Genomic DNA, 122,531 nt, shown 5'->3' with positions numbered 1-122,531 from the left:
TCGAAAAACTGAATCTTTCCTAACCATATCCCTAACCCTATCCATAACTTGTCCCTAAAATCAGAGTGACATGTTGTGAATAACACTGATGTAGAAGCTCCACGCCTAGTAAGCCTAAACTTGACAAACTGTAAACTTGTCCCTCAAATCTGATTGGCCGATTGCAATGTTGTTCCAGGGTCAACAAAGATGTTGATCCAACAAAGATGTTGATCCAGGAATATGTTGCACTTGGTGAAATCAGGTTCTGCGCACCATCATCCAACTCACCCACACCTCTAAATCCTGTGAAGAAAAATGTATTTTTTAAAAAGACAACCATTAAGTTAAATAATCATGAAGTTGAAAGGAAGGTGGCAGTGAAAACACTGTATTTAACTGTCAGTATAAATGTATGAAGCATTTTCACTGTGAAGAAAACACACAGCTATATATCCTATCCGGATGTCAAATAAAAGAGAAAAGGAAAATAAATAATAAAACAAAAAAGAACGGACATTCCTGAACACACTTAATCCCTCTCAAACTGACACACTTGAGAGTAAAGTTCCACGTGGAGTTTTTAACAAGAGGCAAATGTCTACCAAGTCAATGCTGCCCCTTAGAGGCTACTTTCCGCAATTAACGCCGAATACATTGTTCTTGTTTGTTCACTCACAACGTACTTCGCAGGTCCACACATTTTCTGCTCAATAACATCCTTACTTAGTACTGTGAGTTTGACATTCTGGCTCTGTCTTCGATGTATGCTTAGATAGGTGACATGTTTTGGCCTGCTAACCACAGTTAATACGCGTTGAGCAAATATCCACCTTATTTTGGTCATCGTGCAAAACTCTGCTCCAGGTGAGGCTCGAACTCACAACCTCGGCATTGCTCTGCTTTGTACTGCTGTATAAGTACCGCGCGCTAACCGATTGCGCCACTGGAGCTCCGGCGACTCAGCGCAATAACACTGGTTATGAGCGATTATGTGGCCTCTTTCAAATAAGATCGAGGCGTGTCATCTCACGTCATTGGGTGTTGTTTGTCGCCTCCCTAAACGAGTCAAACAATTTTACCCTATTAAATATTGTATGATTAAATATAACATTTATATTGACGCAAGATGCTCATTTTGCAAAGTTCACACAGAGACCAGTTTATCATTTATTTTGGTCCTATTCAGTGCTGTCTTTTCATTTCTGTGTCTCAATGACATGTTCTGTCAATAAGATACAGTACAAACAGTAAGAGTGTAAATTTGAATCTTTTCCTCTCTTCTCTTGCAATACACTCACACATACACTAAGATGTAACTTACAATTGACAATAATGGTCATCAAAACTTTAGCCATAGTTTCCATCAGAACATCCCTCCAGAGTAGCTAAACTGTTAGGCTATTGACAACATGACTAAACAATTTGACTGTCTTATTCGTACCAATGACACAAGGACTTGTCATTCTGATGGCACTGACATGTTCATTGACACAGATATTTACTTTTGAGAGATGAACTAAGGATTTTGAGTAAGAGCCCTGTTGGAAAAACCAGCATAGACCAGCACCAGACCAGCATAAACCAGCATTGACCAGCATGGGAATTATGCTGGTCTATGCTGGTTTTTCCAGCAGGGAGAGTGGCTTTTGCAGGTTATCCATGTTTTGCTATTTGTACAAATTGTTTTGAGAAATGCACTTACTGTTTTGCAAATTGTGAGTTTGATTCGAGAAATGTACCAAAGTGAATGAGAAAAACAATTCACTTTTGTCATAAAATAAATTATAAAATAAATATACTGATTCTTATCCCATCACATTTTGTATTCACTTTCAAGAGACATATACAGAAAACATTTCACAGAAAACATTTCACATCAAACATAAGTGGATGATATGGCGATCTTCCTATTTCTTTATAAATAAGTTTTCGAGGACATATATTTCATACAAAGCCTAATCGGTTCACAAGTTCGAAAACGCATTTTGCCAAATGGAAACAAGCTTTCTCTCTCGCTGGCTCGATGATATTTCGTCGGCGTCAGGGAGCCGTTATCAATGCGGGAGACACGATCCGGACCTAGCTTCCGGAAGAAGTATGCACTTTCTAAGCCATTTAGATGCTTTTCACAACCAAATAGTAATCTCTATACGAAGACACAGTCCCCGAGAGAGAAAGAAATTGCTGATAAAAACCATCAATAAGATAAAAACCCCATAGGAAAATCTCGAGGGAACCACTGGCGAAATAGTTTTCCTGGTTTTGACGTCATGTCCACACGCGCTCTACTGTCCTGAAGTGACATCACATTTCGACAGAAATTCAGAAATTCACCGGATAGACTTGGTGAGAATATGTTGTGAAGTTGCTTTGCAATCTAAAATAATAACAATAATAACAACAAATAACTTGAAAACAAAGATAATTTGATCTTCAGTGTAGCTCGTTTCCTCTCAGGCTACAGCAAGTTGTAACGTTAAAATTGTTCTCTCTCCTCCACAACAACAACGTCTGCCCTGCATCGTTTGGTAAGTCTGAAAATGATTTTAATTTACTATTCTTCATTCTTTTTGCCAGAGACGGACTAAGGACTAATAATTAGCCTAATTAAAACATAATTTGGGGAGGATTTAGTCTAGAATTTAGACAGAACATCAGAACTGACAACGCCTCTTCTTTTTTTTATTGCGCAACCTAACATTAGTAGTGGAGAGTGGGGCACAAAATAACACTTTTTGACTGTAAATCCACGTGGGCTTTACATTAACCTTTTTTACACATTAATTTCACACATCTTTTAGTTGTAGGCTACAATTATGTGGTATTGTTTCGTTATTATAGTGTATTCTGCTAAGCCCATAGATTAAAGATTAAAATAATAGCAGATTTGTCTTTCTTGATTTAAAAATTGTGATGAAAATTTTACTTTAGCAATTTATTTTTGCTATGGTTAGCCAAATGTTCAGTAATATCTTCCAAAGGTTTTTGAATTTGGTGCAGTTTTCCCTCTATAGTTTTGTATTTGGAACTAGTAAATAGGCTACATAACGTGTGGAAAACCATAGTTTGTGCCCTGCTCAGTAAATAATGTGCGACTGATGTGTACATCAAGATTTTTCTGTTTTAGCCTATTTATTAACTTTGTTAACACAATATTAATGACCTTTTAGGTTGCATGGTCACCCCGATTTTCATCATGAGTAACATCACCTTCTGTGTGGAAAGTGAGACCATTGTGTCTTCCATTTTGAAGTACATTCTCATTTTGGAGTTCATCTTTGGGTTGCCTGGAATTGTGTTTACTCTGTGGATTTTGTTCTTCAAGTCTCCATGGAAAGCTTGCAATGTGTATCTCTTCTGCTTGGTAATATCTGACCTCCTACTCCTCACCGGACTGCCTTTCCGCATAGATTATCTCTTTCGTGGTAAAGACTGGATATTTGGTGAATCTGTTTGCCGCCTCATTCTGTATATTATATCTGTAAACTACTCAACAAGCATGGCTTTCATGTCAATTATAGCAGTGGACCGCTTCTTCAGGATACTTTACCCACACCATCGCATTTGTCGAATCAGTGTGAGACAAGCAATAGTGTTGGTTATTACAGTTTGGGTGGGTGTTCTTCTTCTTCGCCTTCCACCCGCCTTGAATCTGGTTCTCCCATCATCACAGAAAAACTCTTCAAAGCTCACATGCCATAGTTATCTCTCATGGTCATGGCCGTCGCTTCAAATGAGGATATATAATTCAGTACAGCTGCTTGAGGTCCTGCTAGCGTTCTCACTTGTGGTCTTCAGTTTTGTGCGTGTTTTCTCTCACGTCCACAGTCAACAGTCAAAGGGGGCACACCGCAGGGTGAAGCGGGCAGTGAGATTGCTTCTGTTTATTGTGATCATTTTTGTTCTGTGTTTCCTACCTACAGTCACATTTGGCATCTTCCTTCAAGTGTTTCCCTGTTCTCAGTCCCTCATAGTATGTCTTCATGCCTCTTTAGCTTTATCCTACATGAACTGTGCACTGGATCCCGTCATCTACTGCCACATGAATGCTTGGTTCCGCGACACCCTAAAAGGCAAAACCAACTCACTAGGGCTGACGAATTTCCAGATGAGTGCCAAGACGAACAGAAGAAAACCTTAATCTATCTAAAAAAAACCTGTTGTTTGTTATAATCATTGCATTTGGGAGAATAAAAATAACATTTGTCTTTCACCTTAAAGGGTTAGTTCACCCAAAAATTAAAATTATGTCATTAATTACTTACCCAAATGTAGTTCGACACCCGTAAGACCTTCCGTTCATCTTCAAAACACAAATGAAGATATTTTTGAATCGTTTGAATCATGAATCGATATGCTGATTCATAACCGTTCGAAACATTGTTTTGAAATCGGCCCATAACTATATGTCATTATTTAGTTTTTTTGTGCACAAAAACTATTCTCGTTGCTTCATAAAATAGGTGATATCAGGTAAAATGGGCAATTTATGGTTTGGGGGTCCTACCCCCTCTGGAATTTGAAGCCAATGACTGCAAAGGACTTCAAACTGTTGTCATAACTGTACTTGACAAGTAACAGGTGATTGAATTGGTTTATGGTTGCTATGGTCGGTGGGGCAATGATTCAAATCATTCTAACTCTATAATAATAATAAAAAACATGCACATAAAAAAAACTATGTACAATATCTGTCTTGATTGCATCCATCAGATATAATGCTGTTAGTTTGATATATTAACATATTTTTTTGAAAAGTTATGTTTTTCTTGGTGATTCATGGCTTAACCCACTAAGGTAAAATAGGCCACATGGTTTCAGCCAAAATGTGCTATCCTCTGTGTCACTCACAAAAACCACTGTGTGTGTGTGTGTGTGTGTGTGTGTGTGTGTGTGTGTGTGTGTGTGTGTGTGTGTGTGTGTGTGTGTGTGTGTGTGTGTGTGTGTGTGTGTGTGTGTATGTTTTTCTAGCCTGGTGGGGACTTCAACCTGAATGCACACAGACTCATGGGGACTCGTGTCACTGTTGGAACCTAAATTGAGGTCCCCATGGGTACAAAAACTTATAAATCATACATAAGTTATTTTGAAAATGTAAAAATGCAGAAGGTTTTGTGTGATGGGTAGGTTTAGGGGTAGGGTCAGTGTAGGGGGATATAATAGGGTTTGAACAGTATAAAAACCATAACGTCTATGGTGAGTCCCCAAAAAGATAGCCAAAAAGATAGCGCACCAGACGTGTGTGTGTGGCCTGGTAAACCCTACGTTATGTAAATGTCCCTACAAAGATGGCAATATCCGATATCCTTGTCCTTGTGGGGACATATTTTGGTCCCCATGAGGAAAACATCTTATAAATCACACTAAGTGCTGTCTTTTGAAAATGTAAAAATGCAGAATATTTCCTGGGTAGGTTTAGGGGTAGGGGCTGTGTGTGTGTGTGTGTGTGTGTGTGTGTGTGTGTGTGTGTGTGTGTGTGTGTGTGTGTGTGTGTGTGTGTGTGTGTGTGTGTGTGTGTGTGTGATGGGTAGGTTTAGGGGTAGGGGCCGTGTATGGGGATAGAATGTACAGATTATACATCATTATACATCATAAAAACCATTACGCCTATGGAAAGTCCCCATAAAACTTGGAAACACTGTGTGTGTGTGTGTGTGTGTGTGTGTGTGTGTGTGTGTGTGTGTGTGTGTGTGTGTGTGTGTGTGTGTGTGTGTGTGTGTGTGTGTGTGTGTGTCCGTACACACACACACACACCCACACACACACACACACACTCGCACACCGACCACCACGCACATGCACAGGACTCGAACACATTGACATCAGTTCATTGATCTAAGCTGTTCCAAAATTTACTTTTTTTAATTGCACAATTGAATATGTGGGTTTGCACCCAAAATGTGTGTTTTTTTTTAATGGCACACATGAATATGTTTGTTTAATGCAGTTTAAATGTCATGTGGCTGTTTAAGCAATTGTGTTTTAAAATTAAAATGGATGATAAATTAATGTTTCCCATTGCAGTTTGACTGGCCCATTTTACCTGAAACTGTTCATGCAAAAAAAGTTGGCACAGCTGATGTTTCAATAACTGTAGGGCCTTAATAATTATATTTTAGTACATAATTTCAACACAAAAGTATCAGAAAAAGTAATTATTAATCATAAAAACACATGGAAAAGGCATATATGGTATTGTATTATTGTCCCATGCGATTTACCAAAAAGTGGCCCAATTTACCTGATATCACCTGAATCATTGCAGTGAGATGGGCTTTGCATCTTTCGTGCCTTTTATGGGTCTTGAGAGAGGAAATGACATTGGTGTCAATAAGGGCCTGTCTGAGCTATTGGTTTGTGTTCCGAAGTTGAACGGAGGTCTTACGGGTGTCATTTTTTCATTTTTGGGTGAACTAACCCTTTAAAATTAATTCATTGAACAATTTACTCACCCCTCATGTTGATCTGAACCTGTATGACTTTTTTCCCCTGAAAAATGAAGACAACATTTTCAAGAATGTTTCAACTGTTTTTGTCCATTTAACCATTGCATGATGGTTTCACCAGTCATTACATATTTGGGTCTTTAGTGACCCGGATCTATATCTAAAAGGGATGGATCTCTACCTGTCACGATAATATAAAACTCTCCTGATATTAGAGCAACAATAACAGGAGAATAAAATAAAGCATAATTTGTTAACTTTTGGAGTTTGGAAGGGTTCCGTTTGAGCAGATGTTTTATATTTATTCACTGTCCACATCAGAGGTCATTTCGCATTACATTCAGCATCTGGCTCATATTCGAGATCTCAAACATACTCAAAACTATAATTTTCAACCTCTTCAAAATCAGTATTTTCATCGCTGAGACCTTCTTCACCTGATCCACCATCAAGTGACAGTGACAGTAATATTTGATTGTGTTCAGTACTTGCTCTAAATTGCTGAGCCATTTCAAGTTTTTCTAATGATACTTTCTATTTTTTTTGTTTTTCGCCTGCAGTAACTATGTGTGAAACATCAGTGTGTGTCATGTTTGGGGTCACCCTATATAAACACTGACTTTTAGATTAAAGACACATTTTTGATTAAAAACCAATTAAAATTAAAAAAGTAAAATTTTCAGCAATGTAGGATCTTAGAGAAATATGTTTTTTTTTAGTTTTGACAATTTTACACTTTATTCAAATTTGAGTATGGTTTATACAATTTAAATGGTATGGCTCCTTCTGTACTTTGTGATTTTGTTCATTTTCTTTCAAAAAAAAACCCTCAAGTAATTGTGTTGTTCTTTTTCATCAAATTTTTTATTTATTTTTTGCTGCAAAAGCTTCTCACTGAAAGCTTTACCAGAAGATATAAAAGGACATAAATCAATTGGTCGTTTTAAATTGAAATTCAAATCTTTCTTAAAATCAAACCAAATCTGCAAAAACTAATATGGTTGCAGTTTGATTGATTTCTTGGGGATATTTTTTATTTTTTCATTTTTTGGCCCTGAGAGTATGTGTGTGTATATATGATTTATTGTACGTTGGTATTATGTATTTTTATTTATTTATGTTGACCTGCCAGAAGACTGTGTGAAAATTACCCTGAAATTGTACAAATAAACAAAGTAAAGTAGAGACATTGTCACTTTGTGAACAAAGGGTAATTTCACTTTAGTCATTAAAATATTATATTATTGTTGTGCAGAAAAAAAATATACTTACACACCTCAGGTCGTTAGCGACCCTATACATTTTTTTACAAAAAATGAATGGGAAAACAGGCATTGTTTTAAAATTGTATTATTTTTTCTTGTTATATTGTTTATAATTAATTGATTGAGGCATATTAAGAAGTTTGATGTCTAACGTAAAAAAAAATGAATGAGGAGGAGGGTAGCTAGTAAATGACGTTCCGGGTCACAAAAGAGTTTGTCAATGTGGTCCAAAACAGCAATTCCAGACCCCTATTGTGTTCATTGTATTGTATTCAGTTATACATCTGTTTTAGAATGACATGAGGTAAAGAAATGATGACAGAATAATAATGTTTATGTGGACAGCTTGACCCTATAATTTCTATGTAATGTATATTTATATATCCAGCATACACAGACGTACAATCTGTACTGCGCTTTTTATTTAGCATTTTTTCAGTAAATGTGTGACATACAATGAAATACAACATAAATGTATGAGGCATTGAAAACAAAATAGCTTATTGTTCCACTGTCACATGCTATATACACAGCCGGGATAATAAATATTCCCTTAGCCAAATTTTAATTATGACTTCTGTCAAGGGTTAATTCGTCATTTCAATTGGTGATTGGCTTTCTTAGCACCCCCAAGCCAATAAATAAAACCCTTACAAAAATCCAAAGGGTATTACTGGCATCTGAAAGAGTCTTTAATGTCCAGGGGAACATTGGACGAATATTTAACAGTTGCAAAGACTGCTTTGACTTTCACAAATCATTACAACATTTCCAGTTAAAAGAATCTATTGAAACATGCTCTCAATTAAAACCACCAATTAGCCAGTAAACTCAACATACAATCCAGTCCTCGCATGAATACAATATAAAAACAGCTCACAAACTTGTACTTGTCATGATACGCACAGAAGATACAGAGAAATAAAGGAAACCATTCAATGCAGAGCTAACTGAATTTACAAAGAGTACACTAACACTTCTCAAAAGAGTCTGTTGAATGGTCAGCATCAGCATTGATCTGTACATGATACACATTTGTGGAACCCTGTAAGTTTAGTTCCCTCAGCCATTGATTTTCAGAGCCGACGTTAATAGTTGCTGCTAGGTAAAAGTGTTTAAGTTGAGCTTGTATTGAAACTTAATCAGCATACTTAGAAAGATATTGAAACGAGAGCCTTAATCTGCCATCTGAGGAGGTGCTGAATATACATGTATTAGTTTCTCAGTGGGTGGGCTGTTAGCTAAATGCTTTATTACCGTGAGCCTTTTATCCAGAGGAGGAAGCGAAAGTTCAGGAAGAAGTAGACTAAGAGGAATAGGGAAATCAGAAAATGCAAATGAAAATCCGAACGTAAAAATCGGAAACGATAAACTGATTGACTGGGGGGAAACAATGCAGACGAGGGTCAGTCATGGATGACGATTGGACCTCGCATCCGTAAACTGGGGTGAGGGGGCGCCAGTACAGGTACCTGCGCTGGCCCCTGGGGGACCCTGCGCAGGCTGATCTGCTCACATGGTTGTCTACATGCTCTTCTTAACTGTGAACGGGAGAGCAGCCTCCTGGCTTTCCTGAGAGGAACGGGAAAATAAAACATAACATCATTGTCTTTGGGAATGACATCATGCAAAACTTACATTTAACAAAGTGTTTTTTTTTTTGTTGTTGTTGTTGTTTTGTTTGTGTGTGTGTTTTTTTTTTTTTTTTTTTGCCTGAGCTGTATATAATTTATGGAAAGTACCTATATCCCCAAAAGCTATTTCAAAACTTTACTGTCTTTAGCAATGAATACAATAAAATGAAAAATGATCCTAAATTGTAATATTTCACAGTATTACTGTATTTTTTGTTGTTGTTGATAACACATGCAGCCTTCACACCAAGGACGATAACTATAATGATAACCACTAAAAATCGAGTCCACACGACAACTATAACAATATTGTTGGAATCACTTCAGAATGATTTTTACGATAAAAACATTGACAACCAATCAGAATCCTACCTGCTTGAAAGAGCTCGAGCGTTTAAAGCGGCATGAGGTCAAAACTTCAGCGCATGGTTAAAATAAACAGAACAATATTGTGCTAATATAGTTATAGTTATCTGTATAATTATCATTCTTGGTGTGAACTGAGCAGCATAAGAGGCTTCTTTCAAAAATATTTTAAAATCCAATATTAAAGTTAAATATATAGCCTAGCCTATGTGACCCATGGACCACAAATCCAGGGTCAATTTTTTGAAATTGAGATTTAGCCTATACATCATCTGAAAGCTGAATAAATAAGCTTTACATTGATGTATGATTTGTTAGGATAGGAAATATTTGGCCGAGTTACAACTATTTAAAAAATCTGGAATCTGAGGGTGCCAAAAAATAAATACATAGAAGAAGAAGAAGTTTTATTTATTAAGCGCATTTCCAAAGCTCAAGGTCGCTTTATTTAGTGTTAGACAACGCAATAAATATATATTGAGAAAATTACCTTAAAATTTGTCTAAATGAAGTCCTTAGCAACACATATTACTAATTATAATATATATTTATTTATTTATTTACGGTAAGGAGATTTACAAAATATCTTCATGGAACATGATCTTTATTAATATCCTATGATTTTTGGTATAAAAGAAAAATCGATCATTTTGAAGCATGCAATGTATTGTTAGCTATTGCCACAAATATACCCCCATGCAACTTATGTCTGGTTTTGTGGTCCAAGGTCATATCACTGCAATAATTTGAATGCTCATGAAACTTTTACGGAACTTCCTGTATTGTGCAATAGTTTGTGTGCAAACAGGATATTTCTAAAACAAGTAGAACACGCTCTGTCAATTTTTGCAAGCTTTGCAATGTGAGGGGGAATTAATGTGATTTTTGGCGATTATGGTTTTCCTGTGTGCAATAGGCTGCAATTGTGTTCAGCTTGGCACATGTTACAGATATAAGAGCTTGTAATTATTAAGCAAAATAATATTCATCAACATGACTTAGAGACATAAATAAGGTTCTACTCATGATGAGGTGCATATAACAAAAAGAGAAATGGTAGAATCGCCTGGGTCTAATGAATGAGGCCTACAGGCATCCACAGGGGACAGCTCTTAATGAAAGCACCGCGAGAAATATAATGACAATCTAGAATGTTCTGTGTACGTGTACTTGCATTTATAGCATCTGTTTACTTCATAAATGAGACTAAATTAACACAAAGACCTATTTTTCCACCACAGCCTAATGTGATTAGACTGCATGCTTTTGCACTGATGGATCTGATCAGTTCTTTTGCAAAGCGACCGCAAACTTTTAACGCTACAAATACTATAGTGAGAAACATTCAAATGTAAAGAAGGTTTCAGTTGACTATCTATTTAAACATCAACTCAAACATCTGAATGCAGAACTGATTGCAATTTCAGTGAAAGAGACTCATGACGGAGTGTGATGATGGCATAAAACCGCAAGAGAACCAGGCTCAGGCACAGACCAGATCCCATTTGTCTCTGGGTCTCCTGCCTTGTTAAAGGCTAATCTTTCAGAGCAGGGGCACTAAATTTAGCCTAGCATCCGCTCCAGTGCTGGAGGCCATAGGGAGCTGTGCAAGTCATGGCTCATATGGATGTGGCTGTAATGGAGAGGCATTTGTCTTCGAGCTTCAGCTCACATCTACTTCTCAATGCCAAATATATTAAAACCAAACCCCTTGCTGCTATGGGTGAGCTATTATGACTATCTGACTTCTATTTATCTGATCCACACTAAGCATAAAACACATTTTGCAGGTTGAGGTGTCAAAAGCCACCAGAATGGCGTTTTATATTAAGTGTACAGGTTTAAGGAGTTGTTAACTTCAGAATTCAAGTTTCCTGGTAATTTACTCACCTCCACGTCATCCAAGATGTTAATGTCTTCAGTCGAAAAGAAATGAAGGTTTTTGAGGAAAACGTTCCAGGATTTTTGTCCATATAGTGCACCTCAATGGGGTCTAATGGGTTGAGGGTCCAAATTTCAGTGCAGCTTCAAAGAGCTCTACACAGGGTCTTATCTAGCGCAAAGATCAGGCGTTTTCTTTTTTTTAACCACAAATGCTCTGATATGCAATGCACCGCGCATTACGTCATTACATTAGAAAGGTCACACGGGACGTAGGCGAAAGTACCCATCAAGTGTTTAAAAAGAGAATGTGCAAAGACTAAGTCAAGGCCTTCACAAAAAAAGGTAAAGCAACAACGTTGGACGGTTTTTAAGTTGGAGGAGAAAATGAGATGTTGTTTTGCCCTACCGAGATACTTTCACCTATATGTCACACATGAGCAAGAAGAGCATTTGTGGTTAAGAAGTATCTAAATTTTTATATTTTTTAGGAAATGACATTTGGGATCATGAAGAGCCCTTTGAAGCTGCATTGAAACTGGAATTTGGACCCTCAACCCATTGAAGTACACTACATGGAGAAAATCATGGAGAAATTAATTTCTTTACGGCTGAAGAAAGAACACACTGTACAAAAATATTTAGAAAAAAGGTTACCTGGTTGCCTTAAAATTTTGAGTTCATTCAAATTAAAATTTTGAGTTAATACAATGAACATTTTTTTGAGATTCGACGACCTTTATTAAAATATTATTCAAGATTTTGTAAGCATATTGGGTAATTGTGTGTGTTTTATTTCTGATGACACAGTGAAACATGCCATATTGTGCTATTTTCATGCTTTATCCAATTTTTTATGTGGTTCAGATACAAAAATATTTTGAGTTTCTATTTATTAAACAAATTTCCTTCATTGTATCAACTCAAATTTTTAATTTCAATAAACTCAACATTTTAAGGCAACCAGGTTACTTACTTTTTTTTTTTACAGTGCACATTAGATGACATGGGGGTGAGTACAATTACAGAAATTTTAATTCCGAAGTGAACTACTCCTTTAATTGAGTCTCTTTTGGTTATACATTTCATACATTTTGCAAGACTCCACAGGTAATGTGGTTTAGCCTTTGTGTACGGTGCATGCGATCTTACCATGATCAGGTGTCTAACAGCTGCAGCAACAAAACGAGACAAGCAAACAGTCACTAAAAAGGTAGTCAAAAACACTTTGATCCATGATACAACAGGGCAAATTGTATCCAATTTCCCCTGCTCAAAACAAATTATCTTTATTTGTAATTAATTAAATCTAGTTTATTTTTAGTTGAATCTAACTACAACTTCAGACACACTTCACATCCAGTCTGTACTTTAAACTCACTGCAAACAGGGATGTCAATCATTAGCATGTGAATGTGTAAAATTCATGCAGTCTTACATAGTTGGTAAAAAGTGAGCCAATAATGTCTGCGGCTCTTAATCCTTTTATATTTCATTTCAGTTTGACTGTTGACTGAGAATTAACAGCAAATATCAAGTTAATCTTTACTCCATATTACTGAGAATTGATTGAGGATGGCTGTGGAGACCATCTTCAGTCTAAACATCACTGCTGATATATTTCTCTATGCCTATACATTGTTATAAGAACATAAAAAAGACAATTCACAAAAATATGTATCTCTGCAAGGTAATAAGACAAGTACACTAGCAATCAAAAGTTTGGACACACTTAACTAAACAAAAAACAACAAAACACAACAAAACTCAAAACAAACCTTAAAAAACAACGCAAAGCAATGCAAAACAAAACACAAAACAAACCTTAAAATAAACAAAGTAAAGCAAAACAAAAATCGCAAAACAAACCTTAAAATAAACAAAAAATAATAGTAAAACAAACAGAAAAACTAAGCAAAGCAAAAACACACTGAAAAACCTTAAAATAAACAAAACAAGCATTAAAATAAACAAAAGTAAAACAAACAGAAAAACAAAGCACAGCAAAACAAAAAACACAAAACAAACCTTAAAATAAACAAAAATCTTAAGTAAAACAAACAGAAAAACAAAGAAAGGCAAAAACACAAAACAAACCTTAAAATAAACAAAAATCTTAAGTAAAACAAAGAAAGGCAAAAACACAAAACAAACCTTAAAATAAACAAAGCAAAACAAAAACACAAAAAACCTTAAAATAAACAAAAATCTTAAGTAAAACAAACAGAAAAACAAAGCAAAGCAAAAACACAAATCAAACCTTTTAAAAAAAACAAAAAACAAAAGTAAAACCTGAAAAACAAAGCATAGCCAAACAAAACAAAACACAAAACAAACCTCAAAATAAACTAAAGTAAAACAAACAGAAAAACAAAGCATAGCAAAGCAAAGCAAAAAAAAAAAAGATTGCAAAAAGGTAGCAAAAAAGGCAGCATAACTATGAACTAACAAAAGTATGGGGTTTAGTTTAAATTAACATAAAAGTTAAACCAATACGTTTATTTTATTTTTATAAATAACTTATTTAACAACTTGTCCGTTTCAAATAAATAAATACTAGGCAAAATGTAATCTTTAAAAAATGGAAAAATTAAACTGACAATTTGCCTAGAAAACTAATTTATAGCTTTTAAGCATAACAGGTTTCAGGATCACGAGAATCGTTGAAATCAGTCTTGTGTGCTCAAACTTTTGACTGGTAGCGTATGTGTGTTTGTGAAGTAAGTTACCTGTGGAGTCTCATCTCTCTGGATTAAAACTAACCTCAATCTGCATCAAAAGTCATTTGGTTTCAGTTGTCTCTCCATGCCACCACAGATGAATTGGATCATGGGTATTGTTAATTATAGGATCTTTGTTAGTGAAAAATTGACTCTGACGTCTGAGATTGACTGGCCCATTTCTTACACTGACAACTCTGGCTTAGACCCTCTTACCCACCACTGTCACTGGGTATGACCAATGCAGTAATTACACATGTGCCAATCCTGTCACCAAAATCAGTCACTCTTAGGTGAAGGTTGAATCAAAATGATGGAAATGTAATCAGATGTGTCATGCCATCTCAGGGGATAATCTCTGCAGGTGCCAATCATGAAAGAAAAAGGTAAGGGTTCCTTTTTGACATGGAGTGTGTCTGTCCTGCTGTTTTCTATTAAATTTGTCTCTAGGTTCTATATACGGGCCAGTGTATTTCAGTGTCCCTTAGTGAACAAGGCACGACAAGTTTAGGTTTGAGGAGTGTGATGCCATGGGAAATAGGGGCAAAATGGACAGCAAGGTTTGGATTGCACACCTCGTCTCTCGGGAAACCAGAAAGAAGCTGTCATCGGGAGCATCGATCCAGTTGGGTCGCCTCTTACGGATCATCAGGCCACTGGCACGAAGGTTAGAGCCACCGGTGCTGCTTCCATTATGCTGCTTAAAAAGCAAAGGAGATGGGCATCTTAAACTACTTTCAAATACTTTTAAACGTCACCCTGTTCTTGTGATTCAAAAAGAGTTTCTGACTGCAGTCAAAATGCCCTCAAAGGACCTAATTTTATAGATAGCATAAAACATTTGATTGATGTCTAGAACCCCAGGAGACTCCAGTTAAAGCAATAAGACACAAATCTATAAAAAACATAAGTTGAAAGAGCATTAGCAATAAAATATGTATATATTACACACATACAATTCCACATAAATACAGTTAGTGTGTTGTTGTTGCTAGGTCAGTTGTTTTCTGTGTTGAAATTGAACATTTTTCTTATTGAAAGCTGTAAAATATTCTTTAAAAAAAGTAAGAATTACATAGCATATTTACTGTCCATGAGTTTATCGTGGTAAATAATTTGTTTATTTATATAATAAGCATAATAATGTACAAACCGCAGGTTATTATAACCCTGTTGGTATATATTCTCCTTAACATATTCTCTTAAAAGTGCCCTAGAACGAGTTGAAGCAATATGTTAAATTGTTCTTTAATATCTACATAGAGGGTATGTGGCTTATTTAAGGGCAAAAATGGTCCAGATACAGTTTTACAGGTCCATTTACAACCCTAGAAATTGTCCCTAGGATGTAATGCTCTGTTTTTGCCTTATTTGGAAGAGTCATGAATATTAATGTTGAGCTCTGCTCTGATTGGCTTATTTCAGCAGCGCACAGCAGTTCAGTTGTTCAGCAAAGCGGCTCGTGAGTCCTGACAGAACACAAACCGACTGAATGACACTTTAAGCAGAACATCTCAAATGGAGATGGCTAAAATGCAGCTTACTTGTTTATCAGTGTTTTCAGATCCTCCTCGCGCGAGAGCAGGGGCGTCGGACTGGGGGGATAAAAGATACCGAGTAACCAGGGCCCGAGGCGGGGGGTGGGGGGGCCCTTAGAAATCAGTTTTCTATACATACACATACATGGTACGGGGGCCCAGCAAGATGGTTTGTACCCAGGGCCCAAAATTTGGTGCTACGCCGCTGCGCGAGAGAGCGCTCGCGTGCATATGGTTAACAGATTGTACATGTTTAGGTAAAACACCGGACAGTGTGTGTGTTCTTTTCACAGAAAAGCTCTGATTAGGGGATATAAATTACTGAAATATGGCAACCGCATGAACGCTCTACTTTCTCCTCCAACAAAACCAGTATACTATCCGGTGTTTTGGTTATACTTGGTACTTGGAGTTTCCTATTGTTACTGTACTAGCATCTTGCATTATCTAGACAATCCTGTCTCTCTAAGAAAATTTCAATTTAATCAGAAATTGTTTAAACAGTCAATAAGTGGATAAATCACTACTTACTGCTTGCAGGAATATGCAGGAATTGTAAATACCCCACTTTCTCCAGTTTAAGACGCTGAGCGAAGCTTGCTTGCAATGGTCCGAGCAAACGAACGATTTTGAAATAAATTGTTGTGGTATCCGATTATAATAAACATCAACCACGACTGTTGACATTTTTTGTCTGTGTGAAGGGTATGAAAAGTCCTCACGCCCCCTGCACAGCCTAGATTATTAAAACATGACATTTATGTCCATGAGAGCTGAAGGTGTTTGCTATCCTCGAGTGACTCTGCAGTCCTGATGATTCTGCTCCGTCAGTTCTGCCTGACCATGAACATGTTCAGACATATGTAAATGTTGGGGGGGTGCATATTAATGATCCCAGCGATTGTGTCACAGCTGGCGCTATGTTGAGAATCACTTATTTTTCCGTGGTGTTATTGATTCACGAGATTTACATAAGAAGTAGGAGGCTATGGTGTTTGAGACTCACAGTATGTGATGTCCATGTACTGAACTCTTATTATTTCACTATGGCAAGGTTAATTCAATTTTTCATTCTAGGGCACCTTTAACTTAGTTACTCCCCAACAAATACTAGATATGACATCTAATGAACTTAAAATCCACACACACACAAACAAAAGTCTTAACAAATTAGTTTTTTTATATTGGTGTCTTAAGTTTAAATCCAACCTGGGACCTATAAAATGTTTGGACCCACATGCAAAAGTAAAAATAATATCTATAGTGATAAACAACTGAAATAATAAAGCAACTTCTAATATTCTTCTTTTAGAAATGATGTGAAGACCCGTCCACTCTATTTACATTATCCATCTCATTTATGAACAGTGACTGCCTTTGTGTTTGTTTTGCCGTCTCTCACTTTTCATTTCCATTTTACCCAGCTGCAATAATCTGTGGTAAACCTCAGAGGCCGGAGATTGAAGCTGTCACCTGAACCAATTCAACAGTCTGAGGCATCAACAGACTCATTTGAATATGTTATGAGATGGGATCTCTCTCTCAGCAACACAAATGCTAGTAAATTATTGTCTTCCTGTCTGATTTAAGCACACAATAATACCTATTGAGTCCTTGTGCTTCAGTCTAGGTAGAGAGACAAGTACGCTTATCATTTAAAAGTTTGGACAAACCTACTCATCTTTATGATTATTTTGCAAACAAAATTAAACGAAGCAAAACAAAACAAAAACAACCGAACTAGACAAAAAAAACACAAGAAACAATCAAACAAAACACAAAAAAACAACCAAACAAAACAAAGAGGGATGGAAATTAGCACCCAGGATTTTTTGGGGGAAATGGACATTTTTATTTACCCACAATTAGGGTAAATAAAAATAGCATATTGTTTCACCTCATTGTAAACTTTGTTCAATGCATGCGAGTGCTGCCGTATGTTGGAATACGCCCAGTCATTTTCTCCATCATCGACCGGGTGTAGAGCAAGAAGACGTGAATGAGAACTCGCGTGCGCTGTGAGAAGATCTGTCTCTGTGCACTCGAAAGGGCGCACATGTCTCACAGCTCGTATATGCCTTAAATGAACTTTATACAGTCGAGAAAGACGACGCATATTAGACTGTTAGGTCTTAATGGGGCAGTAGCCTTTACTGCTGATAAAAGATAAGGACATAACTCACTGGTCTTAATTTAATAGCTTTTGTAAGTTGAATAAGGATGAGGCATCTTTAATTTAAACAGTTAAATATGCAGTTATTTTACATTTGATTACTTTATTCAATTTATTCACCTTTCTGCAGGCCAGTAGCCTGTACATTATTATTTAATGTACACATAAGTGATACACATATTTTATACTGTGCATTGTTGCAATGTGTTAAATCAATATTTGCATAATTTGCAATTGACTTATTATTTGAAACTTTAATATTAATTGATGCAATTGCAATGCCTTGATTTTTAGTAAAGTTACACAGTCATATCCATAAATGCAATGGTACTAATAATTGGCATAATTTCTTTCTGTTTCAGTTTTCGTCCATGGTTTTCTCTTTTTCGGTTTGAGCCAAGAACTTTGATTTCGGTGCATCCCTACTGACAATGTTCTGCTCGGTGTGTCGTCAACTGATTCCAAAGATGCCAAAACGAATAGTTTCATTGTTGGGACCAAAAACCTAAAACTGGAAGCCATAAACCAAGCATAAAACAACCATAAAAGACCACAAATCATCCAAATGCCACATCCAGGTAAAAAAAAGCGCACAGAGCAAAGAACCCTACTCATTTAATGAAATATCATCAGTTCATGGTTTGTGTATGTATAAGAGAGAATAAGAGAAAATGTCAGTATTTCATTGAGACTTGAGATTAAATAAACTGCATAAGTATAGAGCTTGTAGTATTAATTTTCACATGCAGTTACACATTGTTGGTTAAAAACAAGAAAGTGGCTGGTAAAAACATTTTGAACATTTTGTTCATAAACATTTTGAAATCCACCAGCCACAGTGGCCGATGAACAAAAAAGTTAATTTCCATCCCTGAAAACAAACAACACACCAAAACAAAACACAACACACACACAAAAAAAAGAACAAGAACAGAACTAAACACAAAAAACAACCAAACAAAACACAAAAAAACACAAAAAAAAACACACCACAAAAGCAATTAAATGAAACAAAAACAAACAAAACAAGAAACAATCAAACAAAAACAAAAAATAACACACACCAAAGCGAAGCAAAATACACCACAAAAACAATTAAATGGAAAAAAACAAAGCACAAAACAACCAAACCAAACAAAGCAAAACACACCATAAAAAAACATGAAACGATAAAAAAACACAAGCAAACGAAAACAAAACATACAAAAACAACCAAACAAAACATGAAATAGCACAACTGGAAGTATGGATTTATGTAATAAGTTATACAAATAAATATTATATTTTACTTCCATAAACTTTTTCACCAACTCTCAAATAAACAAATAAATAAAAATGAGGCAAAATGTAATGTTTTTACTTCATCAGTACAAATTAAAGCAAGTTATTGTCTTCCAGTCTAATGAAAGCACACCAATAATATCTAGAGACCTTCCTGCTTCATTCTAACCCAGTGACTCCCGTGAATCTAGTCATTTATACTTACCAAAATGGGTCCCACAATATGCGCTGGATTTTCTATGACGAAAAAAGGGTGTGTATTAGCATATTATAATCACATCCATCTTTGATATTATCTAAGCATGTATTTTAACTGTAAACCCACCTTGTCCTGGAGCACCGGCCCTCCTCTCTGCAGATTCAACCCGACTGTGGTGATGGTAGCTCCGTTTTCCCAACATGCCTAGCGGGCCATGGCTGGGAAGAGAGGACAGCAGGCGCCGTGGGGGCTGCACCTGTAGGCCAGGGGTGCGGTGAGGCCGCTGAACATGAGTTGCTGGACGAGACTCTGAAATGACAGCAGAATCAATGTGATCTGAGAGTTACAGCTCAATGGACACAGCTCTAATGTTGCGTGGCTCACCAAGGTACTGTAAGACGCTGGTCAGGGTGCTCCTCGGGGAGGATTTGGGCTTCATAGGTCGCCCTGTCATGCCCTCTGACACCCGGATCATATCTGTTCATCGACCGGCAGTACAGAACAGACAAACGGAGATAGAAGCAAGTCAAAGAGCAAGAAAGAGACATTCACACGTAGACACCAACATGAGGCATACTGAACAGGCTGGCTTGATGGATGTTGCGGCGATACACCAACCCCGTGGTGACTAATCTTTCTGACCGGACAACCGTTTTCATGGGAGCAGCAAGCAGACTCAAATCTCATTTTCTCAACTGTTCGTTCTTTAGGCTCTAGTGAACATAATTTCTTCCCGCTGAACTCCCGAACATTGATCTGACCACAATGAACCCATTAAAATAACTCCAACTTTCTTCGGTTCATTTTAAAATTCATTAAAACTCCAGGGGAGCCGGACGTTGTTTAAAGCTGTTCTCTTCAGGCAGTTCTTCTTGTTGTCTTGGGAGAGAAACTTGATGTACCGATATAACTTCAGCTTTTTACCTCTTCAGCAATATATCGATTGTGGGAGTGAAAAAAAACAATTGCTGAATTGGGTGATGCATTATCTACTGACACAAAATCCATTCTTTAAATTGAATGAAACCTGTGCCTTTTGGGAAGTGCTAAAAGAGTGGTTCTTCATTAGTTTTATGTGTGTAACAAACTGTTTTCTTCACCTTTGAATCCTCGTGACTGCGAAATTAGTTTTTATTAAACTCTCATGATTCAGTTTCATTTGTATGTCACGCTTCGATGGAGAAAACTTGATTCCATGATTTTCATGCACAGTCTCTGATGGGCAGGCAAGATGTTGAACAAAACCTGGTTAACCAGCATGTTGAATGAGGTTGGAAAGAGGAAAACAAATGTGATGTTGCATTCACAGCGGCTTCTTATGAGTGTGTGCATGTAAACACAAGTCATGAAGGCACGGCAGGAGCCGATGGAGCTCATGCTGTCTGAGATTTCACACGATCGACGCTCGGCCTGTCGGTGTGCGTGCAACAGAGTGATGGACAGGTACACGAGACACATGAAACTACAAGGACTCAGATAGGATGGTTTCAGCCATGGTTTTATTTGTGTTTCGGTTGCCCACAAGACATTCACACAAAGAAAAATAAAAGAGAGAGAGACAAACCAAAGAGCATGCCCCCACCCGGGTCCCTCGTGCTTCAGGACACAGATGTCAGAACAACTTCTTATGGTTGGGGATACATACAGACATGTCTGGGGTGGAGACAGGGGTGGAATGGAAGCATAGAATGGAGGTGGGCAATGCAAAACTGAGAGGAACGCGTGATTGGACGGATGCGGAGCAGGTGATTGGCTCGCTTTCCCTGTTGATATGAGCTCTCCCTGTAAAACTGACCTATTTACAAGTGCCTGTCAAGAGGACACAGCTGTCCTCAGAGCAATGGCTGGCAACCATGATCTGTAAACTCATCTTTGGGCTCGTTTAAAAGGGCTTTTAGCTTGTGATGTATTTAAAAAATATAAGAGATGCAATGATTTCACTGATTAACTTCAACTCGCATGCGCTCTACGACAAATAATTAATCGGTTACTATTTAAGAACCCCCAAAAATCTTGAATTATTGCATAAACCGCATCCCATTCCATTTGAAACTGCTGGTCTAGTGCCATTTCTCCTTTCCGTGCCAACGTAACACTTCCCAAGGCACAAAGTCCTAATCAATTGCATTCATTAAACCAAGTTCCTCAGCATTTTAAACGGACTCTTTGATTAATTACAGACTAGTGTGCAAACTCTTAAAGAGGAAAAACTTCAGCTTCTAAAAAACAGAACAGAAACCAATAGAGGAATGCATGTCTACCCTTGTTCCAATCACATGACTCAGAGTTTTGTAAATGACTCTTTCCAACTTATTGAACATCTTATTAATTAGATCATAAACTGCACCATTATTGAGACTGATAGTCCATCATCTTTGCATTACTGAAAAGCACAATAGAAGAGTTACTTGTTATCCAACAATTCATCATCTCATTACATGCATGCCTCTGAACAGCCTGTCAGTGTTAGCTACTGAATGATTGGTTGGCTGCACACATAATAGAAATTCAATTAGCTATTCCACATCATAGTACATAAATATTATTTTGTATACCATTTTGCTTCAATAAAATAAAGACATATCCTTCCCTTAGAGACTAACATTTTCTCGGGTACAATCAGTGATGGCAGTTGAGTAGAAATGGCAAAAATTAAAGATGAGACATTAACGCATATACACTAACTGATAGGTACATATATCTTCATGGGTTATTCTGACAGGGACTGTATTTCGACTACAAATCTTGGCACGCACCATTAAGAATTCTTGTACTTTCTTCTGTTGATGTAACAATCATAATAAATTATTTAATCTGTATTAAAAAAAAATCATATTGCACATTTTGTAATGGTTAAACAAATGGAATTTAAAAAGGCCAAAATGTTTGATCACGATTTTTGTGGGTAAAATCTTTCTTAAAGTAAACAAACAATTAGAGAAAGATCCCAGTTCGACATAAGATGGTGTTTGTTCAGTACAAAAGCAAAGAGATCCTTCTGCTAGAACCAACTGTGCTGAGAACGTCCCAACACATTCAACTTTAAAGGTCATAAAGCACTTTTGACCAGTGTAATAGTAACTATTTACAAATGTATTTACATTCCCATAAAATTCCATCTAAATTTATATTAAAATACACCTAGAAGCAACAAAAAGTATCCCATTTCCTTCAATAGTAGTGTCAAGAGCATTAAAAACACTAACATGAGTGCATGGAATGATATTAAGGGGGGAAAGAATGCAAAACCAAAACAGCTTATCTTCCTAAAGAGGAAAAAAGGAGAAAAGCGCTTAAAAAAAGAAAAGAAAAGAAAGAAGTACCTTTAAACAAACCAGTACCCCATGTCATATTTTATAGTCTCAAGTTTTTCAAGTCTCTCATTAAAGCTTTTAATAAATATAAGGCTCAGACTATGATATGCATTTCAAGTATAATTACAATGTAAGCTGAAGCAAGCATAATAGGGCATCTTGTCAGTCTTTGTGTGTAATGTGTGCATACAAAACTCTCCTCAACAAACTGAGAGAAGTGCACTAAAAATGTGCTTGTGTTCATCGTAAAACCAAACCCTTAAACCAAGTCAACAAGGATGGTGGGGGAAAAAAAGCGAATTTGAACTGAAAAGATGATTGAAACGCAAAATATGGAGGACAGGCAGTCTTTATTGGAAATGGGGTGGGGAGAATACAAAAACCAAAATAAAATATAATAACAATAATTATAATTATAATAATAATAAAAACAGTACAAGACAGGAAGATGGAGGGGAGGAATGACAGCGAGATGTGGACAGGTGTGGTCGGGGAACAGAGCGGGTGGGACAGTGTGGGTGTGTGTGCGCGTTTGCACGCGAGGCTGAAGTTAGGAATTTAAAGAGCTCTTACACTCCGCCTTTATGGCACCACAGTTAATGGGCACAAAGGGGCGGCGCGCGGCCCGGCGCAGCCTGATGAGATCGCGGCACATGTGACGCGCCAGCTTGGTGAGGCGCGTGGCCTGAAGGAGGAACGCCTGCTTGGTCTTCATTGAGGATTTGGGGCTGCCGCTGTTCCTCATCGGAACCATGTGGGAAGACTGACGGGCGCCGTGGCCACGAGAACGCAACTCCTATAGAGAGACAGACAAGAAAAAAATGTAAAGACAATTAAAATAAGGAGGTAGAGTGGGAATACAGAATAAAGCGAGAGGGAGTATAAAACGGCTCTCTTAAAATTCTGAGATGAGACAGTCCTCCAGATGTCTATCTGATCTTGGTTCATTTCCAACCAGGATAAACATGTTTTTTGCCAACCATAATGTTTTTGCTGTGAAATGTCAGTTATTTAATATGATAAATGACACTATGGTAACACTTTTCAATACGGTTCAATATACGACAATGGCAAAGAAAGATTATTCGGATTTCCAATTTATTACTTGAGGACATTTTATTAAAAATATATTAACATTTTAAGTTGCATAATTTAATATTTTATTAGCAAACATGATATAATGAAGAGTAGAATAGCCGTGTAAAACATTAGCCAAGTGTATTACATAGCTCGCTGAAATACTTGATTCTGATTTGTCAATTGAGAATAACAGTACATAATCCCTTACACACACAATACTATTCAAAAGTATGAGGTCAGTAAGATTTTTTTTTAAATGTTTTTTAAAGTCAGAAGGTTTCAGCAGCCACTACTTCTTCAGTGTCACATGATCCTTCAGAAATCATTATAAAATTAGCGGTGGGAGAAATCAATTCTTCGATGCATCAGGCTTCTCTCCTCAACGATTCTGAACTGATCCTGGAAACAGCCTTATTCTGCTTGCTGCCAGTTTCACACACACAAAAACCTTTGAACAAGTACATAAACTTCCATAAAGTTCAAAAGGGTTTAAGCGAATTACAGGGGCAATTGCGGGCTTTATTGCACAGGAAATGCACTGTGAAAAACGGACACTTGATGCTTGATGTTATGTGTATATCCTTAAGAAATGCTCATCATTTATGTCGTTTAGAATGCATTAGGTCTATATTTTCAAAACACAAATCTCACTTACTGACAGATGGCTGCTTTCAAATGCTCATGTGGGCTTTCTGAAGAGGGCATGCGGCTGTGTGCGACCGTGTTGAAGTGGGTTAAACTAATTATAATTTGTTTCTCAAAATGATGCTATTAAATGCGATCGGATCGTGAGGTGCCTAAAGATTCCCAACCCCTACCTAATATGCAGATTTCATATTATCAATGTTAAAAACACTAGTGCTGGTAAATCTTTTTGTGGAAACCATGACACTTTGTTTTCAGGATTCTTTTAAAAGAACAGCATTTATTTGAACTAGAAGTAATTTGAAATAATATAAATGTCTTAACTATTGCTTTTAATCAATTTAATGCATCCTTGCTGAGTAAAGCCCTATTCGAACGGGATTCATTTAACATGGATAGGTGGGTAAAGTAATTATTACCAGAGCTTTTCAGTGATTTTTGTCCCATCTGAATGTGCTATCTCAGTTATCATTAAAGGCAATGCCGGTAAGGATTACGGCGACTTGTACCTTCTGCAAAATGTTCTGGAAAAATTACCTAAGGTTATTAAAACTATAAAAGATTAATCTTTATAAAAAAAGATTAAAACTAATCCTGTGTGAATAGACCCAAATTTATGTAAATATTTCATAATTTTCTGCTTAAAACTAGTTTTCTGTGGGTTTTTAAGTATGGAGGAGCATTAAAAAAGCATCCAATTGCATTTTAGATGGTTAGACAAGTCTGTGACAAAACTTGAGTGTTCTCTGCTTACAATTCAGATCAAAAAGGTGGTTGAAAGCACTTGTCAGAGGCACAACGCTTCTTTTAGTTTTAGGTAAGTGCCTATTATCAACAGAATCCAATCAGAATTTAATTAATTTAATGAATAAATCGCTCGACCAGACCTAACTATAAAGATTTACATGATGCAAGGGAGGTGATGGCGGTGCGTAAATCGAGTTACCCCTTCCACTTCTGCTTGTTTTACTGAGATTTCTTATCCTGTGCGAACTGACCATTAATATTACAGACGTCCTGTGGTTTAAGCATGTAAAATTACAGTATTGCAAAATTATGTAAAATTAGTAGTAAAATTACATTACTCCAACTACACTTGTAAATCGAATCCCGTCCGAATAGGGCTTAAAGTCCTCATGAAATCCAAATCGACCTTATTTACTTTGCTAGAAAATATCCCTTTAAGTCTTGAGGTGAATGATTAAACCGTTAATACACAGAATTTATTTATTTTTTTGCCGTGGTAATCTTTAATCAAAATCTGAAAAGTAACTTCCTGTCTGGAATGGCATTCCTTTTCAGATGATGTCAGTTTGACAGCTTGTGTTAGAATATCCTTATCAACTCCCTTCCAACTTTTAGTCTGCTATGAGCGCAAGATAGAGAGGAGGAGTGCTGAAACCCCGCTCTCTATTCAATATTCCGTTTCACTTGGAAATACGTTAGAGCATTGAAATAAAATCAGCTGAAACTTCTGCATCACTGGGACTTTAAGTTTTGTTTTTACAAAAATAAATCAAATCGAATCATACTGACCTCAAACTTTTATGTATGCATGCATGTATGTTTCAAAATGCTACGGCAGTACTTACATTGGGTGCAGGGCTTGGAGGCGTTTTTTCCTCTGCCCCCTCAGCTCTGCTTGGCATCTTCAAGCCACCATACTTTTTCCAGTACATCCAGCAGGATACACAGAGGCGACACTGCATGTTAGGAGGACCCCAAGAGTACCACTGAGCAGACTGTACACCTGTCAACAGAGAAGAATGAATGAATAAAAGAAACGCCTGGTGGGTCAGGAAAATCTCCTTCAAATTCAATTAATTCTGTTTATACTACAGGGATGCTGAATGCTTGAATCTGATTGGTTGGCGAACGTTCTAAGGTGTGTAATTATTTTCAGGGAAACGCACGGCTGAAGCACGCCAGGCAGGTCTTGACCGCATTACAGTTCCATTTCACCAGTTATTTCAAAAGCTCCTTACAGTAGACAACAACAAAGGAACCACACAATGTCACTGAACAAGCAAATAAATAAAGTAAACAATAGGATAAAACTGCTTTTTTTTTCATATTTTAGCTAAAAAAAACAAATATGTACGGAAAGCAAATTCTTTTTCCCGCGCTCTCTGCTCTCCCACTCAAACCACACACATACATTGCAGGGACACACTCACGCAGACGTGTTTTTTTATTTTATTAGTAAAACAGTTTAGCTAGCGAGGTAATAAAGGTACTGTTCTTACTGCAATAATAATAAGTGTTGGGGATAATTCATTAAAAGTAACTCGAGTTACATAATCAGATTACTTTTAAACTAGTAAAGTAACAATTAAAATGATTACTTTTAAATTTACAATAAAATATCCGAGTTACTTTTTAAAATAAGTAATGCAAGTTACTTTGTTTTCCCATGTGTGGACTGACAGCTCTTCTGTCCCCATGTTGAGAGAAAACAGGAGTAAGTGCAGAGGCATTGGCCCTCATTTATCAAAGGTGTGTACAACAAATTTTCAGCGTAGACCTTGCGTACACCCAAACCCACGGTGAGTTTGAGATTTATCAATATGGACGTTGGCATCTGGCACAGCTCAGGAGGTGGTGTACGCACGTTTGAGTTAGTGCGAAAATGTGCGGAAAAACAATTCCTAACACCACAAAATGCACTGACAAAGATATGCTATATTATGATCCACTGTAAAAAACAAAAAAAACAAATACAATAATTATAAACTTCAGTGTTTATTTCTTGCGCTTTACCTGACGTTTCAGGGTTAGGCCCGGCAGCTGCGCACGGACTCGGACTGAAAATAATTCAGACTGACAAAATAATAAAAATAGCACTTCTTCTTTTAAATAATAATAATAATAAAATAAATAATAACGACATTCTACTTCTAAATAACAATAAGCGCCATTAATAATAAAAAATAAGAAGAAGAAGAATCTTACAAATTGTCATGCAATTATTAATGTGAATGAATGGTACTCCACATCAAATCATCATCACTATCGTACACCCCAATACATGTGCCGTGATAAGAAATTAAATGCTAATTGTTTCAAAACATGTGCTGTAAAATAATGTATTTTGAGAGGTAATTTATCATCCAAACAGCTATTTAATGCTGGAGTGCGCTTCTCAACCACCACACTATTAACAGTACTCATAATTTGTGTCCATATTTTGTTTTTGTGGGCGCCTTTAATCCCACTTTTTAAACTCCCAAATAAAACAATTTCGTTTTTATCCGCTACCCTGTTGATTAGAGGTCTTCACGGGGCACCCGAGACCCGTGGACCCGGGATCCGACCCGGGACCCGTACGGGTTCGGGTCTATTTTTTAAATGGTCAGCCGGGTCCGGGTCGGGTCCTAATCTATTACTTCGGTTCCCGGGTCTGTTAATGTTGTAGCCTATGTAATACGTCAATCGGACTCGCAGAACACCTGGCCGTGAGAGTCAGCGCGGCTTGTGTGTTTTGTGTAACTTACAAATTGCTAAATTAGGATAAGAAAAGTTTGAGCCGGGAAATGAGGTTTAGAAATGCACAACAACAACAAAAACACAAGCGCGCTCTCTCTCTCGCGCGCGCTCTCTCAGCCGTTTAGAAAGCGGGCAGATTTAATGCATGCGCGCGGTAATAATGTACTCAAGAATATATTTCAAATCAGCAACAAGACCTCAGGTGAACTGTCACATAAATGTTTTCTGTGATGCTCAAATTGCGTAAAAAAAAGGCTCATATTTCAGGTTGCTCCAGCTGACGCGCGAGTGCAGTCTCAAGCGCGTGTCATGTTTCTATGGCAACCCGAGCTTCCGCAGTGACTGTAATGACTTTAAAAATAATATGAATGAACCGTCTTGTTTAATCTTAAAGTTCTGCTAGTCAGACTTGGCTCAGAGAGATTATGGCAAATAAATAATGGTAACGCAAGCGGCCATGGCACTAAACGAGCAATAGTTATTAGTTCAAAAGGGCAAACAGTCAAAGTTATTATGCGAATTAACTCATAAATCCGTCACTGTGAAATAAAATTGACTTTTACAGCTGAAATGAGTGAATTAAGCATGCTTGGAACAATTAATGAGGAATATTGTAATACATCACAATCAAGGTACAAGGGAGACAACGGCTATCGTTAGGTAGGCTGACTGAGACAAAGTTATTTTTCGCAGATTGTTCATTAACTTGTTAACAGCAGTAACGTTATATTGTGTAATATGAGACAATCGGGTCCAGTCGCGTCTGTGTCTTCCCGGCGGGTTCGGTTCCAGCTATCAAATAATAGACGGGTCCATGTCGGTTCCGGGTAATATATTTTTGGCATTTTTCGGATCTGCACGGGTCCGGGTCCAATTTTTGAAATAATAGACGGGTCCGGGTCGGGTCTGTGTTGAACATTGCGGGTCTCTTCGGGTTCGGGTGCAAATTTTTGGACCCGTGAAGACCTCTACTGTTGATGGTCTCGATGGGCGCGTCTCAATCATCTCACTAGTTCAGTAGTCAGGGCACTGATCAGGGAGTCAGCCCATTGACTGATGTCCTAATCAGTGCCCTGACTAGTGGACTAGTTAGATGACTGAGACGCGCCCGATCTCCACGTCGGAGAAGTTTTTGCTTCTTTGCCGTCTTCCGTGTGACCATGGCGTAAAAAATGAGGGCGTGGGGGAGGCAGAGACTTGAATATATAGGGGTGTGTTATTCTAATAACGATTGTTTTCAGCCGCAGCATTTATCAAGGGCAAATATTGCGTACACCTGGATTGCAGAGGTCTGCACAGCTTCATAAATCAGGCGGTGAGAGGAGTGTAAGCATAATCTTACACCAACATATACGCCCATTTCTACACAAGATTGATAAATGAGGGCCATTGTGTGTGAACATGGTGTATTGTAGTAATAGGGTAAATGTGATCATGCATTTACTCATCACAGCATTCCTCAAAACTAATAAAATCTGTGAAATCAGAATACTATGCAAACCTCCAATAATTAAATGTTTAATAAATAATTAAAACATTTGCTATGCATTTAATCTCACTTTATTGACCGATCTACTTCGATATAATAACTTATTAAAACATTTGCTATGCATTTAATCTCACTTTATTGACCAATCTACTTGTGCTGACCTTCTATAATTCTGTTAAACCATAAGCAAAAATTAGTTTTTCAGCTTTAAGAGCAAACGTTTTTATTGGTAAGTTAAGTGTTTCTTCTCCTGCATCCTATTGCTCTGCGCCCTCTACTGTACAGGCATGAATTCCCATTTCTTTCAGCCTTATTTCCATTTAAGGGTGAAAGGGACTTTACATTTGCCCAAAAAATAGAACTTTTTTCCTATTTATAAATAATTATTATAAATAATTAAAACAGCCCAATCCAGGCCAGAAAAAGTAACTCATTGTAACATACTTTTCTTATAAAGTAACCGAGTTACATTTTAAGGGAGCAACACAATATTGTAATGAAAGCAACTTTCCCCAACACTAATAATAAATGCAGTAGTCTGCTATCAGCGGCTCCAGCCTCTGTTACCAGCTCTAAAGTGACGTTTTGAAATTAGCAACGGAGGCTTAGGATTAGATGCGTAAGCAATTAGTCCTGCGCACAAGAGCATTTTTAGGACAAAACCTGACAAATGTCTTGAAATAAATTATCTGAAATTTTTTTTGAGGTGTGGTAACCGTAGTATAAGTGGAATAATTGGCTACGGGCCATTGAATTCTAAGAAAAATAATGCACACCCTAGGGGGTCACGACGGGTAGCAGCCCTTACACCTCGGGTCTGCATCGTCGATTATTCCTTATATAACCAAGTCTGTCTGAAGGAACACTCAGCTTTCATAGAAACCTAATTGCAAACTGAAGAGAAATATAACACAACGTCCTACAACACAATGAAAGGATTAGGTGTCGAGAAAGATTAAAATCCCTTTGTGCTCTCCGATGTGAGCACATTACTAAAAAGCTAAATATTGACCCAAACTAAGCATTGGTCATCACATGTGATGCGGCAGCTTTGATTGATCAGATTGGAAGATAAAAGGGTGAAAATGCAGTATTCAGCCCCATTGATTACAGGAGGCGTGACATGTCCTCTGGAAAAAGGAGTGAATTGATTGGATGGTTGTGTTGACTGTAATTAGGCAAAGAGGATCCTTACTCACCAAAACAGCTCTCGCATGCGCGTCCGCCTCCGGCTGTGTGGAAACTGCCTGTGCCTGCTGCACCATTCACAGTTGCCATCTTGCCGTTACTGACGGAGATCTGGTTAGGGTTGGGTTTATTGCTGTGAGACAAAAAGCAAATTAGATTTCACACAATAATCTTTTACAGCAGGTTTATAAACTTGCAAAACCGTGATCTGAGCAAGTGGTCACTGGAGATGTATTTGAGACTGGACCATTTAAATCATTCAGAATGGTGTTCAGGTGTTTGAAATGTTGATGTTTTAAAGATGTCCACACTCACTATGTGGGGATGTAGACTTGCTTCAGCTTGCTCTCTGCTTCGGCTGCCTTCAGTCGTTTCTGTACAAAGTCATAAACATTCAGTACCGAGCGAGATCAAGAACAGTCAGAGCAAACAGAGAAAGACATTTCCAGATAATTAGAGTGTCTTCTATTAAAGCACAGCATAACTTTTTCAAGCAATTAAACGCTGCCCACCTGCTGAACGTATCTGTCTGTGGTTTTCCACATGTAATAATACTCAATGATGCTGGTCAGTGACTTCCAAGGAAGCTGAAACAAAACAGGTCATTTAAAATGTCAGAAAGGAGATGTCATTTTGGAGATGCAGCTCGTCTCGTCTTAATTCTTTAAATCGTCAGAATTTATGGACTATTTAATCTGCGCGTGGTATGTCTGGAATCACATGCAGGCGCGCATGATTATTCATGAGCACCTGCTGAGTGCAAGGAAACGTGCATGAAATGGTCGCAAAGAATTTAAGAAATCTTAATTTAAAGCTGGCCGAGCTCCCACTTTTGGCCCACATCTATGCGAGGGTGAGCAGAGCATAAAAATGAACACAGAGGTGTTCTGTGCCGACAGCTGGTGTTATGAAGAACATTTAGATTAACATCCTGAGGATGCTGCTATGTATTTTTAGTGGCTGGTTTCTCTTCCTTTGGTTTTTTGAACCCGGTAAGGAATAAGGATGAGAAAATCATGTCTATGAATCCAGGTTTTAGAGTCTTCCTTAGTGTTATGCTTAATTTGTTTCACAAAAACAATGACATTACAAATGGGTTTAATCAAATTATTTCTGTAAACTCATTCTGAAAATGGGGAGTTGACAACATGCACTTTGGAAGGCTGTCAGAGTGTTAAAAAGGTAACATCATTATAATAGCTTATTACTAGTTTAATGCAATTTCATGAATAACAATTATATAACAATTAGGCCTCTTGAACTTTGTTATATTCCTGTGAAGCTTTAAAACCACATGTGGAGAATGAATGTAGAATCAGACAAGATTGAGTCGGCCCCTGAACCCTTCAGGGGTGATGATAAATGTTCAACATCATTCACTTCAAGCTATTAATCATAGCACAAATCAAATCGCTATCGATGACCGCTTTAAGACACAAAGGTACCCGAAGAATAAGTGAAAACCAGTTTACCATTTAAACCACCCTACCAAGTCAATCTCTATGGGAGTATTTGGTCATTCTTATTGTGTGCGACAAAGTGGCTCGGCAGAAGAGCAGTTGTTTTTCCATTTCATTTTGAAAAGTAAAACCCTGGAGTAAAAAAATCCCATTTCTCAGAGCAATAGAAAACAGCTTTTCGTTGCGTTCACACCTTAACACCAAAGCTTTCACTCCATTCCCTATACAAATAAGTACTCTTGTCTCTGAATGAGCAGATCAAATGTTCTCAGTTAGATCAAGCAGCAACACACTCCAAATTCAATCCTTTCAGCTGCTCCAATCTTTCATCGCTCAGTCGTACATCATGACTTCACCTCATCTCTGCTGCTACTCCTCCATCCTATCATTTGAAGTGCTATTCAACGAAATTTGCTTTTGCTGTATCATTTTGTCTCACCACATATAACAATCCTGTTTAAACTGTTCTTCTTTTCCCCTATAGCAGTAAGGTGACAGAGGGGCGAAGCAAATTAAATGAAATGCTGAGTTTTGCCGTTCATTTAAATCTACCCCACCTTAAAATAACATGAAAACCGAACATGTATTTTTTACAGGTAAAATGCCATGAAAAAAGGTCAAATACATGACATCCAATCAAATGATCAGCAGTGTGTATATGATAGGTTGTGTGCAGATTATAAAAATCGCACTACATTACTGCCAGTTCTCAACTGTGTAGAGATCGATTCAAGATTCGAAACAATACAAAACATACCCCTTGTGAATTTTTGTTTTTAATGTTGATAATATATTATACAAGCAAGAATGAGATTTTTCCCGGTAAAATTAAGTGCTCAACATTTTAGACAGTATTTTCAGCTTTATTTTGAAACAAAATGATAGTTTCAATGAAACCCACAGCAAAATTGCAACACATAGCAGTGCTTTGACTATGTTTACATGTGCACCAATAATGCGATTATTTCTTTTTGGCCTTTAATGTTTGAACCCCACTTAAATACTTAACTTACTCTATTAATGAATAAAATATTTAGTTTTGGTGGGTATTCCATTAATCTCGGAGAGTGGTCACCAAACACGTCTTTCTCATTACGCCATCACCAGAAGCCCAATGCGATTATTTCTAATATTCACTAATAAGTATGGCTATACTACACTCGGCAAACAGTATGCATGTTACCTTTAATGAACCTTTCAGAGTTTCCTTTACGCAATTAATTTAATCTACTCACAACAGATTCAAAATAAATTTTTATGGAGGTACTAGATATTATTCGCCCCCCTGATGAACATCGCAATGCCGGATTTGCCCACGCACCCGTCACCTTCTTTGTCCCGTCTGGATGAAGAAACGGAGCAGAGACTAGTTGTGCTGACAGAGTTTGGCAATTTGGAGAAGAGAAAAATTCAGAATAACCTTGTACAACCTTATTGTAAAGTGTTACCAATTTGCCTAAATCTTCAGTAAGATTTTTTTTGTGGACTGTTTCAGAATAATTTCAAAAAGAAACAATTCAGTTTATTTATTCTTCCTCCACCCCAACTTTCTGCGCATACTCACAAAGTCTTGCCGGATATCATTGAAGTCTTTGCCGTATTTCTCAAGCGCCTCCTCGAACAAGTTCGCCTCTGATGAACTCCACTCCTCCATCTCATCCCGGCACAGCACGGGCCCTCCTTGAGGAACGAGCACACTCAGTGCACTGGACAGGTCATAGCCGTGCCGATGAAGGGTGTCCATAGCATGGAACTTCAAGAGAATGAGGTAGACAGATAGTGAGAGAATTAATCAGGCTTTCACATCTCCAGTGGATATACAGAAACAGATGGTGCTGATGGGACGGGTACCAGTGTGATGTCTCGTGAGGCTGCCGCGGCACTCATGTGTAAGCTGGGCTGTCTGACGGAGCTGCTGCAGTCCAAAGCTCGAGCAAAAGTACCAACCGCTCTGCACACAGATCGGCAGATTAATTATGCAAGTTTGATCAAATAAAAAAAGACACCGTTTTCAGTATCTTCTACAGCAGTGGTTCTCAACTGGCAGATAACGACCCAAAAACGGGTCGGATATAAAACGATCAAATTGTTTTGTGTAAATTGATCTGTAGGGCTGGGCACCAATACAGATTTGATTCCAATTCACAGGCTCTCGATTCAGTTTGTGTATTCTTTTGTTATAATATCAATTTTGCCTCCAAGAATCGATATTGGGCTCATTTAAACGAAGATTGTGATTAACTGGAGAATGATTTCTCTCCCTATTCATTTAAGTTGTTTCGATGAGATTCAGATTGGGCAGATTTCAATACAAATAAAAATAAACAATACATACAAAAAATGGTCGATCACAATGTGTTTTGTGAAATGATTTGCTGGCATGAAAATCAACATTCAAAAGAATTTGGAAACCAAATGAACTATAGAGATGAACCACTTGTTTTTTTCCCAAATGAAAACACAACAAATCATCAATATATCGTTTTAGTGTTTGATTTTATAGACATTTGTGTGTACTTGTGAATTCTGTCCAATTGTATCATTTTCACCTTGAAGCAAAACAGCTAAGAACCACCGCTTCGTTAATATAAAATAGCTAAAATGTAGAAAGCATCCAAAGACATACCGAGCAACCACAAGAAACTGGTCGATCTGTTTGTTGGTCAGCGGACACTCTGGGTCCCACATCTTCATCTCCAGTTTAGCCTGGTCTCTTTCATCAGGCTCTCCTAAAGAGAAATGTTCTTTCATCAGAGCTGGCTGTGTAAAACCAGTGGGTAAAATTTACCATCGACAAATCTGTCAAGACAACGCAGGCAACTTGTTCCCATGGCAACGATGTGAATTAACACGTAAATCAAACCTGGCGTAAGGTAATGATGGAAGACAGCCTGCTTAGCAAGATCATGAAGAACGATGATGATGACAGGTATTGTCATCATCAGCCCACCAGCCCGTCATTCGAATGAAGAGCAAGGCAGTTAATCCTGCGTTGTTGTGTAAATGTAAATGCTGAACTATAAATCGTTCCGGGTGAGAGAAAAAAGTATGCTAAACGAGAACATCAGAATCCATTGGTCCAGAACAAATGTCCTTCCTTGGTTTAAGTGACAAGTTGATGCTCTGTAACCATCTTCTAAAATCTAGACATCTTAATCTAGTACTGAAAAGTGCTTCACTCACACTGTGACTGGCCTTTCATTAAAAATAATAGGAGCCGTTGACTGGACATTGTTGCAAGTATGTGAGAGTGGAGCAGGGTCACAGACTTACAGTTGGAGTCATAGTGGGGGGGTCACAGACTGACAGAAGAGCAATTTCACACTTGACTGGTGGAACACGGCGATACTGTAAATGTGCAGTTTTTCTTGTGATGCAGCGGTGCTCACGATCCAAACTCATTGTGACATTTTGACACTGCAAATAAGCAACAGAACAATCCAACGAGACTACTATTTCCAGGGGAAACAAACTTTACAGCTCAAACACAAAATAATCACCTCTCTGCCTGCAAGCTAAAGCTTTTTCACTGTCGGGCGGGAAGGTTAAGGCTAAAAATGGTAAGGAGTGGTTCCAGTTTCCACTTGAGCCTGGTATGGAACAGCACGATTACAAACCGTTCTAGGACAGAAGTCTAAGAACGGTTTGCTAATCCGTACTAGTAGAATGCGTGCAGTGACATCGCAATTCAAGATTGGTCACTTGTCTGTTGCATGGCTGCCAGTTTCTCTCTAGCTGACTAAGTACGCTATTTGAGCGATGTAAACACAAATGAAGAATAAAATTAAAAGAAATATTGGATCATGCTCCATTACCAAGGCAACCACTAACATACATACATATATATATACATACATACATACATACATACATATATATACATATGTATGTGTGTGTATATATATATATATATATATATATACATACATACATATATATATAATTTAAATTTTTGTATTAAATGTATGGTAAATACTGGTAAAATTTACAAACGAAAACATTTACAGGAAGTGTATGTAAGATTGTGGCCAAAACTGGTACTGCAATCACTTTTTAAATTACTGTAGAGCGGTGTATCCATTAACCTGTAGCCCATATGAATTCTATAAAAATTAGGCCATCTCATAGTAAAATGTAGCCAACCAAAATTTCATTAACAGTAGAAGTGAAATTTCATTGTAAGGGAACTCTGGGTACCGTCTTATGTTTTCAAATCACGTACGGGGGAAGTTTGGTCCCATCAGCGAGGCAGGCAAACATGACAGCCATTAGCCTCTTAGACACTCATTAAGACAGTGACTTGTAAAGGTCTAGAGCCTGAATATAAAACAACCCTATTTTTTTCCCAATGTATTTCTAAGAAAAAAAGGAAAAAAAAAACATTATCTTATATTCTGAACAATACGTTACATTTCAAAGAGCTCTGTTATCAGCCCCACAGTGGAAAATGAAACCATATCAGGCTGGGCTGGATTGACATGGTTAAGCAATGAGAACGGTTTTGCCCAACGGTGGAAAAGCAGCTAAAGATGCCTAACAAAAAGCATTAATGTAACTCATTATGAAATCTAGTCTGGTTTAAAGGCCCAGATACACCAAACTGGCACTGAAAAACTAGCAGACTGTGGTCTTGCCTCATGTCAACTGGACTACAGATTAGCACATATTTTCTGGCTTGCGTAAAAAAGGCAACTCTCCATACCAGCAGGTGGCAGTATACTGTATTCCTCATTCAAAAAGGGAAATCAGCAGAGCTACGACTGCCAATATAAACTGATTTGCGGACCATTTTTTTGCACCAGTTTTCCTCACGACATATGGTTTTGATAATAGAGTGGTGCAGGTTTGACGTCACTTTGTAGGCCAACCCGCAGGATTTTCCCATAGGCTTTTGGATTATCGCAAAAAACAAGCTCTGTGTTTAGCGTAAGTTTATGATACTTACACGTTTTGTCCATCAAGATAAATTATCACAGATGAACACATCTTTTGAAGCCTAAATGCAGTCACTAGTAAGCTATGAACGGACTACACCATGGTCCTGCAATTTTAAAGTCAACATCAAGCTTCCGACTACGATATCAGCTTTTATCTAAAACTATTTCGGTAACACTTTAAAATAAGGTTCATTAGTTAACTACATGAACAGCTGTATTTTTATTAACTTACTTTATCAAAGATTAACTAATGTATGAACAGAGGTGTTGTGCAAGGTTAGTTAATGTTAACTAATACAACCTTATTAAGTGTTACCACCATTTTCCTAGAAATTTTGAGTTAGAATAGTTTATAAGAGCACAATTATGAGCATAATGAGGCTGTAAAAGTGGACTGAGCTCACCTTTCCAGCGTTATGGCGTTCAATCTCCTCAACAGCCTCTGTAGTCCCTTTTAGACACTTGTTAGCAATCGCCTTTTTCAAGACACATAACAGCTTCAGTGGGGCTTCATGAGTGGGGTAATACGGATGCATTTTGTCATAGAATAAAACGTGAAAGTATCTTGAGTTTGTGTTCACCACAAACCTTATTTCAGCCATTTAACCAAAACCCCATTCAAAAAACCCATCGACTCTGAGAACAGGAAGTGCTAAAATGCTAACTCGCTTCCGTGTTGTGCCTACAAAGTGATGTCATACCTGCACCACTCTTTATATCTTTTTCAAATATGTCTGATAGATTGCAAATGGCACTGATGGCGTTCCCATTCGCTGTTTGCTTGCTTTCGTCACATGCATTTCCTCTCACGCACTGATTTGCTGAACTGAACAGCCAATCAGACTGGTTTCTCTCACTGATAACTTCACCGCTAATTCAACATGATCAATCAACCAAAGAGCCACAGATGGGAATCTGTGTGTATCACACCGCAAGAACAAGGTTGACTGACACTCAACAACGGTCCAACATTGGTCACGTCACAGCCTTAAGGATGCCTTCACATTTGGTTTGATTGCTTGATCTTGAAAAAATAAAAGGGAAATACCACCACCCCCACCCAGAATTTATTTTCAGGGAATTTTTACCTTTGTAAGTGACATTTTTATGATAACCTAATTAAATAGTATCCATGTTGTCTTTAATGTCAAATATGTAAAATGAATCAATAACTTCAATCTATTAGAACACTATGGACACATATTACCAATAAAACTCAACATCGACAAGAATCATCTTTATTCTGCAAAGGTGGAAAAGAAGCTGCATCGGCAATGGCATGCTTCTTTACACAAACTGTTTAATGCTACTCACAGATGGCATACATTTATTTTCATGACAATTGCATAATGTTGCATAATGTAAATTGTCTACATAACTTATATTCTGTTTTTTAATTTGATTAAAAGTTAAAAAACAGAAACTTTTAATTAAAAGTTTTTTAATTTGATGTTTTTTAAACATCAAATTAAAAAACAGGAATTCATAACAGAGCAGAACAGCAATATAGCAAATCATTATTGCTGATTAGTTCTCTAGATATTATAATAATGATTATTAATGTTAGGACATTGGGGGCTCAAGCCTCTTTCAAAAATGATCAACAATAGTACTATGGTCAATAAACTAAATATACAAATCTTAACACGAAAATGTGTAGAAAGCAGTAATGAATCGCTCAAAAGTCACTACACTATTCACTATTTTTTTCCCTTTTTGTTTTAATTATTTTGCTCGCATAAAAAAATTAAATGAGTTTTTCAGTAGTTGCATATTCATTCTGTGACCACAAAATCAGTTTACAAAAGCAAAGGACCGCAGACCATAAATATGGCTCTCGATATTGTTGTCATGCAAGTGTGCCCAAATAATAATCAGAATAATTCTAAAGTGACGACTGGGTGGAGGTCGGACTAAATATCTAAATCAGAGTAATGGCAGGTGGGTGATTTATTCTTAACAGCAGATTCTAGTTAGTGTGTGCCGTGTTTTCATTTTGGTATTTTACAGTGACTGTGACTGTCACGTGAATGTTTTAGATTCAGTCTTTCATCTGAGCTGCATATTGTGTGCTTCGCTCTCCACTTAGGCACAAAAGCTGAAGTCGCTTATTTAAGATTTGAATGATAAACTTGAGCCGCGTTGATGGTGATGATAATTTCCATAAGTTTTATATTTTAATCACTGTCACTGGTTGGCTACAGGTGATATTCATGGCAAATGCAATAACAGAATACGGACTAGTAATAATAAAAAGTAAAACTAAAAATAGTAATAAAAGTAAAAAGCGAGCGTGCATTCAAAATTGATACAGCTAATACAGTTGTCTAAAGTTTATACAGTGTGAAAGCCACACAATTTTTGTCAAAAAGCCACAGGCTCCCAACCTCTGCGCTAGTGGCTGGTGACTAACCATTGGACTTCTTAAATCACTAGTGACTCTAAATGCCTCTGATTGGTCATTACATTCAAACGCTCAACAGAATTGTGCATGATTGGCTATAATGTTCAACCCCGCAAAAAAACATGTGAAAGAAATGTTTGATGCAATTTTAGCAATCAACAATATTCATTCACTTTCACCTCAACAGTGATAAGATTTTGTTCCAAGGCTTTTTTTGTCCCCTTATTTTTGTTCATTTTGGTGGCAAATTTGCCCCTAGCTCCCGTTAATTTCCCATCCTGCCTCAGAACACCTTTTCAAACGGACTCAGATGCTCCACCAGCCAAAAAAATAATAAATCTGTTTGACTTGTGCTTGTAAAAAGTAAAGAAAATTAGCTAAATATTCATACTTAAAAAAAAACTAACACCTATGATAAATAATACAAACTAACCTTCCTGTAGCATTTCTGGGACATCAGCCTGAAAGCGTGGACCAACGCGAATCTCCCCTTTGTCGGCCAATAGTGTCTTCTGTGTGGGGTCGTACACCAATGAGTAAAAAAATGTGTCCTGAGAGAGTGCAAAAGCAATAGTTAAAAACAATTCAATCCAATTAGACATCCAATCAACTTAAGATACAAAATTACATTTAAATACAGAACTTTACCTCTTTATCAAGGTAGGAGAGCACAGCTTCTGTCTCGTTCAGTAGGGCCACGCTGCACTTCCCTCTATTTCCACCACCCCAGATAAAAAAAAGATAATAAATAATTAAAACATGCAGCCCCATGTGTTATGTTCTGCATCCAGCTGTCTCCACAGAGCCTCTAATCCACAGCACAGTAAAATGGGGGACGAAGGGGGAGACACTAGGTGCAAGATTACAGAAGAATGTGTGAGTGTGTGATGGTGACATGAGCAAAGATGAAAAGGTGAGAAAAGAGCAGATGGGTGAGAGGACTATAATAAAATTCAGGAAATTAAAGGAGAAAGGGCAGAGAGAGGAAACAGATAAGAGACAGCCACAGACAATGAGAAAGCGCTGACCAAAATCATTATGGAGCTATTGGACAGTGGAAAACGGATGCTAATCTCTCTGTGCTCCTCTGAATGAGCGCTTAACCATGAAAACTGCCACGTTTACATCCAACTGTAGCAACCCAAGCTACTAATTTAAAAGGAGACCAAAAATTAAAATGTTTACTAACCATCATGCCATTCCAAACCTGTATGACTCTCGATTTATGTCCACATAGTTTAAGTTAATGGGAACCAAAACTGTCAGCGTACCAGCATTCTTAAAAATATCATCTTTTGTGTTGCACAGAAAGTCAGTCAGTCATACAGGTTTGCAACGACATAAGGGTGAGTAAACGATGACAATTTACATTTTTGGGTGAACTATTCTTTTAAGTAGTCACAATATATATTAGCTACACTACCACATACACAATGACAATAACTTTCTAAAACTAATAGCCCGATTGTAAATGTATACATACTAGTGCTGTCATTGAATTAAAAAAATAGGCTATTAAATTGCACATTTTTCTGTAATTATTCACAACTGAAAACATCAGCAGTTTTAATATTTTTATATTGTAATAATTTAACAGTTACTCTCCAAATTTATGTAGAAACAACATATTGACGGCATATTTAAAAAATTTGTTTGCCAATTTGTAATGGCATCTTTGAATGAAGGCCAGTATCACTGACACTAAAACTTCTACTGATGATTTTTTAAACATTAATGATAGACATTCAACATTACAGTATAACTGAAAACTATATCAATTTAAAAATGATTAGGCTTTAAAAAATAACATTTGATGTAAGTAAACTTAGAACAATCTTCACATAAAACCATTCTAACAAATGTCATTCATCTGTGACTTTCCTGTCTAACAGGTACAGAAACTGAATAAAATTACATAAATAAAATTACATATAGATTAATCCTTATTAAAGCTACAATTTGTAAAGCGGTTACCTTTGTTCTTTGATTAACATTAATGACAGACATCACAGAAACTGGTTTATAAGGCTGCTGTCAATAAGATCTGCTGCTGCCGAATATGATGTGGTCATTGTCATGACGTAATCTGGCGCGCTGTCACGTGCATCTTACTTTCTCAAAATTCGTTAAGTTCATTCAAGATGTAATTTAACTAATTTAAGACTGCTCTTATGAGAATACTCAACAAAGAAGGCATTTTGGCCTCTTTGGTTGTTCGTTCAAGTGCGAAAGAGAACTCGATTCTCTGGCACTGTGCGTGGCACTGGCGTTTTTTTGGCATCACGTCTTTCTGTGCGTTTTGTGTGTGTGTGTGTGTGTGTGTGTGTGTGTGTGTGTGAGAGGACCAAGCAGCAACCTCCCCCAGTTTCTTCTGAAGCCACTACAGAAGTGACTTAAACTGCAATTAATAGACTGGCTGCTAGGCACAGGCTCCAAAAGGGAGAAGAATTTTATTGAGCCTCATGTTAAAATCGCCAACTTTACAGCAGAAAAAAAAAATTACATTCTGGTACAAATTATGATTTTGGTCTATACGGCTAATTTTGCCCTTAATGACAACTGTGAGAGGGACTGACTGCAACGGCCGACTTTACACTAAAAAACTGCTCTTTAGAAACCTATGGGTGAAGTCACAGACTAAATATATATTTTTTGACAGTCTGTGGTCAAGACATTAATAGACAGCATGTTCTCGTCTTGTCGCACTTAAATGGTTTAAAAGCATTTGCATGAATAAGAGCGTGATCATATAAAATGTAGCGCTAGGCAAAGGATAGGCATTAAATATTCTTAACACGTTAAACTGAAAATTAAATTGCATGCGTTAACACTATTTTTGACAGCATATACATACACACACACAATGATCTGTCTAAATGCTCGATTCTGACTGGCTGTAAGGTCACTGTTCTGCTTTCATTGATGCCGGCACACACACGTCACTCACACACAAAGATGGGAGATCTTGTGCGCAAACTGAAACAGGAACGCAGAAATTTCTTGTCAACTCTGACCCCCTCTAAATTTTATTAATAAATTAACTATGCTGCTCAATCAATACATTACTTTAAGCAATACACAGCTACTTCTTGGACAAAGTAGCTCAATACAGAAAAAAGTTACTGCATCTTGAAAACAAAGCTATTAGCACTTTAAAATAACCCAAACAACAAATACTGCCCCCAAACTTGTGTGATTGCTTGTCCCAGTGGCTGGTTGGAATGCTCGGACAAACCTACTTACAAATGAACCAACTAATGGTATTTGGTACAAATTTGGTACAAAACAATTGCTAATTTCCTATCAGTAACTCAAAATTATAATTACTTTTCACTCTAATGTATGAAGAATGTAAAATGATAATTATTCCCCTTTATTGGGCGACAGAACTAAACATTTTATAGAAAATTGAACTTAATCTTGACATGAGTCTAGTTCCTCAAAAATACATTATTCTCTGAAAAGGCCAGCTAGCTTTCTACAATGACTGCTCAATATTTATGGATCACAGAAGCCAAAAGAAAGAGAAAAAAACAAAGGAGTTTGAAAGGGAGTGACATTTCCTTTATTGAGAGGCCGATATCAATTTCAGTACGCACAGCAGGCCTCTCCAAACCGCGGCACCACCACTAATGTCTCTCGTAGGAGACTACCCTTTGATTAGAACCACAGCCACCCAGCTCCAGGCTGCTAATGCATTTATCACCTGAATCACAGTGGGTGCTACAAAAGCCCTGGGGTGCCATTGGCCAGTTAAAGAATGGATGCAGAACGGTGACTCACATCCTAGTGTGGGCTGGGGTTATGCTGTGCAAAATGGGGGCTGTTATCTTACCTCAAATAACCCCAAAAATGTTAACTGAGGATTAAATGGCATGTTTTGGTCTATCAGATATTTAGAAGCATTTGGACGTGTGGCGTTTACCTGATGTGTGTGGCAGGGAGGGATTCGTACTGGCGGGAAAGGAAAAGCTCTCTGTGGCGAAGCTGATGTTTCTGTTTTTCAGAGAGTTCTGGCTCTACGGGGATTTCCTTCTCTTCTTCCAGGTCCTCTGTACACAGGGAATTAGAAATGGGTCAAAAGGCATGGCCACACATATAAATGCATATTTACTTGACAGACAGTTTGCATTAGCAGCCAACCAAAATCAGCCAAATGCAAATATTGTTTGCATACACACAGAAGATGTTTAAGATGATGGCCTTCGTATTGGTGTTAACTGTGCTGTGATCAACACAAAGGATTAAAGTGTAATTTATTGCAGACTGTAGTCTTTGGAGTACAACGATAATATATTTTGTAATCTATATTTGATCGCATGATTGAGGGCAGAGTCCTGCAACGGGTCGGGTACCCGCGGGTATCCGCGGGTACCCGCATAAAAGTGTCTAAAACGGGTGGATTGTGACATTTATAAAATTCACGGGCGGGGATGCGGGCGGATAATTAACTCTGTGCGGGCGGGTAGTTGCGCGTATGGGCGGATGAAAAATATGTGCAATATTTCTGTGGCAAAGTGAACGAGAGAGAGAGAGCGAGAGCGAGACCAGGGCGTGATTGTGAATGAGCGTCACCTCCGAGCCACACCGGTCTCGAGTCCTCTGAGGGAGCTCGGAAGCATATAAGGACGAGAGATCACCAGACCTGGATTTGACGTTGAGTTGTTTACTTTTTATTATGTGTGTGCGCTTGGCAGATGTCCATGAGGGGCTGCCCACGTAACTTTCGTTTTGTTTGGTTAAAGTTAAATGTTCGCCGGTTTCCGCCTCCTTCTTCCCCCATCGAACATATTGTAGGCTTTTACAATTTCTATGTCCAAATTATCATTACACACACACGCAACAACGATATGCCATTTGACCCATCACGTCACCATCACTGCGACATTGAAAACTTTGTTGATGCCTCTCGTAGCGCGGATGAAGCGAGCGTTGCAGGAGTAGCAATGGATGAAGTAAAAGTAAAGTTGGTGAGTGGAGTAGCTATATGAAATTGTTGACAATGAGTCTTAAAAGGCACTTTTGCCTGTTTCATTAGCCCATTCATGACGCTGTTGATGTTGAGAGAAGTGTAGGATAAAAAATAAAGCATTTTAATTTGAATGTTTTAGCGTGTGTGATTTATTGCGGGCACGGGTCGGGTAACGGGCCAAATATTAACGGGTCTGGGCGGGTACGGATTTAATTTTGATATTTTCACGGGTCACGGGTCGGATCTGGTGCTAAACCTTGCGGGTACGGGCGGGGGCGGGTCTCCAAAAATGGACCCGTGCAGGACTCTGATTGAGGGTTCACAGTTTTCAACAGAAACGGAAAATGTTTTATGTGTTTTGGCCGTTCATTTAAACGACAACACTGTTTTGGGTGCCTGAAAACACAAACTTTTGAAAGCGGGTTTCAAAGTGCATGTTTTTGAAAATTATACCATTATCATCTAAATGTAAACTACAAATATGCAAATTTGTGAAAACAGTCATGTGCATGCACAATATGTGTTCCGCCTATAGATGTGCAGCGTTTCTTTACACAGTGACATTACCAGTGGTGTAACTTAGTTATAAAAAGTGGGTAGGACAGAAGTGTGTGTGTGTGTGTGTGTGTGTGTGTGTGTGTGTGTGTGTGTGTGTGTGTGTGTGTGTGTGTGTGTTGGGGGGGGGGGATACAATGATATGTACAATAATAATTGCAGAAAAAAATAACATTACATTGTCTAGAAATCAATTCCAGTACAATTAATCAACACAGAAGTAATTCAAGTAGTTTTATCCTTACATCCATAATACAATATCATTAGTCCCAAGATTCTTTGCAAGATTCTTTGCTTCAGTGAATAAATTACATAGATTTGCATGGAACACTCATGTGCCTTAATGGTCTGATGGTAGAACTTTTGTTAAGCATGTTGTTGTTTTTCTCATTAAAACCAAAGGTGTTCATCAGTGATTCTATACCAAGACTAGGGACATGTTTGAGTGCATTTTGTTTTGTGATTTTACCAGAAAGAATAGTCTCTACAACAGAATTAAGCAATAGATGGAAACGCTCGTCTGTGTGAAGACTGCTCAAGAGCGCACAAACGCCAAGACAACAGATAACAACGGCAACAAGCACTCGCCATGATTAACAAAAAAATAAATAAAACCCATTCGAGCCTCTTATTTAACACAAACAAACTAATTGCTAATCAAATGGAGATGTTTCTTTATTAGGTACATCCGTGCCAATTAAATTCATAGAGCATTAATCAATATTTATCCTCCTGTATCATTATGATGATTTTTTTTTCAATCTTTCCAGTTATGGTATTTAATCAAGAGAACCACTGATTGTTTCTTGTTTTCTAAAATTTGTATTTGGTCTCTGAGGAGCAACTGAGGGTCTGGCCTAGGGACATGCGATATGTCGCTAAAAACTTGATAGCAACATGTTGTCGCGTTTGGATTTTGGAGGTATCACACACCCCTAACGTCCCAGGAGTGCAATAACAGTGGTCGCTCACTTAGCCCAGCTTCCAGATATGAAACATGGATTTGTCTTTAATTTTTTTTTTTTTATGGACAGTGACACCTGCATCTGATTTAATGACAATGTGTGGAAATTTACCATGACACAGTAATTACGTGGATAGATCTTGAAAACTGTTATCTATGTATGATAGATTGATAGAGAGGGAGCGTGGTTGAAGCTGGCTTCTTCTGATGAAACTGCAGACAATTCTTCAGTACATTTTTCTTTACTTAATTGCACTCTCGGTCTTCATTTTTCATAACTGATCTTGGGTCCTAAACTGTAGATCATTTTGACATTGTCATCTGTATGCGAAAAACGCAAAGGAAAACTTTTCTTTTTTTTACTCACTGTTCCGTAAACAAACCATGAAAGCAAAATTTATGGCAAAGCTAAAAAAAATCTAGATTTAAGGATGCAATATAAATAAAATCTAAGAAAAATAACAATAACATTAACAATGATAATTAATCAAAATAATAAAATGCTGTGTAAAAATCCAATAACATGATATTACTTAAGTAATAAATTGTAGCACCTGATTTCCTTGACAAATGCAAATTAGTCATGCATTGTTACTACCAACTACACAACCAATCAAAAGTTTAAAGTAATATTTTATTCAGCAAGGATGCATTAAATTCATCAAAAGTAAAGACATTTCTGATGTTACAAAATATTCTATCTAAAATAAATATTTTTTACTTTTAAACTCACTACTCATTAAAGATTCCTGAAAAATACCCACAAAAATATTAAGCAGCACAACTCAGCATTAATAAGAAATGTTTCTTAAACACCAAATCAGCATATTAAAATATTTAATAAAGGATCATGTGGAAATGAAGACTGGAGAAATGGTGCTGAAAAAACTGACATTATAACATATAGAAAGAAAAAAAAAACATTTTAAATTAAAACAGAAAACCATTACTTTAAATTGTAATAATCAAAATACTGTATTTTGATCAAATAATTGCAGCCTTTGCTTTAAGAAATAAATAAAAATAAATCAGTGACCTTAAACATTTGAATAGTAGTGTACATGCAGAGCTCGACACTAACGCTTGTCCGGGACAAGGATTTTTTTGAAGGGACAAGTGAAAGAGAATTATCCTGATTAAAACGTCAAAAACAAAGTAACTAGGGAATCACCATAAGGCAAGAATGATTCTGCAATAATGTAGTGTAAGTGGTGATTGATGATAGTAAATAATAATAATATATAATGTACTGACTGTAACAAGTTTGTGTAGCCTCATAAGGAGAAATGGAAACAAATGAGCGCAGCTCAAAGAAACTCAGTAACATACTAACGTAAAAATTCAAACTGAAGTTTTTTAATTTATAATATACGATAAGACACCACATGACCAAGAGTGCTGAATTCCATCGCGACTAAAAATTTGACACCATGACAGCTCAATAATCAATAATATTAAGTCACTTACATTTTAGACGCAGCAGTAAAAAAAAATAGTTCCAAGATCACATAAAGAACCATGGCACATCTCACAGCAATGTTTCATTAGTGAATGATTCAACGTTTTGAACGAATCAGTTGAGTCACTGTAGCCTGGTACTACCAAGCTCTCGTACGTTTAATTTGTACACAGAGTCTGGCCACTCTCCAGTGAGAAGTATTAACTTCCTTGAAGGCGGGTACTCTGTTGAAGTTTAAAACTATTGGATCTGCCCAGAGCCACTTTGGATCTGCCATAACCAATCGCTAACATTTGGTTGTAATATATGTCATCTCAAACTAGTGCATAACATCAATGTCACCCAGATTGAGCGAAAGTGTGTAGGAGGGTGGAGCCAGGCTCCCGCATAAAAGTGGCTAAAACGGGTGGATTGTGACGTTTATAAAATTCACGGGCGGGGATGCGGGCGGATAATCAACTCTGTGCGGGCGGGTAGTAGCGCGGATGGGTGGATGAAAAATATGAGCAATATTTCTGTGGCAAAGTCAACAAAGAGAGAGAGCAAGAGAGCGAGAGAGAGCCCAGGGCGTGATTGTGAATGAGCGTCACCTGCGAACCACACCGGTCTCGTGTCCTCTGAGGGAGCTTGGAAGCATATAAGGACGAGAGATCACCAGACCTGGATTTGACGTTGAGTTCTGTTTACGTTTTATTATGTGTGTTTGGCAGATGTCCATGAGGGGCTCCCCAAGTTACTTTCGTTTTGTTTGGTTAAAGTCTTTTAAATGTTCGCCAGTTCCCACCTCCTTCTTCCCCCATCGGACATATTGTAGGCTATTACAGTTTCTATGTCCAAATTACCATTACACATACACGCAACAACGATATGCCATTTGACCCATCACGTCACCACCACTGCGACATTGAAACTTTTGTTGATGCCTCTCGTAGCGCAGATGGTTCAAGCGTTGCAGGAGTAGCAATGGATGAAGTAAAAGTAAAGTCGGTGAGTGGAGTAGCTATATTAAATTGTTGACAATGAGTCTTTAAAGGCACTTTTGCCTGTTTCATTAGCCCATTCATGACGCTGTTGATGTTGAGAGAGGTGCAGGATAAAAAAATAAAGCATTTTGATTTGAATGTTTTAGCGTGTGTGATTTATCGCTGGGAACGGGTACGGATTTAATTTTGATATTTTCACGGGTCGGATCTGGTGCTAAACCTTGCGGGTACGGGCGGAGGCGGGTCTCCAAAAATGGGCCCGTGCAGGACTCTGGCCAGGCTAGAGTCAATGACTCATTTATAAACAACTACCTCATTCCTGAACGAATCAGCTGTTTGAATGAATTGTTTGAATGAATAACTCAATGACTTACTCATTAAAACTGTCACCTGCAGCCACCTACTGGCAGTTTAGTTTCATGTTTAAAAGTATTATTCATTCCAACATTTCTTATTTGTAAATTCAAAATATATACAGTTAGGGAAAATAAGTATTTGAACACCCTGCTAATTTGCAAGTTCTCCAAACTTAGAAATCATGGAGGGGTCTGAAATTGTCATCGTAGGTGCATGTCCACTGTGAGAGACATAATCTAAATAAATAAAAAATCCAGAAATCACAATGTATGATTTTGTAACTATTTATTTGTATGATACAGCTGGAAAATAAGTATTTGAACACCTGAGAAAATGTCAATAATATCTAATAATAATAACAATTAATATTTGGTACAGTAGCCTTTGTTTGCAATCACAGAGGTCAAACGATTCCTGACATTTTTCACCAGGTTTGCACACACTGAGGGATTTTGGCCCACTCCTCCACACAGATCTCTAGATCAGTCAGGTTTCTGGCCTGTCACTAAGAAACACAGAGTTTGAGCTCCCTCCAAAGATTTTCTATTGGGTTTAGGGTCTTGAGACTGGCTAGGCCACGCCAGAACCTTGATATGCTTCTTAGAGAGCCACTCCTTAGTTATCCTGGCTGTGTGCTTCGTGTCATTTTCATGTTGGAAGACCCAGCCTCTACCCTTCTTCAATGCTCTAACTAAGGGAAGGAGGTTGGTCCCTACAATCTCGCAATACATGGCCCCAGTCATCCTCTCCTTAATACAGTGCAGTCGCCCTGTCCCATGTGCAGAAAACACCCCCAAAGAATGATGCTACCACCCCCATACTTCACAGTAGGGATTTGTTCTTGGGATGGTACTCATCATTCGTCTTCCTCCAAACACGTTTAGTGGAATTATGACCAAAAAGTTCTATTTTGGTCTCATCTGACCACATCTCATCTAGAACATCCAAATGGTCATTGGCAAACTTAAGACGGGCCTGGACATGTGCTGGTTTAAGCAGGGGAACCTTCCGTGCCATGCATGATTTCAAACCATGACGTCTTAGTGTTTTACCAACAGTAACCTTGGAAACGGTGGTCCCAGCTCTTTTCAGGTCATTGACCAGCTCCTTCCGTGTAGTTCTGGGCTGATTTCTCACCTTTCTTAGGATCATTGAGACCCCACAAGGTGAGATCTTGCATGGAGCCCCAGTCCGAGGGAGATTGACAGTCATGTTTAACTTCTTCGATTTTCTAATGATTGCTCCAAACATGGACCTTTTTTCACCAAGTTGCTTGGCAATTTCCCCATAGCCCTTTCCAGCCTTGTGGAGGTGTACAATTTTGTCTCTAGTGTCTTTGGACAGCACTTTGGTCTTAACTGAATATTTCAGTTAAGAGTTTTTTTTCTGTTTTCAGTTATTTTTTTCAGGGGTAGGCTACAGGAGCAGAAACTATAAAAAATGTGCGACTTATAGTTCGGAAAATACGGTGATTGTATGGGGTGGATAGGTGTCTTTATGTAGCTAATGGCCTCAAACAGGTGCATCTAATTTAGGATAATACATGGAGTGGAGGTGGACATTTTAAGGCAGACTAACAGGTCTTTGAGGGTCAGAATTCTAGCTGATAGACAGGTGTTCAAATACTTATTTGCAGCTGTATCATACAAATAAAAAGTTAAAAAAGCATATATTGTGATATTCTGGATTTTTTTTTTTACATTATGTCTCTCACAGTGGACGTGCACCTACGATAATTTCAGACCCCTCCATGATTTCTAAGTGGGAGAACTCGCAAAATTGCAGGGTGTTCAAATACTTATTTTCCTCACTGTATATTTAATGGAGTGTAAATTATTTCATTTGATTGGTAACAGCCCTATAGAGTCTTCTATTTCAATATGCTTTATTTCATTTTAAATTATACAATTTGGTCAATATATTTAAAACGATTAGGGGGAAAATGCCCTTTATAAAGATTTAAATATAAATATTCCAAAGCTGAGTAAACACTGATAAATATAATGCTTCAAAATAAATTATATTTACAACCAAAAAATCTTTTTTCTGGAAAAGCAAATGGTTTACTCAGAAAAGTGAATGGCCGATATACCAAAGCACATGAAAAGGTTTAATGTCGAGCCCTGACATTATTTACAAAAATGATTCTTCTTCTGCCAGTTAAAATAGTTCAATAGCTTAACTGTATACGAGTACGGAGTGCTTATTTCTGCTAATTTATAATAACTTAGAACCGGTCTCCTCTAAACAGCTTTTAGAGCAGTTTTATAACAGTAATCATTTGATTTTGCCATTTGTTGACCAAGTATTTCTCTGAAAAAAGTGTGAAATGGCAGAGAAGAGGCTAGCGTTGACCAGACTGTTTTAGCTTTGAAATATGTCTCTGCCGTCTAACCAACAGCACCAAAATGAAACTAGGACACAAAAATTATTCAGGGCGGCTTTGTTTACTTTACTGGAAATGGTACAATATAGTTACATGCAAGCATGTGATCACTACCACATTAACCAAGCGGGGTTTAAGACAACAAGACCACAGATTTATTTCACTTATACATTCCCTACAGTCTTTAATTTAGTCAGCTTTAAAACACTGAGTCAAGCAAAACTGGTCCTAATGTGACCAGTTGATCAAGACAAATTTGTTGGGGGGCCTCTGAAACATTTCAAAATTAGGAAGCCCTGCTGCCCAATTACGGGCATCTGGTCCGAGTACTCCAGTGATTAAAGCTCCCCTGCCGACTTGCACAAGCACCAGAGCACAGATGTATACGCATACACAAGAGCAATTTCAAATGACTTCTCATTATCATGCAAATGACCACTCATGCATGCCACGTCACAGACCACCCTTGGTTTCCTTGACGATACATTCACATGGCCCTGGAAAACACTCATGTTCACTCACTTGCATGCTTGTCAGCCAGCTGGATGAGGCTCTGTGAGATGTCCCTTCTCCTGTAGAAACAGACCACCTTTGCCTCCACATTGCCGCTTGCCGTCTGAAAGGGGCGACAAATAGGGTGACCTTGAGGAAACTTCAAGCAGTATCTGGGGACACTGAGCCTAATCACCTCAATTAATTAATACAGAATAAGCTTGAACCTGAGGATGCAGTCTATTATGTTTAATCAGCAGTGAAGTGTTGAATTTATCAACTCCTGCTGTGTTTGCACTCCTCTGAGGAGCAATCGAAAAAAACAACAGGCAGCCCAGTTTAAAAAAGGCATACGACAATTTACGCCTGATAAACAAGATTTAAGAAAATAGACATGTTTAATTCAATTTTAAATAATTGAAATTAAATCACATAAATCAATATTTGATTAAATCCCCATATGAGGATGATTCCATAATCTCACTAAATTTTGATGTTAAACTGACAGCTCTAAAATATATAATTCACCACACATGCATGAACACTTTTTCCCATTAAAAAGGCTGAAAGTTACTTCTTTTTTTACATTTGATTGTAGTGTTGTCATGATACTGGAATTTCTAACTTCGATACTTTCTAGGTATCGTATCGATATCCGATACAATTATCAATTACACGGGGGGGGGGGGGGGGTGGAGAGACTGCATATACTATTTTTTTAATATATATTAATAGATATTTTTAATATATCTATATTTTTTGTCCGTCTATTGAAAGTCTACATCATTAAAAAGTATTTCTGAAAAGATCACTTTATATGATAAACCTTAAAGGTTTATTACTTCACCCAAAAAATGATGTAATTAATGACTCACCCACTTGTCGTTCCACACCCGTTGTTCGGACCACAGTTTAAGATATTTATATTTAGTCCGAGTGATGAACGGCGGTCTTACGGGTGTGGAACGACATGAGGGTGAGTCATTAATGACAATTTTCATTTTTGGGTGAACTAACCCTTTAAGCTTTTTTGTCATATATAAACATTGATCAATTATTACAATTATCTCAAAAATATTTGTTAACTCATGTATTTTTTACATTTGAATGGGGTAATGTTGCAATAGCTTACATACAGCATAAGGAAGCTTGATTTCAAATTGAATTTAAAAAGATGAGTAAACGGTAATAAAAAATAAGAACAAATAAATTACTAACAATAGCACAAATAAATACAATAGAATAAAGATACAAATTAAATAGTTTGCTTTATTTTTTAATGTAGGTCTAACAGTATTTAGGTAAAGAAACTGAATTAAAAAAAACAAAGTAATCAAATTTAAAATAACATTGGATATTCATCATTGTAAAAAATTAAATACAGATTAATCTATTAAAGTTAAACAAGTTAATCAGTCAAGAGTAGTATGTGATCATTTGTCCTTTTGCTATTTGAATAACAAATAACTGCTGCCCTTTCAGACCTGACACACACATGGGTGTATTTGACCAATAATAAGCTGGAAAAAATTGCTCATTTTTGCACTTGTATGTCAGAGGTGGCTTTATTACGGTAAGCGTGTGCTTCAGATGGGAGCGTGAAATCTGCGGGAATGAAATAGAATTATGTGCAATCCCGCAAAAAAATTCAGCTCCGTCGCACCAACACAAACAGGCTGTAACGAGGAAAAATCCAGCAGAACATGCCGACACATTCACCGCGTTCAGAGGGTTAACCGGAGTGAATGAGAGGAGGCAGGTCCGTGTCAACTCGCTGTAGATTGGAGAGGAGTGTGCAGGGGTTATCGGTGTATCGATATACCATAGAAAGGAGTATTGGTATCGTTTCCGATATTTCAGTATCAATACATATCGAAATATCAATATTTTTGACAACACTATTTAATTGTACTCTTTAACCACCTAATCAATAAAATCATTCAAAGCCTGATTTATTCTGTTGTATAAGACTATCAATATCTAGTGGGAGAAGGAGAATGCAGACTGAATGCATCTCAAAGGCCACAGGGTGATTATTTGTCTGGACGCTCGACAGACCTTGTGGCAAAGACCAGAACAGAACAACCTGCAAGCGAACTGAATTTGCCTGACAACTGAATCCTCTAATTTGACAAAGATGTCAAAAGATGCATCACGTAGTAGATGTGATGACTAACCAATGAAAATACTGTGCAGTAGAGCATGCTGACAACGAAGCAGAGTGAGAAGATTTTGCATTGTGCATTATAGAAAATGCGAAATTAGGGCTTGCATTTAATATTTAAAGAGCTGAACCATATTTGATCATAATACAGACATTGTACAGACAAAAAGGCTTCACTGTAAAACCTACTTCGCTAAATGGACCCCTGGAAGGAGTCTGCTGCTTTCTGTATATCACGCATACAGTTTCTCAGGAAACAAGTAAATATACAACAGATTGAAGGAAGAAGCGCACAGAAATGCAAGTAATTTGGCTTCTGGCGAAGTGGCTGAGATTGGTGTGTCAATATTGTGACAATGTTGCGTCGACACCCTACCAGTACACCCACCGTCCACCAACCCAGACTTCTCCCTCCCAGCCCTGAGGCTAATGTACCTTATTCAGTTCCTCTATTCGCCTGATCAGGTAGGGGTTGCTTGAAGAATTCTCAAAGAAGACATAATCTGCAAAAGAAGATAAAAAGCACTATATTATTTTGTTATCATATGAGAAGCACACATCAGGGCTTGGATGACATTTAAAAGACAGATTCATACATTACAAAACAACAACAACAATAAAAACAGGAAGACGCATCTCTATTCTCCCATTTATAATGTCAAATTATATATAACTCGATATACTAAATATCGGTCACGTTTCTACTTGTGCACAATTTGCTAAATAATACAGGCTCAAAACAATATACCGGGGCTTGTTCCCATAGTTATATATTTATTTACTTTAGGGGGAAATTATTTCTGCTATGACCAGGCATTTAAGATAAGAAAACCCTTACCAAAAAGTTGTCTAGTATTCTTATTTGTATGTGGCCGGTCCATTCCTCACAGACAGGTATAATGGATAATAAAGTATTCATAAGGTACAAGGTATTACAGATAAAACGACCTTTTGATTTAATTTATACCTCCAATGCATACTTTTGGATAATGAAAACCATTCTTAATACATTTTGTGGAAATGGGGTGTCGATAAAAATATCCTACAACATACAGAAAAGACGTACCAAATGGGATTTGATATCTGACAAGGTTTTAGACTTGGCCTTGACAGAGTCTAAAAAGTGAACTGTTTAGGTTTGGTATACACATAGAAGAATATCAGTGAAGAATATGCAGTTGCATGCTCGTAAACAAACACTGCATTCATGCAAACAACCTATTTCCGTTTATGGCCATACAAATCACATTCCGATACATGTATCTTAATCGAGCACACAAAAAACGCGTAACACTAAAACAGGGCAAAGTAAGAATTTATCACACATATCAGTGAATTAATTGAAAGTATGCTCAAGTAGCAAAATCTGTTACAATGGCACTGAATGACCGGCGCCTTGAAACAATGTCAAATTCCGCGGCACTGACTACCATGTAGCCGGCTAATTGCACAAACAAACGACGCGGCAGTTTTATATTAAAGACATGTTGATGATTAAACGCATGACAACAAATACACCTCAAAATAGTGCACATTCATAATGTTTCAGTGAATACGCGGGCAGAAGCTCAATGTGGCTTCTCTGTGGAAAACCGAAGGATGGGGTTGCAGTTATATGCTAGCTCACTTTGCTACCTTGCATGCCGAATGAGGACCCGTAACTAATGGATACGTGCCAAAAAATGAGACAAATGATCACAAAGAAAAACATCGGCGTCAAAAATCGGCAGGGCCAGGTCGCAAGCATATCTTGCTTCTCTCCTATATGGCCAAAGGCAAGAGAAACGTGCCATATATGAGTGTTCCCGTGTGCTTTACATATCGTAGTGATTATTTGTTTATGATGTGGCTAGCTAGCAACATAGCTTGCTTGCTAAAATGCTAGTGCGGCTATGATAGTTTAAGAGGCCTGACCCACATCAGAACCCCAAATATTTTCATCCACGTTATCGCTTTCTTTTGCAAGGACACTGCACGTGTTAAGAGTTTAAAAGTGAGCGGCGGGTAGCGGGAATTCCGCTGAAATGAATCCCTGCCTCCCAGACAGGTCTTGCGGCGGTGCCTGTGTTTTGACTTGCGTTAATTCAGAACATAGACGGACATACCTCCGACCCGGTACATGTTGGCCGCCATTTCTGCCCTCCCGGAGTGTTAAAAAACCAAACCATAAACTAAAATAAAAACAAAATAAATATGTGAATCAAAAAGCCATCTAGGTCCAGTGACCTGTTAAAAAGCAAACTGGCTTAAGATGTTATAAATACGGGGGATGGACCTCTCTAAGAATAGGAGATTTTTTGCAGCCCCCCTCCCGAGATTCACAGTACAATACAGTAACTCACGCGCTAGAAAAGGCTCGAGCGCAGCAGCTTCCTGATGATGAGAGAGAGGAGGAGAAAAAAGGGGAGGGAGGGGAGGAGGTGGAGGAGGAGGAGGAGGAGGGTGAAAAGTCTACTGACCTCTCACTCGTGATTGTTTGTATGTTTGTTTGTCTGTTTTGCACAGAAAATAAAATCAAACTTAATCATGTAGCATATTTAAAAATAAAATAAAGCAATGCCGATTTAAGGCTTTTTTTTAATCATGCCAATAAATAGCTTTAACTGTAGGAAGCATGGATGCTACTCTACATAAAAAAGGTAAAACTTTACTATAAGGTCTCAATAATTAGGCTAACATTAATGCATTAACATGAACTAACGATATATATATTTTACAGCATGTAGGAGTTAGCCTAATAAAAATGATCACGTCATGTTACTTCACAGTGTATTAGCTTATTAATGATTTTACATTAATAATGTTAACAGACCTAGGCCTACAGTATTTGACCTTGAGTAATAAATTATAATAGATAATACACTGTAAAAAATATTTATAAAAAAGGTTACCTGGTTGCCTTAAAATTTTGAGTTCATTGAAATAAAAAAAATTGAGTTAATAAAATGAACATTTTTTTGAGATTCGACAACCTTTATTAAAATATTTTTTAAAGATTTTGTAAGCATATCAGGTAATTGTGTGTTTTATTTCTGATGACGCAGTGAAACATGCCAAATAGTGCTATTTTCATGATTTATCACATTTTTTATGTGGTTCAGATACAATAATATTTTGAGTTTCTATTTATTAAACAAATTTCCTTCATTGTATCAACTCGAAATTTTAATTTCAATAAAATCAAAATGTTAAGGCAACCAGGTTACTTTTTAAGTTAAACCAACAGAATTTTTTACAGTGTAGGATTGATAATAAATAGCCTATTGCTGTACACTATAAAAAATATTTTAAAAAATAAGTTACCTGGTTGCCTTAAAATTTTGAGTTGATTAAAATTAAATTTGATTTAATAAACTTGATTTAATACAAGGAACATTTTTGAGAATCAACACCCTTTATTAAAATATTATTATAAGATTTTGTCAGCATATTAGGTACACTGTAAAAAATTTGTGGTGGTTTTTGTTGGTTTAACTTAAAAAAGTAAGTAACCTGGTTGCCTTAAAATTTTGAGTTTATTGAAATAAAAAATTTGAGTTGATACAATGAAGGAAATTTGTTTAATAAATAGAAACTCAAAATATTTTTGTATCTGAACCACATAACAAATGTGATAAATCATGAAAATAGCACAATTTGGCATGTTTCACTGCGTCATCAGAAATAACACACATTATTACCCAATATGCTTACAAAATCTTTTAATAATCTTTTAATTAAAGTTGTCGAATCTCAAAAAATGGTCATTGTATTAACTCAAAATTTTAATTTCAATGAACTCAAAATTTTAAGGCAACCAGGTAACTTTTTTTCTAAATACTTTTTACAGTGTAATTGTGTGTGTTTTATTCGTGATGATGCAGTGAAACATGCCAAATAGTGCTATTTTCATGATTTATCACATTTGGTTCAGATCAATAATATTTTGAGTTTCTACTTATTAAACCAATTTCCTTCATTGTATCAACTCAAATTTTTAATTTCAATAAATCAAAATTTTAAGGCAACCAGTTTACTTACTTTTTTAAGTTAAACCAACAAAAAAAAATAGGCCTACATTGAAAGTAGGCTAAGTAGGGTTACTACATTCATTGTCATATTAACTAATGTAGTTAACTTATGTTAACAAATGAAAGCTTATTGTAAAGTGTCCCCCAAAAACAAACTAGGCCTAATAGATGTTAAGATGAAAAAATACAGATAGGTCATTTCTGTAGGCTAATTGATCAGTGCGGTGAACTGTTCGAATCAATCTTTCAGACTGAATCCTGAATCGATTTAAAAAATGTTGGTAACCTGCTGGAATGCTTTATTGAAAAAGTAGTATTAATTCGCGACTTGTCATCCAATTCTGATTCTAACAGCTGGTCAATTTCACTTCTTGAACATGACCTAAAAAGATCCAAGTTACCTTGCTTCTAAGAAATTACCTATTTTGCACAACTCTTGGTCATAAGAGTGGCTGCACAGCGGATTGTGGTCCCCAACGTGACATGTCCCCTCGGGTGTACTCCATTGCTATATCAACAGTGTAGCAAGTTCACTTGTAAATCCCAGACATGCGTCGTGAAAACTCGTTTTGCGTTTGGGAACGCCCGTTCCTCACTAGCCCATACCCGAGCGCAATAGGCTTGTCGATCTGTGACATCACCGTATGAAACAGCCCACTGAAGGCTGGAGTTTAGATGATGCACAAAGAAAGAAGTCACTTTTCCACGGTTCTCTGAAGTGACACGCGCTCAATCTGGGGGGGAAAAAAAACCTTTTTTTTAAATCTGACATACTGCTTTGGATTCGCGAGTTTGGAGCTGTTTATTTTTTTCTCCTGCTTACAGAAATATACTGGATGTTAACTATGTCTATAATTAAGCCATATTGTACGTCGTTTCTCTCTATTTCGCTCGAATCGCAGATGTCATTTTGATTCAAAATGAAGTTTGGGAAGAATATATGCATCCTAAACGTCGGCGGCACCAAGTATGCTTTCACAAGAGAAGTTATCAAGGATTTTCCCCTCCGAAGAGTGAGCAGACTCCACAGCTGCTCCTCTGAAAAGGAGGTCTTGGAGGTTTGTGATGATTATGACCAAGAGAGGAACGAGTTTTTCTTCGACAGGCACTCTGAGGCGTTTGTCTTTATTATGCTTTATGTCCGATCTGGAAAGCTCAGGTTTGTCCCGCAGATGTGCGAGCTTTCCTTTTACAACGAGATGATCTACTGGGGGTTGGAGAGCTCGCATTTGGAGTTTTGTTGCCAGCGACGACTGGAGGATAGGATGTCCGACACCTACACGTACGTTTCAGAGGAGGATCTCAAGGCTGAGGTGGAGTCCAGAGGTGAGGAGGATCAGGTCACCAGGCTCGCCTCGGAGAGTGGGAACGCGCGGTGGCTGGAGAGGATGAGGAGGACTTTTGAGGAGCCAGCCTCTTCTCTCGCTGCGCAGATCCTGGCGTCAGTGTCAGTGGTTTTTGTCATTATGTCTATGGTCATCCTCTGTGCGAGCACCCTGCCGGACTGGGATACGGCAAAAAACAATACAGTGGAAGAACACAGGTATATTCATAAATTCAGTTTATGTGGAGGTATAGCCTACGTACAATCTATGAAAAATTAGGTGCATTTCTCACGACAGCTCAGCTTTATGGGCATGCCCACCTTCCATAGCCCCATATAATAGAAGGGAACTTAATTAATTGTCTGTCTGTATGATTCTTTCCATGTTTTGCATTTAATTGCTTTGCGAGCTCCATTCAGACCATCCAAAGACCCTTAAAAATGAAAGCGACGCTGAAATAAAAGTTATAATGTAATTTAGTGCATTGACACCGCATTTGCATTTTCTCGGTTTACAGAAAATTAGACATCTGGACTGTCAAATCACTTAAATGGCTAGATCAAGCCACTGTCAACTATAACATATCCTAATATAATAATTTATATTAAAATGTTTTGTTGGTTGTTTAACTTTTTAAAATGTATTACAGTAAAAAAAAAATTGGGGGAAAATACAAAAACGACATTATCCGTATGTTGATGATAATGCAAAATAAAGGCTGTAAAGTATTACGACGATGGGGATTTTTGTTTTCTAACTGACGTACTTCGATTGGCCAGTAGACGCCGCCAAAAATATCCGAGAAAAAAAAATTATATATATATATATATATATATATATATATATATATATATATATATATATATATATATATATATATATATATATATATATATATATATATATATTACATTTTCATCAACTGTGCAAATTAATGCCAAGTATATTACAACCTCACTACAGAAATTGAAAACATGGAGATTTTATGTTTGTCCATGCATTAAATTTATGCTAATCATTTTTCATAAGCATTATTTGTCCAAAATAGTAAAAACATCTCTGATAGCGTGTTTGTGAATCATTCACTCAATACTGTCCCATTTTGTGTAGTCTTTATAGTGTTAAATCCCGGATCGGCTTAACCTTTTTTAGCTTTCGTTGATGCCTAAATTAAGCAGAACCTACTGATCATACTCATTTTGACATTTAGAATTCACTAACATGATCACAAATCAAATTATAATCCAGATTAAATACATTTTCTGACCCTTGGATCCATTATATTTTTACCGTCATATTTTCATATTTCCTGAATTGGGTCTTATTGTCATTTTGGGTATTCCCTTGTCCCCATCTCTCTCTCTCTCTCTCTCTCTCTCTCTCTCTCTCTCTCTCTCTCTCTCTCTCTCTCTCTCTCTCTCTCTCTCTCTCTCTCTCTCTCTCTCGAAGTAGTTGTGAGTAGGGCATAAGGTTTTTTCTTTATGTATCCAGTGCAGTCTTGATTCCATTTCCCACAGTGGCCACTGTTTGTCTCAGGGTTCAGGTATGTTTTCATATGTGTGTGTCAAGCTGGTAAGAGATGGAAATAAACCCGGCGAGGTTTTTCATGCATGCAGTCTTACAGTATTTCTAAAAATGTGGATATCATTCCCATGCTTTGTATTCATCTTTAAATGTCTGTTCATTCATTGCCTGTAAAGGTCCAAATGTCTTTATGTTCATCATGCCTACCGAGGAATGATAAGCATATATGCACTTGCTGTTAACACAGCATTTAAGCATTCGTGGTTCTCTTATTTCACTGTATACTTGGCCCTTAGTCCTCACTGTAATTCTAAGTCTGTCACAGCTCTATATATTTGCTTTGAGCAATTACTGTAAAAAACATTCAGTCAGTGAAAGAGCAAATTCAGGGGCACATTCTTTTTATGCTGCCTTTCACAAATGTGTTTCTTTGTTCAGATATTAAATGCCGATTAAGTTGAATCAAATATTGCACTCAAATATAAAAAAAAAAAATCAAATAAATGTAATAGTTTTTTTGTGTATGTGTGTGGGGGTATCAGAAGTTCAAGGACTACTGAGCAAGCGTAACTTCCTGCCTTTCAGCTTCCATAGACACTCACACTCCACTGTCAACAACACACTGGAGCTGTTTACACGATCTGAATGACAGGACATTTTCCATAGAAAAGCCCATTGACCGCATGGCTGCATGGAACCTGATCTAAACACTTTGCATGACTAAACTTATCTGAAGCCTTCTTAGCAACATATTTAGTGTATATTATTTATTTATTCATATTCACTGGTAATAAGGTAGTGTTTCGGGAGAGGAATATGTCATGTTTGATACAAATTAATCTGAACCAACAGCATTTGTGGCATAAGGTAAATACCACACAAACTATTTTTTGATTCATCCCTCATTTTCTTAAAAAGAAAAAAATCAAGGTTAGAGTGAAACACTTACAACGAGGATTTAAAGTCAGAAATGTGAAGTGTATAATTTTATAAAAGCACTTCCATTAATTTTTCTTAATTTCTGTTTTTTAAACTTACAGTCGTATTAGGGGTTTAAGGTTAATTTGGTTGCGTTGTCACGTTGAGTTGTTAAATTGGATCAAACTTCACACAGATAAGGTTAGTCCTTAACTAAATTGTTGTTATAATGTATATTGTTCATTTTCTGGCTGTACTAAGCATTTTAATTAGCCATTTTAAGAGGCCCCATTCACGTATATTGATAGTGCCACACTGTTAGATTTTTACATTTTTTAATAATAATAATCATATAGCGCGCCTTAAAAGCAATATTTTCAAGGTGCTTGAAAGCAAAAATAAACACATAGAAAAGGTTAGAACATTAAAGGGATAGTTTATCCAAAAATTTAAATTAGCCAATGATTTACTCTCAATCCATCCAAGATGCATATGAATTTCTTCTTTCAGACGAATACAACTGGAGTTATATTTAAAAATGTCTTCCAAGTGTTATAATGGCAGTGTATGACTGTTTCTGTTTTGAAGTCCATAAAAGTGCATCTATCCATCATAAAAGTGCTCCAAACGGCTCGTGGGGGTTAATAAGTGAAGCCTTCTTAAGCAAAGCCATGTGTTTGTGTAAGAAAGAAACTCATATTTAAACCTTCATGAACTGTAATCTCTAACTTCCGCTAACTGGCGTACCAGCATATGACGCGCCGGTGAGAATGCTATTCTTGCGAGAACCAAGTTTTGTTTTGCTCCATTCTCTTCGCTTCTTGATTCTGCATTACCCCTGCGTCCTCATGAATGCCTGCGACATAAGCGGAACTTTATTAACCCCACGGAGCCCGGTGGAGCACTTTTATGATGGATAGATGCGCTTTTATGGACTTTTTAAAATATAACTCCAGTTGTATTCGTCTGAAAGAAGAATGTCATACACCAAGAATGACTTGAGGGTGAGTACACCATGGGGTAATTTTCATTTTTGGGTGAACTATCCCTTAAATGGTTCTGTCAGGCACTTCAAAATGAATCAAAAAGATTTAGTTAAGTGATTAAGTGATCTAAGTGATTTGGTTTTAGTTCATTTTTAGTTCAACTGAAACATGAAAACATATTAAACATGAAAATATTATGCAATCATTTTTCCCACTGGAACCTTTTTATCTTCAAGTGAAGAGGTAGAGAGGATGAACAAGTGAAAATATTATGCCACAAATGCTGTCGGTTGAGCTTAAATTGTACTGAACCCAGAGATATAAAATTATGATCATATCCCTGTCATACGTCTAACTTTCTCTTGTGTTTTTCTCCCCACATCTTTCTTTCTCTCTCTCTCTCTCTCTGTTCTCCCCATCTCACGCAGGATCATCGAGGCAGTTTGCATTGGCTGGTTCACTGCCGAATGCATAGTGCGCTTCATTGTCTCACGGGACAAATGTGAGTTTGTGCGCCGCCCCCTTAATATTATTGACCTGCTGGCGATCACTCCTTACTATGTGTCTGTCGCTATGACAGCGCTGACAGGAGAAAACCCTCAGCTACAGCGAGCAGGAGTCACCCTGCGTGTATTACGAATGATGCGCATCTTTTGGTTAATCAAGCTGGCGCGTCACTTCCTCGGGCTGCAGACGCTCGGGCTGACTCTGCGCAGGTGCTACCGCGAGATGGTCATGCTGATGGTGTTTGTCTGCGTCGCCATGGCGATATTCAGTGCCCTGGCACAGCTGTTGGAGCACGGCCTTGACCTGGAGACTAGCAATGAGGACTACGCCAGCATCCCGGCAGCCTGCTGGTGGGTTATTATCTCCATGACCACCGTCGGCTATGGAGACATGTATCCCATCACCATTCCGGGACGCGTGCTGGGTGGTGTGTGCGTTGTGAGTGGCATTGTGCTACTGGCTCTGCCCATTACCTTTATCTACCACAGCTTCGTGCAGTGCTACCACGAACTCAAATTCCGCTCAGCACGCTGCGTGCGAAGTCTCTCCTCTGAGTTTCTCAACTGACTGCAGCACAGCTCGTCCTGAGATCCTCCGAACCTGCTGGTCTTCAGCTTAGCGACATCTCCTGCTCTTCTGTGCCTTTATTTTGTACCAAGATCTTAAATCTAGCGCTATTCTGTTCGGGGAAAATCAGCGTTTAGACTCTCTATTTTATCCAAATAATAACACAAGTACCTCTGTACTCAAGGACACATTCTGGAATTCATCGATGTCGACAATACAGGCATCTGGAACATTTTCTGTCCGTCCTGGGACTAACAGAACTGGACAAAAGAGACAAATCCCCAGCTCAAAGCTGGGAAGTGCACAATAAAGCATTACGATCCAAAGGAAATACATTAGCCAATGTTTGTGTTGTAACCCCCTTCCTGTGTGAACGAACAAAACCGATCCAACAGCATTTTTCAGTGTATGAAATGGACAACTGTGGCATTTGACGACTACAGATGGCCAAGCTGCCTGGAACGGGCATCTGGCGGGACCTTGTGTCCTGACAGCGCTCCAGCCGTACACAAATTCTCATGTTTCCATGGAGAGGTCCCCCCCGACTTGTTAAATCATTCATTCAGCTCCCAATAAAGTGGCAAACCAAAGTAAAAGGTTTTAGAGTGGCGATAGATGCATTTGAGTATGATACGGAAGCAAATACTGTGATTGTTTGACATTAATGTCACTGTCAAATGTGCAGTTTCAAATAAAGTTAAAGGTCTTACTCATAGAATGGTAGTTAGCATTACTAAGCCACAAAAAAACAAACATCAGCTGTTCATCCAGACAGCGACAAGTCTGCAACCTGTCCATGCACGACTGTGTGAATCAAGAGGCGTTAACTAAATTGATTAGCAAACACCTCACCCACACGCTCACCAGTAGGAGGGCTGTCACTCGCTTCCTTCTTCCTCTTTGAATACAAGCACAAAATCAAACCTCTTTCCTCATTGAAGGGACTTTCTGAGTTTGTGACTCCTGGAATAAAAACATGGATTTTGAGTTGTATTTTAAAAGATATGATGCAAAAAGATTTGTTGAGGGAGAGACAGTAAAGTATTTCATTATATAAAAGCATCAAGAATATATTGACTAAAGGTTATATAACCTACACATTTCTTTTAGCTAAATTGATGATAATGTCAAAATCAAGATAGAGTGCATTGTTTAATTCAGGTTATCCTCTAATGACATAAGTTGTCTTTAGTTGAAATTGTCATGTCAGTGTTGGGATCTTATTTAAATAATTGCAGAAACATTGCTTGGTTGATGTCACACCACAACAATGTTTATTTTTTGCATCTGTACGGCTGTAGCTGTATCATTTTGTAGCTGTATTTGTGGCTATTTAAAAGGGTCATAATGATGCAAATTAAATCTTATGTAGCTCTATTTTGTGACCTAAAATGTATTCTAATTGGTAAAGACAAGGTTATTTGTGTGTAGGAAGAAAATAAAGAAATGTTTATTGATTCAAGCCTGATTATTTGACTATCATAAAGGAATGTGGCACAAATATAATGTGAAATATATTAAGCAATGGCAGTAGCTACTTCTCAATATTTAAAATATGGATATGTCTCAGTTTTTACTCCAGTGAATATTTTCCATCGTGGCTTTATTTTTGAATGGCAGTTTCTGTTCAGCCACATATACTTGCGGGGTTATGTATTATGTATGTAATCCTATTGGAATTTCGTTTTATTTTATTCTTAGAATCCTATTGGACATTCTGGTTCATTTGAATAGAATTTCACTTTGTCCTGTAGGGTCTTTGACATTGTGTTTTATTCCTGCTTTTGGTGAATCTCCTTGGCTACTCATTGTTTGATTAGCTGTCAGCTTTGTCTTATTTAATTAATTTGTTTGTTCTCTCCTGTTCCTGTTTTTTGTTCAGTTAAAACGTAAAGCTTTGCCTTTTGGCCTTTTGGCCGTTCATTTACACAACATTGGTGTTTTGAGGGCCTGAAAACACAACCTTTTGAAAAAAAGGTTTTCAAAGTGCGCATTTTTTGAAAATGACACATTCATCGTGTCCATGTAAACTAAAACGCGATTTTGTAAAAACGGTGGCACCATACGCATTATACATATTCAGTCTATAGGGGCGGAGAGTTCCCTTACACAGTGACGTTGCCAACTACTGGCCTGAGACCTGTTGCATGAAGCTAGCTTAACAAACTCTGAGTTTCAGAGTGGGTTTAGAGTTGATAAATCCAACCTGGTTTAGTTCAAGTTCAACGTTCTCACTTATCTGTCAGCTCAGGTTTAATCCAGTGTGTGATTAACTCTGAAGCGCGCTCACTATGGGCTTCTCCCCATTCTTCTCCCTTGACTTTATCAGACTTTATGTCTCCACGTCCCCCCGACTGTCTCATAGACAGTAAAAGATTACTTCTGAGCGTCTCCTCCTGTCTATACAGTAATTTCTCTACTGTGCGACACAGTCGCGTTGGTTATGACGCAATCGTTAGCCTATTTTTACAAAAACAGCTTCTACGGGGCGATAGTGTAAGATACAAGGTAATGGAGCCTTTTATGCATTGTCGTGTTTCTTTAGTAATAAACAATGGACAAATGGAGTCTTTAAACGCCTCAGATGTAAAGTTATTCACTGTCAAAGTGACGCAAAAATGAATGGGAGTCAATGGGATGCTAACAGCAGGTGATGGCTTGGTTAGCAATGGCCGCCCCTATGGGTGGAACGCATTCCGAGTGTTAGATTACCCCCTTGATTTAATCCAGAGTTAGCGATCAACTCTGAAGTGCATGCACCTGAAAGTGTGACACGTACGGCAAATAGCCAATCACAGTGTCCGTTTGATTCACTTCTCTTCTGAAGATTGAGAGATTGTTTTGAAAATTATTATAAAATTAAAATGTGTTTACAAGGCAGGAATAAACACTGCTGCTGCTGCAGTGAAAGTTTTAGAAGGCAGATGAAAGAATATCTGACTATATCACTGCATAATGTGAATCAAAGAAATATTCCTAATAATTATAGGTTCAAAAAGAGCTCAAATTAAAACACGTTGTTTAAAAGAATTATGAATGCATGTATTATATTTATATTAGTATTTGGCTACTCGTCAATGATAATAATAATATTTATATGAACATAGTATATGAATTTAAAGTGATTATAATTCATATATAATAAATAATTAGCACCAATATATGCACAATTTTATTTCTAAAGTTCTCTCATTATAAACTGCTTTAATTCGGAATGAGAGATACAGGGGGTGTGGCTTTATTGCACCTTTACTGGCAGCTGATTGGTCAAGTTTGGGTTTGCAATCTCTAACCCGATAAAAACCAATTCACCTTCTTGAGCCCGAAAAACCAGTTTGCTCAGACTAATCTCGAACTTACCTTGTTAACAAATGTGCAACAGGCCGATGAAGATCGAGAGATCATTTTGAAAATAATAATGAAATTAAATGCATTTACAAGGCAGGAATAAACACTGCTGCAGCAAAAGTTTGAGAGGGCAGCTGAAAGAATATCTGACTATATCAATCAGTCATTTGAACTCGAGACCATATTTCAATGGTCTCGGGTTGCACCAGTCATTTGTAAGTTCTTTCTTAAATTTTAACATAAAGTCCACACTAGAGGCTTAGTAACTACTAACTATAGTTTGTAATTAACTCTGCACTTTTTTTTTGGAACGAGAGATACAGAGGGTGTGGCATTATTGCATCTTTCCTTGCAGTTGATTGGTCCAGTTTGGGTTTGCAATCTCTAACCCAGAATAAAAAAAACCTGCTCCCGGGCAGGTTAGCCATATAGTGTAAGTTCCCATGGTGATAAGCCAACATAACCTCTAAAACCCAAATCCAATCCAACTTCTAAACTAATTTTGAACTTGGCAACTCCCAGCGTTGTGTAACAGGCCACTGGCAGCAGAATACAGAGTGTTTAGTTGTTTTCAGATCATTTTGAAAATCATTTTGAAAATTGTGTCCTCTATAATCGAAAAATAGAAAGTAAAAACTTTCTAATCAACCAATCACATGGCAGTTGCTTCAATGCATTTAGGGGTGTGGTCCTGGTCAAGACAATCTCCTGAACTCCAAACTGAATGTCAGAATGGGAAAGAAAGGTGATTTAAAGGGTTAGTTCACTTTGAAATTTAATTTTGATATGTTTTAGCTTACCTCATGGGCATCCGAGATATAGGAGTATTTGTTTCCCCAGTAGTTTCAATTTTGATCATTTTAGGTCAAAGCGTTCTTTTCTGTGCCACACATAATGCAGGTCTATGGTCACCACCTCAAAGAGCATACACAAAGAAGTCCAAATTAAACAATCCCCCATCGTGAGTACACACTGATGGCCGAAGACACGAAACGAGCGGTTTGTGTGAGAAAACGAACAGTATTTATATCGTTTTTCCCTCTTGTACACCACTACGTCCGACTGATACAAGGGCGCGCGTGCGTGTTTCCTGTTGTGACATTCACGCGTTCTGGCTTTAGTCTGCGCAAGCGCGGAAAGCGCCGGAAGTAGATCTCTCGCGCTTGTACGTCTCTCATTGTTTACACAAAATATTTTATGAGATTATACCCATTTTGAGATTATAGGTAAAATGGTACTAATTTGCGCTTATCCTGGATGTTTAAACCGACGTAAAAGAAAACAATTACGTATGCTTGCGCAAACTCATCCGGGAGTGGTGAGTTTTCACAAATTCCTAATTTATGAGCATGCTCTCTTGGAATTATGGTTGATTGCTCTTCAGCTGGATATCAACACACCCATAAATGTACTAAAGTTGTGGAGGGTCTACAGTGATAATTTTTCCCCTGATGATTTTACAAAGCAAGGAGTGGATTGCATAGTACTGACATACCTACCTATAATCGTTGCAATAATAATAAAAAAATACAACACATTACTCACTCTATTGACAGCATGCCATTGGGTCCCTCTGGCCTTGGACGTCGCCTCCAGTTTATACATGGCAAACTAAACACAACGTGCAAAACGCTGCGACTCAACAGCAGAGAAAACTCAGGATCTTCAGTCAGGCAGGTGTGTGATGCGATACTGTCAATGTCCTCATCGTCATCTTGTAGTTGTGGCATTGCTATGTTCCTTTCATGACAACATATGCTCTCCACTTCTGTTGGCATCTCACAACACTAGCTACAAGAACACCACCAATTTTTGAAGAGATCTCTGAGGCTTGAAGACGTGCTGATGCAGCGGATGCTTCCTCCATCGCTCTGAGTTCTCTGAGATCAGTGTATTCTGGTTCAAATAAATATGGTTGTCTGTTGTCTGTTAAACGTTGTCTGTTAATATATCGAAATCTTCTTCCATTGTGATGTCCTGTACGTCTAAATATGTTTAGATATTTACAGTGAAAGGTAACACTTCCCAAATTTCTGTGTAAACAATGAGAGACGTACACGCGCGAGAGATCCACTTCCGGTGCTTTCCGCGCTTGCACCCTCGGATCAGTCGGACGTAGTGGTGTACAAGAGGTAAAAACAATATAAATACTGTTCGTTTTCTCACACAAACCGCTTGTTACGTGTCTTAGGCCATCAGTGCGTACTTACGATGGGGGATTGTTTAATTTGGACTTCTCTGTGTATGCTCTTTGAGGTGGTGACCATAGACCTGCATTATGTGTGGCACAGAAAAGTACGCTTTGACCTAAAATGATCAAAATTGAAACTACTGGGGAAACAAATACTCCTATATCTCGGACGCCCATGAGGTAAGCTAAAACATATCAAAATTAAATTTCAAAGTGAACTGTCCCTTTAAGCAGTTTTAAGAGTGGCATTGTTGTTGGTGCCAGACGGGGCTGTCTGAGTATTTCAAAATCTGCTTAGTTACTAGGATTTTCACGCATAACCATTCCTAGGGTTTACAAAGAATGGTGTGAAAAGGGAAAAACATCCAGTATGCGGCAGTCCTGTGGGCGTTAGAGGTCAGAGGAGAATGGGCCCACTGATTCAAGCTAACAGAAGAGCAACCTTGACTGAAATAACCACTCGTTACAACCGAGGTATGCAGCAAAGCATTTGTGAAGCCACAACACACACAACCTTGAGGCGGATAGGCTACAACAGCAGAAGACCCCACCGGGTACCACTCATCTCCACTACAAATAGGAAAAAGAGGCTACAATTTGCACAAGCTCACCAAAATTGGACATTTGAAGACTGGAAAAATGTTGTCTGGTCTGATGAGTCTCGATTTCTGTTGAGACATTCAGATGGTAGAGTCAGAATTTGGTGTAAAAAGAATGAGAAAATGGATCCATCATGCCTTGTTACCACTGTGCAGGCTGGTGGTGGTGGTGTAATGGTGTGGGGGATGTTTTCTTGGCACAATTTAGGCCCCTTAATGTCAATTGAGCAATGTTAAAATACCACGGCCTACCTGAGCATTGTTTCTGACCATGTCCATCCCTTAATGACCATCATGTACCCATCCTCTGATGGCTACTTTCAGCAGGATAATGCACCATGTCACAAAGCTCGAATCATTTTAAATTGGTTTCTTGAACATGACAATGAGTTCACTGTACTAGAATGGCCCCCACAGTCACCAGATCTCAACCCAATAGAGCATCTTTGGGATGTGGTGGAACTGGAGCTTCATGCCCTGGATGTGCATCCCACAAATCTCCATCAACTGCAAGATGCTATCCTATCAATATGAGGCAACATATCTAAGGAATGCAGTTCTGAAGGCAAAAGGGGGTAAAACACAGCATTAGTATGGTGTTTCTGATAATCCTTTAGGTGAGTATATATATATATATATATATATATATATATATATATATATATATATATATATATATATATATATATATATATACACACACACATACTAATTAAATTCATAATCAAAGCCTTAATCAAAATTTGTCTTCCTATATTATTATAATGAATCTTTTTTTTTTTTTTTTTTTTTTGCTTAAGCGAACCATTGTTTCTTGTTTTCTAAAGTGTGTTTTTGGTTTCTGAGGAGTAACCGAGGGTCTGGCCTAGAGATGTGTGATGTGTCACTAAACACTTGTTAGACACTTAATAGCAACAAGGCGTTGTGTCGTGTGTTTGGGCTTTGGAGGTATCACACACCCCTAACATGCAGGAGTGCCTGGCTTCCAGATATGAAATATGGTTTTGTCTTTATTTAATTTATTATATTTTATATTTCCTTTTACTTAAACACTAAAGAGTCAAGATAAATATTGCCTGTACTATTGTCTGTACCTCTCACTATGAGAAAGTACATGCCATCAGTATGTTTTGGGTTAGAACTGGAGCTTAATCAGCTCTAACCTTGAAGAGACTGTGTAGCTTTGTATGTGTGCAGTATTCTGTGTTACAGATCAGTGTTGAGGTGGTGTACAATGGACTTCCTATGCAAAGGTGGACTTGTTTCAGACCTGGAAGTTCACTACGGGCCTAATTCCAGAAAGCATCAATAAGTGACATGTCTATGGAGACGTGCATTTGATTAACTGACAATGTGTGGAAATTAACAGTTCCTCTGAGGCAATCAGAATCATCCACCTTGCAGTAATGGCATGGATAAACCTTGAAAACAAGTTGTGTTACAATATAACTCCAGTGGTTCAGGTCTTACCTCTCTGGTAGGTCCTACAGGGTGTCATGGAGAGGTGAAGTGTCTAAGTCACATCATCTAGCTACTGGGGTTCCACAGGGCTCAGTCCTTGGACCACTTCTCTTCTCCATCTACATGTCATCATTAGGTTCTGTCATTCAGAAACACGGCTTCTCCTATCACTGCTATGCTGATGACACTCAACTCTACTTCTCATTTCAACCAGATGATCCTACAGTCAGTGTTCGTATCGCTGCCTGTCTGACGGACATTTCTGACTGAATTAAAGAGCATCACCTTCAACTCAATCTTGCAAAGACAGAATTACTTGTTTTCTCAACCAACCCAGCACTTCATCAAAATTTCTCCATTCAGCTTGGTTCATCGACCATAACTCCATCAAGGACAGCAAGAAACCTTGGAGTTGAGATTGATGACCAGTTAAACTTCACTGACCACATTACTGCAACAGCCCGGTCCTGCAGATTTGCTTTATACAACATTAGAAAGATCAGACCCTTCCTATCAGAACAGGCTGCACAACTCCTGGTTCAAGCTCTTGTTCTCTCCAGACTGGATTATTGTAATGCTCTTCTGGCTGGGCTTCCAGCATGCACTATCAAACCCTTGCAGCTGATCCAGAATGCAGCGGCGAGAGTGGTCTTTAATGAACCGAAGAGAACGCATGTTACGCCTCTCTTCATCAGACTGCACTGGTTGCCAATGGCTGCTCGCATCAAATTCAAGGCACTAGTTATCGCCTACAAAACAACCACTGGCTCTGCACCAATATACCTAAACTCACTTGTTCAGACTTACACGCCCTCCAGAAGCTTCCGTTCTGCGAGTGAGCGACGCCTCGTGGTTCCATCCCAAAGAGGCATGAAATCGCTCTCACGGACATTTTCCTGGACCGTTCCCACCTAGTGGAATGACCTGCCGATCTCAATTCGTGCTGCCGAGTCTGTAGCCATTCTTAAAAAACATCTTAAGACACATCTTTTCCATTTGCACTTGACCAATACAGAATAGCACTTACTGATCACCACAGCAATGACCAAAAAGCGCACACTCCTGGATCATATCTACGTCTCTCATCCGGATTTGTGCCTTCAGGCGGGTATGTTAGATAGTTATCATAACTATCAGAATCCAGTGTTCTGTATATTGCGTACGTGAGTTTTTGTTGTAGATGGCTATTGCTGCGCGTTTAGCTAGAATACAAAACCAACCCATTGGGCCACTGAATCTGCATTAACGACAACAGCTGGGGCAACAGCCTTAGTCCTAATGGGTTGTTATCATAGCTATCAAAATCCAGTGTTCGGCACTTTGTGTACGTGAGTTTTTGTTGTAGATGTCTTAAAAAAAAAAAAAAAAAAAAAAAAAAAAATATATATATATATATATATATATATATATATATATATATATATATATATATATATATATGTTTTGTGCTAATTAATTGAGATTTCTTACAGCTCTTACAGGTTTTTGGCCTTGTCTGTTCCGTTGCTTCTATTACTCTCCCCTTTTTTGTAAGTCGCTTTGGATAAAAGCGTCTGCTAAATGATTAAATGTAAATGTAAATGTAACTGTTGGGACAATTGTATGTATGATAGGCAGGGACGACGAGACGGTGAGAGCGGGAGTGCAGCCTACGAATTCTTGTGAGACTTAAAGCTGGCTTCTGCTGATGAAACTGCAAACTATCCTTCAGTAAATATTTCTTTAATAAATTGCACTCCTGACTCTTGGTCTTCATTTTTCACTACTGGTCTTGGGTAATAATCTGTAAACCCCTAATGGTGTACTAAGACCAACGGGAAATGAAAAGTTGTGATTTTCTATCAGGCATAATATCATTGCGCCACGGCACCCATGGTATAGCGGCAAAGTTCCCTGATTATTATGCAGGAATAAGATAATAGTTCCTAGACATATCAGTCTAGAAAATTGCAACTTTTCATTTTCCATCGGTCTTAGTACACAATGTAACTATACACAAAAGTTCCAAAAAGTCACCGTGTTCCTTTAATAAAGAGGAGACTGCAGTGCTGAAAATAAATCCTGCACTTTTATTATTTCATCCTGTTGCAACCAGATGTGCTAATACCTTAAAGTTTAATCTATAAAATACATGCTTGCACATTTCCACCTTTATTGCCCAATACAGAAGAAAAGATACAGTTCACTGAACACATGTTGACCTTTTGTGACAATAGCAGTGCATGTATACAATGGGAATCTGCCCACTTCTTCTCTTCTTCTGAACCTTTTCTCTTCTTAAGATAAGATTTTTGTCTCTGGCCAAGAATATATTAGGGACACATTATCATTTGTTTTGTATGACAATATTTTATATACATTTATATAATTTCTGTTGGACAAAACAAGAAATTGATTTTTATGTAGCCTATGCATTTTTTTATGTTTAATGATATTTGGATTTCATAACTGACCAAAAAATAAGATATATTTACTAAAAATAAAAAGTGGGGGCAGGATAAATGCATAGGCTACATAAACATACATTTCTTGTTTTGTCAATTTCAATTTCTTTGTTGAGTGTTTTAAGTTAGAGAATTGTGTATTTTAAAATTTATACATCTTTTAATTTAAGCTAATTTAAAACACTCTCCACATAAACCCATATAACAAATTTCCAGTTGTGCCTTTAATATAGCAGGGCAGAACGCCAAGGATTTTTCAACTTAGTGATAAAAATAATGGATTTCAATTATACTGTAATGTTAAAAGGCTATAATTTCTCATTTCATCTCCAGAAAAATCCATTTAATAGATACATTAGTGCATTTCTATTTTGGCTTTTAACTTTACAGGGCAGATTTTTTCTATTTTTATTACAGTAGTTGGTTTAACGGGCAGCTTTTATTATTATTATTATTATTATTATTATTATTATTATTATGCATTAAACAGTAACAAAAGACAGAACAGATTGAACCGCTTTTACAGGAATCTATCACACACACACACACACACACACACACACACACACACACACACACACACACACACACACACACACACACACACAAAGATAATATTATAAACACTTACAGAAAAAACTATAAGCCTAGAATATATATTTTAACAGTACAGCTTTTTATAAGACATTAAAAACACATAAAAATACAACTACAAAAAGACATACAAAAAGATAACACAACTAAAATGAATTGGGTTTACAAAATAAAAAATGAAATAAAAAATATTGTCTAATAGTATTGATTTAAATAGAAGTAAATAATAAACAAATAAATCAATAATTAGAACCCGAGAAAGAAGACAGCACATACAACTGAAATTTTCAACTTCTTTAGCAAATAAAATTTTATTTTTGCAAGGTTTTTATACTTTTTTTAAAAAACTTTTATAAAAAAGAAAATGATCAAATAAAATCATAAGATTTATCATAATATTAACAGATTCATTTTTGATCAACAAAAAACCCCGAAGTTTGTAAAATATACAAAACCGAAAAGGAAGCAGCTAATCTTTTTTCCCAAATAATCTCTGGGTATAACAAATATTCCAGAAAAATGTCCCTATAGGCTTAAAGGGATAGTTTGCCCATAAATCTAATCCAGGGCATCCAAGATGTAGGTGTGTATAAGCAGATAAACTATCCCTTTAAAAGGATCAAACAACAGGGCAGAATCCTTTTTCTTTTTTTCTTTTTTTATAATACAAAATTAGAATTCAACAAAATGGCGTAGAACAGTCAAATGCATCTAAAATACTGGTCTGAAAGGCTCAAAACAATTGCATTAACATAACAATATATAATTAAGTAATCATAATACAACTGAAATATAAATAATAATACATTTAAAAATATATATATTTTAAAAATTAGCATTTGTATTTTTTCATTTTACTGAGGGCATCCCGAAAATATTTTAATTAATTTCTGAACAACAGGGCAGATTTTCTTTTTTTATTATTATTAAATGGCAAGCTATCAAAAATACAAGTACATAACAAAATTGCAAAGGTTACATAGAATTAAATAATAAAAAGTAAAACGCGATGCATACAAACATAGTCCTATAAACAGAAAAGAAAACTTTTAACAAAACAAAAGGGCAGATAGCCGTTTTATGGCTTCAATGACGTCATATTAGTGCGACAAATCCTTACGCAAGGAATAAGCCGGTTGAGTTCCGCCATCCCGACGGTCACTATCACCTCGTCTTTGCCGGTTACCACTAATTACCAAAATGTATTATAAATTTAGTGGATTTACACAAAGACTTACAGGAGCTGTGTCAACCTCCGCCTACAGCCCTCAGGTATGTGCGCGCAATTCCGTTTCTAAAAGGTTAATTCAGTGACCTTGATCTGCTACTAACGTACCTGTTACCCTTAAACAGTCGTTAGAGACGTAAAATACAGTTCTCTAGTAGTATTGTAACCGTAATTATTATTATTATTAAAGAAAATCTAGTTGTGATCTGACTAGTATCCACACACACACAAAAATCTACTTACCGGATGTTACTTGGTTGAGCTACATTGAATTATTTAGAAGTCTTTAGTATTTCCCCTGACAGATTACCAGTTGCAGCACTGGTGGTTATAGAGTCATAAACTGATTTAACAACAAAAGGCCATACAAAATCTGATAGATCAGTGGTTCTAAACAAAAGGAGGTCGAGGCCCACTACGTGGTTGACCTCAGAAAACTCCTAAGGGGGCATCTTGCTTTTAAGTACAATTTTAAATGGGGGAAAAAAAGTATAAACACCTTTTTGTTAAATAATCGGGTTGGAGTGTTTTGAGTAAAAACGTTATGTAGTTCTAGTGGGGAAAAATAAAATGATAATCATATTACTTAAAATGTTTGTAAACTTCCTTTAGGGCTTGAGGTCAAATGTACCTTCTGAATCCCCTACCATCATCTTTGCCACCCCAACTAAACTGGCATCTGAGTCAGGTGCTGCGGTGGAGTATATGGGTGCCAACAAGGTTCCAGACCTCCAGAGAATATTTCAGGTGTGTATGTGATTAAACTGTGTAACGTTAGTTGAGTTAAAGGGATATGAAAATTCTGTAATTTATTCATCATCATGCCTCATGTATGACTTCCTAACATAAAAGAAGATACTTTGAAGAATGTTTGTGACCAAACATATTAGTTTCCTATTGACAAAAAAATACTGTGCCTGTCAAAGAGAACCGAAACATTCTTCAAAATACCATTGTGTTCATACGGGTTTGGAATAGTAAAAGATGACTATTAATTTAAGTCGACAGCTCACATCACAGTTCTAATCATTTTTTCCCCCCTCAGGCCTCAGAAGAGATTCCTGTCCATCTAAAGCGAGGTGTTCCAGACAGGCTCTTGTACAGGACCACCATGGCTCTCACAGTCGGGGGAGCTCTATACTGTCTTGTGGCTCTTTATATAGCAGCACAGCCCAAAAACAAGTGAACCGTACCCAGCCTTTTTTCATCAACTCACATCATCAGCGAATAAATAACATTTGTGATGTAACTTTATAAGGAATATCCCTCCCAGTATCAATCACCATGAAAAGACACTCTATCCTGATCATAGCTTCTATGGTGGGTCCTGTATCAGTTCTTGCTAAATTATAACCATTTATTTTAAAACCGTAGGATATTTAAATTTGCATCCCCCTTTTGAAGCTTACTGAGATGTTCTGGTTGAGAACCACTGTAGAGTCCAAGATCTATATAGTCCTAGTTAGCCCTTCACTGTAAAGCCCAAAATATACTTCACTTTTTACACGTATGTGAGGGTCAGTGTACAGTGTGTGTGATGCACATTTTGTCATCAGAAGAGTACACACGTACTGTTCGTGGACCTCTGGACTTTTGTAACTGCACGTATTTTGTACACCCAAGGTCGCACATGCGCATTTTTTTTTTTTTTTTTTTTGCAGCATTTACATTGTTTTACAAAACTTCCCCTTTAAAATGTGTTTTAGGCCCCCCAAAAGCAGTTGTCGTGTAAATTAACAGTCAAAACGCATACAAATTGTGTCTTGTAGATGGCCCCTCATCTCCACATTTATACCTCATCAGCACAGGACGGTTTATATCAGATGTGTGACGGCTGACAGATTCATGTTTTTGTAATTAAAGAAGGTTGTGATTTCAAGAAGAGGATAAGGAAGGAAAAGTAGGGTGAGACCTCACACTTTTCAGTAGTGTTGATTGGTTTAATGTGTTTGTTACCCACTTGGGCATATGGAAAATTGTCTCATTGAAAAGTGTCACATGGTGAAGCCCAATTAAAAATGAGAAATCCATGGGAAGTGTTTTAACATTTGTACAAGATATACAGAGTATTCCAGAAATGTGGAGCCATATTGAAAAGAACCCCAGACGAGGTGAATGCGATACTGTAAGGTCATATTTAATGCATCCAAGGACTTGCCATGCTGCTGTGACTCTCATATGCACATCTTTTCCAAGCATTGTATGTGTAAAGTGAAGCAAAAACTGTGCAATGGGCTTTTTTCCTTTAAGCTTTGGCTCTCTGCGATGCACATACAGAATTAAAAACAATGACCTTTTGAGATCCTTGTTTGCTTCCTTTTTTATCTTGAAGTCTGACATTCAGTAGATAAGAAAATATCAGTGTATTAAGGTTAAATTGATAACATGTTTGTTTTTCCTTCATTTCATTTTGTCAGATAACGGTCTGAATAATATTTATTGTACAGTATACAAGATCTGAATTTTCTGCTCCGGCTGTTCACATGGCAACAAGGCTATAGGAGATGTTGTACACAAAGGGCTTCCAAAAAATCCCTTTGAATCCGTCTCTTTTATGGCCAAAGCAGTGTAGAACTGCAAAGAAAGGATTCCTATTGTTGCAAAATCCTATTTTTCCTCATTTCTTTGCAGTCAGAGGTAATAACACAACATGCTGCTGACAGACTGTCTAACCGCACACTGGCACTTGATAGGCTGTCAGAGCACAAAGCAAAGTGAGACAATCTATGACAATGAGAGGCTGTGATTCACCCCGCCACTCTTACTACTGAAGACTCTGGCAACTAAAGTGTTTGGCCACACGGAGCATTTTAAAGAGGTCAATAATCTCTACCAAGTGCGGCTGTTCTAGTAATAGCCTCACATGTAAGTTTTTCCAAGACAATCAATATAAGCTTTCCATTTATGAACATGTGATGTGAAAACCACGTAGCCTTGGCAACCGCAAGACTCTTTCCAGGTAGGGTGTGGTTAATTCTGTTTACATTATTCATCTCTCCAGGATGTGCATTTCATATAAAAATAAATAAGTCTGAGTGTAGACGTGACTGCTTGAGCATGTTGAGAGCAGCGACTGATTTGGGCCCATTACCTGTAATGGAGTCACAACCCACGGCTCTTCTTTAATTCACTTGCTTCCGCTTCTCTTGATCTCAATTGTTTGCCTAATTTAGCCTGAATTGATGGGCGAACAATGGATTTGATACTCCAGTGTTTGTTTTGTGCCTCTAATTTGAATTTCAAAATCCAGATTTTTTTCTTTAAATGATGTAAAGTGAGCCAGATGCTTAAAACAGTGTTCCAGGTGGTCACATGTTATTAATATTTAATTTTTACATTTTTGCCAGGTTGATTTGACTGCTGCATTAGGTTCAGTATATTGCAGTGTTATGTTTAATACTTTTATGGTTAATAACAAGGGCTGGGCCAACTTTATATGGGTTCATTTTATTATGATGGTAGGCCTATATTTAAATTGATTAAAACGTGCCAGTAAAACATTTTTAAAGTTAATGTAAAGTTATATAATCCTAAAAAAAAGAAAAAATCAGGGTTTCCACAAAAATATCAAACAGATTTTTACAAAATGGAAAAAATAAATTAAACTCTATGTACAGTATTGTTCAAAATAATAGCAGTACAATGTGACTAACCAGAATAATCAAGGTTTTTAGTATATTTTTTATTGCTACGTGGCAAACAAGTTACCAGTAGGTTCAGTAGATTCTCAGAAAACAAACAAGACCCAGCGGTTGGCATTCATGATATGCACGCTCTTAAGGCTGTGCAAGTGGGCAATTAGTTGAAAGGGGTGTGTTCAAAAAAATAGCAGTGTCTACCTTTGACTGTACAAACTCAAAACTATTTTGTACAAACATTTTTTTTTTCTTCTGGGATTTAGCAATCCTGTGAATCACTAAACTAATATTTAGTTGTATGACCACAGTTTTTTAAAACTGCTTGACATCTGTGTGGCATGGAGTCAACCAACTTGTGGCACCTCTCAGCTGTTATTCCACTCCATGATTCTTTAACAACATTCCACAATTCATTCACATTTCTTGGTTTTGCTTCAGAAACAGCATTTTTGATATCACCCCACAAGTTCTCAATTGGATTAAGGTCTGGAGATTGGGCTGGCCACTCCATAACATTAATTTTGTTGGTTTGGAACCAAGACTTTGCCCGTTTACTAGTGTGTTTTGGGTCATTGTCTTGTTGAAACAACCGTTTCAAGGGCATGTCCTCTTCAGCATAGGGCAACATGACCTCTTCAAGTATTTTAACATATGCAAACTGATCCATGATCCCTGGTATGCGATAAATAGGCCCAACACCATAGTAGGAGAAACATGCCCATATCATGATGCTTGCACCTCCATGCTTCACTGTCTTCACTGTGTACTGTGGCTTGAATTCAGAGTTTGGGGGTCGTCTCACAAACTGCCTGTGGCCCTTGGACCCAAAAAGAACAATTTTACTCTCATCAGTCCACAAAATGTTCCTCCATTTCTCTTTAGGCCAGTTGATGTGTTATTTGGCAAATTGTAACCTCTTCTGCACATGCCTTTTTTTTAACAGAGGGACTTTGCGGGGGATTCTTGAAAATAGATTAGCTTCACACAGACGTCTTCTAACTGTCACAGTACTTACAGGTAACTCCAGACTGTCTTTGATCATCCTGGAGGTGATCATTGGCTGAGCCTTTGCCATTCTGGTTATTCTTCTATCCATTTTGATGGTTGTCTTCCGTTTTCTTCCATGTCTCTCTGGTTTTGCTCTCCATTTTAAGGCATTGGAGGTCATTTTAGCTGAACAGCCTATCATTTTTTGCACCTCTTTATAGGTTTTCCCCTCTCTAATCAACTTTTTAATCAAAGTACGCTGTTCTTCTGAACAATGTCTTGAACGACCCATTTTCCTCAGCTTTCAAATGCATGTTCAACAAGTGTTGGCTTCATCCTTAAATAGGGGCCACCTGATTCACACCTGTTTCTTCACAAAATTGATGACCTCAGTGATTGAATGCCACACTGCTATTTTTTTGAACACACCCCTTTCAACTAATTCAACTAATTGCCCAATTGCACAGCCTTAAGAGCGTGCATATCATGAATGCTGGGTCTCACTTGTTTTCTGAGAATCTACTGAACCTACTGGTAACTTGTTTGCCACGTAGCAATAAAAAATATACTAAAAACCTTGATTATTCTGGTTAGTCACATTGTACTGCTATTATTTTGAACAAGACTGTGTGTGTGTGTGTGTGTGTGTGTGTGTGTATTGTATATATGTGTATATATGTGTGTGTATATATACATATACATATATATATATATGATTTCTAGATGATCACGTGACACTGAATAATAGCTACTTGTTATTAATCATTTTATTTTATTTTTTAATCTCCCCTATTGGCCAGGTTGATTTGACTTTGCATAGTTTTATGTTTAAATGCACGCTTTTGGATTAATATATCTATAAACCACTAGAACAATGTATAAAATATTTGGTTGACTTGTGTACTTTCACTATCCCAAATGTTTCCAAGAATGTTTAAATCCAGAGAAATAAACCATTTTAATCAGGATGTGTACGTGTCGCATATCAATGATATCATATTAGAAAAAACTAGCTTTCAGCCCTACACTGCTTCATATACAGTAACGTTAATAAATCTTGAATATATTAGCTCATCTATGATTATGATAGTCTCATTGGATTCTTTTCCTCCGGCTGTAGAGGGGAAGACAACCGCTATGATTCTGCTAAATCAAAGCGTCATCAAACTTTGTTTTGAGTAAGTGACTATTACGTGCTGGGCCAACTGATCTGTACCCATATGAAATGTTAGCAAGTTCGCTGACAGTTAGGCCAATTATATAGTAAACACCATCATGAAATAAAATTCACCTCAAGGTTTATTATGGCAAAACTCTTGAAATTTGATCTCTTGACCGGTTTGTTCAGTCAATCAGAGATGCACACTGCTCAAATAGTGCTGACTTTAACCAATCAGAGATTAAATTAAACAGTTCTCCTTGAAATCCTTAGGGAGAAATTAGCAAGGATAAAGTAGACATCATGGTGTGTGCAATGTTGGGAGTGAGTTTATTTGGGGGTGTGATTGGTGTAAGACCCCATACAGTCTGTGGAGCTGAGAGTGAGAGAGAACGAGTGAGCAGTTGATAATCTCCATCTGTAGCCCTGCTGCTCACTTGGCTATAAGCAAAGCTCTCTTTCTTCTATAGGAACAGCGTGTTAGTTATCTCTCACATGTGCCATTGGAGTTGACAAGGTTCAGAAGAAAGTGTTTTTCTTAATAGCCCTTATAGATTATTGACACTATTGGTAAACCCTATGTTATTGGGTTAAATGTCCCCATAAAGATGGAAATAACTTATTTTTGGAATTTTGGATTTCTGTGAAAGGTAGGTTTAGGGGATATATTGTCAACTTTTTTCTATAATAAGAAATATTTTTGAAGGGTTGTGTGAGACCGCAATATTACAAAATTAACAAATTTAATTTTAAATTATATTTAAATAGAAAACAGTTATTTTTAATTGTAATAATATTTCACAATATTCCTATTTTAACTTTTTCAAAAAATTAATAAAATATCAAAAAATTTATTTTTTACAGTGTGGGTAAACAATCACCATATGCAAATTAAGCTGTCCTTATATATATATATATATATATATATATATATATATATATATATATATATATATATATATATATATATATATATATATATATATATATATACAGTTATGAATTTGGTTTGTATGCGGTGTTGAAGAAATTTTTATAATTTATGTTTGAGTTCACACAAGAAGTCAACATCTGTTTCTGCCATAATAAAACACCATAAGACAGTGTCTTTTGAAACCCAGGGGGTAGGGACGGGAACCCTAGTTTGAGAGTTTTCCCTCATCAGAGGTGTCGGCTAATCTAAATTAGATCTAAGACCACTGTTTGTTGCTTTTCATTTAAATGAGTTCTAAGACAGAAGGGGGGCCATGTATGTGTGTGTGTTTCTTACTTTCCCTCTGTAGGTACAGGGACCATTGTGTCCCATGACAAAAGGGTTGGGGGGGAGACATTTGTTTCATCTTTCCTTTTGTTTTTGTAAAACACTGACACGGGTATAAAAGCTTGAACCTTTCTTTGTTTCCCCAGTTCACACTCGACGCAGGCATTGCCTGGTTGATTGTGGATTCATTCTTGCAAGAATTAAATCTTTATAAAGACACAATTGGCCAAGGTTTGTCTCTTATTCAGAAATGCAACGGAGTTAATATAATTTTGCCTATACATTTTGGTGTCAGAAGTGAGGATTCCTTGGATGTGCCTTCCGGACCCTGAGAGCGGACGGTGACCGATCATCCTGGACGTTAGAGTCACAGCCTTACCCCGACTGATTCAGGGAGAAGGGCCGGCTGCTCTAGGGGTCCTGGAGGGTCCAACCACTGGAATTAGAGAAAACGAACCCGGGGTGGCAACGGGACGCTTCTGGTAAGAGACAAACTTAAAAATTTGGGGAAGAATTTTAAATAGAATTTGGTTAAATTGAAATTTTAATTGATAGGGATTAACCATACTGGAAGTCTGAATCTGTGGCAAATGCAACGTGAATTTATGTGTTTTACGGGGTGAAACTGAAATCACGTGGGCGAAAAAGGACTGAGTTGTGTGCGGTCCGGGGACTGAGTTGTGTGCGGTCCAGGGACTGAGTTGTGTGCGGTCCGGGAACTGAGTTGTGTGCGGTTCCGAAATCGGGCGCTTGAGTAAGCGTCCGTCCCGTCTGGTCTGGGTGAAGGATAAGATCTGTACGGAGACGTCCGACAGATTACTAGCGTGCACGCGAACAGCCACAGACTCAGACCGCCAATATGGTAAAATCCCAAAGCAAGCTAGCAGAATATGATACACCGGTGTTTTTGTCAAATGGGAAAATTATATGGCCAAAAATGCATGCAAGGTATAGAGAAATTAATTAAATTAATCATGATTTCCAAAAGAGGGAATGCTGTATTTCACCAGGCTGAAAGTGGTCTGTTGAAGAGAGGAGATTAATCAAAGGGCTGTTGTGGGGGATGTGTGTGAGAAATGCAAACTAACAGTGTTGAATGAAACTGATAGCAGGGAAAGGAAAATGTTGTCTGATCACACAGAAGCCACAGCTGTTTAAAGATCGCTGGTGAGTATGAGATTAAGCAATGGATAACAATTTATGATAACTAAATTAGAGCTAAAAAATTTGAATGGCATGATGAGTAACTTGATTAGTCTGAATAAAGATTTTGAGACTAGAGAGCAAATGCTGTAAGCAGCTTTGCTCTGAAGATCGCAATTGAAATAAATAAGCAGAACGTATTAAGAAAATGGCCAGCAATGTTTAAATTATGTTTAGAAAATTATACGGCAACTTAACTGGCTACAAATAAATTGAGAACAAAAGAAATTCAAATTTCTAGGTGTTAATGCTTATTCATGGGTTGTAAAATGGGTGGAATGCCATTAAACTCTGAAGGAAAGATCCCAGTAACTGAGGGATTGTATAATCTGATAACATTAAACTCTGAAGGAAAGATCCCAGTAACTGAGGGAATCTGATAGCTAAATGTGATTTTTGTTTTGAAAAAGCAGATGAATGATACCATTAATTGCAAGACATTGTATGTTTTATTGGACCAGAGCTCTTCTCTGACTGTCCGAGCGATTGCCGCTTTAGACACCGCCTTACAGACTGGGAACCAGACTGAAACATGTCGATTGCTGAATAAAATGTGTGGTCAGCGGGGCATTTTTGCACATAACTGTGTCCACTCACCCATAAGGTGTTGAAAATGTGGCAAAATGAGACCACCAGACTAAATTTTGAAAACGAAACTAAATAAAGAATAAATTAAATAATTATTTTTTGGAAAGAAGGAGTTGTGATAATTTTAATTTTAATTATGAGATAAAATTAAAGACGATAAAATATGTTGATACATACATTTTGATGTAGAGGATTTAAAATAAATATGCTCTTGCTCTTCTCACTTTTGCAAAACTTTGATAATGCTTATTTGACTGAAATTGGATTGCTGAAATAACTATAGGTGAGTTAATTTGAGATTAAATTAAAGACGATAAAATATGTTGATACATACATTTTGATGTAGAGGATTTAAAATAAATATGCTCTTGCTCTTCTCACTTTTGCAAAACTTTGATAATGCTTATTTGACTGAAATTGGATTGCTGAAATAACTATAGGTGAGTTAATTTGTTGGAAAACCTAGAAGCTGATGTTTTGGGTTGATTATTTGGAAATGTGATCTCAGTCCAAGAATAGAGTTAAAAGGAAAATGTCTGATGTCTATTTGGAACCAATTTTAATTCATAGCCAGGTCTTACACTGAGGTAGTGTGAAGAGTGAAAAGTTTGTGAGAATGCAGTGTGCCAGCCCTGAAGGCCTCAGAGTCTCTCTCTCTTCCCAAATTAGCTCAAAGCTGATATCTGGACCAGTGTCACAGTATGTCATAGGATAAAGACACAAGGCATCAGCTGACAATCATAGAGACAAAGATTTATAAAAAATAAACGATTGCCAATGGGAGGGCAATGATAAATATTCATGAAGAATATTTCAAATTTTTCAAATATAGACTACAAAATGAACTGAAATTTGAGACTAATCTGTTATATGACCAGTAACTTCCATGCCTGCTCTTAGCCACCACCATGTACAGAACTGATGGCTTTGGTCACAGAACATTAAATTGTTATGACCAGATGTACTGAGTATAATCTATTAATTTTAATGATTAAGTTGTGTTGTAATTAACCTGTCTCCATGTTTTACCAATAGTAAGCAGACCAAACGGCTCTGGTGACTCTTGAATGCACTTTCCCCAAAGTTCCAAAACACAGCCGATCCTGTTGAGGGTCAAAGATCTCAAGCGGGGAGTGGGCACGAAGTGATTTTCCCAATGACGGGTAAGATTCTGTGTGGCCTGACGCAGAACAACCTAAGCCAGGGGGATCACGCTGACACTCAAGCTCCGCCCCCAAAAGGAGGGTGGAGTCTATGTGAGGTGTGTAAAGTTGAACAGATGTCTGTATGAGGCAATCAGACTCACTGTGTGGGGGGAGCTGTGTCTTGTAGGGGCCGAGAGTCCAGACAGAGATACAGCAGTCTGCCCCAAAGAAAAGGTTCTTCAATACCGCTCACCAAAACAAAACAAAAACCCGCATATATTGTGTTTGAATGCCAGGGAATGCCAGGGAGCACCCTGAGGGAAAGTTATGATGGTAAGGGGCATTCAAGAGCCAGCTGAGACCATGAGGTGATTGTCATTAACTTTTCTGGAGATCAGAACAAAATTTATTAATTGGTATCAGTAAAACTGTGTGATATTGAACTAATATGTCTCTATCATAGTTTTAAATCCTGCAGGTCATTAGATATGGCAGAGGATAATTCAGAGACATGGTGATGGCTTTGAGATGAGGACGAAATTTGAAGTTTAAAAAGAAGGTCTGGATAACAAAGGTATTTAAACTCAAGATAACTTGAAACAATTTCACAGAATTTAATACTATAAGTTGCTCTGAGTTAAAGTCTCAGAAGCTGTTGAAAAGATTATCTGTGTAAGAGACAGAGAGAGATAAAGTGAGAGAGAGAGAAGCTGCTTGTGGAAGCAGGGATGGCACAGTGTCTGTTAAAACTGAGACAGAAAAATAAATAAATAAATAAATACATTTGGAATCAGCTGACTTCTAAAAGACAACTTAAAAGTGAACAGACATGATTTGAAACTGGTTAAGAAACCAAGTAGAAGCAAATTTTGAGAATGAGCAGTTCATATTTATGTGTCCTGATTAAGGTAGTGTTTTAGCACTACATATAATAAAGTTAAACAACAAACTTTAAAAGAAGCTGATTATTCTGAATCTGATAAAGAAGATGATCCAGAATTAAATTGGGACGAAGCTTTAAGTGGATTGATATCCAGCTCTGTCTATTAAGGGTAGTTATGACTACTTTTGTCATTTATGATGTTGAATTACACTCTGGATTAGTAAATGCTATAGATTTAGAGACAGAGACAAAGTGACAGATTGGCTGAAGTCACTATTGAAATTATCCAGAGACTCCATCGCATTTATGAAATGCTGGAGGGCGAACAAAGGAATAAAAAATAAAATAAAATAAAAAAATAGTAAAAATAAAAATAAAAAAGTTTAAGTTGTATGGTTCATAAGAAGGAAAGCATGACATTTGACTTATAAACAGAACTACAATTAATGTAAGAGAATAATAAAAATAAAATTAAAAGGACTGTGATGCTCTCTGTGTGACTGGGATTGAGATGAGGTAAAAATAGGGATTTTTAAATAGGGAATAGGGAAGTTTAAAATAAATTTTGGAATTATAGTACAAATTTGAATACTTTATTAAAGTAATTTGTATGACAGCAGGGAGCAGGTGGGGTAAAGTCTAGAAAGGTGGAGGTTTTGATATGGAGAGAAGAGGAATGAAGGCAGAAAGACAGCATACATGTGAATGAATGAGAAGAAACCAAGTGGAACAGTGAGGTTTACAGGGAAAAGAGAAGTAGGGGAAGAAGTCTGTGCAGGCAGGTTGGAATGGGTGGAGAAAGGTGTCAAGTCTGTTGATTGATAAAAGAGAAAGGAAAGGTGTACGGGACAGTTGTGAGAGACCAGCGATGGTGTGTGGTTTGGAGACAGTTGCACTAAGGAATTGAGCTAGAGGGAGGAAGATGATTCTTTGACAACCCCTGAAGGGAACAGCCGAAAAGAAAAGAAGATTAAATAATATGAAAACCATTTGTAAGTTCTTGGTAAAATTATGATAATTTTGGAGTTTTAATTGACAAAACATTGGATGAAAAAAATGTACTTTGAAGGAAATCCTAATTATTATATCATATTATACCTTATTATATCCTAATTGATAAAGAATTGGGTATTGAATATGATTAATCATTAATGTCACAAGAGAAAGATGAGTGAACGAGCTAATTGAATGTGATACAACCACATAATTATGTCGTTCTAATTGAATGTGATACAACCACATAATTATGTCGTTCTGATAAAGTTTTCAACATTAATACATTTTGATTTATGTTCATAAGAATATGATGTACAGTGAGAAACTGTACAGATCTAGATATAAACATGAAGTTGAGGTTGAGGATAGTGACCTCAGACATTTGAGCTTTAAACATAAGTCATGCCTGGGCAGAGGAGTCATCTGAACTGTGGGCAAAGCACAAACATAAACTGAAGGATGTTTATATTAAGGGCTTAGATTAATTATTATCTATATATTACTTATTTTTTGTTGTTCAATTTGAATTGGACCTCTATTGGAGTCTGTGATGATTTGGATTAATCAAGAGAAACAATGATTGTTTCTTCCTTCATGTTTTCTAAGAGCGTGTATTTGGTCTCTGAGGAGGGACTGGGGGTCTGTCCAAGGAATGTTTGACGTGTCACTAAACAGTTGATAGCAATGAGGTGTCGTATGCTGGATTTTGAAGGTTTCACACCCCTAAATTGACAGGAGTGCAGTGACAGTGCTTACTCACTTAGCCCGGCTTGCAGATATGAAATATAAATCGTATATTTACTTTCACTGAAACACGAAAGAATCAAGATAAAGATTGCCTGGTTAAGACTGAAGCCCTGACTGAAGCATGTTGATGAAAGGTACAGGTGTAACAATTTACACACAGTTATGTTTTGCGTTCGGATTTGCGCATGATTTTGGGGCATTGTGAAAACACTGGAAACCATCTCGCCATTTTGCGAATTGTGTCTGTTCCTCTAGACGCAATTTTTCTTGCCTGGCCGGGTTGATATCTGTAAATGCGCAGCGCACACTAATAACAAAGATTTGATTTCAACAGGAAACGTGAGAGCAGATGAGGCTGCAAAGGCTGGGGCAGAGCAGCAGTCAAAGGAACCATAATGTCTTTTGATATGTGAAATTAACAAAAAATGCTTTCACTTCTTTACAGAGTATGGAGACCTTCGCCACAACAGCAGAGACAGCTGTGGAAATGATGTGGCTGCACCATTCAAAATGGTGTGGTGATGGCAAGCCTTGTTTACCCCCAAAATTATTCGATCATTATGCTAGATGGCTGCATGGATGACCAGGCAGCCAAAGGGGGAATTATTAAATATAAAACTATCTGGGGTACAGTATTTGATGAAATTTTTTGAAAAAACTAAACTGTCTGCGGTACAGTATTTGAGTATTTGATGAACATTTTTGAAAAACAACAACAACAACAACAACAACAACAACAACAGAGGCCTACAGCAAATCTGAGACCATTTAAAAAAGTTTTTCGGAAAACCACCATTCATAGGAATGGAAGGGGGGTAAACAATAGCTTACATCAATAGAATTGCGAATTATTGCAAAAGAAATGTCTTTGCTGTTTGTCTAAGATCTGTGTGCAGGTTAAGGGACCCGATATGGTGATATGGGACCTTAGAGCTGGAAGGCGTAAAAGTGGCTAGAGCTTTTGTCATGCTGATGACGACACAAATGGCCGTCAAGGTTGCTGAGAGAGAGAGACGTGGGTGCATGCGAGCCATTGCAGACAGGGGAGAAGGAGCTGAGAGGAGAGGAGCAGGAGGCACACGTCTGTGCGGGCCAAGATCAAACATCACTTGGCATTATGATCTGAGGAGCAGAGAAACTGGCAAAACGTGGCGCTGAGGCAACCATTTCTCAAGTTAGAACCTATTGTAAGCCAGCAAAATCGAGACGCGCATAGAAGGTGATTGGACAAGATATACAACCATAGTTGGTCCATCTGAAGAGAGGTGGTGCCTTTTCATTAAGAGAGCAGAAAAGAATACAAGCACATCAAAGACTAATCCTCCTGACTTTCTGGGCGTACAACTGTGGGATTCATCTTGGCAACTAAAAGGACGGAGCAAGCAAAGCCATGACACCCTTTTCGAGCGCCTGGACTGTGAGGCTTGAAGAGAACAACATTAATACACATTTTAAATTTTTCTTTTGAGTTATCAAAGAATGATAAAAGGGGGAATTGTTGAAGAAATTTTTATAATTTATGTTTGAGTTCACACAAGAAGTCAACATCTGTTTCTGCCATAATAAAACACCATAAGACAGTGTCTTTTGAAACCCAGGGGGTAGGGACGGGAACCCTAGTTTGAGAGTTTTCCCTCATCAGAGGTGTCGGCTAATCTAAATTAGATCTAAGACCACTGTTTGTTGCTTTTCATTTAAATGAGTTCTAAGACAGAAGGGGGGCCATGTATGTGTGTGTGTTTCTTACTTTCCCTCTGTAGGTACAGGGACCATTGTGTCCCATGACAAAAGGGTTGGGGGGGAGACATTTGTTTCATCTTTCCTTTTGTTTTTGTAAAACACTGACACGGGTATAAAAGCTTGAACCTTTCTTTGTTTCCCCAGTTCACACTCGACGCAGGCATTGCCTGGTTGATTGTGGATTCATTCTTGCAAGAATTAAATCTTTATAAAGACACAATTGGCCAAGGTTTGTCTCTTATTCAGAAATGCAACGGAGTTAATATAATTTTGCCTATACAGCGGTTAAACTTATTATTGGAGACTTTGAGAAGTCATATATAAACTCGTCCTGGTCTCTTGACGGATATTGGTTATTTCCTTAATTCACACCATCACAGTTCCTGAAAAGGTGGAGAACAATTGAAAAATATTGACTGCTAGAATCCATTAACTCATCCTGACAGTGTTCTTGGAGGATTGGAGGATGGGATTGCAGTCTACAGCATTTGTGCTGGCTTTGAGCCACACCAACTGTTCGTAGGACAAACACCCACAACCCTACAACAAGCCAAAGCCTGAAGAGTCTAATCAGGAGACAATCACACAGTTGAAATTGTACAATCCACATCAGGCATAAGACAACAGTGGCAAAATAAACCTGTACAGGATCAGTAATCTCATGCCATAATCCTCTGAAATATCACGTTGCTTGAGTTGTTTGCTCTCATATAGAGAGGAATCAATGGGACTTTGAGCTGAGCACAAACGTTACCTGTACTGACATCATGGATAAAGCCAATAAAAGGTCAAAGGCCATTGATAACTTTTTGCTGGATAAAGTTTGTCTGGCTATCACCAGACCAAGCTCAATTTAAAATTGAGCATTGATCTGGGGATTCTTCTCTGTATTTTCTACGGCACAAGCGGTGTGATCAAAAAGCATTATTTGAATGACTCTGTATGCAATTTGACAGTCCTTCAACCAATCAGACCACAAGAAGCGTGATCCACAGGCAATGACCCATCGATGGCTGCGTGCGAAACCTGGAAAATACTCCCTTGAGATACATTCATCTGATTGATTTTTGAAGGCAGCATAGGCCTACATGTATCCTTCGCTGCCTTTGATATCCTACAATTCTGTTGAGCTGGGACCAAAAGATGGCATCCATTGCTGGTCAGTTTCTGTGTAAATGTTTTTTTACCAATATTTCCCACTTCTAAAGTCATTTCAGCACGAAATTATAATGCAGTAATTAAATATTTGTTTAGTTCTCATCAAAGCTCTCCCTCTTTTGCTGTAGATCATTAAACCGTTACACTGCCTTACAGAAGTCGGTCTGAAATCAGTTTTGTGAGGTGTCTTCATCAAAACGCTGCTTTACAAGCCATTGTCTGATAAGGCAGCGAGGCAACGAGTCAGCTGAGCTCGGACGCTCAGCTCAGGTTGTCCGGCTCTGTTATCATGTTAATCCTGCCAATAGCGTGCCAGGATAAGCTGGCCTGTGATTGGTTGCAAAAATGTAACAGAAGCAGTAGAAATTAATGTACAGGTTTCTAGACTGAGTTGCATGGCGAAATCATTCGCCGGAAGATCAGGCTGGGTTTACACAGTCTAGGAAAAAGTGTTATACTATTTGAAAAAGGGAAAAAAAAAAAATTTGTATAAACTGTTTATAGTAAAATATGTGGTAACAATACCAGTACGGGTGCTAAATGGACTGACTTGGGTTGGCTTAGTATATGCATAAATATATATTTCAGCATTATATAAAGTTAATATTGCCGACACTACCCATTTAAACATTTGGAGTCAGTACAATAAAAAAAATATATAAAAATTTTATTCAGCAAGGATGCATAAATTGACCAAAGATATCAAAGGTGACAGTCTAAGGACTTTTGCATTATTACAAAAAAAAACTTTTCAAATAAATGCTGTTCTTTTGATCATCAAAGAAAATTAAATAATATAAAAAATATCACTGTTTCCACAAAATATTGAGCAGCAAAACATCACAGGAATTCAGCATGGTCATCACAGGAATAAAAGACATTTAAAAATATATTAAAGAGAAAATAGTTTTAAATTGTAGGAATATTGTATTTTAAGAGACTTTTTATATATATTTAAAAACCTTACTGGCCCCAATCTTGTGAATGCTAGTGTACATTTAAAACATAATCCTTGACAGCCACAAGCTGTTTTATCTTACCGCATTTGGACATTTTTGGTATTGTATTCAAGCCTTATTATAGTTGGATTCACAACGATTTCTGTTGGTAGATTTAATAGAACAATGTTATCTAGATCACCTAGAATATATTCCCCGTGGTTAGTGCGCAAAGATAGCAACTGAAATCTGGTTTGAAGAGACACTGTAAATACTGTACCGTACCGCTTCTGAAAAAAAGAATCCAAAAATCCTACACAATTGGACTCTTGATGAAACATTTTGTGCTTTTCTATTTAGCTGCCACTCTGACCTTTCCTTGTCTACTTACATTTTTCAGTCTGATTATGTTTTTCTCTCTCATTCTCTGAAAGTCAATAGAGCTTTATTGGAATGGCTGTAAAGGGCTGAAATATTGCCAAAGCTTTGAAGTGCTTACAGGTGCAATAAATAAAACAATAACACTTGTTCAATAAGCTTTAAATAAACTCTTTCAAAATGATTGGATTTTTTCATCATATTCCAAAAGGATAAAGTAGCTGGACAACATTTTATAGTATGTGTCGTGTTTGTCTTTGACATTTTTTTCCCCTGTCCTAGACCGCCCACAGACCTTGCCTTTATTTCTGCATTTTCCTCAGTGACTACAATATGTGGTCATTGGTCTAGATGATGAAGAAGAAGAAGAAGAAGAAGAAGAAGAAGAAGAAGAAGAAGAAGAAGAAGAAGAAGAAGAAGAAGAAGAAGAAGAAGAAGAAGAAGAACTCCTCGAAACAATACCTGACAATGAGGAACTGAAAACCGAGAGCACAAAGATAACAAACTAAATGTCAAGCAGGTGTGATCCTTAAATGGGTGTCCATAGTAACAGATTCATGTGAATCAGTGGCGGCTTGTCAATAGAGGGCGCTGGGGCGCCGCCCCCATCACAATTCCAGAAATATACATGTATACAAAAATTATATAAAAATGAAATAAAAATAAAATAGTTTACTCATATGATGTATGAGTGGGTAATTAAGAGCCTCAGCATTTAATTAAAAAAAACTATTTTATATGTTTTTTAATGTTTCATGCGGTTTCATGGGCGAGGGACGCCGGACAAATGGATGTCTATCTCAGTCCATAAATCGTCGGGCAGCATGTGACCTGAAGCTGGTCTCTAATTGGTTTCTTAAAGATTCTCCTCCGGGCGCAGGTCGCTGCGTCCCTGGCGAATCAGAATTGCATACATGTTTTTTGATCCAATCTGATTGGTTCTCGTCAACTGTCATTCAATGTTACGCTCTTGGCCACTACTGCGAGAGAGCGTTGGTGACAACGTCACTCCGACCCCGCCCGCCTAAACATTCGTAGAGATGGCAGCAGTCAAACTAAATTCTGTGATTGATTTACAAAAAAATCCTTTCACAAGGCGTTTGCTGGAAGAAAAAATAAGAATTAAGGATCTCGGACCGGACCAGCCCGATTTACAAATTCAGCAGCAGTCCAGTGATAGAGGACGAAGCTACACTCGGAGCTTCACCTGCTCTCGTTATGAGAAAAGGAGGTGGCTGACTGGATGTGACGGTAGCATTGCCCTTTTTTTGCTTTCACTGTCTCTTATTTCAAAGTGAGTGAGAGGTGTTTTTCGACCTTGAAAAGAATAAAAACTTTTCTCAGAAACACCATGACCCAGGAGAGGCTGAATGCACTTGCATTGCTCTCCATGGAAAAGAGACTTGTCACTGAGATGACTGACTTTAATCAGAGAGTAATTGAGAAATTTACTGGCCAGAAAGAAAGGAGAGCAAAATTTATGTTCAAGTAGTCAACATGCCAGTCTGTTGTTGCTACTTTTGTTTTTTCCTTTCCTTGTTCAATTATATATGGGAAATAAATATGTAAAAAGATAAAAAGTGCAGACACTGTTTTCTCTTTAATGCTTGAATTTAGTCAACATGCTTCTTGGTACTGCTTTGTATTTATTTTACTTATTTGATTTATAAATAAGTAAAATAATTTATAAGTAATTATACTTATATATACTTATATACTTATTATTATTATTATTATAATTTATAAGTAAATTATACTTAAATTAACATAATTTTACTTAAATATACGCAATTATTCTTAAATATACGTAAATCCCCCCCCCCCCCCAAAAAAAAACCCGCGCCCCCCCAAAAAAATATATCACCAGCCGCCACTGATGTGAATAGTGCTGCCTTCACGTGCTATCGGAAGTTTCCTACTTCCCGCTTGTTGTGTTCAGGTGCTTTGTTGTCGGAAAGAATGGAGGACACCAGATTCATACTTTATGTGTCTTTGGAAAATGTTATTTTAACACTATAACCATTTTAGTCATTTCCTGGTTGCAGAAAATCATAGAATCACTAGCTGGCAAACATAGCAGCACAACACAAAAGCATATTGTTCATAATCGCATTCACAATAAAGGCATAATGTAGACAATAAAGGCTGCTTAAAGACTACCATGGCAATAGTTTTTAGCCATACAGGATCCTACATATACTTTTACCACACTAGATAGTCAGCTTGCTCACTATTCTGGAACAATGGCAATTTTCGATGTGTTTAAAATACACAATATGCTTCAAATGATTATTAATTTATGTAAATATGTACTACTTTAATGACAAGACAAGACAATGAAATTGTTGTGAAAAAAAAAAAAATACCTGCCCCAGCAGAAATTCGTCTCCCATCTGCCATTTTTAATGCTGCAGGTACGGAATTATGCTGCCTTCACGTAGCCTAGAAATCTAGACGCACCCTAGCGGCAGCAAATTTAATTTGCCCGCAAGTGTCGTCTAGGAACTCTCTCAATACCATTCTAAGCTGTGTTCCTCAAAATCTGGACGGCCCAATCACATCATGTTTAGAGTCGGCGGGCGGGGCCATAATGACGACGGCCGAGTTGCGTTTGCGTGCTTCTAGTAAACACAGAAACTGACGAACGGCGGTCTTTCGAATCAGCTCTGACCGCGACTCTGGAAGACTTGGAGTTAAGATTTTCTCTGAGAAAAGAACAAAGAACGGCTCTGAAGTCATTCTTAAAAAGGGAAGATGTGTTCGGAGTTTAGCCGACCGGATACGGCGAATGTTTAATCAGTCAGCGAGCTCTGTTTCACCTTCGTTGCTCTGGTTGGTGTAGCGCTATCCTATCGCGTGCAGAGGGAGTTTGAAAGACAACCCCTCGGATTGAGCCCTGTCTATGGTGAGTTTCCAGACCAAACATCTTGATGTGGGTCTGGCTTGTCAGGCTAGCCTTCACGTGCTATCGGAATTATATAGGAGTTTTGGAGGTAAAAATTGCACACGAACGCCCTCTGATGTCGTGTTTACCACTGGGAAGTTCGGAAATAATTTTGATACCCAAGTTTCCGAGATGGGCGTAGCCGTTAAAAATGGCAGATGGGAGACGAATTTCTGCTGTGGCAGGTGTTTTATTAGGGGTTTTTTTTCACAACAATTTAATTGTCTTGTCTTGTCGTAAAAAAAGTAGTAGCCTACATATTTACATAAATTAATAATCATTTGAAGCATATTGTATATTTAAAACACATCGAAAATCGCATCTTTGACCATCATTCCAGAATAGTGAGCAAGCTGACTAACTTTATATATATTGTGGTAAAAGCTATACAATATAGCTGAAAACTATTGCCATTTTAGTCTTTAAGCAGCCTATATTGTCTACATTATGCCTTTATTGTGAATGTGATAATAAACAATATGCTTTTGTGTTGTGCTGCTATGTTTGCCAGCTAGTGATTCTATGAATTTCTGGGAACGGGAAATGACTGAAATGGTTATACTATTAAAATAACATCTTCCAAAGACACAGTATGAACCTGGCGTCCTCCATTCTTTCCTACAACACACCTGAACACAACAAGCTTGTAATCATGACTTCTAAAGTGGGAGGTAGGAAACTTCCGATAGCACGTGAAGGCAGCATTATTCCAAGACCATCTCGGGAACTTGGGTATCAAAATTATTTCCGAACTTCCCAGTGGTAAACACGACATCATAGTGCGTTCATGTGCAATTTTTACCTCAAAAACTCCTATTTACGATAGCACGTGAAGGTGGCATATTTAGTAACTAGAGTGAAAAGGGAGGTGGCTTAGGAGGCGGATGAGGAGTAGGCAAGGGGGTAATCTAGCGCTCGGAAAGCGTTCCACCCCTAGGGGCTGCCATTGCTAACCAAGCCATCACCTGCTGTTAGCATCCCATTGACTCCCATTCATTTTTGAGTCACTTTGACAGTGAATAACTTTGCATCTGAGACGTTTAAAGACTCCATTTGTCCATTGTTTATTTCTAAAGAAACACGACAATGTATAAAAGGCTCCATTACCTTGTATCTTACATTATCGCCCCGCAGAAGCTGTTTTTGTAAAAATAGGCTAATGATTGCGTTATAACCAACGCGACCCTGTCGCACAGTTGAGAAATTACCGTATAGACCGGAGGAGACGCTCGCAGGCAATCTTTTACTGTCTATGAGACAGTCGGGGGGACGTGGAGACATGTCCTGGAGACTAGTCTGATAAAGTCAAGGGGGAAGAATGGGGAGAAGCCCATAGTGAGCCAAAAGCAACGGGAGAAAATATTTAAACAACGTGATTCAGATTTCGCTTTCCACATCTACTAGAAGACTCACAGCTGTCAGACAGGAGGCTCACGTCACATCTACGTCGTCAAGCTTAGTCTGAGCCTGCGCAGTTCGCTCAGCCATCAGGAAGTGAGTGCCCCTAGGTTGACTTCATTCTTTCGCCGTTGACGTCAATGGGAACCCTCCGTCCATTTCTTTTACTGTCTATGGGAGTAGTTGAAGGGCTCGGAGGAAGAGAAATAGACCATGCAGGATTGGAGGAGTGGCCAGGTGGTGTTGAGCGCAGCCAGGATGTTATGGTGCGTTCAAGTCATGTTGTAAAGATCATATTTACGAGTTGAACGCACATAAACGCCTCTCATGATCTGTAAGAGTTGGGGGCGTGTCAATGAAAACAAGCTGGAATTAATGGATGCAATGTCTGTAGTTGAATGTCAGGCTTTGTCATTAATAACAAAGTAAGCTAGCATTGCAATATAACAATTAGCCTAATATGTAACCTGATAATATACCGTTTACAGTGGCTTCATAGATTAATTAAATCGTAAAAGATTACACAGGCACAGACGGAGAGCCAATGGAACCAAATGACACCGCTGGCACTAAAGATCAAGAGCAAGAGATCTGCGCTCCATCTCTCCACCCCTTCTGCTCCTCCTGCAAGTCTGTGGCACAAGCGAGGTGACGACTGATCATTGTAGATGGAGGGAACCCAATAGAGCTGCACAGCCGAGGGTCTCTTGCGGAGCCAACAGGTCAATGGGCAGAGGTGGAGTGAAGGGATCAGCGGTAAGTGACTGAGCTAGGGGATCCAATCACTTGGGTGAAGCTGGTGACCAAAGGGCCTGAGGCTTCTCCACACAGCAAGGCGTTTGGAGAGAAGACGGGAGACTGAAGGGAACCAGCTGAGGCATGACTGAAGCACTGGCTGAATCTTGCAGTGGAGGTAAGAGAGGACGGATGGGGGGATCAGCGGTGATTAAACAGTCTCTATGATAGGTAAACCCAGCGGTGATGACAGTCTAAATATAGGGTGAGGAAGCTGTTATGTTGTGCAGGACTAGTGGTGATGAAGATATAGAAACAGGATGAGGCAGGATGAGGCAGGGTGGGAAGCAATACCTCACAGCAATAGCTGTCCCAATCGGTCAGCTAGTCAGCTAGTCCTCAGTGTCAAGTTCCACCACGGATTTTGCCAGCTCACACCCCTGGTCAGACTCACCATTAGGCTTCGGTTGCGGGGCAATCGTTGGCGCTGTACTGCTCACAGAATTTCTTTCATATTACGAAGTAGCAAGAAGAGTTTATCTCCAATCACCTATAGTAAAAGACATTTTTTAAACTTTTTTCCATTTTCTCTATAGCACACTGTGTGTTGCATTGTGTAAAGCGTGAATCTGTCAGAAAAGGTGCTTGAAGGTGAACTAGAGTACTATGCTATTGATTTTCTTAATACACCATGTTTTTCACATCTCTGTCAGGAATGTGCAAGAACAGCAGATAATAGCTACTGAAATAAGGCTCTCCTCCATGGCTATTGAGGGAGAAAAATAGCTGGCCCCTTTCATGATTCACAATAAATAGAATACACAAAATAAATCACTTTCCATCTCACGTTGAATTAAAACTATGAAACTATTTGTGTCTGGCATCGGTAGATAATGAGTAACCATATGCAACAATGAAAAGAAGATAACAATCTGTTCTTATTCTCTTCAGTGTAATCTGTGATTTGTCATCTGCAGTAAATAGTAAGAGGATCTCTGAAGCTTTCACTGATAAAATAGTCTTTTTAAACAGACAAACATAACAAATATTTTTAAGGGCCCCAAAGCACTCAATGTTTTATGCGAAAATAACTATATATTTTTTATAAAATAAATAAAACTTTGTACAAATTTATTTCTATATTCATTGCATTCATTTATATTCTATGGGGTTTCTGACCGATTTTCATGCAGGGCGTAAAAAACATGTTATCAAGTTGACATTTTGTTCACAATCAATTCTCATTAGATTAGAAAAAGGATCAACCTGATACTAAAATGTTAAGTATGCATTTGAGCTATTAAATGAATTTGGGGTTAGCATTTCACATTTTGGTAAAATAATCTTTGGACGTGAAATAAATGTTTCATCCAATATATTGATATTGTATAATGTCGTTGTTGCTGTTTACATTTAGCCTACATTCATTTAGCAGATGATTTTATGCAAAATGACAGGGGAGGGGGGGGGGGTTCCTCCTCCCCATCTCCTCCTTTTTAACTATCTAACACAAGTTTTAATGTCTACCTCCAATACTACACATTCGCTAATGTAGTGTCCGTGTACTAAAGTCCACGGATGCATTGCGTTGGTGATGTCACATTCCCATTTTCTATAGACCCAAACAAGTTTATTTACCATTATATATTAACAGAGGTGGACAAAGTACACAACTCTATTACTAGAGTAAAAGTAACAGTACTACTGGTCAAATATTACTGTGTTACAAGTGAACGTTGTAAAAATAGATTTTTACTCAAGTAAAAGTACAGAAGTATTTGTTTTCAAAAGTACTTAAGTATCAAAGTAAATTTCCTTTTTTATGCAAATGCATTATTTTATTATTGTTGTATAAATGCTCACTGTCATCATGGTTTAAGCCATTCAGTGATGCTCCATCTGTCGTACTAGCATATGACTAACTTAAACTCATTTAAATACTTGTATATAAGTTACAAAGCTCTTTACAAAGCTGATGTCACTTTAAGGCTGAATGCACGGATCCAATACACTGATACACATCTTATATTCTCCCAACTTTCCTCTTCTCTTTCTCCCAGATGTTTATATTGTTAATATTTTATAAGACATGCACCAAGTGTATGCCAACTAAACTAATCTTGATTTTTTTTTTTTAACTGAAACATACTTTCAAAGTATGGCTATGGGTGCACACACTTGAGCCTAAGAATTGTCTTCTTCCATTTTGCTATGAACTGATCAGTGTTGGGAAAAAGTTGGGAAAATGTTTATGACCCTATAAGAGTGATTCCCGACAGACTGTCTGAAACAACAACACCAAAAAAACTTTGAAAGATGGAAAAAATCATCCTCCAACTTTCAGAGCTGCTGCAGAAACTACTTTCGACCTAGATAGAAATGTAGTGGAGTAAAAAGTATGATATTTGTCTTTCAAATGTAGTGAAGTAAAAGTAAAAGTATCCAGAAAGAATTATACTCCAGTACAGATACTCAAAAAGTGTACTTAAAGGGGGGGTGAAATGCTGTTTCATGCATACTGAGCTTTTTACACCTTTAAAGACTTGGATTCCCATCCTAAACATAGACAAAGTTTCAAAAACTAATGTTGGACGTTTGATGGAGTATTTCTGTGTTAAAAATACTCCTTCCGGTTTCTCACAAGTTTCGGCGAGTTTTTTTCGAGTATGGGTCTAATTGACGTTAAATAGAGCGGAAGGTCCTTGTATGGGCCTTACGGGCTCTTCTCCCGGAAGGGTGCGCGCGCGCGTAACTAGAGGGAGAGAGAGGAAATGCACGCTGTAAACAGTCTCTCAGGTGCAGATCCAGTCCTCCGTGAACACTTATGTCGCGCCCCGGGAAGGCAGCACTGCATTTGAACCGATTTGAACGCAGAAATGACGGGAAGCTTCAAGGCATCGCTTCAGTCGCGTCGCAAAGTGGATTTCCACGGTCACTGCTGTCACAGGACTTCACCAAATCATACCAAAGAAGTGTGTTTTTGACAGAGCGGTCCTGCTTTGGAAGATGCCGGTGAGTAAATCAACTTCAAATGTCTCTGCTATTGGCTACCGTCGCATGAGTAAACATCAGTAAACGATACGATCGCGTGCTTCGTCATTCAAATGCTCTAACGGTTACTCCATTGTTGTTCTGTATAACGTTACACTAGTCTGACGTGCAAAACCGTTCTGCTTGCTACTTCTAAGGTCTAGTCGCATACAATAGTCCATAAACCGAATCATGTCCTCATACACTGCGAGTAAAGACACAGAAATGTGGAGAGGCCATTAAATACAGTAACTTACATACCACAGAGACGGACGTCCTGATGTTGCCGTTTCTCCTGTTCAGTTTATTTCAGCCTCAGATTTGATTGTGGATCATTATCTGTATTAGCTGAGATAGATGGGTTTCTCCACGCTTGAGGACGTCACCGCTTTGCGCGCTTGTGATTCTTTAGCTCCGCCCACACGATACGCCTCCAGGCGCTCGGTTTTTTCCGGAAAGACTCGGTACAGCCCATATTTCTTTTATAAATATGATAAAACTAAAGACTTTTCGGAGATATGAAGGATGCAGTACTACTCTATAGGTACTCAAGATTGACATGAGATTGACTGAAACTGAGTGTTTCACCCCCCCTTTAAGTACAGTACTCAAGTAAATGTACTTAGTTACTGTCCACCTCTGTATATTAAGACTGAATTTGCTGGCTAACTCATGAAACACGAGAAGTAGGCTACTAGTACATTGTCAAGAATAGTACAAGCTAGAACAGGAACGGTCACAATCTCCACTCTAATTCATCCTAAGTGTTGAGGTAAGGACTCTGTGCAGGCCAGTCAAGTTCCTCCACACCAAACTTGCTCATTCATGCCTTTATGGGCCTTGCTTTGTGCACTGGAGTCATGTTGGAACAGTTAGGGGCCATCCCAAAATTGTTCCCACAAAGTTGGGAGCATGGAATTGTCCAAAATGTATTGATATGCTGAAGCATTGAGGGAGTTCCTTTCACTGCAACTAAGGGGTAGAGCCCAACCCCTGGAAACCAACCACAACCTCATACCGGGCACATATGGGTAACCCGGGTCGCACCCATTTGGGGCCTACATAAGTCTGCCCATAGGGTTAATGATGGGTCCCAGATAGGTGTTATGTAGGGCCTTTATGGGCCACAATAGGTATACAGAGATTATAGGCTACCATAGTTTCTGTTTGGGTTATCTTGTAGCAAACATTACATATAATCCACTAACTAAACTATAATGTTAAAAGGTATTCAATGAACAGGAACGAGTAGTGCATGCTTTAGTTTATTATGCCAGGTTTATTTGGAATAATTTGTAAATGACTTACTACATTTACAACACAAAAGTATAGTCTAAGATAGATGCATTTCACAAACAAATTAAAGAAAACCAGTGCAGCTCGACACTCCCCTGTCAGTCAGCGCTCTCCCAACGGCCCTTTGAAAAACACCAAACAAATTAATCAACCATTGAGCCACTTTTTTTATTTTATTCCTTTTTCACAGTTAAAGCCTTTTGGTACCCCACATCAAGTTGATCTAGATGAAATGCTCAGCAGGGTCAGACAAAAACAGATGGTGAAGAAACGACACACACTAACGGTCAAAAAATTTAGAATTAAGGCGAATAATTAAGTGTGAAACCACCAGAAACACTTTAGTCTCCAGCACCACCATTTTCCAGAACTGCAGCAAACCTGGAGTCTCCAGAAGTCCAATGTGTCAGGATCTCAGAGACTTCAGTTAAGGAATCCTAAAAAAAATTACCCCACTCAAACCTGTCTTGGAGTACCCAGCCCTGCAGATTTTGTATGTCTCCCTATATCTGACACACCCATTTCAGGTTTTGCAGTCTCTACTAATGAGCTCATGAGTTGAATCAGGTGTGATAGATGAGGGAGACACAAAATTATATAATTAATTATAAAGTGAAGATCCTGGTGTAACCTACTAATAAGGACTCAGTATTTCCAATTCCTTCTAAAGAGATTACAAATTATTAGGAACAGTCCTCTAAAGCAGTGTCCTGGAGGCACCCCAGCCCTGCACATTTTGTATGTCTCCCTTATCAGACACACTCATTTAGTTCTTGCAGTCTACTAACGAGCTGATGAGTTGAATCAGGTGTGATAATAAGAGGGAGACACACAAAATGTACAGGGCTAGTGTGCCTCCAGAACAGGTCTGAAAACCACTGCTCTTAAAGGGTTACTTCAGCGATTAGCATATGGCTTTGTATCAGTAGAAACCCTGGAGAATATTCAAATTATTGTGCTTTCCCCCCTCATATCTCCCTGAGACGAGAGATTTATGCATTTCATTTCTGGAAAAATTCCTCCTATGATGCAAAATGACGATTTTTGCATCATAGGAGGAATGCTTGCCCAAAGGCTAAAGACTACAGCCAGCAGAGGGAGCCATTTCCGCATGTTTTGAATCTGCGCATGGGGGATGGGAGATAACACTCAGCTGGCAGGGAGAGCTCAGCTTGCAGACAGGATCATTTAAACGGAGCTATGGTGTGCAATGTAAGTCTTTTAACTTCTCAAATTCATTTCAATGAAAGTTAAGCTTGCAAAGGCATGAACTGAAACGCGTGCCAGACTGAACTGGCGTTGTGAATGTATGCCGCGAATGTAGTCGCGATTACCTCAGCTCTCATCACTCCTGCAGTTAGTGCTCAGTGCTGTGATACTCGCGCGGTGACTCACTCATTATATTGAACACATACGTTCAGTTTTTAATTGTAGTGTCTTCTCTAACTCAGTCACAGTAATGAAGTTGGTGGTGTTGGAATGGCCTCACAGGGCAGCGAAGCATTCTGGGAATTGTAGTCTTTCATCCCCATGGGACAAAAATACATTTTCTGTCTTTTCTCAGTCTAGAAGGCACCAAATTCAAAAATAATTTCACATTTCTACTGCATTGATGACCCAGTTTAAATACAGATTCATCTTCCCAGCGCTGAAGTACCCCTTTAAGTCTTACTATATTGGATATCTTTGTGTATTTGTTATGTAAATTAGCACTAAATAAAAAAGGGGAAAAAAGCACAGGCAGCTGAGTGAGGAGATGGATAAAGCTCCCCAGATCTCATTGATCAGTTGTTCTGTGCAAAATAAACATTAAAGATATATGGAAAATTAAACATTTAAGAATGGAAATATTTCACTCGATGTGCACACTTTTTGAATAAAAGCTAAAATGGTCTCTGTGGCGCTGTTCTATGATCACAAAATAAACTTTTTTTCCCCTTTTTCTCTGCTCTTGATGCCTGTTACCACTATATGGCAGATTATTTGGTAAAATTGCAATTGTGCTGGCATTTTTAGACTTTGATTGGGTTGAAGTCATATTGTGTTTAAGTGTCAAAATAACAATACAAATGTATTTCTAGGGTGATATTTGTGTACTATCTACCCATATAATCAATGCATGTCCGTAAGACAGAAGGGTGTCCCATTCGTCCTTTGCGGCAACTATGCGCCCTTGATACGCACGATGCTCACTCACAAAAAAGACAGAGAGAGTTTAGGGGGCCATTTGGGACAGAAGCAGTCTGCATGCCTAGGCGCTTGATTCTATACACCTGTGGCCATTGAAATGATTGGAACCCCTGAATTCAGTGATTTGGAGGGGTGTCCCAATACTTTTGGCAATATAGTGTACTATGTATCATTAACTTGTATCATCTATGCCAGATTTCAATATATCAAATCACTCACCCACTCACTCTTACTAATTCAGCAGCAGTCACAGAAATGCATTGCAGAACAATGATGCCTGTTCTTGAAGACTCTGTGATCTTTACTTAACATTAGCCTTATGTCTGAGATCTGTTGTCCCCCCTAGGTAATCTGATCATCCTTATATCTCTTCATGTTGACCACAGTCGTCTTCCTTCTCTGTGATCTTCAGTGAGAGCATGTGTTTCCTCTGCAAAGCCATATAGAGTGCTGCTCTGATTGTCTGAGTCTGCAGGCTCTTTAGGGTGTTTAGACTATAATTGTAGCTCTCCAGCTTTCAGCATGGGTTCTGTAATGGGGCTCTGCCGCCGTCATATGTCAACTAAGCTGGAACAGAAACATTATACATCACACACACAAAAAAACATTCTTATTGTTAATCAACTTGGCTGTGGGGGAAGGTCACTATACATTATTCCCAGTGCTGCCTTTTCTTTACAGCTTGATGAAGTATTATAGCCGCAGTCCAGGCGGAATTCCTCTCGAGCGAAGGATGTGTAATCGATGCTGTAGCTTTAGAGGTTGTGAAAGTGTAATGAAGAATGAAGAGAGAACAATTTTCAGATTACACTGAAATGATTTTGTGATATGCTTGTACTTATTTCATTAGTATTCCTCTCATGCTTTATAGTGCCGCTGTTTGTGTTCATCATTGTGGATAGCTGGTGCCAAAAAGCCTTTGGTTGTTCGGAAGCAAAAATGAACCACAAGAAAGTTTTTAAAACATTTCAAAAGACATAACAATAATTCTCCTGGTCTTTTATCGTGAGGATAATGGATATGTGGTCTGCCTTGCTAAAATAACCCTGAATAAGAAAGACACTTCTTGTGCTATCTATATGCTTTCTCTTTGTTTGTATTTTCCATTCCTGAATTTATGTTAGCTGTGTTGTCAGCTGATTTTCTCAGAGAAAGCATTCAGGAAACTACTTCTAAGGGCTCTTACCATGACACTAGCTTATTCTGAAGAAGAAAGGCAGTCTTGGAGACGGAACGAGGGCTTTTGTAACTTGGCAAAGGGCGTGAATATGGTCATTAGAGCTGGGAGAGAAGCAGGAGGGCCGTGATCACAAGCTCTGATTAGCTCTGCTGCTTCATGTTTCCTACGTGACCTGGTCTTAGTTAAGCCCCACAGTGTAAAATGCAGTACAAGCCCTGCTGGAAATAGCTGCCGCTGGACGAAATCAAGTCCTGTAGCTCTGAAAAGCAGTCCCTTGAACAATAACAGAATAATAGATTTGACTAATGATTTGAATATATGCTGTTGCTATATCTGCTATATGCTCTCTCTGTCTTTACACTAATAAAAATATAGTGGAGCCCTATTGAACAATCAGTTTAGAAGCGTTGACCAATTCAGAGAAATAATCATCACAATCTCACGGGTGTACATAACTTTTTTTTTAACATTTTTTAAAAGTTTTACGTGGTGGCAACTTTGTATGTATAGGCCTACCCTAACAAAAAGTTTATTCAAGTGTGCTAGTATACTTCCTTAAAACTAAAAATAAGAAAGTATATGTTCTGTCTACTTTTTATGTACTTAATATCAGAAATTCTGAGTATCAGATTTTTTTATGTAGGCTAGTCCACTGGTTGTGTGTACATAGAAATTTACTTGAAATCTACTTTACTCTTTCCCCACCATTGACTGAATTTTTCAAGCTATGTTTTGACTGTTAAAGGTGGCCGCTATTATGCATATTCTATGACAAAATCTTCGGCTCAAAACACAGGAGAAGAAGAAGCAAAAGCAGGTGATAGAAGACTGCTTATGTAACCCCTCCTGTTCGAACCGGGACTCGAACCCGAGTCCGCCGGCATGAGAGTCGGACGCTCTAACAAGGAGGCTAAAGGCCGTAACTTCTAGCCTCGGTCGCTAGAGCATCTCTTGAGGTCAGAGGAGTGAGGTTTACTCACTCAGCAACTACTACCAGCTGGCCTCTGCTACACTTACACAAATGTAAAATAATCATCAAATATTAAACAGCATATAAATCAAAAATGTCTAACTCAGGAAGTTTTGAAACAAATGTGAAAATTTGAGTGTTGATGGACTCAATCTACTCTATGTTTTGTATCATCAGTCTGAATCTTATATGGATGTAGTCTTTGAAAAAGTAGTCTCTTTCTCTGCTTTTTGTTTAAAATGTTGCTTTTTTATGAAAGCATTTTTTAATGATTTTTTTCTTGCAATTTAGTCCCAAGCATTGAGTGTATTGAAGTGTATCCCAAGTGTATTGAAATAGCACTCTTACAAGTTTACTGCTAGTGCATTGATATTAATATACTTGAACTTTAAGTATACTTCTTGAAATTAACTTGAAGTACTTCTTTTGTTTATAAAATGCAAGCACACACACACACACACACACACACACACACACACACACACACACACACATACATAAATATATATATATATATATATATATATATATATATATATATATATATATATATATATATATATATATATATATATATACATAAGCAACTAACTGATTCTAATCAGTCAACTGATGTCACATATGGACTACTTTGATGTTTTTATTAGCTTTCTGGACATGGACAGTAAAGTGGGCATAGACTGCATATGCTCTGGGACTAAAATATAAAATATCTTGAACTGTGTTCCGATGATGAACGGAGGTCTTACAGGTGTGGAACCACATTAGAGTGAGTCATTAATGACATCAATTTCATTTTTGGGTAAACTAGCACATTGGTTGAAAATGATTTAATCGTGGACAGTGGTTCCACGTGATTACACCACATTATCTTAACAACAATGGATGATGTTCAACCAGCTTGAAATATTTGTGTTCATTTAACATGAACAGATAAGTTAAGTTAAATCAGGTTAACATTCATAATTTTGTCCAAAACTATTACATTTCATTACTCTGTAATGAATATATATATATATATATATATATATATATATATATATATATATATATATATATATATATATAATATGAAAAACAAGTAATCCAGTTTAATTAATTAATTTTATTTACTGAAATGCTATTTTTTTACAACATTTAGAAAACCTATTACATTCCAAGTTTGTATTGGCTAGATGGTTTTGTTACATCCATGGCATGCCCAAAGTCGTTGTTTATTGTTAATAAAAACAACTTGAATTGTTATTAGCAGATCCTCAGCCCAAGCACATGCTCTACACTTCACCACAATGGTAACCTCCAAAAACACTAACATAACACAAACTTTTAAATACCAACAAAACAAAACATTAAACATTAAAAAGTCTCTCCATTTTCTCATTTAGTTAGAAATGCATAAAATAGCACTTTATTTAAATATGTACTCTCCAAATTCAGCCCATTTGCAAAGCATGATGGGAATTGAAAGTCCTGTTTGTTCGGCTTACGTGATTGAATCATGTTATTTCAAAATAAACATATCAAGTTATGTCAAAGAGTAACGGTTTTAAGTCAGTTTAACATGAATCAATTACATCTGAACTAGAAACCTGATTTAATGGTATTAAATCAATTAAATAAAGCGAACAGCATCATAAGTTTATTTTTTTGAGAATAATAATCCTTTAGGTGAGTGTATATATATATATAAATTGCAGTTTAAAGACTGTACTATTTTTTGTTTGTTTCTTGTTTCAAGACCTATTTCATGCGAGCAAGAGTGCTGATATTCAGGCTAACAGCTATAGCATGTGTGTGGTATTGCTTTTGTATAGCAGTATAGATCTATAAGCAAGATGTTAACTACTTACATTTTATTCACAATATTGCCACACAGCAAATTTCAGGAGTTGAAAAATCACGAGTTAGGCAAAAAAGTGTGAAAGAGTTACATTTTTGGAGTTAATTTTTTTACTTTGACTACCATGTGTGTTATTGGATACTCAATGGCCGTGTTGTATTTTGGAGTTCATTCATTGGTGTTCAGGAGCGTGTTTTAACACTACATCTGGAGTTACATTGCGCGCCACGAGTCGACACGACCCTGGTTCTGTACCACAAATTATGTGCTTCGACGTGAAGTAAGTAAAAGTGTTATATATCCAAAAAAAACTATTTAAAAATGTTTTATATTTTCTGAAAAACACGTTTTGTCGTAGCTGTTACGTTATACTGTGTGTACTAACGTCAACGACCATGGCAAACTTGGTGTTGAACGTAACTCCTTGCTGTTTTAAAATTTGAAATTTGCGCTGGGTTTTTTGTCAATGTAAACGAACTAACATTATCTAACCGACTTTCCATTTACCGTGTTTCTGAAAATGAGTGTTTTGCCGTCAAATTTAAGTGACGACTGTGCTCAGGAAAACTATTTAGCTTCCACCAACGGACGTTAATGCCGACGAGGTAATAATGTAATATCTTGTCCGCGAGTAATGCAGCCGCGATTTGTCAGTCAGATAGCCTAATGCAGTGTTTCCCAACCGGGGTGCCCTCTGACATAAGCAGGGGTGCCGTGTAAAAGTCCTTCAAATGCATAAATGATAAAAGGTGAATAAAATAATTATGATAAATGTAGCCTATAATGTCTGAAATAACATATTTAATGTCTCACGTCAACGTCTGTATTAGGGGTGTATTAGCAATGGTTCTCGGTAAAAAAATCGAATCATATGGTTCTCCACCCACGGATCGGCACGCACTTGCACCGAGGTTCATCTCATCTAATGCATCTTTAATATCCAGTTGCAACTTGAAAATAATGCTTTATATGTTTCTGTCGATGGATACATGTGCTGGCTCCTCAGTGATAAATTACAGCCATAATAAAAGAAAAACGTGGGCAAAACGGTCTCTCTTTGTAAACTTTGTTTAATGCATGCGATTGCTGCTGTATGTCTGAATATGACCAGTCAGTTCTCCGTCATCAGCCGCGTGTAGTGCCAGAAGACGCGAATGAGAACTCTCGCGCGCTGAGAGAAGATCTGTCTCTGTACTCTTCCCTAAGCGCGCACACGTCTCACTTTATACAGACGAGAAAGACGACGGATATCCCTGCATTATCTTAAAGGGGCAGTAGCCTTTACTGCTGTCTGTTTAATGTCAAACAAAATATAAGGACATCACTCACTGCTCTTGATTAAATAGCTTTTGTAAGTTTAATAAGAATCAATCTTTAATTGAAAGAGTTAAATATGCAGTTATTTTACATTTGACTACTCTATTCAATTTCTGTACCTGAAAATGTTATACCTACCTGAAAAACCTGAAAATTTAGAACGTTTATTCCATTAGTATCTTTGCTCGATGGTATTTATTTGTGCTGCTGCTTGTATTTAAGTTATTTGTTCTTATTTTCTTTATTTTTATTTGACAGTAGTCCTTTTTTCCTTGAACACAGCAAATACCGAACCATACCGAAACCGTGAAGTTAAAACCGTGATACAAACCGAACCATGAGCAATCTGTACCGTTACACCCCTAGCATAACGTATGTGAGGGGTTGCCACAAAATGTAGAACATTTTTGAAGGGTGAAAAAAGGTTGGGAAACACTGGCCTAATGTTTTATAGACGTGGTTACTAAACTGCAGTGTCTACCCTGGATAATAAGATAGTTGAGGCGTGATGTGTAGGCCTGCAATAATTTTAATTGTAACAGCAATGGTATAGGTATATTTAGTCGTGTTCCAAGAGAGTGTGTGATTTTCAGCTTAAACATATTTTTGCATTCTCAAACACTAACATTAGCTGTTATCATAAATTACATATTTTCTCTTTAATGTCAGGTCACAATGTTAATAAAAGTGCAACTTGGAGGGAAGAAGAAGTATGTTAAACTGGAAGAAGTTTGTTTCACAGATTTTCTCAGTGCAGGTGAGTTGTATGTTTAGTATTCAGATAATAAAAAGTAAGTAACAGTCATTTTGTAATTTCTTTTGGAAACATTGTTGATATTATGGTGTAGTCCAGCAGAAATTTCTGATACCCGAGAATACAACATTGAAAGTCACAGATGACCAGGGAATAGAGGTGGACGAGGATGTCTTTCCAGAACTTGCAACAACCAAAGAGATTAGTTTTTTCGTCCACACTGATGATGGTAGGACATTTAAGAACATTTGTTTTGTTTTTAGCTATTTTGAGAGTTTGTATCTTGACTCAGAAACAAAATGTGTGCATTTCAGAGCTTCTATTTCCTGAAACATCCAAGAACTCTGCTGACTTCTCAGACCTGACAGAGTTTGGTGCCTCCTCAAATCCGACAGAATATGTTACTCTCACTACTTGTGGTAAGCAGAGTAATATGCAATGTGATTATTTTATCTGAGCCTGGGAATATCCATCCTGGTACATATGATAGTTTTTCTAGATTATATATTAAACTGTGTTGTTTTTGTGATCTTTAGATTTAACTGTCCTGCAGCAAGGGGTTGAAGGTTCCTCCTCCTCAAGTCTGACAGATACATTGTCTGTCTCAAGCAACTTGAGCAGCAGAGACTCTGGATCTCAAATGATTCAACCTTTAACGGACAGTGTCAATGCAAGAAATGTATATATTTTTTTACTTGCACACAAATAGATCTTTGTTATTAGATTAAAGTTAAATGTCTTTGTTAAAAAAAAAAAATCAGGTCCAAGTTTAGTTGTAATTTTTCTAAATAATCTTTTCTTTGTTTTAGAATGTCGAGCAAATTCTTACTTCAAAGCCAGCGGGGATGACTGTGATTAAAGAGTATCAAGAGACTGGGAGTTTGAAAGATTCTACAAGGCGGTTAATGGTCAACATTATTGTTGCTCACATGCATGAAAAAGAAGGGTAAGAAGCTTAAAGAAGGCATGACTTTATCCTTTTTTTCTTCTTTAAAAAAAAAAAAAAACTGACAAGAATCTAAATAAAAATATGTTTTCACCTTTGCAGGAGAGCTGTTAGTAAAGCAACCAAGGAGTTCCATGCCTTTGGGATTGTGTCACTGTTCCCATCTTTGAAAGACCCATACTCTAAAAAAGGATATGTAAGTTTTGGTTACACTTTAGAATAATGGTAATTAATTAACATTAGTTAACTACATTAGTTAACATGAATGAACTGCACTTGTAAAGCATTTATTTATCTTTGCTAATGTTAATTTCAACATTTACTAATACATTATTAAAATCTTGTTAACATTGGTTAACACACTGTGAACTAACATGAACATACCATGAACAGCTGTATTTTTATTAACTAACGTTAACAAAGATGAACAAATACAGTAACAAATGAACTGCTCATGGTTGGTTCATGTTAGTTAATACATTAGAATAATGGTCATTAGTTAACATTAGTTAAAGTGTTACCTAAGTTTTTGTTGTTGTTTTTTTCTTATATGCTTTTGAGCTTGCAATTGTATTATTTTGTCCAACATAACATACTGCTTCCCCCAGGAACATTTCTTTGACATTCAGAGCAACAAAGGCTTTCTTGAGTGGCGTATAAAGACCGTGCAACGTAAATCCAGAACCTCCTCTACACCACAGAACAGAATAGAGCTAAAAGGAGGTCCCACATCATCAAGAACGATTGGAACCATAGATGACCAGCGAATGGGAGATGAATGTATGGAAGCCATGTCTCTCCTCCACCACACAACTGACCGTGACTTAGTGTTCCAGAAGATGAGAGAAACTTTTCACTACCGTCAACAGATTCTCCACGACCCACAGCGCTCTGCTGATGTACTACAAATGTTTCCTCGTTTCTTGGACATCAAAGGACTGGTAAGTATTAAATAAGAATGCAACATTTTTATTACAATTATTATGTTACATTAGATGTCTAAATGTTTATCTTTCCTGTTTTAATTAGATTTTGCAAGACTTCTCACTGATATTTGGAGCAGAGGTTGCTTCAAGGTTCCTGGAAAAATGGAACACCAGTTTTAAAGAAAAAGTCATTCAGGAGGCCAGGAACCTTAAGGAGACTGCTCTCCTAAAACAGCATCTGAAAGCTGCACTGAATGAAGAATCTGACATTACTGATGATCCAGGTACAGTCATCATCAAAATAGTAATGTTGTTACTTGAGTCAATCAATCTTCTGGTTAAAAGTTTTTATTGATTATTTCTCAAAAGCATTTCCCCCTCAAAAGTCTGCTAAAAACATTTAATACACAGTTCATTCATAATTTAGTTAATTACAAAAGCTCATCATTAAATTCATGCTTTGTGAATGCTGTTCATAACTATTTACATTTAAAAAAATAATGCTGCTTGTATGAAGATTGTAATAACTTCTTAACAAATAGTTTTAAGAATATATTAATTTTAAATTTTAAGATATTATGATACACAATACACAGGGGTAATTAAGAGATGCCATAAACAGACTAGTTTGAACTACTGTTATTTTCTGTCTCCAGAATGGGACAGCGACATGGCTTCTCTACTTGTCCTGCTGCATCTTCTCACTCCACAGCCAGCTGGAAGGAAGCGGCCCAAGAAGATCAGTGTTGGAGAGGCAACAGATCATCTGGTGAAATTTTTGAAGGTTTGTTAAGACAACACTATTCTATTCCAAATAATGCCTATTTTAAACAAATTGTTTATAAAGGGACATTTATGTTGTTTCAGTCATGCCACAGCCTTGAGGATCATCTCTTGACCACTGAAGGAAACCCTCAGCCATATCTTCTTGCTTCAGGCACTTCAAAAGCACAGGTTTTCACCTTTTACATTGTCTTGGACAAAAAACTTCTGCCTTGTCAGTCATGTACATCCTTGGGTGCTTTTGACGAGCTGTTCAAGTGCCATTTTGTTTTCAGTGTGAAGTATGATGATGCTCTGTCCAGCCTGTACACATTCTTGCAGACTACTGTGTACAATATTGATATAGGTACAACTGAAGAAACTCCAAAAGTCAAAGAGCTGAGAGCAAAGCTGTTGAACAAGCAGTAATTGTCTTATTCAACCAAAATGTTTAGTTGTTTCCTCTGCACATCATCCTTTGGTTCAGCTTTGCTTTTATTCAGGCACCTAAAACTAATTCATGGAATGTATCCTGGGAAAAATCTAAGACTGAAATGTGCTCAAGCAGGTTGTTGTTTGCAATTCTCTAGTTATTCTGGATTTAGGAGGCATCTCATTAATATACATTCTTCAATTGGTGACAGATGTGTTCCTTACAAGACCCCTTCCAGTTACGAAAATGAAAAACACAATTCTTATTCCTTAAATGATGAAATACCCTCTACTTCATCTCAGTGCCAAAATGTTGAAGCAGCCCCTTCAGTATCCACTCACAACAAAGATATGTGTGCTTCCATAATAGCAAAGCTTTTGGGGAGTGGTGTACCAAATACTGTAGTTCTTGCCACAATTGAGAATTTGGAGGAGTTTGTGGAAGATCTGCAGTCTAATATTAAGGACTGTGTTTTAAACTTACTCCCAGATAACAATCCATCCAGACCAGCCATAGAAGAGTTATTTGAAAGTTTGGACAACCCTTTCAGCCAATTGAACACTGATACCAAATGGAAGAAGTATTTCAGAGATAAATGGGGAGTAGTAGACCCAGTTGAACTGCGCCTTGGTGTTAGGTATGACACTAGACGAAATAACAAAACTGGAACTTATGAACAAGTTCCTGTTAATGATAAATTCATATACATTCCAATTTTGAAAACACTCCAGTTCATTTGCAGAAACGAAAACATTTGTGAGATGATGCAAACATGTACTCAGTCTGACATATATGAAGACTTCTGTGACGGTAGCTACTTTAAAAATCATCCATTATTTTCGACTAATAAGTTTGCTTTCCAAATTCAATTATACTATGATGAGTTTGAATGTGCAAATCCTCTTGGCTCCAAAAAAGGTATTCATAAAGTTGGTTGCTTTTACTTTATTCTCAGAAATCTTGCTCCAAAGGTGAATTCTGCCCTCATGAACATCCATTTGGTATCTTTGTTTCATGCTCAAGATGTTAAGAAATATGGAATTGATGAAATGCTGAAACCCTTTATAAGGGACTTGAAAATATTAGAAACTGTTGGAGTTGCTGTTCCATTTGCTGAACAACCTGTACATGGCACACTTGCTCAAATTACTGGCGATAACTTGGGTATGCATAGCATTCTTGGGTTCTTGGAATCATTTAGTGCAAATTATTTCTGTCGATTTTGCTTAATTGATAAATCTTCAGCTCAATCCATTTTCTCAGACGATGACCCAAGTTTGACTTTAAGATCACCAGTATTGAATGATCAGCATTATGCCAGTTTGGTAGAGGATCCAACACTAACCTCTTCCTTTGGCATCAAGAGGAAGAGCATGCTCAATACTTTGCAGTATTTCAATACAGGGGAAAACTATGCTGTTGACATCATGCACGATATTTTGGAAGGCGTGGGTCAATATGAGATCAAACTACTCTTTGAATATCTTATTGAACATTTCATCTCTAAAGAAAGCTTGTTAAACAGGACGTATGCTTTTAATTATGGCTATCTGGAAACTAAAAACAAGCCAACAAATATGAATCTTGACTGTGGAGGACATGGATTAGGCTTAAATGCATCGCAAACACTGTGTTTAGTCACAAACATACCGTTGATATTTGGTGACCTGGTACCAGAGGATGATTTGCACTGGCGCTTGTTGATCTTATTGTTGAACATCATAAACATTGTGTTCTCTTACTCAATTACTGAGGGCATGACAGTGTATTTAAAGCACCTTATTATTGAACATCATCAGCTCTTCAAAGAACTGTACCCATCAAAAAACTTGCTTCCGAAACATCATTTCATGGTCCACTACCCAAGGTGCATTAGAAAGATTGGACCACTCATTCATATCTGGACCATGAGATTCGAAGCGAAGCACAAATTTTTTAAAGATTCTGTGAAGAACTTCAAAAATTTGACTGTTTCGCTTGCAAATAAACACCAGTTTGCAGTAGCATATCACTGGGAATGCTTGTCTCTAAAAGCAGTTGAGTCTGGTCCAGTCAAAATGTGTTCACTTGAAACGCTTGAATTTTCAGAACATATAACTGCATCTCTCCATGTTGATTCACAAGCCACTGTCAATCTCACTAAGTGGGTAAAATGTTGTGGTGTTGAATATCGTGTTGGACTTTTTGTTTGCTCAGGTACTGATGAAAACATGCCACTTTTCAGCAAAATATCCTCCATCATTTTACACAACGGTAAAGTGTTTTTTGTTTTGACTGAGCATGAAACATGTTTCCATGATCACTTCCATGCTTTTCAAGTGAGTGCAAAGCTACCAAGGAATATACTGGTTATAGAAAGGGAACAATTAAGACATTTCAAATCTTTTGATGCCCAAATGTCATACGGGTGTGATTCACAATTTTATGTTGTATCAGAGAGTTGCATTATCTGATTTCTTATTTAAATGAGTTTACTGTGAAGTTGTTCCTTGTTACTTCATCTGATGTATAAGCATCTTCCTCAGGTTACACAATCATACTGCACTACTGTTTTTTTTTTCTGTTTTTTTTTTTCTTTTTTTTATAATCCAGCAGGCTTGATTTTATATAAAGCAGTGATGTGTTGACAATGTTTTATACAATTTTACTAATTTACTCTGTTAGCTGCCTATGTAGTAAATGTAAAAGTTTTGGGACAGCAATTGTTTTCAAAGTGTGTCCATGCATTGAATTTCTGAACCAAATGTATGGATTTTGTCAAATAAAGGCAGTAAATCGAGAGTATGGAGTTCAGTGTAGTAATTCCCACATAAACATTATATTGTGTTAAATAAATGTTAACTCTAAGAAGTGTTAAATTAAATATTTTTTAAGTTTTAATTTTTAACACTGGTAAGGAGTTCATATTTTAATTAACTACATTTCAGAGTTACAGTTACTCTCAGTAGGATTAGTATTTTAACTCCAGAAAGAGTTCAATTTCAACTCTGAAAAAGTGTTAAAAATTCAACTCCAAGAGCAGAGTTACTTTAACTCGCCGCTGGAGTGTATTTGATGGTCACGCATGTACACTCAGATTGAGTTGATTTTAACTACCAGGGAGTTTATTCCAAAAACCAGAATTTGCTGTGCAGTTACTTTGTCTATTTTTGATTTACCAGCTAAAATAGGTCCAAAAGATAATTAATGGTTCCTTTTCCGAGCAATACATTTAGCAAACGTATTGAAGTTTTATTTTTTTATTATTCACAGTATCTAAAAATTAAATAAAAATCATGTCACCTGCACAAAATGAATTCTAGGATAAGCAGAGAAGGATCCATCTGTTTTATCCTTCATTGGCCAGGAAACAAAGGACACATTTCAAGGCCGCACTTGAAGGAGCCTTTCGAATTAAGATAATACAGCCGCAGCCGATGTCTGACACACCTTTCGAATCACTCATAGAAAAAGGCACAGAACCTAATTTCATTAAGAGCAACATGTTTAATCAATAACATTGGAACAACATTTCAATCAACCAAATAGATCTGAGTTACAAGTTTACAGTAAAGTGTGTGTAAAATTTAGGCTTACAGCGTGGTGCTCCAGTGTAATTCACATATAATTTCTCTCTGATTTTAGGGAAAACGTATGGTTAGGTTTAAGGACACTCATGTCACCACCAACTGGTGTAACAATGTAACCTGTCCTGCAGAAAGAGTCAATCCCTACTATTTAAGAGTATGATCTGACCTCATCTATTTCCATATTTAACTTGTCCCTACCCAGGTTATAATTGCTGTATTACAGCAGTAGTGCCAGACATTTGATAGATACTCAATGTGGTACAGCAGGTGTCTTCAGGCAAAGGTAATAGATTCATGACACTTTAATGCAATATTATGGCTTATATTGATGTTGTCAGAGGGAACATCTCAGCATTCTTCAGGTCTCAAGCAGAAAATACACATGGTGTACTTATAAAATGTAGATGATGTCTGCTGTGAGGGAGATTCGTCTTTCTCACAAAACTGCAGCATATTTTCAATGATTGAATGATAATGCAATCTTGGACCCACAGGTGGGGTGCAGAGTTTAATTGGTTAACACCTTTGCACAATGAAGCAATCTAAGGCTACTAATAATAAAATGCTCACTTAGATTTCTGACGAAAATCAATAACACATCGCATGCTCCGGTTCAACTTGAATTGCTATAACATTAAATGTAACTTTCTCAGTTTCAGCCAACCCTGCAAAACTAAGTCATCTTCTCCAAGCGTCAGAGAAACCAGATAAACCAAAGCATTATTTATATTGACGTAAGGCAACACAAGAGTCATTTCCCCTACTCTGAAACAGGCCCTGTAGAAAATGATTACAGTGTAACAGAAAGGGAGTTCAATCAAGCAGATTACTAGAAACCAGAGCACAGGAAAGACTAAATGTTTCAGTAATGGCCCATGAAGCCACAAACCCATCTCAAGGGACCAGTCGCTCTGACAAAATAAAAGCCAGTGGGGCTTTCGACACGCGCCGCACAGCAGAAACACTCTCCTAAAAATCGTAGCGTACTGTGGAACATGATGATGACACAAATACTGCGATTATTCGATTTTTAGAAATCCTAATTAGAATCAAAATAACTCTAATTGCACCCTGCTCTCTAAAGAGGAAGTTATTAGCTAAGTTATAAAATATTTACAGCTGTTCTAGTTAAAAGAAAGGAAAGGCTAGGCAAATATTTACACTCTTCCTATAGCTTCTCTAGCAACCTGACAGGTCACAACGTAGGTTGCTGTCATTTCCTTCCCTTAGTTGATTGAAACATCAAGTAATTCTTACTTCTCCGAGGATGTGAACAATGTTCTCAGGCTAAACTTAATGCCCTCAATAAAATATAACTTCATATTTCAGAATGAAATTAAAAATTCATGTCTATTCCTTCATAAGATCTGTCAAATGTGTCGAGCTGCTCTAATATTAAAATGGCTCTTGTTTCTTTATCATTCTCGCAGCTGTGGGGGAACTTCTCAAACGTGGCTCCCCAAAATGCTCATCAGTCAACCTGATATATTAATGCAGACGCCTGTGGGTTTGATTCGGCATAACAAGTAGTTGTATATCACAACGCTCACACAATTTGGTACTGACGGAGCTTTATATAACACAAAGAAATATATTATAGGCCAACTGTCAGATAATACCTCCTCTCTCGTCTCATACTGTTTGTCTTTCTTTCTCTTTCCATCCATCTCATTCTCATCAATACCCATGAGAGAGAAAATTGTAGGCTTGCCCTCGACGACTGCACTGGGAGAAATGAATTGATAAACAGACAGAGCTGCTTCATATCTTGTTTAAAGGGTAAGTGGCACTTAGACAGGCAATGCAAAAGCATTAATGTAAAATTCTCCCTCCCACCTTCCCACCTTCCCATTCTCCACAGTTGTTGTTCTCTGAGATCTCAACAAGTGTCAAAAAAACAAAAAAACTGAAGAGGAGGGAGGGAAATAAAACAAACTCAGGCCACGTGCACGGGAAGAAATGACTAGAGAGTCAACGACAGACGTATGAAGAGAGCTGAGATAAATAGATCTAAGGATTCGTGTATTCAATATTAGTTTGGCCTGACATCGGACTACTAGCCTGCAGGCGACCAATTACATTCCACATTGCTGGAAAGGCAATGTTTCACGGAGCCATACATTATTTATTAGTCCTAATACCCACTGCACCTTTTTCATGTGAGCCACAGCACTGCATTTCTTTCTTTCTCTACCTTTTAGTGCTGTTGAGTCACTCAGAATCCTCTTTTACAACAGAACAGTTTCTCGGGATTGGTTAGTTCAATGCTGTGATTCAAAATGTATGATCTTCAGATATTAAACTGTTAATTCACAGTATAGGAATTCTTTATCGTAGTACTCCAAAAGTGAAAAATTATTTTAATCTGTTTTAACAAAACATAATTATGAATCACTGACATTTTGATTCATTGTTGGTATGAGCTGGACTGGATTTTATAAGTAATTTGCACCATCTATTGGTTGCCATTGGAACTTCTTTGAGTTGGGGCATAATGATTAAAAAAATACACTATTTTACCAAAAGTATTAGGACACCCCCTCCAAATCTTTGAATTCAGGTGTTACAATCACTTCCATTGCCACAGGGGTATAAAATCAAGCACCTAGGCATACAGACTGCTTTTACAAACATTTGTGAAAGAATGGGTCGCTTTCAGGAGCTCAGTGAATACAAGCGTGGTACTATGATAGGTTCCCACCTGTGCAGTATGTCCATTCTTAAAATGTCCTCACTACTAAATATTTCAAGATCAACTGTTAGTGGTAATATAACAAAGTCAACTCAGACATGAAGTGATAGGCCACGTAAAATCACAGAGCAGGGTCAGCGCATGCTGAGGCGCATAGTGCACAGAAGTCACCAACTTACTGCAGAGTCTATAGCTACAGACAAAATGTCATGTCTGGCAATCCGATGGACAAGTCAGGGTTTGGTGTTTGCCAGGAGAACGATACTTGCCTAACTTCAATGTGCCAATTGTAAATACAGGTGTGTGTGTGTGTGTGGGGGGGGGGGGGGGGGGGGGAATTATGGTGTGGGGTTTTTTGGGGTTTGGGCTTGACCCCCTAGTTCCAGGAAAAGGAAATCTTAATGCTTCAAACATTTTGGACAATTTCATGCTCCCAACTTTGTGTGAACAGTTTGGGGATGGCCCGGTCCTGTTCTAACATGACTACGCACCAGTGCACAAAGCAAGATCTGTAAAAACATGGATGAGCGGTTTTGGTACTTTACTGGCCTGCACAGAGTCCTGACTTCAACCCGATAGAACACCTTTGGGAAGAATTAGAGCAGAGACTACAAGCCAGGTCTTCTCATTCAGCATCAGTGCCTATAACCTCAGAAATGCACTTCTAAGAATTATCAAAAATTCCAATAAACTTACCTTGTGGAAAGTATCCTGAAGAGTTGAAGCTGTGCAGAAATGTTCAGTGTATTTAACATTTAAGGTATTTTCACAATACTGTTGTAGATTTAATAAAATGTATTAAATAACATGTGGCAGTATGGCTTGAGTGTTTAATTTTTTTTCTTTTTTCTTTTGGGGCAACGGTGAATAAACACAGAATAAACAAAGTTGCTTCACTAATATAAATTTACCAAAATACATGTTTAACTTAGGTAAAACTAAAAAGGAATGCTACTACAATTTAAAATGTACAATTGGGCCAATAACATGGGTTGGTAAACTAATTTATTTTCAATTGTTTTAACAAATTATTTCTCATTGAGCCAATGTGAAAGGTGGGGTAAGTGCTATCTGGTAACCGTTGTTGATATTTCAAATTACCAAAACAAACACGCCTCTACCCCAAAAAGATCCAGGTCGAATATTCAATGAAAAAGTCATCCCTTCTATCAGCAAAAAAAAACAACCTGTTCTTGTGAACAACTAGATAGTAGGCTACACGAGCAAGACAGTCCAACTAACGAACATATTACAATTATGACAAGATTAGAGATAGCGATCACAAAATCACAAACTGTTCTCATGAACAACTCTACGTTATAGCACGAGCCGACAGTCCAACTAACGACATATTACAATTATGACATTGTATTGTCATAATTACATTGTAATTATGTTGTATGTAGTTATGTAATTAACTAATTATACATTGCCATACAATTAGAGATGATCAAACTGTTCTCATGAACAACTCTAACGTTATAGAACACAAGCACGACAGTCCACCTAACGACATATTACAATTATGACTTGATAAGGGTTATATAGATCATGAAAAGAGTAAGCAAACATATATTAGGAGTATAGTATCTTACTTGTCGGAGACATTGTGTGAGCTGATGCTTGAAGCACGCAGTGAGGAGATTTAGATGCTCCATACGGTGTGGAAATGAACGGGTCTTTATCCTCACTGAAGTGAGACACAATACGATCGCAAATGGACTAACTAGCGAACATGACACACGAGCATAGTCAAGCAGCATATATTAGGCTAGTTCTCGGCTAATGTCCATCATGTGTGACTCGTGTGTTTTGAATAATGACGTGCACAGAGCGAGCGCTCTTCTCACCATCAATAGTAGACACGCCCCTTACCTGCTGATTCGCTACAAGTTTGTTATTCCACTCGGCCCGCCGCCCGTGTCCTTTTTCTAAGACGGTTTTGAAATAAGACTTACCCCACCTTTAACTGACTATTGCTACAATTGATAAAATTACATTTACAGAATTTTACTTGGGCCAATTGAAAATTTTAGATGTGACCAGTCACTAGAAAATTTTGAGTTGGGAAGATTATACATTTTTTACAGTGTGAGTTAAGTTACAAAATGTATCAGCATTTAAACATTTAAAATATATTAACAATAATATTATTAAATAAAAATCCCTGCACATCACGTTTGACCGTGCATTGCTGTATTTTTCCTGTCATGAAAAAAGTGATTACTTTCATTTCTGCAGTTAGAACATTGATTTGTAGAGTGGGAAAAGTTATTACATTTTTTTTTTTACAATACCCTGATGATCAAGCTTTTGTTGTTTTATCAACTCCCTGTCATCATTTTACTCCAGTAGGCCTACATTATATTTTAGCTGGAAAGTGTGTGTCGTCTCCTCTTTGCTGACAACTTGTTACTTCTAACTATAAGTAAGGATACCTTTTATTTATAGCTGTCTTAAATAATTTAGGTGAGACCTAGTCTTAACACTTAGGAACCTTTATGAATCACACTTATTCTTAAAGGGTTACTTCAGCGATTAGCATATGGCTTTCTATCAATAGAAACCCTGGAGTATATTCGAATGATCGTGCTCCCCCCTCTTATATTCCCCTGAGACGAGAGATTTATGCATTTTATTTCTGGAAAAATTACTCCGGTGACGCAGATATCGTCGATTTGCGTCATTGGTAAAATGTTTGGCCAGACGCTAAAGACTAGCCAGCAGAGGGAGCTATTTCCACATGTTTTCAACTCACACATGGGGACGGGTCGCACTCACAGCTCAGCTCGGCTCAGGCATTCATGGAAACGGTGCAACCGGCGGAGCGAAGTGAGTATTTTATCTTCTCAAGTTAATTCCTATGAAAGTTAATCTTCCAAAGGCATGAACTGAAAACGCACCAGACTGAACACACGCTGAGAACTACTGCTGCGAGCGTGGACGCGTTTACCTCAGATCTCATCACAAGAGCTCATTCAGCTCATCATGATGAGTGTAATCTGACTCCTGCTGCGTTTGTGCTGACACTTCCTCAGCGGCTAAATCACAATATAGGCTATTGAACAGACACTTTCAGTTTTTAATTGTAGTGTCTGTTCTCTAACTGAACTGATTTTATGAAGATGAATGTGGTGGTGGGAAGCGAAGCATTCTGGGAATTGTAGTCTTTCATCCCCATGAGACAAAAATACATTTTCTGTCTT

The 122,531-nt window shown here is 37.6% G+C and overlaps 4 protein-coding genes and 1 non-coding gene across 12 annotated transcripts; 3 read left to right on the top strand and 2 right to left on the bottom strand.

The window, feature by feature from the left end:
• Window positions 1–838: 838 nt before the first annotated feature.
• trnai-uau (transfer RNA isoleucine (anticodon UAU)) lies at window positions 839–932 on the bottom strand. Its single transcript has 2 exons — window positions 895–932; window positions 839–874 (listed from the first exon to the last, which is right to left on the bottom strand). It is a non-coding gene; the product is annotated as a tRNA-Ile (tRNA).
• A 1,073-nt stretch (window positions 933–2,005) lies between these two features.
• Window positions 2,006–5,193, top strand: hcar1-4 (hydroxycarboxylic acid receptor 1-4). The gene is made up of 2 exons (XM_067430290.1): window positions 2,006–2,510; window positions 3,153–5,193. The coding sequence occupies exon 2, from the start codon at window positions 3,158–3,160 to the stop codon at window positions 4,121–4,123; it is 966 nt and encodes a 321-aa protein (XP_067286391.1). The 5' UTR covers window positions 2,006–2,510; window positions 3,153–3,157; the 3' UTR covers window positions 4,124–5,193.
• Window positions 5,194–8,093: 2,900 nt separating this feature from the next.
• Window positions 8,094–56,156, bottom strand: mta3 (metastasis associated 1 family, member 3). 7 transcript variants are annotated; one of them, XR_010900270.1, is made up of 20 exons: window positions 54,659–54,784; window positions 54,256–54,323; window positions 51,687–51,780; window positions 43,414–43,540; window positions 40,137–40,200; window positions 39,922–40,039; window positions 34,774–34,876; window positions 33,999–34,098; window positions 33,712–33,900; window positions 31,200–31,274; window positions 31,003–31,061; window positions 30,699–30,820; window positions 26,117–26,274; window positions 23,373–23,595; window positions 19,870–19,962; window positions 19,612–19,794; window positions 19,492–19,523; window positions 14,870–14,994; window positions 8,869–9,265; window positions 8,094–8,830 (listed from the first exon to the last, which is right to left on the bottom strand). XR_010900270.1 is itself a non-coding variant. In XM_067430288.1 (20 exons), the coding sequence occupies exons 1-19, from the start codon at window positions 54,699–54,701 to the stop codon at window positions 12,740–12,742; spliced, it is 1,980 nt and encodes a 659-aa protein (XP_067286389.1). In that variant the 5' UTR covers window positions 54,702–54,784; the 3' UTR covers window positions 9,127–9,265; window positions 12,727–12,739. The 7 variants fall into 7 exon arrangements, 6 of the variants coding, with proteins under 6 accessions (XP_067286387.1, XP_067286390.1, XP_067286386.1 ...); XM_067430288.1 differs by lacking the exon at window positions 8,094–8,830 and adding an exon at window positions 12,727–12,746 and having other exon boundaries at window positions 9,127–9,265; window positions 14,870–14,991; XM_067430287.1 differs by lacking the exon at window positions 8,094–8,830 and adding an exon at window positions 12,727–12,746 and having other exon boundaries at window positions 9,127–9,265; window positions 54,659–54,781.
• Window positions 56,157–58,556: 2,400 nt separating this feature from the next.
• Window positions 58,557–65,077, top strand: kcng3 (potassium voltage-gated channel, subfamily G, member 3). Of its 2 annotated transcripts, XM_067430081.1 has the most exons (3): window positions 58,557–59,373; window positions 63,012–63,085; window positions 63,164–65,077. In XM_067430081.1, the coding sequence occupies exons 1-3, from the start codon at window positions 58,751–58,753 to the stop codon at window positions 63,655–63,657; spliced, it is 1,191 nt and encodes a 396-aa protein (XP_067286182.1). In that variant the 5' UTR covers window positions 58,557–58,750; the 3' UTR covers window positions 63,658–65,077. The 2 variants fall into 2 exon arrangements, with proteins under 2 accessions (XP_067286182.1, XP_067286181.1); XM_067430080.1 differs by having other exon boundaries at window positions 58,560–59,373; window positions 63,012–65,077.
• Window positions 65,078–75,405: 10,328 nt separating this feature from the next.
• Window positions 75,406–77,822, top strand: cox7a2l (cytochrome c oxidase subunit 7A2 like). The gene is made up of 3 exons (XM_067429182.1): window positions 75,406–75,566; window positions 76,135–76,269; window positions 76,568–77,822. Exons 1-3 carry the CDS (start codon window positions 75,495–75,497, stop codon window positions 76,706–76,708), a joined length of 348 nt encoding a protein of 115 aa, XP_067285283.1. The 5' UTR covers window positions 75,406–75,494; the 3' UTR covers window positions 76,709–77,822.
• Window positions 77,823–122,531: the final 44,709 nt, after the last annotated feature.

Source organism: Pseudorasbora parva, chromosome 21, assembly GCF_024679245.1.
Source record: "Pseudorasbora parva isolate DD20220531a chromosome 21, ASM2467924v1, whole genome shotgun sequence".
In the NCBI taxonomy this organism is placed as follows: domain Eukaryota; kingdom Metazoa; phylum Chordata; class Actinopteri; order Cypriniformes; family Gobionidae; genus Pseudorasbora; species Pseudorasbora parva.
Note: the sequence above shows the minus strand (reverse complement) of the source record. Positions and strands in the feature narration are given on the sequence as shown.

What these genes read in the sequence shown, in the direction of transcription:
- cox7a2l (XM_067429182.1), top strand. Translation starts at nt 75,495, where the DNA reads ATGTATTATAAATTTAGTGGATTTACACAAAGACTTACAGGAGCTGTG. An exon ending in CCTCCGCCTACAGCCCTCAG is followed by an intron (nt 75,567 to 76,134) that starts GTATGTGCGCGC and finishes AACTTCCTTTAG; the next exon opens with GGCTTGAGGTCAAATGTACC. An exon ending in ACCTCCAGAGAATATTTCAG is followed by an intron (nt 76,270 to 76,567) that starts GTGTGTATGTGA and finishes TTCCCCCCTCAG; the next exon opens with GCCTCAGAAGAGATTCCTGT.
- hcar1-4 (XM_067430290.1), top strand. Translation starts at nt 3,158, where the DNA reads ATGGTCACCCCGATTTTCATCATGAGTAACATCACCTTCTGTGTGGAA.
- kcng3 (XM_067430080.1), top strand. Translation starts at nt 58,751, where the DNA reads ATGAAGTTTGGGAAGAATATATGCATCCTAAACGTCGGCGGCACCAAG. An exon ending in AATACAGTGGAAGAACACAG is followed by an intron (nt 59,374 to 63,011) that starts GTATATTCATAA and finishes CATCTCACGCAG; the next exon opens with GATCATCGAGGCAGTTTGCA.
- mta3 (XM_067430284.1), bottom strand. Translation starts at nt 54,701, where the DNA reads ATGGACCGGCCACATACAAATAAGAATACTAGACAACTTTTTG. An exon ending in TGGTGCCATAAAGGCGGAGT is followed by an intron (nt 19,963 to 23,372) that starts GTAAGAGCTCTT and finishes GTCGATGAACAG; the next exon opens with ATATGATCCGGGTGTCAGAG. An exon ending in GGCCGGTGCTCCAGGACAAG is followed by an intron (nt 19,524 to 19,611) that starts GTGGGTTTACAG and finishes TTTTCGTCATAG; the next exon opens with AAAATCCAGCGCATATTGTG.